At 41.3% G+C, this 121,896-nt stretch overlaps 8 protein-coding genes across 11 annotated transcripts in view; 5 read left to right on the top strand and 3 right to left on the bottom strand.

The window, feature by feature from the left end:
- Positions 1–9,635: 9,635 nt before the first annotated feature.
- LOC146571166 (PR domain zinc finger protein 15-like) lies at positions 9,636–13,278 on the bottom strand. The gene is made up of 5 exons (XM_085279578.1): positions 13,239–13,278; positions 12,541–12,716; positions 12,364–12,444; positions 11,381–11,525; positions 9,636–10,171 (listed from the first exon to the last, which is right to left on the bottom strand). Exons 1-5 carry the CDS (start codon positions 13,276–13,278, stop codon positions 9,636–9,638), a joined length of 978 nt encoding a protein of 325 aa, XP_085135704.1.
- A 1,126-nt stretch (positions 13,279–14,404) lies between these two features.
- On the bottom strand, positions 14,405–34,636 carry dmgdh (dimethylglycine dehydrogenase). Of its 2 annotated transcripts, XM_085280228.1 has the most exons (16): positions 34,398–34,634; positions 33,924–34,092; positions 32,030–32,128; positions 31,786–31,950; positions 29,290–29,494; positions 22,742–22,990; positions 22,456–22,654; positions 21,990–22,159; positions 21,731–21,884; positions 19,427–19,592; positions 19,166–19,296; positions 18,048–18,265; positions 16,788–16,945; positions 15,403–15,462; positions 15,185–15,319; positions 14,405–15,087 (listed from the first exon to the last, which is right to left on the bottom strand). In XM_085280228.1, exons 1-16 carry the CDS (start codon positions 34,514–34,516, stop codon positions 14,875–14,877), a joined length of 2,610 nt encoding a protein of 869 aa, XP_085136354.1. In that variant the 5' UTR covers positions 34,517–34,634; the 3' UTR covers positions 14,405–14,874. The 2 variants fall into 2 exon arrangements, with proteins under 2 accessions (XP_085136354.1, XP_085136355.1); XM_085280229.1 differs by lacking the exon at positions 15,403–15,462 and having other exon boundaries at positions 34,398–34,636.
- A 3,559-nt stretch (positions 34,637–38,195) lies between these two features.
- On the top strand, positions 38,196–42,772 carry bhmt (betaine-homocysteine methyltransferase). The gene is made up of 8 exons (XM_085280225.1): positions 38,196–38,330; positions 38,536–38,668; positions 38,755–38,867; positions 38,997–39,188; positions 39,894–40,041; positions 41,646–41,828; positions 41,944–42,172; positions 42,259–42,772. The coding sequence occupies exons 1-8, from the start codon at positions 38,307–38,309 to the stop codon at positions 42,437–42,439; spliced, it is 1,203 nt and encodes a 400-aa protein (XP_085136351.1). The 5' UTR covers positions 38,196–38,306; the 3' UTR covers positions 42,440–42,772.
- Positions 42,773–45,460: 2,688 nt separating this feature from the next.
- jmy (junction mediating and regulatory protein, p53 cofactor) lies at positions 45,461–76,623 on the top strand. Its single transcript, XM_085280224.1, has 10 exons — positions 45,461–46,836; positions 59,524–59,697; positions 67,791–67,941; positions 68,474–68,643; positions 69,172–69,337; positions 69,686–69,876; positions 69,994–70,080; positions 70,391–70,477; positions 71,013–71,526; positions 71,790–76,623. The coding sequence occupies exons 1-10, from the start codon at positions 45,967–45,969 to the stop codon at positions 72,098–72,100; spliced, it is 2,721 nt and encodes a 906-aa protein (XP_085136350.1). The 5' UTR covers positions 45,461–45,966; the 3' UTR covers positions 72,101–76,623.
- A 1,003-nt stretch (positions 76,624–77,626) lies between these two features.
- On the bottom strand, positions 77,627–99,277 carry homer1 (homer scaffold protein 1). 2 transcript variants are annotated; one of them, XM_085280226.1, is made up of 10 exons: positions 99,200–99,277; positions 90,664–90,820; positions 88,062–88,193; positions 87,880–87,972; positions 82,447–82,500; positions 82,010–82,152; positions 81,141–81,300; positions 80,937–81,047; positions 80,737–80,817; positions 77,627–79,173 (listed from the first exon to the last, which is right to left on the bottom strand). In XM_085280226.1, the coding sequence occupies exons 1-10, from the start codon at positions 99,250–99,252 to the stop codon at positions 78,985–78,987; spliced, it is 1,173 nt and encodes a 390-aa protein (XP_085136352.1). In that variant the 5' UTR covers positions 99,253–99,277; the 3' UTR covers positions 77,627–78,984. The 2 variants fall into 2 exon arrangements, with proteins under 2 accessions (XP_085136352.1, XP_085136353.1); XM_085280227.1 differs by lacking the exon at positions 82,447–82,500 and having other exon boundaries at positions 99,200–99,274.
- Positions 99,278–110,813: 11,536 nt separating this feature from the next.
- On the top strand, positions 110,814–115,414 carry LOC146571161 (uncharacterized). The gene is made up of 2 exons (XM_085280221.1): positions 110,814–111,012; positions 111,501–115,414. The coding sequence occupies exons 1-2, from the start codon at positions 110,888–110,890 to the stop codon at positions 113,737–113,739; spliced, it is 2,364 nt and encodes a 787-aa protein (XP_085136347.1). The 5' UTR covers positions 110,814–110,887; the 3' UTR covers positions 113,740–115,414.
- A 726-nt stretch (positions 115,415–116,140) lies between these two features.
- Positions 116,141–120,280, top strand: dtwd2 (DTW motif tRNA-uridine aminocarboxypropyltransferase 2). Its single transcript, XM_085280223.1, has 6 exons — positions 116,141–116,379; positions 116,610–116,700; positions 117,982–118,076; positions 118,159–118,357; positions 118,919–119,047; positions 119,479–120,280. Exons 1-6 carry the CDS (start codon positions 116,213–116,215, stop codon positions 119,656–119,658), a joined length of 861 nt encoding a protein of 286 aa, XP_085136349.1. The 5' UTR covers positions 116,141–116,212; the 3' UTR covers positions 119,659–120,280.
- A 1,007-nt stretch (positions 120,281–121,287) lies between these two features.
- LOC146571159 (cytotoxic granule associated RNA binding protein TIA1-like) overlaps positions 121,288–121,896 on the top strand; it is a 10,979-nt gene continuing 10,370 nt past the window's right edge. For both annotated transcript variants that reach the window (XM_085280219.1, XM_085280218.1), the window contains exon 1: positions 121,288–121,477. In XM_085280219.1, the coding sequence (XP_085136345.1) occupies positions 121,452–121,477 (26 nt within the window). In that variant the 5' untranslated portion in view covers positions 121,288–121,451. The remainder of the gene's footprint in view (positions 121,478–121,896) is intronic.

Here is a 121,896-nt window from a genome sequence, read left to right as displayed (position 1 = left end):
CCTCCTCATCATCCCAGTACCACCTCATTTCTTCAGCAATGGGATCTTCTGCTTGCTGGGCCGGGTGTATTTCAGTTTCTCCTGCTGGGATTTCTTCTCTGTTATTGACCCAGGGTCCTTCAACTTGAGGTGGATTTATTTCTGTGCCTGCCTTGAACTCTTCAGGTACAGTCGGTTCCCCAGATTGAGTCATGTGGTCTGACTGTTGAAGTTGAGCATTTCTTCTTGGATGAGGATGGTGATGTTGATGTGCACTTTACACAAGTCATTCTGAAGATGTGGTCAGAGATCAGAATTGGTGCACATGTTCCAGGGTGTTTCCCATATATGGTTGGTTGTACCGATGTGCTCGGCATGTGCGAGCAGACGTAACAGTCTTTCTCTGTGGTTCTGTTAAACACGTATCTGTATCAGGCATTTTTCATCCAAGGATGGATGTGGTCTTGTGTCACGTCCGGTAGATGTGAGTTGTCATGTCTCTTATCTCGGTTCGTGTATGGGATTCTGCCGTCTTCCAGGTCAGATAGTCTGATGAATAGAGCCATTGCCAGTAGTAAGACGCCAGTCATCACCTGAGAACACTTCATGCTTGAGGTTGGCCACACCCAAATGTATCAGTGAGCCTAAAGTTGGTCAGTGGCTGGAGAGAATGAGAGTGCGAGCTGAGCTCAATCAGCACTCCTCCCTCGCCACTGGACTCACTGACACCTGGTGAAACACCCCTTTACACTTCTGTGAATCTCTGGTGGTCTGGGCTTCAAGCTCTACTTTCTTGCAGTGGCTCTGATGAATCCAAGATGGTCTCTCTGCTATTTTACAGGCTGTGGGTGTGGTCAATAACACTTGGTATGGGCCCTCCCAGGGTGGCTGTGGCTACAATGTAGCTTGCCATCACCAGGTGTGTGAATGTGTGTGTGAATGGGTGGATGACTGGTTGTGTAAAGCGCTTTGGGGTCCTTAGGGACTAGAAAAGCGCTATACAAATACAGGCCATTTACCAAACCATATTAATGATGATAGGAAGGCCCCAACCCCGCCTTCCTAATGTGGGAGCCAACCAATAGGACCACTCACTCCATAACTGCGACTAGTAAGGGCACGATCATCACCACCTAACAAGGTACCAGTGGTATGAAACACACACTTGTTGTATTCCACTTGTATGCACAATCATAGTGGGTCACAGGCTGAACTGATATCCACAGGTAGTACGTGGCAGTCAGGTGAACAGGTCGCCGGTGGCAGGAAACTAAGTCAGTGCGTCAGAGGAGGGAAAGCCGAGATTCAGTTTGTTAGGATGGGGGACAGTGCATTTGGAGGATGGGTGCAAGACTGAGTGTCCCGGAGCAAAATTCAGTGTTTGGATTGTTTTCTGGGTCTCTTCATCATTCTCTTCCACTCTTGGCTCCATCATCATCACTGTCGTTGTCATCAGTGTCACTGTGATTGGTGTCACTGTCAGGACCACTCTCAGGGTCACTGTTGCTCTCAGCCTCCTCATCATCCCAGAACCACCTCATTTCTTCAGCTATGGGATCTTCTGCTTGCTGGGCCGGGTGTATTTCAATTTCTCCTGCTGGGATCTCTGCTCTGTTATTTACCCAGGGTCCTTCTACTTGAGGTGGATTTATTTCTGTGCCAGCTGCTGGAACAGCAGCCTCTTTCTCCTCTTCCTCATCAGCCTCTTCCTCATCCTTCTGAGGATTGTCCTCCTCAACATCATGTTGTTGCTGTTGATTAATAACTTGGCCCAGAACACGGAGAATTTCTTAAGTTAAGAGGCCGCGCAGCAGACCAATTTGAAACCAGTGGACCATCGGGTGAATTGCTTCAAAATCTTCACTGTACTTGTACTCTGGATATTGTTCCATTTCATTTACTAAAAGATGTTATGACACTGTGGGTATGAGTTTGCTGTCTATTGTCCATAGCAGTCTTCAGTCTGGGTGTGTCCCTGCTGACTTTAAACATGCTGTGGTGGAACCTATTCTACAGCTCCAGACCTTTCTAGATAAAAATGGCATTAGTGAAGTATTTCAGTCTGGTTTTAAAGCCCACCACTGTACTGAAACTGCTTTTTAAAAAGGTTTTAATGACCTTTTCACTTTTGCTGACTTGGGAGATTCTGCCATTTTAATACTATTAGACCTCAGTGCTGCCTTTGATACCGTAGATCATAGGATTCTTATCTCTCGGCTTGAACACTGTCGGAGTCAAAGGGACTGCATTGGAGTGGTTTAAATCTTATCTGTCCAACCAAAGCTTTTCTGTTAGACTGGGGGATACATAATCCTCAAAAACCTCACTCGCTTGTGGGGTCCCCTAGGGGTCCATTCTTGGCCCAGTTCTCTTTTCAATTTATATACTCCCTATGGGTTCAGTTTTTTAAAAACATGGCATCTCATTTCATTGTTATGCAGACGACTCACAGATTTAGCTGCCACTGAAACGTACATCTTTGAATCCTCTGTGTCACGGTTCTGGGTCAGTTTCTACCCAGTATTTTGAGTTTATTGTGTTTTGGTTTAATTTTGCATCAGGGTCTGTTTTCTTGTTCTCTTGTTGTGTTTATGATGATGATGATTATGATGTTTATTATTAGTTTCATGTTTCTGTTTAATTGTGTTTAGGATTTGTTCTTCGGTTGTGTCATTTTCTGTCTGTCTCTCAGTGTCAAGTCTGCGTCTTTGTGTGATGGTTTCTTGTTCCTGTTTTATTGTGAAGGTCTGCGTCTCATGTGAGTGTGTTCAGTTTTACCTCTTGTCTCGTCCCGTTGATTACTCCCAGCTGTGTCCCCCACCTGTGTGTAATCTCCCTGTGTTTCTCTGTGTGCATTTAAGTCGTGTCTTCTGTCTTTGTAGTTGCTGGTCCGTCTGTGTATCCACCATGTTTCATCCGTGTGTTCTCCCTGCTGTCCGTCGTCATTCTCCGCTGCTCATCCTCCTTCATGTTCATGTCCTGGTTTGTGTTCACTAGTTTAGTTGTTCTCAGTTTAGATAGCCTTCTGTTCCGTTTGCCTATTTTTGTGTTCAATAAACCACCTCACCTTCGCGAGTGCCTGCGACAGCATAGAGGATCGCACTGGCCACAACAGACTCATAGAAAATCGTCAGAAAATGCTGAGGATTTTCTATGAGTCTGTTGTGGCCAGTGCGATCCTCTATGCTGTTGCATGCTGGGGGAGCAGGCTGAGGGTCGCAGATGCCAACAGACTTAATAAACTGATCCGTAAGGCCAGCAATGTTGTGGGGATGGAGCTGGACTCCCTCAAGGTGGTGTCGGAGAGGCGGATGCTGTCCAAGATAAAGACAATGTTGGATAACACCTCCCACCCACTCCATGACATGTTGGTCAGTCACAGGAGCTCGTTCAGTGAGAGACTGAGATTACCGAAAAGCACCACTGAACGACACAGGAAATCATTCCTGCCTGTGGCCATCTCCCTGTACAACGCATCCACTTAACACACTGTTTGCTGCTACAGCTACACATGTTTCTTTTCCAACTATTTATTTATAAGTGACTTATGTATGTATGTATGTATATATATGTATATATTGTACTATTCTTAGTTAGCGTATTGTCTGTCTTGTCTTAATGTTGGTTTAAAATGGAGCACTGTAACAAAAAATAATTTCCCCCAGGGATCAATAAAGTATTCTGATTCTGATTCTGATGATTCTGATTGGATCCTCATTTATTATTTTATACGGCTCATCTCACTCGCCATGACACTCTGAAGGGTTTGCTAGATGTCCAGGAGCAAAATTCAGAGTTTGAGTTGTTTTCTAGGTGCCCCATCTTCTTCTTCGTCATCATCCTCCTCCCTTGGTCTCCTCCTTGAACCTCCTGGTACTGGGCTGGGGGGCAGTGGCACAGGGGCATCCTGAACATTGTCTCTGCCATCATCATCGTCATTCTCATCAGTGTCATTGTTATCATTGTTGTTGTTATCAGTGTCACTGTGGTCGCTGTCACTGTCAGGACCACTCTCAGGGTCACTTTCATTGTCGCTGTCATCCTCCTCATCATCCCAGAACCACCTCATTTCTTCAGGAATGGGATCTTCTGCTTGCTGGGCCGGGTGTATTTCAATTTCCAGAGGTGTGGACTCGAGTCACATGACTTGGACTCGAGTCAGACTCGAGTCATTAATTTTATGACTTTAGACTTGACTTGAAATAATGTTCTAAGACTTGTGACTTGACTTGGACTTTTACACCAATGACTTGGGACTTGAATTGGACTTGAACCGGTTTACTTGAAAAGACTTGATATTTTACCCCAAATATAAAATTTAACATGCATATTATATAGAGATTGAAAATGTGACGTCATTCACGGGTAGAACCGCAAAGGATTCTGGGAACTCGTGGCAAGCGGTACTAGCGCACGCAGGCTTTCAATTGAAACCAGTCACACAGCGATAAAAAGAAACACAAAAATGTCAAGAAGCTGTTGTGTTATTAACTGCAATAGCCGGTCGCATGACAGCCACGGGAAGCCGACGGGTAAAGAGATCGGTTGTTATCGGATTACGTCGTTGAAGAGAAATTGTTCAAGCCATGTTTCCGAAGTAACAAAGATGCGACTGGATTGCAGCCATTCAAAGACAAAATATAACGTCCCAGAACCCTCCAGCTCACAGGTTAGTCTGCTCCAAGCATTTCCACAAAGGTCAGTCTGCTGTTGTAGTTAATGCGTCATTTTTCTTAACATAATTGGTGATATAGGTTACAAGCAAGTCTGGCGCTGAACAGAAATTGTCGCGCTATGCTCCTTTGTTTATTGTGCATAAATAGTGAATTGTCGTGACAGAATATTGTGTTTCGCTTCTGTTATTATGGTACATTGACAAAAACATATACTTTTATTCACAGGGTAAAACAGTTGTTTTGTATCACTAATTGTCCAGTGCGATTACAGCATACAATATTATTGTCACTGCTACATTTCTGTGATGCTACCAGAAATTATTTCCACTGCTAATTAATTACCGTTGAGCTCAAAGGTCCTATTAATAAACGGTTAACGAATGTGTATTTATGACGACGATTTGTGAGACTGGTAAACTTATGATACGTACGATGGTCTTTCGTTCTACACGGTGCATTTCAAGGTCCTGCACCCATCTGTCGGTAAACTGTACCTGGGCTTGTTGCAGTGACCGGAAGTTACTAAACTTCATGAGTGTATGCACTCACTCCAAGAAGCGTATAATTATAAATATGCATATAAATATGCTACGATGAGATAGCTGACTTCATCTAACTAGCAAATGTTTTCCAGGCTACGTTGGTGATGCAGTTTTTTTTTAAATTATATTTTTTTAAAAATATCATTTATTTATGTATGATATTTTTGTCATGCGATTTTAAAGCCGGTCCTACAAGCGCATCCAAGAATAACATGCAGCTTATCTCAGAACTGTCGGTGAAAATTATTCTTGGAGCTAGGTTTAATTGAGCTGCATTTTAAAGAGGTGCAATTTCACAATTTGTGTATATTTTCTAAGTTCACTATTTTGTCATGTGTTGAGAAAAACACAGATTTTAAAATTACATGGTCTAATATTTACATTTAGCATAACTGCAACATTATTTTTTCGTTGTTTTTTTTTTAAAGACTCGAAAGGACTTGAAATTCAAAATTTCAGACTTGTGACTTTACTTGGACTTTTACACCAGTGACTTGAGACTCGACTCTGACTTGCCTGACATTACTTGAGACTTGACTTGAGACTTGAGGATAAAGACTTGAGACTTACTTGAGACTTGCAAAACAATGACTTGGTCCCACCTCTGTCAATTTCTCCTGCTGGGATTTCTTCTCTGTTATTGACCCAGGGTCCTTCAACTTGAGGTGGATTTATTTCTATCCCCGCTACTGGAACATCAGCCTGTTCCTCCTCTTCGTTATCAGCCTCTTGATCATTGTCCTAAACTCTGTCCTCCTCCTCATCATTTTGTTGCACTTGATGAATAACTTGGCCCAGAACACGGAGGTTTTCCTCAGTTAAGAGGCCGCTCAACACACCGTATTCAAGCCAGCGGACCATCGGCCGAATCGCTTCAAAATCCGGACGCTGTTGCAGTTCCAAAACCAGTTCATCGACTGGTACCCCTACAACAACAAACAGAGAAATATATTATTGTTATCATTCATATGATGAGAAAACTGTCCACAAATTCCAATTTATGCAAAATAACTACTTAGGGAACATACAAACATACGTCCACTACACTTATTACAGTGTGATTGCTCCTTCAAATAAAAAAGGCTTCATTCGATGAGCAGCAACGTGTAAATGTCCTCATGTCAGTTTTCCTCAGCCCTCACTCACTGTTGTAATGCACTATTAAATTCAATTATTAGGATTTTGTTATAATTAACTCATTCACTGCCATTGACGTCTATAGCCGTCAATTGCAGTGAATGAGTCAATGGGTTTAACTCATTCACTGCCAATGGCTGGCAGTGAATGAGTTAAGTGCAAAGTCTAAATCATTTTTATAAAGAGACATGTGTATTCCCAGTGCACCAGGAAATACACAGTACCACACGGATGTTTTCAGGGCTCAGAGCAGCCTCTGGGCTTGTGTGACTGAGGCCTTAAAACTTCAGAAACTTTCATGTGTAGAAACAAACTGTCAGATAATCCATGAGAAAAACTGCAAAGAGAGACCACACTCTTGTCACAACCCTGAAAACACGGGGGAAAGAATCACGAACGTGATATTTAGTTGTCTCTCTCATGCAGTAGTTTACAGCGGTCCCTCGTTTATCGCGGGAGTTATGTTCTAAGAATAACCCGTGACAGGTGAAATCAGAAGTAGCCAACTTTTTTTTTTTTTTTTTTTTTTTACAATTAAAAGATGTTTTAAGGCTGGAAAACCTCTCACTACACACTTTATACACTTTTCTCAGACAGGCACGAACATTTTCACACTTTTCTCTTTTGTTTAAACTCTCGAAGTTCAAACCTTCGTAGAAACATAAGTCCAGTATTATAGAATGAAACCAAAGGCACCCGCAGGAGCCTCTGACGGTGCAAAACGTTTCGTCGGCATTGCTGTGTTTGATGGGGAGAAAACTTACAACATACAGTACAGCACAGAGTCACACTGCTAGCGATTGAAGATGTGTGTAAATTCGACAAGCTAAACGCATTCTGTACTGTACAGCAGCGGTCCCCATCCTAAAACCAGTTTAATGTCACCTTTAAGGTGTGAATGAATGAATGAATATTCTTTATTGTCATTGTCACAGGTACAATGAAATTGAAAGATGTCTCTGGTCAGTGCAACATCACGGATAAATATGGCGGATAAATACAACAAAAACTGTGGTATTTTGTAAATATAATATATAATAATATCTAACTTTATTAGCAGCGTCCTCCTGAAATGCACCAACAACATTGAGAGTAACGTCCGATCCTCTCTGCGCCTTAATGCTCTCTGGTCGCTATGGTAACGCGTAAATAGTTATTTTAAAATAAGACAACTACACCAGGGGAAAAGACCCAGGAAAACCGATAAAAACCCTGAAAACCATAAATTTCACAGCCTCAACTCTCGCGGCCCGGTACCAAACGACTCACGGACCGGTACCGGCAAAGAGGAGAGCGCGCGAAAGCCCCCTGGTGGAGGATGGAGTCACTAACAATTGATCCCAGAAAGGCGATTAGTAACGGACTAATAAAATGACAACCATTAATGCAACATGAAAAAAATAATAACAATTTTCTTATCGTATTTACATCGTTTTTATGCTTATGGCACCTAATATGAATTAGTATTAACTGTATACACCTTTGCTTTGTTGTGAAACCCTATGAATAACAGCTGTATTGAGCTTTTTGATACTGCCTATGGGGAATAACAGTAGTCTTCCAAACTATCACACACTTACTTTGAATCGGTAGTCTGTCTCCTCTGTCCATTCTTCTGGGATGATACACAATCTGGAGGAAACTAAAGCAGTACAGCTCTCAAACTTTACGTACTCAAACTTATCCAGAGTTATGACACAGTCCTTAAAATGCTGTGAAATCTTTTAGCTCTTTAAAAACGCGGAGTAAATGTAGACTAATCGCCACTGAATGCTGCGAGGAACGCTGCCAACTGGTAACTGATATTTCTCCACCAACTATTCAAATATAAAGACGATGAGATGAACGTTACAGGTTAACTCTTCGGTGACGTCATCGATTGAAGCTGCTCAACGTTCTGTTGGTGAAAAAACGTCACTTTGAAACTTTTACAGGTGAAGCATTTTTTTTACAGTTTTGAAGGTATTATAGTGACAGAAAGAGGCCACGAGATGGCGCCATTTTTCACGTAGTTGATACCGTTGGCTGTTTGGTTTCTGTTCACACCCCTCCACGAGTGTTTTGCATAAAGTATTCAGGCTCATGATTTCTGCTTCCTCTCTGGCTGAATTATATTATATTAAATTAAATTAAGGAAACTAGAGCGAGTCTTTCATTAGTAATTAGTTATTTTAAACACTTTTCTACCTAAAGTGCATTTTTGGTGCTTTACATGTTTGCTGAACTGCTTCATGGGCTAAAAACCTTCTGATTCGTTAGACGCTGACTCTGTTCTTCAAATAAAATCTAAACTTTTTCATTTGGCTTCCTGGATTGCCAAGTTTGAAAATAAAAGCATTCAACAGAGTGTCAAAATGTGTTGTGTAATTGTAGAAACACTGAACAAAAATATAAATGCAACACTTTGGTTTTTGCTCCCATTTTTCATGAGCTGAACTCAAAGATATGAAACATTTTCTACATGCACAAAACACCCATTACTCTCAAATCAGTCTAAATCTCTGTCAGTGAGCACTTCTCCTTTGCATCCCACCTCACAAGTGTGGCATATTAAGGTGCTGATTAGACAGCATGACTATTGCACAGGTGTGCCTTAGACTGCCCACAATAAATGGGCCTACAGGAGGGTGAGCCCATATAGCTTTTTTTAGGCTGCACTTGGCCAGGCCACATGGGCAAAGGCCCAGCCATCAGGCTCTCTCTCTGCAGCTGCAGTCACAACTGACAACATACAAAAAGGACGACGACCTGATGAATTTTCTTTAAAAATATCATTTTTAAAAATGGCTGCCAATATTTATTTCAGACAGTGTGACAATAATTACAGTTTACAGCTTTCAAAAATCATGTTCACCACTCAGCTGTTTTAGGGACTACACCAAATACCATGTGTTATTATAATGTGGTCAACGTATTTTCACTTTATTTGTCACAAAGTTCATCTGCTTTTCATGTTGGTGCATTTCCACATCTCATTGTTCAAGCAGCAGGTTTATCTTGAAAACATGCATTTTCCCCCCAAGGCTGGTAAGGCGTTAGAATATTCAACCGTTGCTTTGGTTTCAGACGTCAGTGATTGTGGCTAAATGCACTTTTTTTCCCTTATTTTCTCAAAAACAGATTCACTAACTGTCAATTTGTTTTCTGTTTTACTATTAAAAAAATATTACAATACCATTTGCTTCCATTGGGCTGGAGAGGCATCTGGGTGACAGTGATCACAACTTTGTACAGTTTGTTAAAAATCTACTCTACTATGTAACAGTATCTGTGTGAGGTGACCTGCACCCCTAGTGTCTGCTCAGTAGCTGAGTATCTGTTGCGCAGAACTGCTTTGCTGCTGAGGGGTGGCTGGCTGGCTCTGGCTGGGCCGGCCTGGATCTGGGCCCTGGCTCTGGGCCTCCTGACTCTCCCCATGTGCACCCTCCACCACTGGAGTGACCTGGCTGCCCTCAGCTGCAGGTACAGGCCTCCATGCCAGAGTCGGGGCCTCTAGCTGGTGGCCCATGGGGTTGACCAGAGTGGCGAAGTTGATGAAATGGGCGACGGACTGGGGTGTCCCGCTTCCAGCAGGACCTACAGTCTCTGGGATGAGTTCTGCAGACCGGTTGTGCAGCACAGCGGAGCCACTGACTGTGTCAAAGGTGACCGTGAGGATGGAGTTGTCCAGTGTGAGGGGCCGGTCGCTGGCTGTCAGGTGGCCCACGGCGACAGGCTGCAGGCTGGTAAACTGGGCAGGGGCGTGGCTGGTGATGGGCGTGACTGTGATGTTGGCCAGTCCCACTGAGCTGTTGGGGAAGGAGGCTGATGGAGCACTGGGGTCGGTAGAACCACCACCTGAAACGGCAACAATGAAATCAATTGCAACTTGATGATGAAAGCAGCTCATCTGGTGCCAAAGCACAACACTGTTGTTATAATCTAAGTTTGTAAGGAACAGCAACTGGCTGAGGCCGTGAGTCAAGCACAGCCAGCGATCCTGGCAGACCAGCTGACTGAACTGAACTGAATTTTATTGCATTCACATAGCACGAAATGACAACAACGGTCACTTCAAGGTGATTTATATTGTAAAGACTTTACAATAATGCAGAGAAAACCCCAACAATTAGACACCACCCAGTGATCAAGCACACGGTGACAGCGGGAAGGAAAAACTCCCTTTTAACAGGAAGGAACGTGTTGTTACTGATGCTGCCGCTCTCCCGGCCTCTTGGCTTTCCATACTGCACATGTTAGGAAAGTTCCAGAACAGAGGCCAAATATAAATTACTCCAGCTGGAAAAACAGCCTTATATTGACTCAAGAAATAATGTAGTAAACACATCTGAAAAATAAATAAATAAAATCAGAAACTATGTCTTATTTCACATTTTTAAATCAAACTATTTAAGCATCATGCCACTTTGTATAGTTATATTATTAAAATTGTTAAAGGTCTAATGTGTTTGAGCACATCTGTAATCACAAAGCCTTAGCTGTCAATTGTGGCTTCAAGCGTTGCACTGCATTTGTGTAATTTCATAACACTGTCTTAACAGTAGGAAAACAATTTGATATTATAAATGTAATCATTTTGTGGTTTGACTGTGTGTATTTTACACCTGCTTTACTCAACAGATCCACATTTTATCCTACAATTCCCAATGAAGTCATAACTACTAGGTCAACAATTACCAAAGTCAGCAATTTATTAGGTTATGAAACATTATAGTCCATTCAAAAAAACTTTATTAGACAACTGCCACAGTTATTTCATATCAAATAATCAACAAAACAAGTGCAAATCCAGATTTATTCAGCCTTTCATCGGCAATGTCGAGCCAGCCGCTGTGGGTGACTTAAGGGCTCTTCAGGGAGAAAAACTTCAGTCTGTGTTTTCCTTTTTAATCAGGCCGCCTGCCTTTATCCACTTATCGTGGTGTTCGGGGGGAAAGAAGTTGGACACGTTATTGTAGCAACAAAACAGAATCTTCTGGGGGAAATGTGCACACGTACCTGCTGGATGCTCTGTACAGCAGAGCTCATCTCAGTCTCATCACCGACAATGCCTTGATTCAGCAAAATCAACGTATTCATCAGACTCAGAGAGCTCCGGCTCAGCTGAGCTTCTCTGCTTCTTCTTGGGGTGTCGGGAAGGTCGACTGGGCCGCTTCTGACACATCCCGTCTTTTTCCATGGTCAGAGAGGGCTGCAGAAGGAAGTGAAACATCTTTAGAGTACAGAAAAATGCAGATTTTAAGGCAGCTGACACCACAGACATACTTAATCCAATATGGTTTCTTGTTGTTTGTCAGTGTTTCCATAGCTACACCTCCCTAAAACCACCTCACTTGTCAATAAGGTCAAAGGTCAAGGTCAAGGTCAAATCTATTTATGTAGCACATTTCAAACAGCCGATGCTGCACAAAGTCCTTAACAATATAAAAATGCCAATAAAAAGCAACAATGTAATACAATAATAACAATATAAAACAATAATAGGACAATAAAAGAATTAAAACAATAACTAAAACTATTTAAAATAAGACCAGAATGCTTGGGTCATAGTGTGTTAAAAGCCAGGGCATAAAATGTGTCTTTAGTAGTGATTTCAATTGCTCAAGTGTTTGTGCAGATCTAATATTTAGGGGGAGACTATTCCAGAGTCTGGGACCTGTCACAGAGAAGGCTCTATCACCACGAGATTGGAGACAAGTCCGTGGGATGGACAGCATTCATTTTGAGCTAGACCTCATGGTTTTTCCTGGAGCATAAACAGAGAGGAGCTCAGACAGGTAAGAAGGCGCTCGGGCATTAAGTGACTTAAAAACAAAAAGTAAAAGTTTAAATTGGATCCTGTCAGAGACAGGAAGCCAGTGTAAAGAAGCTAAAACTAGGGTTATACGCTCTCTCCGTTTGATACCAGTTAGCAGGCGAGCAGCTGCATTTTGGACCATCTGAAGACAATGGATGGAGGCCTGGTCTAGACCAAATACAATGAATCGTTTTTGGTCTGTGGTGTCAGAAATCCAGAATTTTATTCTAACCTGCACAATGCTGATAGATGAATCATCCTTTGACAAATTTTCCTGAAGTTCATCAAACTCGTCGATTCTCACAGACACCACCTGTAGGCATATAGGAGAAGGACAGCATTTCAGGTCGAGTCTGCCTTTAGGGTGCTGTAATATGGGTTGTTTCCTCTCAGGTCTGACCCCACTCACCTCGGGATGTTTGCGTCGCAGGTGTCGGTTCATAGAAGCGCGAGTGGACACCTTTGTCCCGCAGAGGTGACACGACTGGGCCTCTACCTTTTCATGGGTCAGGTGGACGTGCTTCTGCAGCATGTACTCTGTCAGATATTTCTTATTGCATGTGGGACATGTCCACGTCTTACCCACTGCAGCAACAGAGAAGGAGAGGAGGTCAGCTCAACAGCATCACTTAGTATGAAGCCTCAAATTAAACTCTATCATATTCAATGTTGTGTGTAATGCACTCCAAACCATCTTTGCTTTGTGTTGTTGGATTTGTGATTTTTTGGGCCATATTGATGACCCTCTGGAGTGCCTTTCTGTGTGCTGTGGTGCAGCTGGAGAACCACACACCGATGCAATATGTCAGCACACTTTCAGTGGAGCAGCGGTAGAAGACGGTCAGCAGCTCCTTCTTCAGGTCCATTTTTCTGAGGATTCTCAGAAAGTGGAGACGCTGTTGGGCCTTCTTTAAGACCGCAGAGGTGTTAGAGCTCCATTGGAGGTCTGTGTCTATGTGCACACCCAGAAACTTGAATTTTAGGGCAAAATTAGGGCAAAGACAGTGTGGTGGGGCTAAACAGACAAAAAGAATTACAGCGACTGTGTTTGAACGTGTGCATGGAAAAATACAAACACACAAATTTGTGTAGAGAAAGATTTCTGACATTGCTTAAGACCTGTGTTTCTCTCTGTTGGTGGTCTCATCGTATCCTCACTATGCTGTTTCTTCCCTCCGTGTTCTAAGTAATTCCTGGTTCCTGGCTTACTTTGAGTTTTCCTATTTCTAGTTTTGAGTTGTTTTGCATTTATAGCAGTAATTTCCAACAATAAAGCTGCCACTTTCAGTTACATTTACCGTGTGAGTCTTGTGTTTGTGTCCTGAACAATGACTACTGAGAACAGAAACACACAGGTACAATCTGAGGGTACGACACAACACTGACACAAAGAAACACTGGGCTTAAATACACTGAGGAAGTCATCAAGGAATTAGAGACAGAAGGGGAACACAGCTGGGAGGAATGAGACCTAAGGAGACAGGGGAGCGAAACTAGAAACACAGTTAGTGGGTCAGGTTAATTAGTAACTCTAAATTTCCCACAGGTGTGAATGTGAGTGAGAATGGTTGTCTGTTCCTACGTGTTAGCCCTGCGACAGACTGGCGACCCCCTGAAAAAGGAAAAGCAGAAGAGAACGGATGGTCATTTATTTGTATATATTAGTTGTTCCTGTCTGATAATTGTGACTTGAGAATAATTGTGTGTTTTAAGTGGTTTCTAAATATATTTCATATATTTTCTCTGTTCCACTTCACTGTAGAAATATATTAAATGTTGATTATTTGATTGTAGAACTACATTCCCATTTTTTGTTTTGTTTTTTCAATTCCTGCTGAGTTTAAAATTTGTACTGCATTTGCATTGTGTTTATTAACTAGCAGTAAATCAACCATTATTTGGCATTAGTTTATATCAGGTATAGGACTATAATTATCTATTAGAAGCTACTTTTTGGTGCTCATCAGTCACAAGGGGTCACCACAACATGTTCGAGTTGGCAGTTTTTACACTGGATGCCTCTCCCGACCCAACCCAGAAGGTATCAGTGTCTTTTCCTCAGATCAAACCCGGGGTCTTTCACTTGTTGTTCAGATGCGTAAACCACTTTGCTATGGAGCTACTATTTAAAAATCTATTATTACTTATCATGATTTTATTTTACATGCTTCACTATGATGCACTTTTATTTTTATATACTTAAAAGTATGCAGTAAAGCAATGTTAGTATACGCGGCTGACTGTGTAAACTACTAAATGTTAGAGGGAAGGAGTGGGAACACAGTGAGTGCTTTAATTATCAATGTACATCCATTTAATTATACTTACAGAAAACACATTTGGTTAAATCTTTGTACAGCTTTGCAAACACTGATCTTTTTTTAAGCACAAAAGTCAAGACTTATTTGGGCACCATTCAATCTGAAAATGAGTTTTTCTTCATAAGAGAGACAACAGTTGATGCGTAAACATTTGACAACCATTCATGAAATTACAAAAATGAAATTACTCTGTCAACAATGCAAGACACTGTGGTGCAGGAACACCCCAGTTTATAAGACTGTGCTGAGCTTTCGCACGCCTGTTTCAGACTTGTTCCTTGTAAGAAAACAGAATAAAGTTGACCTGAACTGGCCACAGACGTGAACACAAGCAACTCAGGATGTGAACCACCCTGACTCTTGTTCACAGTAAGATTGTTCTTCATTCACTGGTGGGAAACTGATGAGAGGACGGCCTGTGTTTATGCTTTGCTCTGAGCTTTCTTCTGCAGCCGGGTCCGCGTGGGCTCAGTGTGGATTAAGGGCTCTTGGATGATGTTGGCGGGGTACTTCTTCCCAAGCAGTTCCACCTCCACCTTCTGGCCCAAAGTGCTTAAGTCCAGAGGTAGATAAGCGAATGCCAGGCTCTGCTGGCTGCTGTAGCTGTAGGCACCAGAGGTTGTGTTGCCAACCACCTGAAGAGAAGGTCAAGGGACATCAGCGTCATGTGAATGATCACAAAATCTCTAAACTAAATTGGAAATTGAGTTTTGATCTTCTGTTGTCGCTAACCTTGCCATTGTACCAGACAGTCTCGTTGCCTTCGGGGTCGATATCATCTGTGTTCACAGCAATGTAGGACAGCTTCCTGTTCAGGCCCTTGGCTTTGATCTCCTGGAGAGCTGCTTTGCCGATGAAGTCAGCAGGCTGCAGGACCACAGACACAAACAGTTAAAGAGGAAATGCATGACTGAAACTGGAATATGAATGCATGCAGGAAACAACGTTACCTTGTTTAGTTTAATAAAATAATCTAGTCCTGCCTCCAGAGGGTTAGTGTCACAGTTCATCTGTAAAGATCAATGATTTAAAAAAATAAATAAATCATAAGCTGTACTTTATAAAGTAATATTTTCACCAATATAATTGTGTCATTTGTTGTAAATTAAAAACAGTGAAATGCAACTTCACTTTATTAAGGCGGGTCTAATAAAAGGTGTTTGGAGTGTATACCATATACAGACTAGGTGAAAAAGATAAGAGAAGAAACATCTTCTCTCTCAAAAATTCAACTCTGTAAGATTCAGATTCTTTTCCAAAGTCACACAAAGACGTCTTTCTTTCATCTCCATTGTTTTGCAGATGTTCCTCTAATCCAGGGGTTTCAATCTTATGACCCAAGGCCCCAGTGAACAGTGAAATCCAGCCCTCATGATGGCTTTGCAAAGTGTGAAAACCCTAACCCTTCCAATGCAATGCTATTCACGATTGGTCCACTGGGTGTCACACTCTCCTAATGACAGTATCAAGGCCAAAGGCTGATATTCTAATATAAACACTACAAGTTAGACTGTGAAGCATACGCTGCTGTTTATTTGAGGCCTCTTTTGAAAATATCTTTATCATAAAAGGAAGAAATTGACACAGTTTGGGGTTTGGCGAGAAAAAAATGGACCATAGATCATAGTTTTTCACTGGGCTAAAAGGGAAGCTGTGCGTTTGGTGTTTTCATCGCTGATGGAATATAATATTAAAGGACCACTATGAGACAGATCATGGAGAAAAACCACAAGATTTGTGTTTTTTGAATCAGCCTGGCTGGTGATGCAGCACCCTCCTGACTTCAAAAAAGGACAGCTGTCGTCCAAAACATTATGAAAAGTCCAAAAAATGCATCCCTCCATTTGCAGCCTGTATTTTTCTCTTGAATTTTGTCACAACAAGTAGTTTGTTTGTGTCGCCGTGTTGTCCTTAAAAGTGGATGAATTCATGAGTGAGGTTTTGTGAACTGTAATTTTCATCCCAGCCAAAGATTTGAATTCCCGACAGTTTGACAGCCTTCATACTGAAGAAAGCATCATGCGTGGCCTGCCTTACCACACCGAAGCCTCTTTGATTCACAGGAGAATTACAGGAGGCCGAATGGCTGCAAGGACTTGCTTTTTTGCGAGGCATATTTTATACCAGTTGAATACTTTCAAGAAACTTATTCAAAATTGTTATAAAAAGTTACAATATGACACTCAAAGTTTCCTGCTGAAGCTGATTTTGTGGAAGACGCAGCTATCAAGAGGTGACGTTTTCATTTCCTCTGTCTCCCTGTTACTGCGTAATATGCTGCTTCACATTTAAACAAGGAGTTTTTTTTTTCTTCTTCATGTATATATGTATGTACCTCAGCTCCCCACCCTCTAAAGCCCTTCTCCAGTCGGAGCGAGGCCATGGCATAGGTGCCGAAATTGTCAATGCCCTCGTCTTTTCCTGCTTCCATCATGGCCAGGTACACAGCTGCCAAGTCCTTCTGGTCAGTGTACAGCTCCCAGCCAAGCTCACCTAGACACAAAACACTTACACTTAAGAGCATGTCGATACTCAGCACTGAAAACTATGCGACTGAAAGGAAAAGACAAAAGAATGGGAGCAGTCATAAACTCTAAACTATGAGACTATGCACACTGTAAAAGATTCATAAAAATAAAAGAAAATATCCATAAACCGTGAACTGAGACCATGGAGTGTACATGTTTTATAAAAATAAAAGGAAAATTAATGAAATGAAAATTAAAGTAGTTGAAATAGTTGAAGAAAGATTTTAGTTTGAATGAGTAAATTCAAAATTTTATTTAACAGCTCACATTTTTCTTAAATAAAACATCTCAGTAACTCATAATTCTACTTTTAACCCAATAACCATCATTTTGACTTATCATAATTTTACTACTACTACTACGAATAATAATAATAATGATAATAATTATAAAAATAACAAGTCCCCGTATTGAGTTTGCATCTAAAATCTCTTAATGAATATTTCAGAATTTTGCATTAGCAAGTCATAATATTTAATTGATGTCTAAACTTTGTTCGTAATAAGTCATAGTTTGCATTTTATTTTATAAATTAGGCTAAAGTTTGAGTTATTAAGTCAGAATTTTTGTTTTGGTATAAGTTTGTCTGAGTAATTCATAATATTGATTTTATATTTAATACTTGACATTGTTCTTTTTCCCCTAGATAATAATGACTTATTATTTGACTTAGTATGTCATTACTTTATTAGAATCTTGCATTTTTGTCAAAGTAAGTGAAAAATGTTCACTCGGTATCTCATAATTCTAAGTATCTCGAAATCCACGTGGAGTTTTCGTTTCTTGGGATAAATGAGCCTCCGTATTTTTTTATATTCACTAAACTGATGTTTTTGAATTTCTTTTCTTTTGTGTTTAGACACAAAAGATGAGATGTCAGGGGTTCACCTAGAGTGCCTGTAGAAAATTTCACTCTTTTCACTATTTGAAATATTCGGTCTGGACCAGTATGGAGGAAGCACTGGCCAACACTGCTGTTAGGCATGGCTAAAAATATATATTATTGTGCAAAGCTAGCTAGGGAGAGTTGCATTGCAAGACGCAATAAATGAACTGCCTTGCACTACCGGTGTAGGAGATCCTGATGGCACGGACAGGCTTGCCGGCAAGCTGGATGGACTTGCAGTGGAGAAACTTAAATCCAGCTTCACTCATATCCTCATTTGTCAGTTTCTGGAGAACTTTGCGAGAGTTTGGTCCGGCAATGCCCAGCACACCTATGTCTTCTGTCACATTTGTAATGTCAACGTCATATCCACCTTGTGCAACTTCAGTTTCTATCCACCTGTGGCAAGTGCAAATCCACAAGGCAAAGAGCCGTTAATACATTTATAGACTAGACAAATTTTATGGGCTTTGCAAATATGTGAATTACCACTAGATGTCGCTACATGGCATAAAAAAAACTTCCTTTTTTGAAACTGTGGTAGAGAGTTGATTACAGTGAAGGAATGAAAATAAATGGTTTACGATTCTGCCTCGTGATTGGAGGAGCTCGAGGGGCGTTGTGTTAACAGCTGCAGATAGGTTTTAAGTTTCTGCAGTACAAAACTGACAGCAAGCCAGCACAGCTTGAACTGGGCGCAGGACAGAGAGCAAAACAGTGTTTGCTTAACTGCTAACAGTATGAGCACTGTGCAGGTACTGAAATATTGAAATGTAGTCTAAATCAATATGTGCGTGGAGTTTTAGACATGCGGCACTGATTCAGTTCTGCTACTCTTAGTATGATGCAGTACTTCATTTAAAGAGTTTCAGAGTTATTTTTTTTGATGAGCTAATTAGTTTACTCATTTTCAATATTAAATCACATCTTGGCAACTCACTTCAGTAACTGAGATTCATGGGTATTGGTGTATTTTGACCCAAAGCAAACTGAAAGGAAAACACAAACTTGGAGAAAATCTGAAGTATCAGCCTTAAGACAGAGCTCTGTGTTTTTCTGTGCTATGCAACAAAACTCCTTATTTCTCTGAGTAAGACTGTAATAAGGAACCCAGTCTGGAAAATCTATTGAGCCCAGGTTCACTGAAACTGCATGAAGAGATAATGTTTTAAAATATTCTTTTTAATTAAATTTCTATTTTTTATTTAAAGAAACTATTCAGGACAATTATTGCTGCTAAATTATCTACGGCTGAATTTGACAGAGAGTTTAAAGTTTAAAGGGTTTGATCCATTTCACCTGAGGTCGTGCAGCTCCGAACCGGAACCTGTGACGAGCAGAAACCTTCCTGGTGCCAGCTGGGTGATGGTAACCTCAGCGTATACTTTCCCAGAGGGTGTCAGCATGTGGCTGATGTTGGTCATGCCCACCTGAAAACAGGTTATGGAGTTTGAGAAAACTGTGTGGTCAGGACCGTTTGTGCAGCAGTACAGTGCACTGGATATGTGACCAACACAATCATCACTTTATGAGCTGAACAGTTTACATTAGGTCTTCTACCTTGGGCATGGTGTTGGCAAAGAGGCGATCCAAAAGCTTGTGCGAGTCCTTCCCCTTTACTATGAACTTGCCAAAAGGTGTCAGGTCTATTACTCCAACCTTCTCCATCACCAGCTTGCACTCTCTTCCAACTGGTCCAAACCAGTTGGTGCGTTGGAAGCTGGGTCTGAGCACAACACAAAATCAGTTAACTATGTATTTTACTTACTAGTGATTTGCTTATTTTATTACTTTTCGTTTCACTGTAAAAGGGCAGTGCACTGAGTGAATATTGTTCCAATGGGAATGAAATATAAACAAGACTAGAGAAAAAAAAAAAAACACTGATAAAAGTTTTAAAGTTTTGCAGACATACAAACATCTGTGCAGGCACTGCATTCTGTAACATCAAAAAAAGCAACACTATCCATTGCTATTGCATGAAAAATGTTCAAAGCTTATGTTGGAGCAAATTCAACAATCTTTTTAAGCAGTTCTAGTTAGAATTGATACAAGCCAACACATTGCTGGCCCCAAGACTGGATAAATGCATCAAGAAGGGCATCCAATGGTAAATCATTGGCAGACCAAACCATAGTAGATGGATTGAGGCCCAGTTTAACAACAATCACATGCAGTGCTGTTGGCCAACAGGGTGCTGGTGAAAACTGCGCTACTGTTGACTGAAGATAAAAGAGAAGGAAACAGGGAAGGCATGTTTGGAGGCAGCGAAAGAGAAGGAGTGTGGCAGAGAGAATAAGTACTTTAAATGGAGGGACTATGACTGGTAAAGAGAGAGCTGACTGATATGATGGAGAAAGTGAAGACTGAGGACTATGGGGAAGGGAAGCAAGGCCAGAAGCATTGGAGGTAATTTTGAAGGAAGATTATGTGAATAGGGTTGTAAAGGTGAAGAGAGTGCAAGACAGGATCATGCGTTTGAAACTAGAAATCAAAGGGGTAATTGTTGAATGTGTTTATGCCCCAAAGGTTGGATAGTTGGAAGAGAAAGAGGAATTCTGGAGTAAGTTGGATTTAGTGGTAGAGTGTTCCCACGGAGGAGAGACTGACAAGAGATTCACTGGACATGTAGGTGCCAGGAACAGAGAGCATGAGGTCCTGGGTAGGTATGGCGTCAGGAAAGAAATGTGGAAGGGTAGTGGTTGAATATGGATGGTGGTGGATTTTGCAAAAAGGATGGAAATAGCTGCGGTGAATATGTTTCAAGAAGAGGAGGGTGAAATATAAGAGCGGAGGACAGGGGCACACAGGTGGACACAGGTGGAGTTGAAGGTGCTCAGATTTTCATTGGGAGGGACCATGATCGACAGCATTAGAAATGAATATATCAGCAGGAAAGCTCAGCAAGTAGGGAAAGGTGAGATGTTCTTGACATGTGACATCTTTGACCTCCCTACTACACTCCACTGGATAAGTGTTAAAGAAAATGGATGGATGGAAGCATGGATGAAATCAGAGAAGTTGTCCAAAGCAGAACCCCACCCCCCACAGCTGATGATAACCTCATGCTGACACTAGAGAACAAAGCCTGAGCAAAACAAACTCATACCACCACCAATATTCTGTCTTTTAACGGAGTATTCCAATATACAGGCTGATATTTTTTCCATAACATTTCTCATGTGTAGTTATCCAGTACTCATTTACACTCAATTCAGATAAAGAGATAATGTTTTAAAAGACTCCCATGTTATAGCTGATCTGACTGCTCGGATCAACTGGCTGATCGGTCAGGCTCTACATGAGATATCATGAGATTACCCAGAGTGCCTAAAAAAAAATAAAAAATGTGTGTCCAACTATTTGAGATATTCGGTCTGGCTAAAAATATACATTTTATTGTGCAAAACTGGCTAGCGGAAAGTTGCATTGCAAGACACAATAAAGGTTTTGCAAGATTATAACCGCAGCTTTTAGCTTCCATACAAACTAAAATAACTATGTCCCAGAAAGAGCCAAATATGCAACTGCCAAGAAGGCCAACTGGATATGTTTGAGGTTTGGACAACCCAAAGGCTCATCGACATGTGGGTTTGTAAAAGAGACTTGTGCATCTGCTGCATGTGTTCTTGAACAGTAGCAGCTGTTTAGTTTCAGTGGGGAATTTAAATGGTCCTCTTGTGCTAATATCGTCAGAAAGCCTGTTAGATGATCTCGGGCGAACTTGTACCTGTACTACCTGAAAGAGCTTGAAGGGTGGTGGATGTGGTGTTGTAATGCACAGTGGATTCAAGTGGAAAAAAATTAGCATTCAGATTTTCCATATCAAAAAGACACTGTTAGAAATTTACAGAGAAACCTTACTTGTATCCAATGTCATCTCCAGGTTTGTAGAACCAGTGAGGTTGCTCCCAGCCAGCATGAAAGCCCATAGATCCTTTGTCTTTCAGCAGCTCATAAACACCGCTAGTTCGGCAGGTTGGTCGGCCAGCAAAACGCTCCTCCTTGGGGTAACCAACTGCAGTGACCAACAGCATGAGGAGGACACAGCAGGATTTTAGTAACAATATAATAGAAGGCTCTGTTCCACAAATGCTGTGCAGCTGTCCCATGTTCTTCTTACCCACATTGTTGAAGCCATAGGATTCTCGAGCTTTGGCACATATGAAGGGTACATCAGTCCACTTGCCATAGCGATTGGGGTCACATTCGATCAGGTCGTATGGAGGTTCTCCGTTCGTGATCCATTCACTCAGGAACTTGCCTATGCCACCAGCATGAATAATACCATACCTAAACAAATATTAAATCAGAGCTTTAGGTACTATCGATTGGCTTTGATGGATTTTAAGAAAAAAAATAAAGCTTTTCAAAGAAAATCAAAGTCTTCTAGAGGTTTAAGTCACACTGCATCTAAAAATATGCACATCACATTTGTAAGTTACATATAGTTGGGATGCAACTCCAACTGCATGTTGTAATGCTAGCCAAATCAATGACTCATACTACATCAGCTATTTTTTCTGTCTTTCACCTCTTAGCAGTATTTTAGATAGATACGGTTCAGCAACACCTGACTAAACACACACCCAAAGCCAATCGCTGTCCAGTAGTTGCGAACTCCACAGTGTGGTCCAACCATAGGCAGGAGGTCAGGAGTGTATGTGATTGGTCCAGAAACAATGTTAATGATGTCAGCTTTCTTTAGTACAGGGACCATCTCCATGGCCTTTTCCACATGCTCCATTATCCTGTCCAAGTCAGACTCAAACAGCTCCTTTCCAAAACCTGCAGGCAGATAGAAACAGTCATGCACAGGAAGATGAAAACTTTGTAGAAATATTTAGATTGGAAAATCTGATGTGGCAGACAGACCTGGTGGTACTCCATCTCTCACCCAGGAGTCCTGTAAAACCATCTTTTCCATCTTCTCATAGGGGCCAAACAGCAGGCCATCTCTTTCCTGACGCAGGTAATAAGACCCCTCCAGGTCCCTGATGACCGCCAGCTCCTCCTTCAGAGCCTTCACCTCCGGTATCGTTGCTGTCACAATGTACTGGTGATGCACTGGAATAGTAGGGTGTTCAAACCCAATCATCTTGCCAACCTCCCGGGCCCAGAAACCTGAAAACAAATTAGATGCAGTCAGTTCAGCTGAAGAGGTGAAGTCAGCCAACAGATAGAGTTGGCTCGCTCTCAATCTCTAAATGCATCTTTGACAAATATTTGTTCAGAATTGTCGTCTCATGAAAACATAAATGTCAGTCAGTTAAAGGTGAAGACTCAAGATTTCTAGCTTATCTTTGCATAAAGGGGAATCATGATGCTAGCAAACAACAGCCATTTCCAAAATGTAGCTTCTCATAAAAATTTACAGAAGCAGAGTGGTAACAATCATTTTACTCACAGCATGAAACTGGGCTTCCTATTTAAAGAAACATTTTTTAAAGGATGTTTTTCTTTTATTGTTCGATTCTTTATAAAACTACCAAACAGATTACAGAATGTTTAAAAGGTCTGTTGTCTCTGTGTTTTTAAATTGAAACAGCAATTTATTATCATTATCATGGCATGATCAGATTGTGGAAGAAATGTGATTTAAGTGACTTTGAATGGGGCATGGTTGTTACTGCCAGATGGGCTGGTCTGAGTATCTTATCTGGGATTTTCCAACACAACCATCTTTAGGGTTTACAGACAATAATCCAGAAAAAGAATATCTAGTGAGCAACAGTTCTTTGGGTGAAAATGTTCATGCGAAAGATGAAAGAAAAATGGCCAGAGTGCTTCAAGCTGATAAGAAGGTAACAGCAAGTCAAATAACGATTTGTTACAACCAAGATATGCAGAAGAGCATTCCTGAATGCTCATTGTGTCTAAACTTGAAGCACATGAGCTACAGCACCAGGGGGAGTCTGGCTGCCACTCCTGTCAGCCAAGACCAGGAAACTACAATCAAAACTGGACAATAGAAGTGCTGCAACATTTGGAGGGTAAGATCCAAATTTTGCATAAACAACATGAAAACAAGGATGTATCCTGCTTTATATCAAACAATGGTTGATGCTAGCGGTGGTGTAATGGTTCCTGGAATATTTCCTTGGCACACATTTGGCACTTTGACACCAAATAAGCATTGTTTTAATGGCAGTCTACCTGAGTATTGCCGCTGATCACGTCTATCCCGTCATGATCACATTTGTACCCATCTTCTGATGGCTGCTTTCAGCAGGATAACACACCAGGTCACAAGGTTGAAAGTCCATCTCTAACTGGTTTCTTGAACATGACAATGATTTCATTGTACTCCACAGTCACCACATCTCAATCTAGTAGAACATTGGGATGTGGTAGAATGGGAAATTCATATAAAGGATGTGCAGCTGACAAATCTACACCAACTACTTTCAACTCCCGCCACAGATTTTCTATGGGGTTGAGGTCTGGAGACTGGCTAGGCCACTCCAGGACTTTCAAATGCTTCTTACGGAGCCACTCCTTTGTTGCCCGGGCGGTGTGTTTTGGATCATTGTCATGTTGGAAGACCCAGCCTCGTTTCATCTTCAAAGTTCTCACTGATGGAAGGAGGTTTTGGCTCAAAATCTCACGATACATGGCCCCATTCATTCTGTCCTTAACACGGATCAGTCGTCCTGTCCCCTTGGCAGAAAAACAGCCCCATAGCATGATGTTTCCACCCCCATGCTTCACAGTAGGTATGGTGTTCTTGGGATGCAACTCAGTATTCTTCTTCCTCCGAACACGACGAGTTGAGTTTATACCAAAAAGTTCTACTTTGGTTTCATCTGACCACATGACATTCTCCCAATCCTCTGCTGTATCATCCATGTGCTCTCTGGCAAACTTCAGACGGGCCTGGACATGCACTGGCTTCAGCAGCGGAACACGTCTGGCAGTGCGGGATTTGATTCCCTGCCGTTGTAGTGTGTTACTGATGGTGACCTTTGTTACTTTGGTCCCAGCTCTCTGCAGGTCATTCACCAGGTCCCCCCGTGTGGTTCTGGGATCTTTGCTCACCGTTCTCATAATCATTTTGACCCCACGGGATGAGATCTTGCGTGGAGCCCCAGATCGAGGGAGATTATCAGTGGTCTTGTATGTCTTCCATTTTCTGATGATTGCTCCCACAGTTGATTTTTTCACACCAAGCTGCTTGCCTATTGTAGATTCACTCTTCCCAGTCTGGTGCAGGTCTACAATACTTTTCCTGGTGTCCTTCGAAAGCTCTTTGGTCTTGGCCATGGCGGAGTTTGGAGTCTGACTGTTTGAGGCTGTGGACAGGTGTCTTTTATACAGATGATGAGTTCAAACAGGTGCCATTCATACAGGTAACGAGTGGGGGACAGAAAAGCTTCTTACAGGAGACGTTACAGGTCTGTGAGAGCCAGAGATTTTCCTTGTTTGAGGTGACCAAATACTTATTTTCCACCCTAGTTTACGAATAAATTCTTTACAAATCCTACCATGTGAATTCATTGATTTTTTTTTCACATTCTGTCTCTCACAGTTGAAGTGTACCTCTGGTGCAAATTACTGACCTCTGTCATCATTTTAAGTGGGGGAACTTGCACAATCGGTGGCTGACTAAATACTTTTTTGCCCCACTGTATGTGATGCTATAATGTGAGTACTGACCTCTGAGGTCAGTTTTTGAAAATATGCCACCAGCAGGTGCTCCAATCCAATACTGGCAAGGTGTGCTAGTACTGGTGCAAGCTGGATTTCTAATAACACTGACTGCTGGAGTATTTCATCACTTGCAAGGAGGGTTAAGGGATTAGATTTCATAAAAATGTCACATCACAGGGGCAAACACACAGGTGTATACATAGATATATGCAAGACAGACACACATAAGACCCGAAAATGAAGGCAAGAATAAATAGGACAGCACAGATTAAATAGATTCAATATAAACCACGAGGAACTAGTTTAAGAGCCCTATCGCTAATCTAATGTATAAGCATTACAGCATTAGAAGCAAATAAGAAAAAAGAAAATACAAGTCACAACTATAAAAATCACATGTTATGAGATGACACCAGACATGAATCAGAAGTTACCCTCAGGGTTCAAAGCTCTACATTATTCACCAGAGCAGTTTTTTCACATAGAGGGCACTTCAGTGTGTAGAAGGAATACTAAGCTTAATTTACAACATCACAACATTTTGGTTAAGTTGCTTACTTGAATGTGTTCACTTAGAGTTTCCCCAACTCTTTCTCTTAAAAAAATAAATTTGCATACACCTGAAGTACAGCATAACCCGTTTTATAAATTAATAGCCACAAAACAAATATGATGGGACACATGAAAGCAACACAGATGTGTACTAATGCCTTTGCTGGGGCCCAGAGTGTGAAGCCAGAGAAAAACCTGTTGATCCCTGCTATCTTTAGCCAAGTGTTGCAACATACTCTTGTCAGCAACTCTTCACAAGAATTTGTATTCAATCTATGTACTCGTATGCAAGTCTGTAGCATAATAACATTGCAGATTCTATTTACAGTTGGTTACAGGTTGGAGCTTCATATACACAACACTTTAAGAGTTACTGAGTTACCTAGTAAACATTGGTTAATGGAGTAAAGTTTGTTTCTCTGTGAATTATAATAGTCAGACCAATTTACTGTAAAATCAGAGGCTAAACAGCTGTTTGCCACATGCTCAGAATATGTCTAGTTCAGTGGGTGCTGCTAGTCAACTGTGGTATGAGTAAAACAACTTTGAAGAGACTCAGTTTATTATCAGCTACTGGAGGGAGAGCGATTCAAGTTAGCAAGAAGTAATACTTAAACGATTCAAAACAAAAAATGGTTAACCCAGTTTATATGTTACAATGTGAGGCACTGAATGGTCAGAAGAGATATCCAGAAGTGATGGACTGTAGTTTATATACTTAGCTAAATGTAAAGGATAACATAATGCAAAACTGCCAAATCACACTTACTGCTTCCACAGGAATTCAGAGGGCAGGTAGCAGCCAGGTGCTGCTAAAAATGCACTTCATTTATGGATCATTAGAAAGTGTGAACACCTGTATATAGTTTTGGCATTTTGCTGGTCTGGAAGATTCAGGGCTGTGTCAACACAAAGCCACAATTGCTGCAAAGTCAGATTGTACATTTTGGGGTGGCTGTGGCTCGGGAAGTAGAGCAGGTCCCTTACTAATTAGAAGTTTGGTGGTTTGATGCCGCTCTGTTCCAGTCCGCATGCAAAATATACTTGGTTAAGATACTAAGGTGCTCTCCGACGTATCCATCGCAGTATGAGTGTGTATGAATTTTAGATAGAAAGTACTTACATAAGAAAAGCACAGAAAAAGTGCTTGTGTGAATGATTGATTAAGGCGAGCTAAACAGAAGTGCTCTGAGTGCTCAGAGTAGATATAAGAACCAGCCCATTTACAATGTTCGCATAGACTGCAAAAGAACCCCCCCAGCAAAAGCTACATTTCAGACTGTACAGGGCTTGGTTAGCATGCTAAATTTTAAAATTAATGACAGTACAGTACAAAAAAAAAAAAAAAATTGAAATTTATGTCATACAACAAGACAGTGATCCCAAGCACATAAGAAAATCTGCAACTGAATGACCGAAAAAGAAAATAATCAAGTTGCTGCAATGGCCCAATCAAAGTCAAGACTCCTGACTGAAAGGCTGTGGGCGGGGCCTTAAGTGAGTGGTGCAAAAACAAACGCTCATAGACCTCAATGAACTAAAGCAAGGTTTTAACTTTGCTAGTCTGGCCATACATTTACACTATTTCATCATGTGATCTGCTATAATAAAGATGGATAAGGAAATGAAAGGGTGAGCTACAAGTTACTGATCTAATGCTAATGAATAGTTTTTAAGACTAACGATTAAGTAAGAGCTAAAAATGATAACTAGTGAAGTATTAGAAACAGTTTTTATTAATAACAGATCGAAAGTTATGCAATGGTGAAGAAGATGAATACATGCAAAAAAAAATCACTGAAACAACAAATGAAATTCCAAGTAAATAGAACCAAACCAGCCTGTACACACATATTTTACATGATGAACAGACTCTAGTACTACAGACAGAAACATTGAGAAAACACTGAAGATAATCAAACGATCGCCTCGTATATTAGGTTCACATGGCAACCATGAGCTTTGGCTTCAACTGAGCCCTCTTTGGTAAGGAGGATGCTTTGATAGGAAGAGGACTTACAGGCTGTACTGCAGATCACACTTTCAACTGTGAGATGTTTTCAACAAAGAGATGTTTGCTGTAGAAGCATAGAGTTTGAGAATGTAAAGGAGTTTTTTGCCCCGCTATGTGAGACTGCCCATGAAGCAGAAGAAACTCAAGAACCACAAAAAATTATATTAATCGAATAAATTTAAACTTATTTTGTAAAACTTTGCCTTTTGTTAAAGCTAAACCACAAACCCAAGGTCCCTGCATGCAAGAAGGAGCAGCTGCACAGCAGTAGTGAAAGGCTTAGAACTGCATGTCAGGAGGAGGAGGATTACATGTACTGCTGCTTCAAGATTGGATGAAATCTGACCTGTTGCCCTAAGTCGATTGGCTGTTACAGTGATGGCGAAATGCCAGCAAGGCCTCAACATAACTGGATTCAACCAGAGTAAAGAAAATATGAAAGGAAGAAAATGTGAATGAAGTAGTAAATATGCTCTGCTGCTAAACATTTGCTATTTTCAGCTTCTTTACACCTTTGTGTGTGCTCCAAAACACATGAACAGACATAGTTTTGTTTCTAGTTTGTTATTTTTAAACTGTGCACATCTTTCAAATTCTTGTATTTATATTTTGGCGGTGGTTGTTTGACTACAGTCGCTATTTCATTTGCCATTTGTTTCTAAGTTTGTGCATTACATTAAAAAAAGGGTGACTAATGAAATGCATGACTCCACAGGGGAGCACAGACAGGAGAAAGAGAGTGAAGCACATTCTTGAACTTCTGCCAGAAAAACAGGCAACAGCAGCAAAGAGCAGCGGCCAACAAAATCCCCCAAGAACTGGTATGACCCGGTTCAGACCAAAAACTCTGTTTTCTAAACTTTTCAGCCAGTGGTCTGGGTGGGCAAAGGTCTCCTACCAGAGTATCTATAGATAGATAAGGTGTTTTACTGTGGTCTGAAATCCGATATCTATCCTTTTCCCACAAAAAAAGAAACAAATAAAACAAAAACTATTCTTCTTTTACCAACATACACACGAAGAAACTTGAGACAAAGAAGAAAAATCTGGACTTGAACATATTCACATGTGAGTTGCAGACTGCACTTATTCCCTTGTACTTTTCCTTACATTTTCTGCATGGATATAGTGTTTACCATCTAAAATATCAGGATCACCGCTCCTATTATCCTTTGAATAAATGCGTATAGAGATTATGAATATTCACCTGCTGTGTTGACAATGCGGTTTGCCCGAATTGTTCCATGAGAGGTCTGCACGTCCCACTTGCCATCAGACGTTGGCTCGAGGCTCGTCACGGGGGCATTATTATAAATCTGGGCACCATACATACGAGCTCCAGCAGCCAGAGCCATAGTCAGAGAGTAAGGGTCGATGTGGCCGTCTCCTGGGGTGTAAAGACCTGCCAACACCTAAGATTAAACAGAAACCTTCACACAACAAATTCAAAATGGTGATTCAATAATAATAATAATAAACTTAATAATTAGCTGATCAAGCAGCTCCATGAAGATATATTGCTAACAGTGAAATATATCAACTCTATCGACTCAACTATCGACTCTAAGCACTTAAGCAGACGCAGGTCAACAACATATCAACAGATGTCTCATTCTTTGGGTCATTTAACTTAAGAGGTTTGTAGGTTTTACCTTTCTAAGCTGATGTCATACCAAAAACCTAATATTAGATCAACTAATTATTCCCTTATCATAACTGTGTTTGGTAAATTTCAGGAGCGCTGGATCAGGTCAACTTTAAAGCCCAACTTTACAACACTCGTCGAGATGTTTAGCTTTGGATCTAATGCTAAACTGTGAACTTTGGACAGAGCCAAGAGCACAAAACCAGGAACATACAATGACATGTTTCAGCAATAAAATAATAATAAAAACATTTCTAAATTTATTTTAAACTTTAATAGCTCATCCATTTTTCAGCAAGATTTCTACTCGTGTTTAAAGCTCAGATAAAGTAATAATTTTTACATATTTCTTGATTTGGATCACTCCCAACCGGTCATGACAGATGGCTGGCCTTCCCCAAGCCAGAGGTTGCTTCCTGTTAAAAGGGAGTTTTTCCTTCCCACTGTCACCAGGTGTTTGCTCACATGGGGTTCATCTTACTGTAGGGGTTTTCTCTCTATTGTAGAGTCTACAAACCTAATTTAATCATTAAATATAGATATAGATATACAGATATAGATCAGGGATACATTTATACTGACATGATTATCTGAAATGTCTGAACTAGATGGAACTAGTTTGTTTACAAAACCATGCTACAAATAAAAGATGCAGAGAGTCATTTAGAAATGTCACATAGTTTGTGCCATTTGAGAGTCTAGCACTCCAGTGTTACAATACTCTCAGCACTTTTTAAAGTATGTACCAGAGCAGCATTACAACTAAGCAGACGCATGCATGGTCTTAAGTGGGGGAATGTTTATGGCAAGTATCTAACCAGTTCTTGAAATACATTGCTTGAAATCTGTTAAACAATGAGCTCATCACTTTATCTTGTATTTTCAATATAACAGCTGATAGAGGGTTATGAGAACCTTTTACTGTCTAAAAGCTGGTATTGGAATTGCCTGCAAAAATCCAGTATTGGTCGGAGTCTAAGTTAAACATCTCCTTGCTGTAGTTTCATAATGGAAAAGGAAGCACTCCAAGAACGCAAATGTCCGCCAAGGCAGTTCACTGTCTGGGCAGTGTTTCCTTTTAAGGGAATAGCATTATATTTTATTTATATTTATTTTGTTTTCTTTAATCTTTTTTAACGTGCTTTCAGAGGTTTGTAGCGCACTAAAAACCATGACCAATGTTTACTTTAATTACACAAACAGGAGAAGGTAATGGATAATAGGTATTGATTTGTAATCAACAGGGAATGAATATTATTACTTATACAATATAGAGCTTATTGTATAATATCATTATTATTTATAATTTTATGAAAGTTTGACCATATTTGATGTTGAAGAAGAAGTCAGAAGTCCAAAGTAATGTGATATTTAGAATGCCCATATATCATTCTCTATATGCTGTCAATACAAACAACTGCAGTAAGGAAAAAGGGTTTTAAATAGCTCTGCACAGCATCTCTCTGACTTTCAGATTAATCTACTGACTTTTATAAAAGGTCAGAGGTCAAATGTGACGTGATACTTAAAATCTTTATACAGTACTTTCTATATGTTGACAATACACAGCACACTTGTAAGACTCATCTAAGTTAAACGGTTATTTCTTGACCAACAGGTTATTACGCTGACCTTAATGACCTTGGTGGATGTAAGAAAAATTTTAAGGCACTTACTCTCCACCCCTATAAAGTTTTATCAAAATTAATCTAAAACTTTTCGAGCTGTTGCGCTTATAGACAGTAAGCATGGCAAGCACGTGTGCAAAAAACATATCCTCCATAGCAGAGGTAATAATTAGTGAACAGTTAGAGTGATATTTATCTTCTCTAACTCTTGTCAAGAAGTCAAGTATTTGGCTTTAAAAGTTTTGGGTAATTGAATACCAAAAAACCACATCTGTCAAGGTTCAGATAAACACTGTGCTTCTTCACAGTTTCTAATGTCTGTTTCAAGACAATAAAAAGATTGAGCAGGAACAAGTTTGAGAACAATCGAATTTATGACTTCTTGCTATCAGAAGTCATTAATGTGACTAATCCACAAAGGCATACAGACCTTATCCATATTAAGCAGAGGGAAGAGTTCTTGGATTTTTTCTGGTCCGATGAGGTACTGTTCTGTCACATGCCAGTGTGTGCGGGTCATCTGGTACTTCATTTCATCCACTCGAATCGGCGTTGAAGCAATACGAATGCTGCCAGGCTGGTGCAAGCCCACTGCCTGCAGAGAAAGTCAATATAAAAGATATACAAATATACAAATACAGTTATGCTTGTAAAAGCTAAGGAAAGTACCTCACCTGTCCAGTTTCAGCCTCCAGGGTCTCATATAATTTTATGCTGTCATGATGGATTTTCTTGAGGTTGATCCCTGGATGGTAGTATGTTGTCAAGCCAGCCTAAAATACAAACACACCATTAAGATAATTGGAAAATACACCCAGCAAGATACTGCTTTCACATATTCCAACTTAAAGCTGCAAGAACTGCTTTTTGGCCACTTGGGGGCAGCAAAAAAAAAAAAAAAAATCAATGAGCCAAAACACTAAAATATTCCTTAAAGCTGTGGGAGCTCTAAGGAGCATTATAGCAATATACATAATCTGAACCGCTAATATCGCTCTTCATTAAACATTAAAAAAAGAAATCACAACTTCTGCCAGCAATGTTGTGGGGATGGAGCTGGACTCTCTTGGGGTGGTGATGGAAAAGCGAATGTTATCCAGGATAAAGTCAGTGTTGGATAATTTCTCCCACCCACTCCATGACGTGCTGGCTAGCCACAGGCGCACGTTCAGTGAGAGACTGAACCACTGAACGACACAGGAAATCATTCCTGCCTGTGGCCATCTCCCTGTACAACTCATCCACCTAATACACAGTATAGTGCTATAGCTACACCCTTTTTATATATTGTGCTATTTCTTACTTCTTGTATTGTCCATTTTTGTTATTGTTTGTACTGGAGCACTGTAACCAACATAATTTCCCCTAGGGATCAATAAAGTATTCAGATTCTGATTCGAATTACATATATTGGTTGGCAATTATAAGTCTGCAGCTACCCTAATTCCTCACCCAGTGTCCACTGGGTCCCTGCCCATCCAATGAGGCAAGTAAGTGAAGAGCAAGTTTCCCCTCTGACATGTGAAATGTCTATTAATAGTATAGGAGTGTTGCGTTTTTGTAAATGAATAACATGGAGTGTAAGGAGCAAGAGGATCAGGACCACAAGTACCTTGAAAACTTAACAGTTGCTCTCACTGGAAAGGGAGTAACAACTGGATGACAACCACTTGCCAGTACTCGATCTAAACACTTTCACTGTCAAGGAAGAGCCAGACTTCAGTTTTCTAGCAGTATTAACCTCCTAGGACCCTGCGTCCACATATGTGGACATCACATTTTGGGTTATTTAGACCAAAATACTAAATTTTGCTCTACATGGGCCTGATATCCTCTTACGAGGACACTATACTGCTACTGTTCTATCAAAATTTTAAACAAATATCCTCATATGTGGCTCTGATTTTTCTTAAAAACAAAAATAAGGTAAAAAAAATCTGGTAATTCTTTGTTTTTACATTCATCGGGCCTCAATCAGCCCAAATATCAAAGAGAAATTAAAAATGCATGCTGTGAAAGAGTTCAGGTCTTAGGAGGTTAAAGGCTCAGTACCTTCAAATTATTCTGGAGACATGTTATGCTTATCATTACACCACATCACTGACCCAAGACCCAAAATTGAGTCATTTTATTATATTTTTCTTAAGTATTAAGCTAAGAAAGCTCATTCAGAGAATATAAAAATAAAGGCAATTTGAAAAAAAAAATAATAATTGTTTCTCATTTTCCAAGCACAAATGCCAAATATACCCTCTTTCCAGTCTCTTAATTTTGAGCATTTGCTTATTCTTCTCTGTTATGCAAAACTCCAACTGTCAGATTACAATTCAACTGAAGGAAAGAAGCCAAATGTAAAGATTTCTTTCAATAACTGATGTAAAATTCAAGTTTAATGGGAGCAGTGGTTTATTGACTTTGGGCTGTGGTCCTTTCAACGTTAATGAAGGTAATAATGGTCGCCAACCAACATGAAAGTGAAATGTGTGACCCTGGCCTTTCTCTGGCTTCACATTCAGGACCCTGCGGACCCCTGTAGGGTCTTTGGTCTCAGCACTTTTGTAAACTTACAGCATGCCAGGTAGATCCAGCTGTCAGCTCAGTCTTCTCAAGCAGAACCACATCCTTCATCCCAGCTTTGGCCAGGTGATAGGCCAAGCTGACGCCCACACACCCTCCACCAATGATGACAGTCTCTGCAGTGTCCTTCCACCGCTTTCCCAAAACTGAAGATGCATCACTGCCAGGACAGGAAGAAATTTAACTGCAGGTAAAATAGCTACAGCGCCATGCAACATGCACAAGTTACAAAAGTAGCTTGATAATGATGTACTGAGGTCAGCAAGTTGAGACTTTAAGGTCAGATAAGACTAAAGTGTGTTAAGTCCAACAGTTTTGTGTGAAGCTTGCATATCACGTTAAGTTTTGCTGCACAAATCGATCACTTTCATGGCATTTTTAAAGCCTCATTTGTGATCGTTACCCTGACCAAAACTGGCTGCATGAGACGAATCCTTAAAAATGAATCAAACTAAACTGTCTCACCTCTCCTCTTGTTTTCTTGAGGTGCAGCTGATGGTTCTCAGAGGCTGCCCAGCGACGCCTCGACACGAGGCTAAATCTCTGCGCAACTGAACTCTGATGAGGTTTAGTATCCAAGCCATGACTGAGAAACAGTACTGATGTTTAAAAAAACTACCAATGCACCACGAAGCATGACCAGCCCCCCTCTCTCGGAGTCCCTGTACTGTCGAGTGCAGTTACAAATATCCCACTTTTGCACTGACAGCCGCTTTGGCACGCCCACAGTTCGCGAACCAAGTCAGGACGAAGGTTTAACGCAGTTAACGCTTTGTGTGCTGAGACTTCAAATGTAGGTCAGTTAGGCTGGTTTAAAAAAAAGAAAGAAAGAAAGAAAGAAAGAAAGAAAGAAAGAAAGAAAGAAAGAAGAAAAACTTTGTTGAGGGTTAAACTAATGTGCTGTCAGAGAAAACCCTCATTAACATTCTATAAGAGTCTGTATTTGTTTTTGCAGTAACTGGTTTCTGAACACACACTGAGTTTTTTTTGTAGGTGTTAAAACCGTTGCAGGACTGTTTTTATATCTATACAGGGATGTCGTTTTAGCACAAAAACTAATGGCACTTAAAAAAAAATTGTGAGCATTTGATCAGTTTTTTTCAGCAACATCTAAAAAAAATGTAGCAGTGCCATGTGTTTATTTTATGAACAGGAAGACAACAGGAATCACTTTAGGTTTGCAGAGGTTACATAAGCTCTGCAGAAAAGGTGATTAATGTGACAGAGTCCTGTGGTCTGCCATAATGACAGCAGCGCTTTAAGCCACAAAAACATAACATGCAGAAATTATGCTTATAATGCTGCTGATTCTAGGGAGATATAAAACATACCAAAATGTGCATAACTTGTTGATTCATAGTGCAGTACAGTAACACTGTTTTTCACAGAAAGCCTTGCACCAGTTGTTTGTATCACCAGGTTTTTTGTGTCAATAGAATCGACTCACAAATGTCTGTCAGATCCAGTTTGAACAATCCATTCAGAAGCATTTATCTCTGAGTAGCCCTTGAGCCTGTAACCCAAGCGGGACAGCTGCAGCAGGTTTGAACTGGGTGCTGATAACTGCTTTATATGAACACAGAAATGAAGAAAGGATATTCACTACAGTACTGATTCATGTTGTGCATGTAATAGCTAAGCTCACAAAAAAGAAAAGCCAGAGTCTACGCAAACGCATGCAGTGGAAAAATATATAACTTTACACAAACACTTGCAAAATAACAACAACAAAGGAACAGCACCGCTGTTGCTGGACTAATTATTAACTCAAACATGGACTAGAAACAGGACTTGATCAGTTAAAAATTTACTGCGTTGTGTCTGATAAAGACAGGTTTTGGGCATCACCACACATGGTGCTGAAGATAAAACTGTAGCAGTGTATAGGCTGCCAGCTTCTGTTTGGACTATAATGTGCTGCACATTCTTTTTGCAAAACCCACCACCATCTACATTTCTTATCTTCTCCTTAACACTACCTCCTCATCACTTCTGTTCCCTTCACCTACATATCCATTTAAGTCTGCTTTGCCAATCTCTTCCTTAATTAAAGGCTTGAGAAACCCAGAGAATTGTCTCCAGGAGAATACCGTCTCAGTCTCCAACTCCATGTCTGGTGGGTTTATTTTATGGTCGGATTCTTTTGTAAAGGCAATAATGGAAAGCCCAAGGCAGTGGTAGCGCCTGACATTTTCTTTTTCTTCCTGTGATTTGAGGTTTTGTCAACTTTTCAGTGAGGGTGCTCTTAAATTTAGCAACTAATTGCCAAACAACACACACTGCACAGCAATTACACGTCATTCTGCTGAATGACTGAAGAGATTCATATAGATTTTAGTGTTGTCAATGTGACAAAGCCTTTGAGTTGCTGCCTCCCATTGTTTTTTTTGTTTTGTTTTTTTGGATCTGGAATGATGGCTCCACTCTACTACATGCAAACATACACAGATAAAACTCCTCAGGCAACATCAGACCCATAGCAACCAGGGCTAGAAATCACCATGAAATAGCAGACCTGTACCGAAACTTTGGTAACTGATCCATATCCTCAATTTACTGTTTTTCTTTATATTGATGGAACAGTAATTTCTTGCTTTTACAGACATTTGCTCTATTGTTCTTGAACCTCTCTGGTCCCTTAATCAACTGCTCCACCTCTCCTCCTGCAGCTGAGCAGTAGCCCCACCCAGCTTACACCCCCCACATATGGTATTATCTCTTTGGTCAGTTACGGCCTAATATCAGTTAACTCTGTCTTTACAGAACAATATTTTCCAATTTCAAAAATTCCCAGATATATGTGGATCTATTTTTCCATCATTTGTCCACAAGTTTATTTTACTGGAATTAAACTTTATTGTTTTATCGTTTCTCATTAGGGCTGGGTCATGTGACCCTGAACTATCCCTTAATCATGCTGCCACATGCTCAAGACTGCTACTTTACTTCCACTGCGATGCCCTGAGCATTTCTTCTGTATGTCTCTTCTTGTTAAAATTGAGTTTTTCTCTCCCACCATCTCCAAGCACTTGCTCATGGGGAATCTGGCTGTTGGCATTTTTCTCACAAATAATGTAGGGTCTGTGCTTTGCAGTATAAACACCTTGAGGTGATGGTTGCTGTGAATATGTGAGTATTGCTTATTTTACATAGGTAAATGATTTAAATACTTCTTTCATTACTTTGCTAAACAGGTAGACTTTTCATATAATACTGCATATTCAAGTACAGAAAACTGTTTAGGACCCTAAAAACATGGCATGCTGGGTGAACAGGGTCTCAGTTACCATGGCAGTTGTGTGGCGAATGAAGACTTGAGCCAAAGACCTGAACCTGAGGATCTGACCCCAGTTTACATCACTGTTGTCTATATTCAGCCCTGTCACACCCAAACAACCTACACCTTACTGGTTTGTAAGGTGTAATCACCAGGGGTGCCTCCAGAATTTTTACATAGGGGTGGCCGTATGGGGGCCACTAAAAATATTAGGGTGGCAAACCAAAAACAGAATTTCCAGTCTTATTATGATGTTGTCAAATATAGGCTACTTGAAAAATATGGCAAAAAAAAAAAAGGGAGAAAGAAAAGAATTATATGCCTAGTTAATTTTCTGCTATCAAAGATGATATCACTGAAAACATGTACATATTACAAATCTAATAAGATTTTGAAATCCATAACAATCTGTTTTAAGCAGGAATAAATAACAAATTAATGTCATTCAACTCGTTGTGGGGTGTCTTCCTCTCTCTTGTGCTCATGTTTATTAGAATCATTACCAAAATAGGACAGCCTTGCCAGGGGAGGCCACTGGAGGGGCCAGCAAATTTTGGGGGATGGGCAGTGCCACCCCTGGCCCCCCTTGGTGACTCCCTTGTGACCACATAATTGTTTTCCCAGTTGCCATTGACATAACATCATCAGTGAGCATACACACACAATTCATTCAGCTCTTTCTTAGGCATAACTGACCTACAAACACAAAAATTAGGCAGTGCTGTCTGACCCTGTGTGTTCACTTACCTGACCTGTCCTTACACAAACACTGCGAAAAATCATTTTAGAAAACGGTTTTTGTTTTTTTGTTTTTTATAGGTAATGGTTTCAAACTTCCTATAAAGGTTAGATGCTGTACTTTTATTCCGCAAAAGTGATCAAACAACGCCTCTCCACAGAGCCGAGATTTTACGGATTCTGCGCCGTCACCAACAACAACAAGATCAGAAGTGGAAGAGGGAGGTGGTATTCGGATGACATCAGGAGCGACACACCCATCTTGGATTATAAATGCAGCGTGGGTGCCGTAAGCGAGCCTTTTCCAAACTCAAGACTCTGCTGCTGAGAAGTGTGAGGCGGTCACTGCTACAGTAATCATGGCACCAGCGGGAGAAAAGAAGGTAGGCGTGCACTCCGATCAGTCCTGGATAATGCACACGTTGTATTTTGTTTTTGTTTATTATGTTTCTCGTCATGTTGCATGATTAAAAAATGTAAAGGGCGCTCTGAACTTGAGTCAGCTTGTCCGCGCTTCATGCAATGAAATGGGTGTTGTGCAGCTCTGTGTGTTGTTTTGATTTGATTTGCGTGTTAACTTCACGGCAGAACATTTTGAAGCGCCTGGATGCAGGAGAGGTCGTTATTGGGGACGGAGGCTTTGTCTTCGCGCTCGAGAAGAGAGGTTATGTAAAAGCCGGGCCGTGGACACCTGAAGCTGCTGCCGAGCACCCCGAAGCGGGTAGGACTCTGCTTGCTCTCCATTTAAAGCTTAAATGTTGAAGTTCCAGTTTTGTGAGTGCTGAATGGGGGGTGTTGTGTTTGCAGTGCGGCAGCTGCACAGAGAGTTCCTGAGAGCTGGTTCCAATGTCATGCAGACGTTCACTTTCTACGCAAGCGATGACAAACTAGAGAACAGGGGCCAGACTCTGCGCTTCACCGTGAGTTTGTTTTCATGTGCAGCTGCTCTGAGCTCTCATCAAGCATGCAGAGGGGTTTAAACGGACTCAAAACATGAAAGTTGAACTGATTTATAAGTGGTTTTAAAAAATATTTCCTTTCATCCACAGGGACGCCAAATAAACGAAGCAGCTTGTGACCTGGCCAGAGAGGTGGCCAATGAGGGTGACGCTCTGGTGGCAGGTGGAGTCTCTCAGACCCCGGCATACCTCAGCGGCAAGACCGAGGAGGAGGTCAAGGCCATCTTCATGAAACAGATCGATGTCTTTGTCCAGAAAAATGTCGACTTCTTGATTGCAGAGGTATGCCGTGAACTTAAACATTTCCTTCTGGAAACTTAAAGCAACTTTTGATAAGAGATCACTTAGGTCAACATTTAAAGAGATGTCCCTGAACTAGAACTGTCTCAGTGCAGATTTGGGAGTAAAGCAAAGTTAACAAAACTATTGCAGCAGGTTAGAATATCATCTCTTCTCCTGTCTCTGAATGACTTTATTAATAATGAATCATTTTCAGCTTGGGCATTTTTGCAATTAGAAATGCATTTATTCATGCATTTATATATTTTATGTCTATTCATGTAATTCCCCTCTCGTAAGGTGCTGAACTCTGAAGAAGTCTGGAGGGGGTGTTACACCATGTCATTGTATAACTGCTCACATTTCAGTATCTAAATGCTGGAGCCCAGGTTTACTAATGACCACTTTATATATTTTTTTCCACTTAGACTTGAGAAAGAAAGTCGTCTCAGTGAGTAGCAAAGTCACCTCCCTTGGTTGCAGACACGGCCCTTCTGTTTGCTTAAATAGCACAAGTAACTGAGATAAGTGTATCCTGCAAAAAAATGTATTTGAATGTGTTTCTCATGACTCTGTACTGTACTCATGACTGAACGCCTTTATGGACCGGTATGTTGAATTCAGGTTGAGGGGTCCCAAAGAGCTCCCACAGCAGCTTTAAACTGTTTTAGTAATTCAGCAGTCTTTACGTTTTGTGCTTCCTTGCAGTACTTTGAGCACGTGGAAGAGGCTGAGTGGGCAGTCCAGGTTTTGAAGGCTTCCGGTAAGCCAGTCGCTGCGACTCTGTGCATTGGACCTGAAGGGGACCTGAACGGCGTCAGCCCTGGAGACTGTGCAGTCAGACTTGTTAAAGCTGGTACGACAATTTCCCGCACGTTGAGTAACAGGAATTTAAGAAAAGTTGACTTTAAAAAAATGTTTAATCAACAATATTATTTAATTTTGGCGCCATTGTTTGACGTATATGAAGAAACTCAGCAGAGTTTAGAGAAACTACCTGAGATCTAATGTTTTGGTAATGTAACTACAGAGCAATGGATGCACACATCAGTGGTCACAATTGCAGAATGTCTTGTTGTCTAAAGGATGCGAACCCTGTTGCATGTCATTGAAGCTCTTGGATCAGGTCTGATAAAAGCAGACTTCAAATTCATTATCAGCTCAAACAGCTGCACACAGTTCTGCCTATGAATAACTATGAACTATGTTGAAATGTCTCTTATGAACTTAAGGCTGGTTTGTTCGTACTCCAGACTTCTCCTGCTAACTCGGCCTAGAGTATTACGATTAGTCTTCTGTAAAGAAAGCCTGTGTGCTTAAAGTTGTTTCCTGTAATGAAACTCTATAGCATCTTTCATTCCCCTCTCCCTGTCTGGTAAGAACCCACATTTGTGGTCCGCACACCTCCTGGTACGGTGAACCATGTGGACAACATACAGTGTATTCAGTATCTTAATGGGGCTTCAATGTCGTATTCAGAGCTAAGTGCACCTCTCTTCACAGCTGCTTTTTTTGTCACACTATGGTAAATTCAGGTCAAGCAGTTTAAAATGAACTGGTCTTGTTCTGTGTAGCTGGACCAGTCAGGGTGTAGTGCATGCTGCACACTGGAGGGACACAGTGGGTCTGTAATTAATATTATCCATTGCACTTGTTTACCCTCCTGGGAAACTGTTCACCCTGTTTTAGTGCTACATTACGCTCAAGCTTGTTTTTGGACCTGCTATCTTCAGCTGACATGTGGGATTCAGTATAATTTTCCCATTGGCACATGTGGAAGCTTTACGCCAATCTTTCTTGTTTCCTACATCAGATGCTGACAATCTTTTGCTCACATTTAGCTGATCTACACATTTCCAGAAGACTAATTTTAGTTGGTTTGGGAAGTGCTCGGGTCCTATGTCATATGGCATATAGTCTAGCAATGCAATCAGGCCTACCATGGGTATGTCATACAAATGCGCATATTATTACGCAACAGCACTGCAAAACTAAATGTGGGTGTTTGGACATCTCGTTTTGTTATGTGGGAAAAAAAAAATCAAGACTTGCAAGGTCTGCAAAGTGTCTACGTTTCAAAATATCTTGACTTCTGGTGTTTTTGTGGTCCAAAACTTAATTTGTCACAATCTCCAAATACACCAAGAAAGCATTTTTAGCATGTTAGTGGTATGGACCTGACATCTTAAACTCGATGCATGCAGTTTGTATTCATTTGAAGTCTTAGTCTGTGTTAATGTTCAGTCATTAGATTTCTTGTTAAAGCCACTGTGTAGATCAGATTTTTGCTGCCATCCAGTGGTGGTATGAACAGATGCTGAGGTAATCAGCCATGTGCACTGATACATCCAGCATTGAGCTGAAACCAACATGGATTGCTACCATTTCTTACAAGAATTTTCCACAATCTCAACAATTTATTGCCTCAGTTCTGATCTGTTCTGCACATCTTCTCTGTAGGTGCTGATATTGTTGGCATTAACTGCCACTTTGACCCAGAGACTTGTGTGAAGACTGTGAAACTGATGAAGGAGGGTGTGGAGAAGGCTGGGCTGAAGGCTCACTACATGTCCCAGCCACTGGCCTTTCATACTCCGGACTGCGGCTGCCAGGGATTCATCGACCTGCCGGAATTCCCGTTTGGTCATTACCCTACTTTAAAAAAAAAAAAAAAAATGTTTTAAAAAATTAAAAATTCTCAATCCACATAAAAACATTTTTTTAAGAAATCCTCAAAAATAAACTCCTCTTCCAACAGGTCTGGAGCCAAGGATCCTGACCAGAATGGACATGCATAAATATGCCCGGGAAGCATATAATGCTGGGATTCGCTACATTGGAGGCTGCTGCGGATTTGAACCGTATCACATCCGTGCCTTGGCTGAGGAGCTGGAAGCTGAGCGAGGTTGTCTTCCTGCTGGATCTGAGAAGCATGGCAGCTGGGGTAGTGGCCTGTCATTGCACACCAAGCCTTGGGTTAGAGCTAGGTAGATGTTATTTCAGTTTTCTCAAAGCACCTCAAGATTATTGCCACTGTTTTGTTTTCAGGACACCTTGCCATTTCTCTTTTTAGGGCCCGCCGTGACTACTGGGAGAAGCTGAAGCCCGCCTCTGGCCGCCCCTTCTGCCCCTCCATGTCCACACCTGATAGCTGGGGAGTCACCAAAGGCCACGCTGACCTGATGCAGCAAAAGGAGGCTACCTCCAAGGAGCAGCTGGAGGCTCTGTTTGACAAGGCCAGCCAAGGCCACTGAGCTCCTGTCTGAGGCCTTTGACAAGGAGAAGCAAAGGGGTGGCGTGAGAAGGCATACTCACACATTCCCCAAAGTTTATGTACCAAAAAAGATTGAAATGCTGAAGTTCTTTCTTTTTTAGGACCATTTTTACTATGTGAAAGACTGGCATCATATGCTTAACCTTTGAAACTGGCTTTCCAGACTGAGCCTTCAGTGTTATTATGACCATCACAACTGTTTAAAGAAAAAAAGTGAAATTACTGTATTACAAATGTACAGTTGTTTGTGAAAGCACCCAAGTAATGTCACAATGATGTGGGCAGCAATAAACGACAAACTGCAACAAAGAAATCAGCACTGGTGGTTTTGTTCCTTGGAAGGGTCATTTAGACTACGTCCACACTAGCCCGGATAGGGGAAAACGCCATCTCAGGGTGGATGGGAGGCCAAAACGGAGAGAAAACAATGAGTTTTCAAACGAAAATGCATTAATATGGACATAGCCTTACCTATAAAAGTCAAACTTCAGGAAATGGTGTGTTGCTTATCACCTAAAATAGGTTTTGTTTTTGTCGCACAGATGCTCAACTGGATTGAGGTCTGAAGAGTTCGGAGGCCCAGTCAATCCTTAAATTAATTGTTGTTCATCCATTCCTAAACCTTTGGGTGTTTTTTGTTTGTTTTTGGGACAGGGCATATAGCCTGCTGAAAGATTCCACAGCCATCAGGGAGTACAATTTCCATTAAAAAGGGTGTACATGGTCTGCATGTACATGGTCTGCAAGTAACATCCACGTGGATGGCAGGACCCAAGGTTTCCCAGCAGAACATTACCCAAAGCATCACACTGCCACTGCTGGTTTGCCTTCTTCCCATAGTGCAAATTTAATGTCTGAAGTTGCTATGTTGCAATTAAAGTGCTTTTTCACCCTTTTTGATGTGCACATAAATATTTGGAATCAGACTTTGAAGTAAAATTAAGAAGTTTTATCAGTTTGGTTTAACAGTTAATAACTTCAGTACAAACCAGCAAAACAAGGACAAAGTGCAAAGTTGGTGCAGGGCTATTTATTTGAGATATATATATATATATATATATATATATATATATATATATATATATATATATATATATATATATATAGAGAGAGAGAGAGAGATATCTCTATCTATCTATCTCTCAATCATCTTACTTTTCCAAGAGGATAAATGATGAAACCGGTCTCAAAGTGGAATATTACAAGTTTTTCTTTTTGTTTACACCTTAACTATGGAAATTAATGAGCAGTAAATAAAGTGAGGTCAAAACAGGGAATGTGGCAGTGTACGAGAGGTGCTATTTTATTGGAAAGAGAACATGCCTTAGTGGGTGAGACCAAATGTGAAACATCGAGTCAATTTAACAGATTATTACTCAGACATCAATGTGCCTATTTCCATATAAGGGAACAATCTACGAAGCTCTGTAGAGCTTATCTGTTTTTAAACCATGGAAATCCAAAGGGAGTTCTGGTTTCCTGTGTTTATTAGGCTGAAGTATTCTTTCCGCACTCTGACTCAACTGATCCAAATTTTAATGGCAATAATGCATGACCTTCACCTGGTGAACTACATTGAAATGTCTTTTCAATGTGTTTTCACAAGATTTACCAGAAGAGGCAGAGAATTAAAAAGCAGGAAATGCATTTATTTTCAGATTACTTTCCCCCCTCAAATATAATAAAACAAAACATATAAAAAATACAATCAATGCCAATATTTCTGCCGTTGATTGTATTTTACATTCATATTCACGTTTGAGATTTGCCTCATCGTACTTTGAATCCTCGCACATCTTCCATCTCAAGCTTACTGTCAACAAAGGCTGGCATATTTCTACAAATACTCTGCAGTGACTAACAGAACTGAAGTTTGCACTCAGAGGAAATCAAAAGTTGAAAAGATTCTAAATATAAGTCAAGCACCAGCAAGATTTTGGAAAAGGCCCTTAGTAAACTAACCCACTTGGTTCTACATACAGTTTTGTGTGTTTTTTCTAGTAGCTTTAAAAGCACCATAAAGGTAATCTTTGCCCCACTCTACATTTTTTTTCTAGTCGCTAGATTGATTTTAAAGTTGCATGCGAAAATTAACTTTCTTAGAGAATAAATGGTGCATAAACCTGTTTTGACCCAGTTCGCTTACCGTACGCAGTCTGGCACTAAACACGTTCTGTACGTATTTGCGTCATGGATTTGCCCACGTGCAGATGTTTATGCTCCTCGTGCACGTATGCAAGTGAGGAAAAGAGACAGAGGAATAGAGATTAAAAAAAAACAAAAGAGTACAACTCGTAATGAACACTTTTTAAAAATTAAACACGTAAAGTTACTGAATTAAAAAGTAGTTTGCGTGGAACAGTTTTCTGTCTTTGTGTGCCGTTTGGTTTATTAAGCTGTTAAAAGAAACGGACTGTTATGTTGCCTTCAAGGGTTCATGTGGAAAAAGTGTACGCGTAATAAAAACGTTAAACACTGTAATGTAATGAACAAAACATTTTAAGGATGTAGTATGTACAACTGGACTGTGTTTAAAAATATCCAAAAAATAAAAAGAATTGTGAAAAGAATAAAAGTTTGTGATAGAAAGACATGTCACGCTTAATGCATCTGATAAAATATTAGACTTTGCATTGCTTTTTAATGATAAATTGATATATTTCACGTTCACATGGTATAAAGAGAGACTAGCGGATATAGTTAACCAGCATTAGCATATTGTACATTATATGCATCATTAAACGTCTTTTAAAATGCATATTATTGGGAGATAAAGAGATATTTTTGTAGTTTTATAGAGATAAAGAAATATTAGTCAACTAACTAACAATTTGCTCAAAGATCGTTTTGCATGTCAGTACGGTATCGACATTTTCTAGGAGCATCATATTTACCATTTTCATCGTGGAGATGGAATGCAACACCGGAGGGAGGGGGGGGGGGGGTCACCAGTTAAATCCCTCCCCGGACAAACACGCACGCACCTTCTGCTTGTAAACAGAAGCTCACACGTGACATCGAGAGCCGATGTGCGTCGCGCGACGGCATTGTCTGAGAGCGGACAAAGAGCTGCACATTCAAGACAGCGCGAGCATCGGGCAGGTGAGCGCCCAGGTGTCATGGCAACGGACATTAGCTGCCGCAATATGAAGCCGACTTCTCTCCTTCGATTAGACCGCGGTGTCCGAGTGCGTTTGGCTGCTTGAACTTCTTCATGTCGGAATCCCAAATCCGACCATTTGGAGGAGGGACAACGACGTTGGCTGCGCTTTCGGCCGCTTACACGCAACAGACAGCGGGTTAACAAAGCAAGAAAGCCTTTGTGTCATCTCTTAATCTAGCTCGTCGGTTTGTTCGCTGTAGCTCTGCCAAATCTTACTTTGTGTTTTTTTTAAACGTGGGGTCTGCTGTCGGTGGCTACGAGTAGCATTTAGCCTCGACATCAGGGAAGATTTTTTTCCTCTGGCTAACGCATATCTAAGTGTCTTTTTTTACTGGCTGGATGAGATGTCATTCATCATGGAGGATAACTTAGAGTCCGGATGGGTGTCCGTCCGGCCCAAAGTCTTCGACGAAAAAGAGAGACATAAATTTGTTTTCATTGTGGCCTGGAACGACGTCGAGGGAAAGTTCGCCATAACCTGCCACAACAGAACCGTGCAGAGACGGAGCACTTTACTGGACGTCGACTGTGGCCCAATCGCTGGGCTTCCTCCCACCGGTGCCTGCGTGGCTGAAAAACACACAAAAAGTCCCGTCACGGCGAAGAAAGATGGAGTCTGCCAAGTGGGTAAAGTTAGACCGCACTCTGTCCCCAAAGGGAAACCCACAACAAATGCTAACGCAGACAGGAAGACTTTAAAAGCCGGTAGTTCAAAGTCATATGAGTGCGTAAGTCACACTTTAGGGACATGGGACGTTGTGACACCCAAGATAACGGATATGGAGATCCTGGAGCCAGTGGATGTCACGCTGTCTCCGGATGATGCAGACCCAGGCGACATCGAGGCCAGTAACCGCGAAGACTTCAGCTGGGCTGGACTGTTCTCCTTCCAGGAACTGAGAGCAGCCCACCTCCAACTATGCGCCGTCAACTCGGACCTAGAGCCTTGTTTGCCCTCTTTCCCGGAGGAGCAGTCTGGCGTGTGGACTGTCCTTTTCGGTCCGCCCGGGATGTCACAGCGGGAGACGGACGCCCTGTGCTATCAGTTGCAGGTGTACCTGGGTCATGCCCTGGACACCTGCGGCTGGAAGATCCTCTCACAGGTGCTTTTCTCAGAGAGCGACGACACCGAGGAGTACTACGAGAGTCTGAGTGAGCTGAGGCAGAAAGGCTATGAAGATGCTCTGGAGAGGGCCAAAAGACGCATGCAAGAGGTGAAGTAACTTATTCAGTTGTCATGAAGTCTGACTTGCTTTTAAATAAAAGCAGGGAATCAAGCTTTTTAGTACTTGATGATGTGAGATCTGATAAGTACACTCTTAATGGCAGCCTGACATTACATGGAAAGGTAGTTTTGTTTTTTTTGTTTTTTGATAAACGGGGCAATTTTGGTTTAATTTTAAGTCCATTTATAATTTTAAGGCTGCTGGTTCTCTTCCCTCCTCTTCCTTTGTCCCCCTCCCCTCCTGTGATCTACCATCTGTTGCTGCACATTCACAAGCCAGTAATATGATCTGGTCTGGCCAGACATTACACTCCAGTTGGCTGAACCATTGGAAGGGAGTTACATAGAAAAACAGGAGAACAAAAAGAGGTGGAGTTACAGGAATGATGTGTCACCACAGCTGTCGAGATTGCTTCAGTGTAATCCTACACAGATGAAGGTGTATATTTAGCCCAGTTATGTTGCTATATTTCATGTCTGTAGCCTGATGTGAGTGGCAAAGCAAGGTGAAGTGCCAGATACTCTAAAGGTGTAAGTTATGATCATAATTGTAGCCTCAGGAAAAAAATGTTAACCTCCAGAGTGTTTTAACTGACTGATGCACCAAACCAGTAAACAGCTGGTTATCAAGGAGCAAGGAATACTTAATTACTTTAGTGATTCATATGTGACAGGGCACATCTTCAGAGGAAACAGGAATGAGTTTTGTTTGAACTTGTTTTTATAAAAAGAGCAGCAGTCATTACATACAGCTCTCATCAGGTGTTTAAAATCTAGTCGGGGAAACAGTTGTTAGATTAATCGATAATGGAACTAAGTGAAAGATGGGGCAGCTCTTAGTAGCAGCAAAGATTACTCTTCCTTTGATGTGTAATTAGTGTTATTTGTTATTTTATCCAACACACTCATGTGGAAGAACTCAGTTACTAATACATAACAATAAAATAGAATCTAGCTCAAATCATAAGCTGCAGCCTCACGTTGGAACACTATAGTGTCAACAACAGATGTAATATTTACTCTGTTTTATTGGATTGTACTTGTTCCCAAGTTTCCAGGTTCAGTCATGATGAACTTTGACTTTAAGTATGCTGACCTGGTTCCAACACTTTCAGGGCTGTAGTTGGTTTAATTGCATGATGATATTGGGAGAAAAGGAGGGCATGTCATTTTACCTCAAGTAAAATTTACAGTTTTTTACCATAAAGATATGGTAATCTTATAGTAATGTGCTTCCGTACTCCACTAATTACGTTGCTCTATCCAAGCAACAGAAACAGAGAAAATTTTACTTTTTAATCCTTGCCAAGAATGATAATTTTCATCACATAAAACAATATTTTTAGGTTTTTTACCTGTATAGTAAATAAATGACTTGACTGCATTACGTAGAGCCCTTTAAAATGCCAGTTTATGTCATTTTTTCTGATTTGGCATAAACACTGAATAGCCTGTCCTGATTGTTTGGTTTGTCTGGAAAAGCTTCAGACTGAAAATCACTGCTCTTAATAATTGTACTTTGACACTTTCCCAGTTTTTCCTTATCTGTGGTCTGATGCCATACGAAATCCAGCTTATTGCCAGGGGACCTGACATATTGCAAGTTAATAGTTAAAATTTAACATTTTTTTTCTTGTTCTGCGATGACAATGTTCTGCCGGAGGTTTCTTCCTGTTAAAAGGGAGTTTTTCCTTCCCACTGTCGCCAAAGTGCTTGCTCATAGGGGGTCATATGATTGTTGGGTTTTTCTCTGTATCTATGAAGCGCCTTGAGGCGACTTTTGTTGTGATTTGGCGCTATATAAATAAAATTGAATTGAATTGAATTGACAAGGATGTGAAGGGGACAAAAGGTGATGGGAGGTTAACTACAATTGTAGCGCAGAGAGATTAAAGTGAAAGCATACGTAAAAAAAAATCACGCTATAGTGTTTACTATAAAATCTAAGCCACAGGTATCATATAAGAGTCATTCTATCTCAGATCAGAACATTTTCTGCTCAAGCACCTCTGATTTGCCTGGAAATGTTATGGTTTAAAATTTGCACATATATAAGGCTGTGAAATTATAGCTCCATATATCAAATAATTTCAAAGGTTTTACTTGTTTATTTTTGGAAAAAGGTGTATTGACCCACTTCCAGTATGTTTTGATCAATTTGAACATGACTAGATGAAACCTTTAAATTTTCTCTGGCCTCTCAGATACTTAAAAATTTAGTATTTCCTGAATTGTAAACTGTTATATTTGACAAAATAAACCATGTAGCCATATGTAGTCACCAAAATGACAAAAATATGACAATTTCTTCCATTAAAGCAAAAATATCAGTAGATTGTGCAATCGAAATTAGACTGTTGTTTATAGATGATACTCTAATTATAACAGTGAAAATAGTAGAGTTTTATAAGTCAGGTTTAGATTATAATATATTGTGAGGCAAAGACAAAAGTACTGATGTAAAGTTTTTCATTTGTACAAATAAATATAGCAAAACAATAAAGAGTAATGAAAAAGGGATTAGTTGCTTGTTTCATGTGTGTAGTCCTGTATGCCCAAGTTGCCAATGTCTATGTAGCGATTGGTAGTCTGAGAAAACAGTCAAGAAGGAATCCAGCAATCAACATGCTTGTCATTTGAATAAATGCAAATATATGTATCACATATATTATTGTTGTGATATATATGAAAAAGCAGCATCTTTTGTAATCGTTCTCTCTGTGACGTTTAAATCTGTACAACCATTGTAAATTTTTTTGACAGTTAAACTACTCCTCTGGGTGGTTTGAAATTCAGGCCTAAATGTGTACAATAATCAAGTTTCTCTTCTTTGCTGGGCGACCTCTTGACCTTTGTATGTTGAAGGTTAACATGGCTTCTGCATGTTTTGTGTACGCCCACAGTTTTTGTTATGGTGTGTCTGCATGTTTGCCTCAGGCACAGCTGTGTTGTTAGTCTGCTGTACAGTTACTGAACGGAGCAGTTTACTTCATTCACACTTATGTATAGGGGTATTTTATATTTTGTGTCACTCACATCTTTTTAGTTGTACATAAACTGATACGTTCACAACAATTGCTGTTTTGCCTGCTGGTATTGTCTTGTTGGAGCTAAAAATGGGAACACATAGAGCTGAAGCTGTACTTTTCTGACAATTTTTTGTCAGAGCAACTCCTCAAAAATAAGTAAAATAATAGTTACAATATGCAAATTATTGATATTAAAAATGCATCTTAAACGTTGTGTTTAACCAGTTGACATTACCTCTGTTGATTACAGGTGGCATTACTATTTTCATCTATCACTACATGAAACTTTTGTGCTGAGAAAGCCAGAACCAATCAAGTTGCCTGAAAGATTTAGGCCTGAGGTCTGTTGATTGACGACTCCTGAACAGCATTCAGTTTCAAATGAGCTTTAAAATCCAGTCTCTGCTCAGTCAGGGCGTTCTCTTCCTGCCTCACATCTCAATTAAAAGGCAGAAGGGAAACTGCTTCAGCAAGACTGAGCAGATGTAGCAGCAGCAAGAGTAAGTCCTGATGACAGAGCTGGTATACTGCAGCTATACTCTAGTGCATATTACCAGGAATGTCCCTGTAATTATTATGTACTCATTTCACATTGGAAGGCCTTCTGTTTAACAACAAGGCTTAACATAGGTTTTATGTTTATTCATTTGCAAACTGCTTTAAAACATGCATATTTATCCATAGCAGACAAGCAAACATACACACAATATACTCTTATTGTCAGGCTGATATAGAATAACAAGAGTAAGAGCAGAACACTAATAAGGCATAAGCAAATGATATGTAAACTAGTCAGAGTAACTTAAGGGCACTTAAAAGAGAGCAATGCCTGAAATCCTGGATGGTGCCTTCAGCTGTGTGTTTGATGTCTGGGTACACAATAAAATGGACCAAGCAGGGGTTACAGTAATTTTGTCTTACAATGTGAAATAATAATTGTTAGCTTTTAAATTTGTCAAGAAACAAAAAACTATGATCGCAGCAGTTGAGTACAGTTTAAATTAAAGTTAATAGGATTGTTCTTAAATGATGAGCTTTTGGATGCGGTGCGTGGGGATTCTAAATGCTCAACATCACACTAGGCAATATCAGACTGATGTTCAAACAAATAGTCCAGTTCATTTGTGCAGTTTTCAGTATAATTTATTTTCCCCACAGGAGCAGTAGTTCATGCTTTTATTGTGGCGTGCGTGTGTTAGACAAAGCACTTAGCGGCATAGATAATAGCGTTGTATCAATGTGTGTGATAGGGTGAGTGAGACTTGTAGTAGAAAGTGCTTTGAGTGGTCAACTTGAGTAGTAGTTATATGAATACCAGTCCATTTATTTCCCCCACAAAAAAGTCCCATTTAATTACATTATAAATGTGTAATTACGTTATACTGGTAGCATAATCTACAAGAATGTAGCATAATTTATTAGTAGATTTATATTTCATATTATAAAACTGTATCTGCAAAAAACATGGTAACAGTAACTTAAAAGTAAATGCAGTAGGGTAAATGTTGTTCCCCTTTTTTATGGGGTGAACATGGCTTTCCATTGGTGGTGTGTTGGCAGGCTGTAGGAAGCTACGAACAGCCCATCTACCTGCAGAGAGTGGCTGTTGCCAGATGGAAGCAGTCCCCAAAATATGTGGTACAATCAGTCTGTGGGCTGCTTCAGCTTTTGATGTTTTTGACCCTTCAGTCAGCTGTGGAGACGAGTAAAGTTATAACACACAAAGAGCTGAAGTGAAATAGATATCTCTCAGTAAGGACACCTGAGCTACATGCTGTTGGGTTTTTGGAGGACTGCACAGGAGCATGATTGTGTAGGTTGACAACACCTCTTGGTAGGCTCACTATAGACAATTAAGGACACATGTGCCGTACAATAAAATAAGCTTTAGACTTACCCCTGCATGCTACAGGCATGTCTACTAGAAAGCAACGGGGTTGCAGCTGTTAGCTCAAGTAATCTTAAGATCTGTCAGTTCACCTGCTTTTTCTTTTTTTCTGTCAGTCACCAAACAGGCCAGCAGCAGGCCAAAAAGCTTGCACAGTATACTGTTTTACTGGTCCCAGTTTAAAAAAGAAAAAAAAAGAAAAAGAAAAGCTTAACACACCTATACACCCCACACCTGACAACATTCAGTTCATCATCAATATAATGTCACTTGTGGTAAAAATAAGCATTACAATACTAGGATTGTAATGTATTGTAATCCTAATTCTAGGATTGTAATGTGATGATGAATGATGAAAAATCAGTTATTAAAACAGCAGCCCATGTATTTTTCTGTTCATTAACTTATTGATTAATTGGTAATTGCCCAAAAACTAATTAAGACAAGTAATACAGTTGGCTTTGGAGGGCAAGAGCAGCAGCTCTTTGCCTTATACTGTTCCCAACAAATATATCAGACCATTAAAATGACATCACTGCAGGAAGTGAAATTGTTGCATTATAAAAATGGGAATTGTAAAAGAAAAATGTGCAAGTCCAGCTTTAGCGATTTATTCTAAAATTCTCCAGTCTGAATTAGAGTCGGCTCATTTAGCTCAGGGGCTTTCCTGGCTAGCAGTGGCTGCAGGGGGTGTACGGCTGGGCACTGGTTTCCAGGGCTACGCAGAGCTAAAGTAAACAGTAGGAGCAGTGTTGGAGCTGAATCGTGTAGTGTCTACCCCAGTACCCACTGTGGAGGGCTGTGGAAACTCAGCCCACAGTTAATATAGGAGTCTCTATTCATATCTATCTGTTTCTGCAGAGCGAGATCACTTTATTCACTACTTTGGATGACGATTGGTGTGGTGGTACATTTCAATATTATCTGAGGCAGACGTGAAGGAGAAGTATTATGCTGTGTGAACTGAAGCTGCTGGCTTCTGAGAGCTGGGAGGTGAATTGTATTTCCTGTGAACAATAGTTGTTTTAATGGTTATTTTCTCTGGAACAATGAAGTGTCTGTGGACGCTTGGACATATGGTATGAATCAGCAACAGTAGAGGCCAATTTATCTTGTACTACACTTAAACAATGTATTTTATGGCATCATTCCTGACCACGCAGACTAGTGTGCCTGCACTTACACATGGTTACTAGGATTTTTTTTCTTTGCGCTTTGAAAGGGCTTTTGTTTGGACCTGACTGTAATCATGAATCAGAATTAGACCCACATTTGGTGCAGCAAGTGACTCCAGTGTCGCAACATTAGCCCTTTTCTACAGATAACAGAATTAACTTGGCAATAGTTTCTAGTAAAAAAAAAAAAAAAATCAAAGGTTAACGTTGTCATGGAATAAGCCACAGTATAGACCTTTTTCACATCACATATGCCGGACAGAAGGGAAACAAGGGTGGAGTTACTAATGTTAATAATGACCCAGTTCCACCGAGTGTCCCAGTATGCCCTGACGGTGAACCAGCACGCATAGTAATAGGATCCCCCGCCATGTGTTTTGAAGTCTGAATGTCAGCTGTGCAAAAGCTTCTTAGGATGTGTTTAAATTTTAAGTCAACAAATTAAAACCAACAATGTTTTTTTTTTTTTGTTTTGTTTTGTTTTTTGTTTTTTTTGTTTCTTTTTGTTTTCTTCTAACTTGCAGTGTAATTGTGCAGCTCCAGAATCAATAAACCTTAACTGAGAACACTATTTTAGTGACTACAGTGATGAAGTAGTGTAATTTATGACTGACATTACATGTTATAGAGGGATTTCTTTTTTCTTTTCAATGGCTCTCTTAGTTGTAATCATACCTATACCATTTTTTTGTTTCAAAGGGAAACACAAACCTCTTGGGGGTTGTGTCAGAAAGGGCATTTGGTATAAACATCTGCCAAATCAAACATGGGAGCTACCTACTATGGCAACCCCTGGTGAATAAAGGAGCAGCCAAAAGTAGCTTTTATACCTGTATTGTTTTTATCTGTGGCAGATAGTTCTTGTCCAGTATCATAGATGGTAAAGAATTTGTCACATTGTGACCCCTGCAGTCCAGTTATCGTATCAAAGATTAGATGTTTTCCCTGAATTTTCTCAGGGATGCCACTCACTGGTTTTCCTTTTCCGCATCTTCCACAGTTCTATGCATAGCTAGTTTTTGCATCACATCACAAAATGTCATATTACCTGACTTACTGGGCATGTATTGCCAGAAGGTGCATTTGTCATGGGAAGGGGCAAAATGTTCATCTACTGTCACCTCAGGGTTGAACATCAGTCAGTGGAAAGACCTGCATCCGTTCCTAATGGGAACAAGCTTGTCAGATGTTGCTCTAGTATCGGTGTTGTAAAGTCTGAGGACTCTTGATATTATTCCGAAGGTCTGAAGTGACATTGTAGTCTGGAAAATAGTTCTGCCTGTTGATGTGTCCCTAAGACTATCAGTGTTCTCATTACTGGATCTGTACACACCAGCAAGAAGAACACCATTATAGGCATCCAGGTATTCTCATCAATGCCATTCCAAATGTTGCCATGGACTTTTTTTTCCTTCAAAAAATGACAATGGCATAAACGGATCAAAACGTGTCTTGATGTCACTTATTCTTGTCACAGCAAACCAGGTAATCCCAGGCGTCACTTTGATGACATGTGTAGCAATTACCCTACCATGTAAGCCAGGAGTTATTGGACTAAAAAGATATGTCAACAACTGCTTTTGTCAACAACAACTGCTTTTCGCGGATGATGTGGTTCTGTTGGCTTCATCGGGTGATGGCCTCCAGCTCGCACTGGAACGGTTCACAGCCGAGTGTGAAGCAGCGGGAATGAGGATCAGCACCTCCAAATCTGAGGCCATGGTTCTCAGCCGGAAAAGGGTGGAGTGCCCACTCCAGGTCAGGACAAGTTCCTGCCCCAAGTGGAGGAGTTCAAGTATCTCGGGGTCTTGTTCGCGAGTGATGGGAGAAGGGAGCCGGAGATCGACAGACGGATTGGTGCGGCGGCTGCAGTGATGCGGACGCTACACCGGTCCATCGTGGTGAAGAGGGAGCTGAGTGTAAAAGCAAAGCTCTCAATTTACCGGTCGATCTACGTCCCTACCCTCACCTATGGCCACGAGCTGTGGGTAGTGACCGAAAGAACGAAATCGCGGATACAAGAGGCGGAAATGAGCTTCCTCCGAAGGGTGGCTGGCCTCTCCCTTAGAGATAGGGTTAGAAGTTTGGCCATCCGGGAGGGGCTCAGAGTAGAGCCGCTGCTGCTCCACATCGAAAGGAGCCAGCTGAGGTGGTTTGGGCATCTGACAAGGATGCCTCCTGGGGTTGGTGTTCCGGGCATGTCCCACCGGGAGGAGGCCCCGGGGCAGACCCAGGACACGCTGGAGAGATTATATCTCTCGGCTGGCCTGGGAACGCCTTGGTGTTCCCCCGGATAAGCTGGAGGAGGTGGCTGGGGAGAGGGAGTTCTGGGCTTCTCTGCTTAGGCTGCTGCCCCTGCGACCCGGCCCCCGATAAAGCGGATGAAGATGGATGGATGGATGGAGATATGTCAACACTTCTGGATTTGTATGTTTCAGCAGAAGTGAGAGCAGCTCTAGCACATGTGACGACATCATCAGATGTATCTTTGTCCTCTGGTTGATAATCTATTGTCCTCAGAAAGATGGTCAATTATATTGCTATGCTTTTTGTGTCCTCTCATCTTTAGCAAAGATACGATCAAGAGTTTGGCTTATTGTAAATCTTCTTATTTTTGTATGCTACAAACTGGAGATGTGTACTCTCTCTCTCTCTGATAGTGTGGGAGAGCTCAGAGTGTGTTTATGATTTCAGTTTTAGCACTAAAACCGAAATCATAAAACTTTTTAGTTTTATAGTCTTATATTATAACTGTGTCGAAACCAACCCCAACACACAAAGGTCATCATTTTCACCAGAACTTTTTATAATTTAGTTAAATTCAGTTTTTTGTTTTGTTTTGTTTAAATGGAGATTCCTGACAAAGTCTAATGTCTTGTTGAAATAAACAAATTTAATATCCACTTTTATGCATTTAAAACCTAAAAACGGGCCACTGCCGACCCTAATGCAAGAGGAAGGTTAAGTATTTTGGAACAAAGTTTTACCAGTTTTTTGAAGGTCTTTCAAAGTTTTTCCTTGGACATTGTCTGCTTTGTCACTTCTTTCCAGTCCAGCCCTTGCACTTGACCACTTCAGAGAAGTGTTTTTCTTTTGTGTTGGTTTATTAAGCCACTTTACATTTATCCTTGTCCTTCAGACAAAAAAGCCTATCTACAAATGACAGATAACCTAGCAAAGAGCCAATTTTAAACTGTTGTTACAAGTACACTATCACAAAAACACAGAATTTGTTCCCAGTATAGGTATAGAATATAGAAAACAATGATTCCCAAAGAGCTATTAGCTGGAAACTTGGTGAACGGAATATCAGAAACGGAATATCAGAAATGGTCTCAGTTGTGACTGTCAAGAAGCCCTTCTTAAGGTAAATTAGAAGGAAAGGCTGAGATAAGCGAAATTGCATAAGAACTGAAAATCAGTGGCAGCAGGTTTTTATCAGTATTGTAAAGTGCCATATTTTGATCAAACCATGCAGTACTATCTGGAAAGTGTCTGACTGGCTGCACAGCTCTGAACACAACAAAAGGCAGTCAAGGTCCAAAGAAGAGATTTGGATGTCCTTCAAGAAGCCTAGAGAACTATTTCTTGAAGACATTACCTGAAGGCTTGCATAAGTGAGTTCAGTCTATGTTGAATAAAGATGGTCATACAATCTTGATTTTCCGATTTGCTTCTGTAGTGTATTTCCATGTATGTTTGCAACAATTTCCCATTCTCCTAGCAAAATATACAGAAATTAGGGTCATTTGAGACTTTGTCACAGGACTGTAGTTGAGTAATAATTCAGTACTCAAACTACTTAGACCAAAATATCTATAAAGAGTCAAAATGACATGCCTAATTATGAAAAGATGCATGTCATTGGCATTAAATTACAATCAATTTAAAGCTTTTAATGATAATGTTCAAATTTTTCTAACATGCACATATTTCTGAGCTCACACAACTTTCCAATGTCCTCAATGCACCAGTTGCAGGACAAGTAGACTGACAAATAGGTGTGTTGGTATATTTTCCAAGTATGTTAGTTATATGAAATCATGGTATCTTTGTGTATTTTATTGAGCAGACTAACATGCAGACACGTACACATTCTGCTTTTCAGAAACGTGCCTGTGTTACTTGTAGTACTAATCGGGACCAGGACACAGTGGATAATTAACTTCTTATCCTTGGTTCCGATCTGTCTCTGTGGGTGAATAAGATAGTGGTTGTGATGGTGAGAAGTCAACACATGGGTGCACACAGAATATCAGAAATCTACTATGTAAATAGATATGTGAATAACCAGGTTTCTCCTGCTCCATTTAATACACATGCTGATTTTATAGGTCACATATCCAGTCATTAAAAAAAAAAACCCACTGGTGATATTTTTCATACACTGTCCTGGTGCTCTTTTCACCCACTAACATGCACCTGATAAACAGCTTAAGAGCTTTAACAAATACAAATACACCATGCACTCAGGTTTGAGTGATGCTTGCTGAAAATTAGGGACGACTAACAGTGTCATTACTAATATATCTGCCCGATACTTTCTCAGGTATTTTGGGTGATCTGTAATAGAGCTAAAGGCCCCAAAGACTCACTTTACTATCAGGAAACCAGCAAATATTCACCTTAACTGAAACCAGTCAACTTAGAGAATTTTACTTAAAAAAAAAAAAAAAAAGATTTAAGTCACTATTTAATCATTAAATCTGTTGCTGATTGACTAACTATTGATTTAACTATACAGGGAGTGCAGAATTATTAGGCAAGTTGTATTTTTGAGGAATAATTTTATTATTGAACAACAACCATGTTCTCAATGAACCCAAAAAACTCATTAATATCCAAGCTGAATGTTTTTGGAAGTAGTTTTTAGTTTGTTTTTAGTTTTAGCTATTTTAGGGGGATATCTGTGTGTGCAGATGACTATTACTGTGCATAATTATTAGGCAACTTAACAAAAAACAAATATATACCCATTTCAATTATTTATTTTTACCAGTGACACCAATATAACATCTCCACATTCACAAATATACATTTCTGACATTCAAAAACAAAACAAAAACAAATCAGCGACCAATATAGCCACCTTTCTTTGCAAGGACACTCAAAAGCCTGCCATCCATGGATTCTGTCAGTGTTTTGATCTGTTCACCATCAACATTGCGTGCAGCAGCAACCACAGCCTCCCAGACACTGTTCAGAGAGGTGTACTGTTTTCCCTCCTTGTAAATCTCACATTTGATGATGGACCACAGGTTCTCAATGGGGTTCAGATCAGGTGAACAAGGAGGCCATGTCATTAGTTTTTCTTCTTTTATACCCTTTCTTGCCAGCCACGCTGTGGAGTACTTGGACGCGTGTGATGGAGCATTGTCCTGCATGAAAATCATGTTTTTCTTGAAGGATGCAGACTTCTTCCTGTACCACTGCTTGAAGAAGGTGTCTTCCAGAAACTGGCAGTAGGACTGGGAGTTGAGCTTGACTCCATCCTCAACCCGAAAAGGCCCCACAAGCTCATCTTTGATGATACCAGCCCAAACCAGTACTCCACCTCCACCTTGCTGGCATCTGAGTCGGACTGGAGCTCTCTGCCCTTTACCAATCCAGCCACGGGCTCATCCATCTGGCCCATCAAGATTCACTCTCATTTCATCAGTCCATAAAACCTTAGAAAAACCAGTCTTGAGATATTTCTTGGCCCAGTCTTGACGTTTCAGCTTGTGTGTCTTGTTCAGTGGTGGTCGTCTTTCAGCCTTTCTTACCTTGGCCATGTCTCTGAGTATTGCACACCTTGTGCTTTTGGGCACTCCAGTGATGCTGCAGCTCTGAAATATGGCCAAACTGGTGGCAAGTGTTATCTTGGCAGCTGCACGCTTGACTTTTCTCAGTTCATGGGCAGTTATTTTGCGCCTTGGTTTTTCCACACGCTTCTTGCGACCCTGTTGACTATTTTGAATGAAACGCTTGATTGTTCGATGATCACGCTTCAGAAGCTTTGCAATTTTGAGACTGCTGCATCCCTCTGCAAGATATCTCACTATTTTTGACTTTTCTGAGCCTGTCAAGTCCTTCTTTTGACCCATTTTGCCAAAGGAAAGGACGTTGCCTAATAATTATGCACACCTGATATAGGGTGTTGATGTCATTAGACCACACCCCTTCTCATTACAGAGATGCACATCACCTAATATGCTTAATTGGTAGTAGGCTTTCGAGCCTATACAGCTTGGAGTAAGACAACATGCATGAAGAGGATGATGTGGACAAAATACTCATTTGCCTAATAATTCTGCACTCCCTGTATTTACACCCAGCTAAAAGCTACAGAGTACAGTAATTAGTGGTTAACAAGCCTGTAAAAACTATAAAACTATTATTTGTGGCACTTTTAGTCTAGATTTTGGTCTTTACTGGCAACCACTAGGGCTTTGTAAAGCCTGAAATGTTTAGTCTTTTGGGTTATTATTGTGGAATTTATTAAAGAGATTTCTCGCATCAGCAACCTTTTACTCCAGTGCAGTATTTTTCACTGTGTGGACTGTTTGTCTGACTATACTGTTCAATGCACATTTTACCTCCAGGTGCTGGATAAACACAAAGCGATGGACAGCATGGTGGAGCTGCTGCAGGTGTACCCGGAGGAGGACGAAGCGTATGGAGAGCTGCTGGAAGCCACAACTCAGCTCTATCACTACCTGCTTCAGCCCTTCAGGGACATGAGGGAACTGGCAATGTTGCGCCGACAGCAGATTAAGGTAATACACACAGGCACACTGATACAAATACCATCTGTTTGAGGGGCTTGATTTAAGTAGGTTTAGCACTAGCTATTGCCGACTAACTGGTCGGCGTGCTCTACAGTGGTGCATGTTAGCAGTTAAAGTGCTGTTGCTATGGTTTGATTAGTGCTGGAAAACGATCCCTGAACCGCTGCATGATGAGCCTACACTTCTAAGCCAAGTGCATTGACCAGCAGTGTTAGGTGTTTAGGCTGGGTGCAGTGGTATTGATGGTTGGGTAGTAGCCGCTCTGCGCTATGCATTTGCTACTGGGGGCTGTGGAGGTCAGAGGATCAGCAGAGAGGCTTTCCCCCAGCGCAGAGCAGCTTAACCAGCATAAGTATTATTGCAGCAGTCACTAAACCACTCAGTAATTCTGCAGCCTCAGCACAGCCTTCTGTTTCCCACTCTCTTTCTCTGCTCTGTCTTTGTTGCTTTTCTTCATTAGGCTTGGAAAGGGAAGTAAATCCACAGACTAATCCCTACTGTCTCACAGACTTCATGGAGAGGAGGAGGCACATGCCTGCTCAGTCAGTAGGTCAGAGTTCTAGCTGCTTCTCGTACACTTGTCCAAAAGCTCAGCGGATAAGAAGTGATATACATAACATTGAAATTCAATAGAAAATTGGATAAGTCAGCTGATTTCTCACTAATGTGATAGTTCATATTTTCAACCAAGACAATCAGACTAGAAGTTAGCTAGAGTAAAAATAGGACAACAACTGTCTTGCAACTAGGTCAGGTTGCTGTGATTGAATTTCTTTACATTCAGCCACAAATTGCAAGTGGTCAGGGTGATCACCTGATTGCCCACAGACTGGTCATGCAGCATCCCTGACTTTTGATCACAAGGCGACTGCCTGGGTTGTCTCTTGGGAGTCATCCTGTATCCAAATAGTTGTGGTCTAGCTCAGACTGATTGCAAACACTGTCAGACAGATTGGTGAATGTTTGTAAATAATTGCCATTAATTTCTAAACAGAGTCAGTCTACACTGATAAGCACATTTCGTTTCATGGACATTAATTTAATGGACAATAGAAATAATGTCCCATACAGTCCCTATTACTATCTCTCTACCTGTCTTTTGTTCTCTTTCATAGACTGTCTCAGTCTTTCACCCACAGTTGGGCTGTGAGTATTTTACATTGTCAACATGCCTTTCACAGCATGCTTATTCGGCATCTTGTCACTAACAACACAAGTGTGTGTGTGTGTGTGTGTGTGTGTGTGTGTGTGTGTGTGTGTGTGTGTGTGTGTGTGTGTGTGTGTGTGTGTGTGTGTGTGTGTGTGTGTGTGTGTGTGTGTGTGTGTGTCTTGGGTGGGATTTCTGTGTGTGTGTTATGATGGTTCTTGGGCAGATGCTGATGTTAAGTGAGATATTTCACTGTTTTCCCCTTTGCACTTTTTTTTAAGGAGAAGTCTAAATATTTGCAATAGTTAGGAAAAAAGGAAAAAAGAAATCTAAATTTTAAGTGTTAGTACATTTTTCTACTCGCTGTACGCAAAGCTCCACTGTTGTCAGATATATTAAAAACACATCAGTGTTGCACTTAGTGGAACTGAGTCAAATATAAACTGTAGTTTGTTGTTATAAATGTCCAGCTACCAAAGGCTTTATGGATTTATCTATAACCTAAAATAGTTTCCTGTAAATAAAGTGTAAAGTTAGTGTTACTAAAAATCTTTCTTTTCGCAACCTGTTTTTAGAGGAGGGCTAACACGTCATTGATTGTTGGTCTTTTTTATTTATTGACAATAAGAAAAATATTTCTGAATCAGTAAATCTACAGATTTCTTTTTTCAAATTTAAGAGAAGTATTTTATCTTTCAAAGCTTCTGGTATTTTGCTATAGCCAATTAGTTATTTATATTTTTTGTATCTTGCTTTTGAGCAAGAGAGTGCAAAGCACCAAGGAAAAAAAGGTAGAAAATAGTAAAAATTGTGAATATTTTACATTTGACACAACCGGCCATGACCAGTGAATATTTTTTGCTTATAAGTTGTGTAACCCATTAATGCAGATTAACTAATCCTTTAAGCTGTGTTGGCAGTCTTATGTTTTAAGATTAGCAGTCTTGTTTATGCTGTGGAAAAAAAAATCAGTAGAAATAAGCAATGTGTTTCTGATGAACTGTGCAAAGTGTGAAGCCTTCACTGACATTTTGTACATTTTTGTGTAGATTACTACAATGCTGCAATACAAACTGTTGTGCTGTGGGTGGGTAGGTGGGGCTGTAAAAGCATGGCATTTTGTTGAATTAAAGAGCTTATGAATTGCATTATGGGAAATGTAGTCCAGCATGTGGCAAGCTTAGCCCATGACAGCATTTTTATATACTACATAGTAATGTTTATAATATTGCTTTAACTGTTGAAATATGAAATAGAGAATTTGTGATTGTGAATAAAATAGATAAATAAAAACAGGTAAACATCAAAATGTTTTCCTAAGATTACATTTCTCTCTTCTTGTTCTTCTTGTTCTTCTTCTTCTTCTTCTTCTTGTTCTTCTTCTTCTTCTTCTTCTTCCTTTTTTTTTTTTTTTTTTACCCCAAGATTTTTCAGGTGTTTTACAATCAGCGAGAGTCTGAGAGTCGGACTTTCTGTTACTTTCTTTTAATTCCTCAGGTTTTATAGATCTGCTACATTGCTGAAAACAAATCCTTCAGCATTTGTTTGGTAGTCTGTGTGTGGTATGATGTTAAACCTGAACTTTAATGTAGTGTCTAATGAATGCAACTATTTCAACTTTTACCTCAAACCTTTTTTATTTTCTCCATGTGCTTCATGTGCCCAAGTTTTTCCAGCTGTACCACCTGCTCCCTTCAGGGCGATCCAACGGCTGAAAACAAAGCTGTATGCAAATGATACCTTGACACAGACTAAAGGGAGCGGGCTTTTTTCAAACTGATGAGTCAGGGGTTTGTGGAGATTCTCTCCTTTGTGAAGAAAGGGGAAGAGGTGTAAGAGGGAATCAGCACATAGGAGATTGTCACTTACATGCAGTTTGCATCCTGCTTGTTGTCGTAAAGATGAGGAGGAAAAAGGCAGACGGGTGCTAGTATTATAACCTGTTCTGACCTCATCTGCAAGTGTGAATGCAGTAATACACATGGCATGTATGAGGTTATTGTGAAAAGACCAAAGTGCTTCAAGGACCTACATGCTGCAATGTTACAGCGGAGCCCTTTTAAATAAACAACAATGCTGGTTTCATCAGTCTGTTAAATGGTGACGTCCTGTTATTCAGACATGTCACTTTTATGGCTTCATGTAAGCGTTCCTGCAACAGTAATGTAACCATGCATAGTACTTGCAGTATATAATGTTCTGTACATGAGATTCCAAAGAACAGAAAGAGTTTCATTAGCCAGACTCTGTTCTCCTTATTGAAATTGTAAAGCTTTATTTGATAACGTCTTAAATCTGTGATAGTTAGAATAGAGGCCTGTGAGTGGATGTGGCAACTAAAAGCAAGCAAACCATCTTTTTCACTCTGTTTATATGTTTGCAAATGTTGAAGTAGCCGGATATTTAATAAACAGTCTAACAGTTTATTTTCTTTTCTTTTTTGCCCCTGACATGATGATGATTTCTCTAAAAAAAAAAATTGTCCCCTTGTGAGCTAATCAACTGAAGATAGAGGAGAGCTCTGTGCATGCTGTTAATGTGACTACGTGCATTCAGACTCAGGATGTATTGAAAGTTTAAAGTGATGCATGTTTGACCTTTACTGAAAAGTGACCAGACTGCCATTCATATACGAAGCTAACATAATCAGATGGAATCACATAAGCGGAAATGACTGTCTGAAAGTAATCTAAGTAAGGTGTAATCTTGTCAGGTAGAGGTATTACACATTAGAGAGAATTGGAAAAAAATTATTTAATACTCGCATGATATATTTTTTGGTACTTAAAAGTTAGGTTAATCTTCTTGGAGATCATTATTTTTCCTAAATTAACTTTAAAATGGTTTAGCCTGTAAAATGTCAGAAAGCAGTGAATATTGCTGACAAACTAGGAGCTGAGATGTATGAATATATGTGTTTAATCATTAATTTGACCATTGTTACTGCTCAGCTGTGAATTTTCAGCTAAAGGGTTTCACGCTCTCAACTGGAGACATCTGAGCTTACCAGAAACAGCGAAAAGCTGATGGAAAATTGAATGAATGTTCTCTCATCAGGCATTTTGGTGAACGGTGCATTGTCCGTAGCATGTCGGAGCAGTCCAGCGTGGGTGTCCTGTTGCTCAGGAGGTCAGAGGGCAGCCATGAATTAAAAATGTGGTTTCACTGTGGCATGGCAGAGATGGTTTTGTGCCATGGTGAGCTCCAGTTACAGTTTCACATTGTATTCATTCTAACATGGCAACAGTTGTCAACATGCTACACTAGATTCACCTCTGCTAAGTTCTTCTGCTCTTTTATCTATGCTCCACCTCTCCACCGCCCTGCATCACTGAAAAACATTTATTTCCTCGACTTCTTTTGTCATTACTTCAGTGTGTCACCGAGGCAGCTTTGTTTTAATTTCCTGTGACTCAAAAAGCCATTTTCCACTAGTACCTACTCAACTCGACTCGAAGGGACTCGACTTGGCTCGGTTTTGGTGGCTTTCATTACATATGAATGTCACCTAATGTGCCTGGGATCATTACACCAATGCTCTTGAAAGTCCTGTGATGCCATTTGCATGCGACACACACAACCCTACAATGGAGGACGTCGACGCGATGGTATACCTGCTGCTCGGTGTACAGCTTTTCGTCAAACTTGGGGACCGCGGTGTTGTTGGTTTTTTTTTTTTTTTGTGTAGCCATTTTCAAAAATGGCGGGTTTTGTGACGTAGTCGCTCTCATGACTCATGGAGTGAAGTCAGTGACTCGCCAATGTGTGGAAGCCTGTCTGTTGATACCATCTAATGGAAAACCCTATACACTGAGCCGAGCCAAGCCGAGTAGGTAATAGTGGAAAGGGGCTAAGAGAAAACATTTCTATGCACATAAATTAGCTGATTAGGCAATTAATCTAATTGTTTTTTTTACTAGTTATAGAAGTCCTCATTTTTTCTTTGTGGTCTAAATGTTTAAGTTCAAAGTTAATTAAATAAATCATATATTGAAGGACTTCTTTCTCAGCAGCTCCAAACCATGACCAAGACACCACCATGTTTTACAGATGACTGTAGACACTCACTGTTGTACTTCTGTTTTTACCTCCTCAATACATACTGATGACTAAAGATGTAAAATTTTGATCCAGTAATTCATAAAACATGTTGGCACTGATTTTCAATCCAGTTCTTGTGCAGTTTGGCCTGTTTCCCATCCTTAAGATTGATTCCTGGCGGCCACCCTCCCACTGAGAGTATCTCTGATAAGGCTTCGGGAAACAGTTGCTTGATCAACTGTTAGGCCAGATGCACGTCCCAGGCCTGTGTCAGTTCTTTGCAGGACGTGACTTTCAGATACCTTTCATTTCCTGTAGATGTGAAAGACATGCTGCACATGTCAAGTTTTCAGCTAATATCTGATTGAGAATCACCTTCCTGGTCCAAAAAATTATATTTTATCCCTGGTTAACTGTTGTCTTTTTTTTTTTTTTTTTTTTTCTTTTTTTTTAATACACACACTCCTGTGTTTTTGCGACAGGATGCTAGTAACAAAATGCCTCACGATACGGTTTAAAATTGGTTCTTTGAAGGAACTGCAGGTTTTTCAAATAATTATAAATAATTGTTTGATGAAGACTGCCTCGTATCTACCACAGTCATGCTATTTTAATCAAATGAGATAAGGGCGACCATGACAGCATCCGTCCTGTAATCCCAGCACTTTAGCGTGGGAAATGGCGTCACACCTCTGTTTTAAGTAGGGCTGACATATCACTGTATGACACCATGACCAGAGGTGTTAACAGATGTAACTCCCCCCCAACCCCCACCACCATTGTTTTTTGCATTTTTAAACTGTATGCAGGAAGTGAGTGATGGCATGCTAGAAGGGAGCAGGCTGGGGGAAAAAGGATGCTAATTTTATTTGTGTGGCTACTTGGCCTGTTTTTCAGACAGCCAAACATGCAGAAAGCATTTCAAAGCTGACATGTAACTAAAATGTAAAACTCCTTTACTACGTTTGGCTCACAGTCCAAATGTATATTAGTCATAGGAATGTGTCACCTTTTCCGAGCAACTTTACAGGTGTGAATCATCACTTGTTTGCACCGCACTTCTTTTATTTCCATAACTTACTGAGACTTTGATCAGACACAAAGTATATTCAAACAATGCACATTTCAGGAAATTCCCCAAATGCTAGTGTTTGTGTTACATTTCAACGGGCTTTGGCCTGCTTTACTTGTAGAGCAGGTGATGCATTTTGTCAGTTGTCTGGATGCGTTTCAGCTTTGCATAAAACCAGTCTAACAGACTGATGATCAAGAGCCAACTTTATGCAGAGATGTTTTCTTCAGTTTGATTTGCTGCCGAGGTCAGCAGGGACAAAGTCAGTGATGGCATGCAAAGAGGTAAAGGAAAGGAGGCTGGTGAATGTCTGTCCATCCTCACCAGGTGGGATCGACCTGCTAAAAGGCAACCTTGCTCTTGTTTCCTCATGTTGTTGTAATTTTTAGGTGAATAAATAATATACTTTCTAAGATTTGTTCCTGCCAGACTTTTTCTTTTCTTTTGATGTAGACTCTCCTCCCCCGCTTGCTCCCGGTTTCACCCCTGAACCACTCCCTGTTCTTGTGCCTCACTTGTACAAGAATAAAAGCACAGAGTATGCTGGTTAACATAAATCAAAGCCTTTGGGCTTTGATTGGGATTATTATAGTCTTGTTTATTTTTGAGCACCTACGCACATCTGTTTTGCATCAAGATATTGAAATACGACTGCATGCACAGGAGGCCCTCGCAAGGAGTTTAGCTTATATTGTGTGTACATTTTGTTCCCTGCCCTCTCTTAGAGGGGCTTGTATTTCTCCCTCAACACCCAGAACACAACTCCACGTGACACCGCTTTTCTTTTTCTTACTCTTTTTTTCACATGGCAGGAGGAAAAAAAAAAAGGACCTCTGTGCATGTATCGTTTTATTTATTGTTCACAAGTATACTGGGTCAGTGTCACTGTATAAGCGTGCACAGACGCGCCTAAGCCATTTCCTTTTTGTTATCACCATCTGCTGTGACTTCCTGGTATTTCAGAATGCTATAGATGGTCTTTGGTGGTGGTTTTCAAACTGGCAGAGGTGAAGTGGCATTTGGAGAAAGGAAGGCGGGGCATACAATGATCAGAACAGGTGCATGCCAGTGTTCTTCAAACAAAAGGGAGCTCAAAGAGGCAGTTAAGGCAATGGATTTCTCTTTGGGCCAAGTTAGCCCAGCTGGGATTGAAAAATTGATCTCTTTTATATTTATATATACACAAACGTGTGTGTGTGTGTGTGTGTGTGTGTGTGTGTGTGTGTGTGTGTGTGTGTGTGTGTGTGAACATGCCTTCTAATGCTCTGAAGTTGGGTTTTGTGACGTGTGAGTCTAGAGGGATTGGCTCAAATCGCGGTTAGAGCTGAAGTTTTTGGCACAAGAATGTTGCTTCTTGCTTGAAATTCAATTATCAAGTCCATAAACTCATCAGGAAAAAAAACTGTGGCCTAATAGGAGCTTCCTCGTCTGCTTTAAGTTTCAGACCAGGAAGCTGCGTCCATCTTTTATATACAGTCTACGATGGTCATAAAACTGCTTGGGAATCTCCATCTAACTCTGAAATGTGCTTTACACATATTTTTAGTTTTCTACAGTTTCAAAGTAATCCAGTATACATAAACATACATAAACAGGAACCGACAGCTGCTAGTTTGGCATCATTTAATTGGAGCCTGTTTGCCAAAATGTAAACAAAGATAGACTAAAAAAAACATTATTAAAGAACAGTAAGACCAAGACATAAATACCAACATGTGTTGCAAAATCTTCCTATACAAACTCTTGTTACCTCACTGATGATACCTGATCTAAGTACTGTACATTTAAGCTGTTCTAACAAGCTGCCTTAACTCCTGCCAGATTTCTCTGGAGACTGAGCGACTCGGCCCTCGTCGTGTGGAGAGCCTGAGAAAAGAGGACGAGGAGTGGCAGAAGAAGGCTCACGCCGCAGTGCTTTCCATTCAAGACCTGACTGTCAAGTTCTTTGAAACCACAACTCGGTCTCAGAAAGGTAAACACACACAGGAGGCTAGTTTCTCTCTTCAGAAAACAATGTGTGGCGTTGTTTTTGTGGTGACCTTTGAACCTTTATAAAAGTATGTTTACTTCATAAGAGAGCGCTTAGAGATCATGTGAGAATAAAACATTCTGGCTCTGTTCTCATCTCCAACCTCTGGCATACCAAAGTCATTAACATACACTCCACCCTGACTCGTGACACATTTTAATCCTCAAACCTTCTCTGCTATGAATTGGAATAAAAATGTGTTTTTCCTCAAATGGGCTTTATTTACTTCGGATTTCAAGTCAAAGCACTGCTGGTTTGTCCATTTTAGGCATTTAACGCTCCAGAAATAAACTATAGCGTTTAGGCCAAACCATTTTCTCACATGTTCTTTTTGCTCCAAATGATTCAAAACTATTAACCACAATTATGGTCATTAAACTGCTGTTTAAATGTCTAATCATTTGCCAGATAACTAGCTGACTAATCTCTGCAGCTCTAGCCCTTTTCACTTACTTCTTTACTGTATGCGTTATAGCTCTATACGAGAGGATGCGAGCTGACCAGAGAAAGTTTGGGAAGTCAGCGTGGACAGCGGCTGTTGAACGCATGGAGCGGCTGCAGTTTGCCGTTTCCAAAGAAACTCTGCAGCTCATGAGGGCCAAAGAGATCTGCCTGGAACAGAGGAAACATGGCTTGAAGGAGGAGGTAAAACATAACATGCTGATGCTGCTGAAAAACCCCCCAAAAATAAATCACACATGTGGACCAAGATCGGTGTCAAAATTCTGAAGTGTATCTGGGTGTGTTCTGAAAAGGTGGTGCTCAGTCCAGTCAGGTTTGTTTTTAAGAAGCCACAATAAGAGGACATGGATATAGTGAAGTTAACAGAAGAGAAGAACTCGAGATAATAGCCGTGTTGGAAAAATGAGCTCATGGCTGTGGCATCCTGTAATGGAGGGAACAACTTCCTGGTCTGCAGGAGTGGAAATGACTCACTGGGAATGACTGTCAGGTCAAATGTTTGCTGTGCATTTGAAAATACACTAAAACTAAAAATGTACCTGGTCAGTGTGTTGTAGCATAGCACTTAGAGAAGACACAAACACTGGCTCAGCTTCCACCGGATCTGTTAATGTGAAATATAAATGCACAGTCACTCAGGTAGAGCTTTTGGAAAATCCTGTGGACGGTGCCCTTTGGCCTTTGAAATAGTCTCTGTGGTTGTTGTTGTAGATGCAGAGTCTACAGGGTGGGGAGGATGCCATGCTTCGCCTGGACCAGCTGGAGGCGCTGTACTATGAGTTACAGCTGCAGCTGTATGACATTCAGGCCGAGGTGCTGCGCTGCGAGGAGCTGCTGCTCACTGCCCAGCTGCAGAGTCTGCGCAGGCAGATGACAGGTGAGCATCTCTTTAGATGGTTTGGTTCAGGTTGTTATTTTTCTTTCTCTTTTTCTGTTATAGCTCAGTGTGTCAGACTCATGACTGATGCTTACATGTGCTGAAAAATGTGGTTTTCAAGTATAAAACAAAATGTTTTGGCTTCTCATTGGTTTCCAACCTCATCCTCCAGTTAAGTCCTTTGCTTATCCCGTGGCACCACAGCTGTCCTGCTTTGACTTTATCACCAGTACCACTTTTTCTTCTACTCATAGTCAGTCAGAGATCAAATCCTCGAGCCATTGTTACGAGCTGTATAAGCTGCACAAGCAGCATTTGAATCTTCAATGTCTTCTGATTTTCTGCCAGAGCGACAGGATGAGGTGGTGTACTACGATACCTTTGAGAGTCCTGATGCCATGAAGGGTGTAGAAGACCCCACGACCCCACCGTCACCCCTCAGAGAAGAAGAACTCTGCACCCTGCAGCAGAGGACCCGGCAGCTCGAGGCCCGCAGGGGCCGCATCACTGCCAAGAAAGTCTACCTCAAAAATAAGAAGGTGAATTACCGATGGATAAAGATACGGTCGTGTGCTTTATCTCCTGTGGGTTAAGGATCAGTTTGACAGGTCTGTCTATAATAACATTATGTTTGTGTTCTGTTCTTCCTCAAATAGGAAATCTGTATCATCAATCACAAGCAGAAGATACAACAGCGCCAAGGTAGCCATACTGACAGCAAATCCCTGCAGGAGCTGCAGCAGGTAAGAAACTTCTATCTGTGGCTGCATGGGATAGGATTTATATATTCACTGTTCTACTCTGTCAGTAAATGAAGAGATGATATTACCAGTTAATTCAATGCAGTTTTATTTTTATAGCACCAGAAAGAAAACAGGGAGTCCACTTTGATGCTCACAGACATGGCAAATATTCTGTGGCAATGATCGAACTTTTTTGATTTAGAGCTTGCTGCGAGACAAATTTCAAATATCGATACCAAAGCAGTGAAAGCAGCAATTGTTCCTCACCCTGCTACAACACATTCATCTCATTTGCTGTTTCTGTGAAAAGGGAGATGAAGATGATGAAGCTAAGCGAAACGCCAGAGTGAGTCAGGAGAGGCAGAGGACACTTGACAGGCTTCGCAGCCTCAAGCAGGTGAGGACTTAACATAAACACACACGTCATCTGAGGAGGAACCTTCACTGAATCCTCCTCAAACACCAATGATTAGTAACTTTTCGTTTTTTTAGTTAAAAGATGATTTTGTGTTTGTCCACAGTGTTTTATGTTCTTGTAGTGACATCTACATAGTCTTGATACATTAACCTCCTAAGACCCGAACTCTTCCACAGCATGCATTTTTAATTTCTCTTTGATATTTGGGCTGATTGGGACCCGATGGATGTAAAAACAAAGAACCTGATTTTTGTTTCTAAGAAAAGTGAGAGCCACATATGAGGATATTTGTTTAAAATTTCAATAAAACAGTGGCAGTATAATGTCCTCGTAAGTGGATATCAGGCACTTGTAGAGCAAAATGTAGTATTTTGGTCTAAATAACCCAAATTGTGATGTCCACATATGTGTACGCCAGGTCCTAGGAGGTTAAAGCAAAATCATGTGTGTAATGTTGCGTAAACTGCACTCAGTCCTTCAGCTTTACTTTCTTTCTTGCTGCTTCCCCACACAGAGGTATCCAGGCCAGGTGACTCTAAAGTCAGGCCGCCTGCGCCTGAGTCAGACTCACAGTCGGAGGCGTGCTGGGCAGCAGCCCAGCACCCAGGCTGCCGGCGTTCAGACCGACTGCATCTCAGATCTCCCAGAACTCTCTGCTCCTCTCCCGCCGGACGCGTACGGCTGCGACAGCGTCTCTTTACCTGCGGTCGACCTCCAAGGCCTCGATCCCTCGCCTCCCTTCCTATCGCTGCCCCCACTCTCAGCCACGCCGTCAAACTTTTCACTGGGTCCCCCTCCCCCGCCTCCACCGCCTCCTCCTCCGCCTCCTCCACCACTTCCCACCTCAGAGGACGACCAGCAGAAGAACCTCACAGCCGTCACGCTTCAACACCAGAAAGGCGAGTCTGACTCCACCTCGCTCCCGCTGGCTCCATTTTCCCCTCGATTCTTTGACAGCAGCCAGCTGTTAACGGCGAGGAAAAAGCTGCGGAAGACGGCTTCTCTGGACTCGTCGCAGTGGAGGAGAGGTGGGCAGGGAACTTTTCATTGCAGTAGAGACCTTCATGGTTGGTTAATACTACAAATGTTTAATGTAAGGCACATAACACTCATTCGGTACCTACTTTTAAATGAGGTAATTTAAGCATTTTATCAGTCACAGGAAATGGTGTATTTAAACAGAGGTTGGAGCTAAATTGTGTGTCAGCAGTAGGTTGTTTGGCTGTGTGCTAAACGGCGAACCAAGCCTCTAAACACTGTGAGGCTAATTGTCTCTGCCCTGTGTTCTCAGCGAGCTCTCCCATGGATGAGGTGCTGGCATCACTCAAGCGGGGCAGTTTCCACCTGAGGAAGGCTGAGCTGCGGGTCTTGGGCCCGGATCCGGATGACGACAGCAACAATATCCTGGCTCAAATCCGACAGGGCGTCCGGCTTAGGAAGGTACGGACCAGACCGGAGCAGCAGCGTCATCCCAAAAGCTTCCCCCACTCGGCCGACGCTCTGACCCGCAGCATTCATGAGGCTCTGAGGAGAATCAAGGAGGCCTCTCCTGAGTCAGAGTCAGAGGATGAAGGTCTTCCCTGCACTGACTGGGAAAACTAATGCGGTTCATCGAAGGAATCTTTTAAACCCCCCCACCTTTTTGTTTTGTTTTTTTAACACAAAGAGTTTAAACAAAGTGAAACCAAGTTAAGCAGGCAAGCCAGGGTTAAGTCACCTGGAGATTTCTTGGTGCAATTTGAACAAAAACCCTCGATTTTTCTTTTTTTAATATATATTAGAGGATTTTTTTCTTACTCATGTACGCTGTTTGTAAAGATGGACCACTAATCTTTTTTTTTTTTTTATGTCATTGCTGTGGCTCTCTGGGCGAGGATACAACCTCTGACCTCTCATCACGTCCGAGTCGTACTGTAGCTTGCTGTGACGGGTTTGTTTGAGGACACGAATTTTGCTCACAGTGATGGTAAACCTTCAGTCTGAGCGTTTACATTTTACTACACAACAAGCATTTGTACTGTACATCTTTTTAAAGGAATAGTTGGACTGAGTGCATACGAGAGTGGTATTAACATTCATATTTACAAAATCGCCAAACTTTGACTTTGAGATGAGGTTTTGTGTAATCACCCACGCAGTTTATCGGAATCAATTTGAACGTCCAGCATCTGTTTTAGGGCTTTAGAACTGTGAAAGCACCTGATTGCAGTACAAAGTGCCCCCAAATACTCTGAGGGCTGTTAGAAAATAATCCAGTTAACTTACAAATGTGTAAAATCCCTGTTTACCTGCACCTCACACAGGATGAGACAACTCGGCCGGTCATCAAAGACAAACGCAAACTTGTAGATTTGCTGCTTTTCAGCTCTAAATATGTGTGAGAATAACAGACCTGGGGCCAGATTTACTCGATGTGATGATACTAATGCAAGAATGTGCTGATAATGCTCATAATGTGCAAATCTAACCACCAGTTCAACCATTGCAGTCTCCTGAGGGCAGTGTAAACGAGTGGGTCAAAAACATGCAGAGCGGACGAGGAAGCAAGTAATCCAGCAAGTGTAGGTTTTCACTCTAAAACAGCTGAAGGAGAATCTATATGTTTTGAGACAAAGACGAACTCTTCTGTTAGAACTCGATGAAGTCTGCGTGGGATCTTGGAGTTTGGGACAGCTGTTCTTGGGATAATGGTCTCAGGCAGGACCAGAGTAAGGCCAACCCCAAACCATCTGTCTGTCGAATTTACTGTAACTGTAAATGTGCTCATGACTCTGTTTCACTCCTGCATGCTGCGTGAGGCTGCTCATATTCAGGACAAAGACAAGACTCAAATAGGTTCAATAAAATGACAAATTCAACTCAAAAATGCCTGAACTTAAAAGGCGTATTAGGGTCACGGTGGTTCATATATGTACACAAACGTTGTACATTTTTTTTAGAAAAAAGTGTCAAATGTACGAGGAGAAAAAAAAGTACAAATTTACGAGAATAAAACTCGGAAAAGGGAATCTGTCGTTACACGTTTCCAGGTTAAGTTAGAAGAAATTCAGATATGTGAACTCCTGGGACTAATAAGCCATACAAATATGTTCGGTATGCCTTTTTTCAAGCATACCAAACCAACTCCATGCATTTAAAAGTCATCCTCTGACCTGTACAGACAGCACTGGGATCATAAAGTTCAACACTGAAAAAAGACGTTCATATCAGCAATAACTTTGTTCTCATTTATGTCACCAACATGTAGATTCTGGGTGCTCCATTGCTGCAAATAGTTAAAAAATAAAAATAAAAAAGCTTATAAGGAAATGATATTAAATGTTCTCTTAACTGAAAGTCATTTAGTAATTTCCCTTGTAAAAATTGCCAATTATTGATAACAATAGAAGCTCGTTTTTACATATGGTTTGATTAACGGGATATCTATGTATTATACGTTTCGGCATTACACTTTGCAGACGGTCCCTGTGTTGTTAGTCCAGGTCAGAGCATGACTGGAAAAACATGAACATGCTGGAAAAAAGATGTTGTTGTTGTTCTAATGAGTTATTGATCCCAGAAGATCAGCTGAACCTTGAAAAGTAAAGCGATGCTTTTTGACTGAAACAAAAGCCACAATTTTTTTTTAGTTTTTCTCTTAAATCTGTCGATTTTTTTCTTCTTTGCACTCTGAACTGAAAAATCTGTCTAATACATAAACATAAAGCCAGCCACAAAGAAAACCTGCCGGCGTCTTTTAGCTTGGTGCCGATGTAGACCAGTAGCACATCTGGCCCCTGGTGTTCCCGTCATAGTCACACTGTAACACTGTAATCATCAGCACACAAAGAGCTGTGGTTTTACATAACAAGCTTTATCTGTTGTTGTGCATCCTCCACTTCTTTTATAAGGATGCCGTTAACACCAGGTCAGTATTTTGACAGATGTATACCTGTATGACATTTCTATTTTAGCTCCATTTGAAGTATAAATGATTTCTTGAATGTAGCTTTGGATGTTTTCTGTGTTTGGCAGAGTTTACTGTCCACCTTACAGATGGAAATATTGTTGGGACCAGATTCCCTTTCATTTATTACTTTGATCTTGATTCATCATTGACAAATAGCAGAACCAAAAAGCAAAAAAAAGTAGATATGAATCACTATAATGGAGCTCGGCTCTTTAGATACAGACCCACAGATTGTTATCGGTCTAGAATTTCACATCCTCTAAAATAAGAATTTGACATTTCTTTCTTGTTTACTTCTGCTTTTGTGCTAGAAACAAATTCATCTTAATTTTAAAATATAACTGCCTTTTAATCTCTTTATCGTGTTTTTTTTTTTTTTTTTTTTTTAAAGAATTCAACAGTGCAAAATTGATCTGGCAAAAAGAAAATATTGACTAATATCGGTAAAATTGTTTTTTTGGGGTGTAGCGTCAGTCAAGAGGGGCCGATATCAGCTGGTAGTGTAATGATATTTGGCTGATATGTTGAAATTTTAGAATTTTATTTGTTTTTGTTTTTTGTTTTGTTTCTTTTTTTCTGTTTCATTTAGCATGTGATAGTTAGCTGCACATTAGCTAACCGTAACCTAGATATTTGACACATTTGAAGACATTGCTTTTGGCTTTAGGAAACGGTGATGGGTGTTCTTCCTTCTTGTCTTTATTTTTTACTATTATCTCCACACAATGAAAATAACCAGCATATTATTTTGTAATAATTCAGATGCTTTACACGGTGTGGCAGGGATTCATAGATGAGCTTTAGGAGTATGTGTGACGTTTCTATTTATTGTGCTGTTCTCATTTGTTGTTTTTACTGTCAGTTTCCTCACCTGAGAGATGCTGTCTTTCCACTGCCTTCTTTTATGAAAGATGTTTTCCGAGCTTGCTTCCTTACCTTATTTACTGGAGTTGTTGATGTGTGTGTGTGTGTGTGTGTGGGGGGGGGGGTTTGGTTTGGTTTTTAATATCTGTTGAGAAAACTTGTTAACTGAAAAACTAATCCCACATTTTCCTGTTTGATAAGCCATGCACTGAGTGAGCAACATGTCATATATATATATCTTCTTTTTTCTTCTCACATATGCTGACATTGCACTGATAACATCAGTGCTGCTGTGTTTGAATGATTACCAGCTTAGCTTAGCATAAAGACTAAAAACAGAGCTAGCTTCTCTAGCGTATCTAGCGATACTTAATGAGTTTTAGACGCTAGTTTTGTTTTGTTTTTTTATGATGTAATTATGTCAAAGCAGGACTGTTACTTGGCTGATTTTAAACACAGACCATCAAATTCTGACAAACCTGAATTTGGCCTTGTTTAAAGTAATAAATAACTACACATAGCAAATGTTAGGGAAGTGTGTTTATGTTTCATGTGTCTGAATACTGGATTTTTTTAAAATGAAAAATCTTTTTCGTCTCTAAACTAGCAGAAGTGGAAACACAGACTCAACAGTATTGCTCCTAAAATTCCTGTGGGGTTGTGTTCTAGTCTTCATGCTAAGCTAAGCTAACTGTAGCATTATGTTTTCTGCATACTGTATAACAGGAAGACAATTAGTTGACTGTCAGAGTAAAAGACTGCTGCTAAGTGTTAAAGTCATCATGAATAATTTGCACGCAGTTCCTCTTCACCCAGTTAGATTTTTAAATATATCTGTATGAGTGTAAACCTTTGGCAGCAGATGATCTGACTTTCTCCTTTTCTTTTCTTTTTTTTTTTTTTTAACTTTTACAGGGTTTGTTTTTTTGGGGTTTTTTTGTAACCATTTTAACTGTTAGATTTCAAATTCCACCCATAACTCTTTGTCAGTTTGACCTTTACGACCTTATGCATGTGATTGGTTTGATGACAAACCAGTTACAACGTAAGTGCAATAACGAAGATTGGGGGGGGCTTTTAAGAATGATACTGTAATGAAATGTAAATCATGAAAAATATATCCGCATGCCTAAATGTATTGAAGTATTTATTGAAACTTCATATTTTAAAGAATTTTTAAAGCGTACAAATGTAAATGTACTTTAAGGTTTTCTTTTTGTTTCCTATCATGACATTCCTCTCTGCTTTCTAAAGGCCATTTATAAATATATATGTATATTTTTTCCTTTCAAAATAAAATGATGCACCAAAATGTTGTTTTTGAATCTTTCTTTAGAGTTTAACCCCCACATAATATGCTGTTATCATTCTAGTCCATAATCCATTTACAGAATCCAAAACTCATATTTTTATTCACCTTCCTGAGAATCATTGCTTTCAAGTTTATTCCCACAGACAGACAATTAAACAACACGTCTGTGTTTTTAATAGTTTTAATTGCTCCCCTTTCTTAAAGAGGAAACCCACCAACCCAGTCTGCTAATCCAGAGTAGACACTGCTGAGGAGCTGTTCCCCATCATCCCCAGACTCTGCTTCTTCTTCGAGGCTTGAGGAGATCCTCAAACTATTCTTTCCACAGCGTAGCTAAATCACCAGCACTCCATCCCACTATACAGTGTGGGTACTGTTTCCTCCTGAGATTGTTTGCCAGAATTGCTTTAAACCTGACCAAAATTCTTTGTCAGTGAACTCAACGAACTCTTCCCAGACCTTATTTCAAATAGTTTTTCTAATATAACACCTAATCACAACATAATTAGTCTCAAGGTGCTTTATATGACCCTACAATAATACAGAGGAAACCCCAGCAATCAGACGACCTCCTACAAGCAAGCCCTTGGTGACAGTGGGAAGGAAAAACTCAGGTACAGACATTGATGCATGTCTGTACCTGAGGTTTTGCTTCAGCTGCTGCCAGAGCTGCACTTTGCTTGGCCTGCCAGTACCTGATGAGTCCTTCAGTTTGACAGGTCCATTCAAAACACCATTAGAACATTGTGGGAACGTTTCCTGCTAGTTGAGATGCAAAATCAAAAACATTCATGGATTTAAATGCTTCAGGTTGACGTGCTGAATGCCTGGAAAAGTGACGGTATGCTGGTACTTAAATAGTCCAAAGAACAAGCTTTGAAATAGGACGCAAGTTAAAACTTAAACCAGGCAAGTCTAACTGCAGTCAGGTTTATTTAAACCAGGTTTATGACAGCAGGGCTGGTTTACTGTGCAGTATGCTCATTAAAACACAGCTGCAGCATTTTCATTTGGTTTTCTTTTATTAAAAACTCAAAATTACAATTTGTGTCTGTAAGCATGTGGTTAAATCAGTATTTCAAAGTCTTATTCAAATGTTTCTTTTTTCCCTTTACAGCACAAAAATCCATCCAAGTGTCCCGAATGTACCCGCGCTAACAACAAGCCCTTAAATAGTGTTCTTCAGGTGTACACGCTGAATCGTATTCCTCTCATTTTTGGCAATAGTAAATCCCACCAAATAAAAAGTACCGCTACTTAGCTACCATTGATGCATGTCTGTACCAAAGGCAACATCAGCAAAAATTCAGATCTGTACAGGAAAACATTATTTGGCAAAAGAAAAAAAAAACTGCAGTCAACCCGCCGCATTTTCCTTTTTCCTTCGATAAACAGCTCAAAAATATTGCCAGGTTTCAACATCTTGACACTCACGTACCACATGATAAAAAAAGATTAAGTGAAAATGAGATGTAAATAAAGATACTTTGATTTTGTACAACTTCCATCATAATAATAATCATCATTGTCACAAATTTCAGTAATAAATTAACAAAAAAAAGGATTCAATCATTGCACTTCATGTCGCAACAGAAACAAAGAGGGGAAATGAAACATCTGACTCACTCACACACGAACAAGTGCACTATGAATCCGTTATATCCTTAAAAAAAAAGCATACAGAAAGAAAGAAAAGACGTTTGAGTAAAATCCCACCTCGATGTCTTAAACATATCCGAGAGGAGTAAAATTACCTGAAAGTGAGAGTGGAAAATGTTTTTGTAAACCCTCTGGTGCTGCCCTTTTGTATTGCTCATATATTTCAGAAGAATATTTCACGATAGATACCGACGTCCTCCGGATCCTCTTTGTGTCGAGTCCCCACAACAAATAACCGAATGGATCTCAGAGTTTATTTGGCTGATGGCGACGTGGGTTTTAATAAAGATTTGTGCCTGGAAAAAAAGTCGGAAAGAGGAAAAAAAAGAGAAAAAAAAACAAGAACAATCGCAGACTCTGAGTGACTGCATTTGAACGCACCAAAGCAACGTTTAAAAGAAAAAAGCGAATTTCGCCTTTAATGTTTCCGTAGAGCGAGGAAAGCTTCTGTGGATTTGTCCAGAGTGGAGCGGAGGGGAAGGCTTCACATGGCGGTTTGTAAACGATCTGAGCGTGGATGTGTGTTAAAGTATAAAGTCGTGTGTAAACCTTTACACGCGTGTGGGAGGAAAAAAACAAAAAAAAGAGAATTCAAGTTGTCAGTGAGCAGGTGAGTGCCGACATGCGGTAAAAGTCTCGGCGCTGGCTGCTGTGTTGGTGGAGGTGGTTGGAGGTGGTGGCACAGTCTTCGTCTCTCTCCGTCTAGCTGCCCTCCAGCAGCTTGGCCAGTGCGTCCCGCAGCTCGTTCAGCTCAAAGATTTTGCTGTCCAGCAGCTCCAGCAGGGAGCGCAGGCTTTTGCGAAAGGCTTCCCGCTCCAGCTGGCTGCTCTCCAGACGCTGCTCCAGATCAGTCAGCTGGGCCTCCAGCGTCTGGTTTCTCACCTCCGTCTCCTGATAGAAACAACACACAACGCTTTTTAAAAACGCACATTTTTAGCTTCATATTTGTAATTTGGGACTCCACTGAAAATCCTTGTTTAGTTTAAACAAGCCCTTTATGAAGCCTTCGTGACCCATTCGCATTTTTTTTTTGTCTTTGCTGGTTAGCAGCACTGGTAATATTTTTTAACTCGGGCTTCAACCAATGCAGTATGGACGTTTTATTAATGAACCTCATGTTGGATTTTCTAAAAATGTTTACGTTGGATGCCCTTCCTGACACAAGCCTCCCCTTTTATCGGGTACTAGGAGTACACTGGCCACAGATACGCAGTCCATTACATTATACAGATTGATCATATTTAACATCAAAGCCTTCTTTGAGCAGTCTTGAAGGAACGGGGTCTACAAACAGAGGAAGTACTTACTGAAGTTACCTCGGATCAATCAGAAAGAAAGAGCTTAAATAAATATCAGTAGTTTTGAAAGTTTCTGTACATAATAATACATCTGTGGGGTGGCTATAAATAATTGTTTTCTCCAATGGTTAAAATTTCATTTGTGAAGACATTCATGAAGTCATTAAGGTTAAAGGAATATATCGCTACAGTGCTGAAGAGAAACCAAAGGTTGTTCTTATTTCCTTCAATCAGTGAGGGATAATAAGACGTTCTAGCTTCACAGAGGGCCGTTTTATAGAGCAACAAACTTTCGAGTTATCTGCTTTTAAGTCACATGTTTGTGACATGGACTGGAGTATGTCTGATTAGAGGCTTTCTTCCTCAGAGGAGCTACAGTATCCAGAATCATACACAGTGAGGCTGTAACACTAAACAGGTAATGGCATTATCACTTGTGGCCAGATAATGCCATTAAGCGGCACCAAAAGACAACACCACCACCCACACAGCCAAGGGGCTTGCAGACGTAGAGTTGCAACTGCCTGTATCAGAAAACCTGTCAATCACTGTGGCCACACCCCTAACTCCAACATCTGGATGCACTGCAAATTAATCTCTACCAGGCTATAAGCATTCTTTCTAATGCTGTAAAGTTAGCCATGATACTTTATGAGGACTGACTTAAGTGGCCAATGGAGGAAGTGCAGTTTTTGGCACTTCTGTGCGCCAGTTGGTTAAAAAATACGGTTTTGTAAAAAGATAGCAACCGCCAAAAGACGCTGAAATACTGGTCCACAATCCATGTTTTACATATACGGTGAATTTTTGAAATATTTATACTAAATACAGTCTGAAACAAGCTCCTCCTTCGTTAAAAGTTCACTTCACCCCTCACCTGGTTTCCAAAGACAGAATCACATTTGTAACTGTTTTATTAACATCTGTTACTGTGTGGTCAAACAGTTTTCACAAAAATTAATATAATGCACAAATTGATTGATTTTATTATATTTGTTGATGTTATTATGAGGAAAAGACAAGTCTGCAACCCATCTGGCACCACTTCCTGGACTTGGGATGGTCATAGATGGAGTCCTTTTTTTGCTCTTTCTTACTCACTATTTACAGACTGCATTAATCTTTATGCAACACATGATCATTGAGCAATACTCACCTGTAGCCTCTGTGTGAGGGAATCTCTTTGGGACCTAAACTCATTGGCACTCTCCACCTCTGCTTTAAGTCTCTCCAACTCCTGCAAGCATGATCAGAAAGAGTGTACAGCTCAGAACAGATGGTAAACGCACCAATCAAAGTCCAGGCATGCAAAATCCACGACTTCAACCCAGTAGGACGAACAAGCACTCCTTGTACCTCCTCTTTAGCCTTCAAAGCCAACTCCAACTCTTCTATTGTTCGGTTGAGTTCAGTCTTTTGAGATTTAATCCCCGTCGTTTGGCCGCTCACGCACTCCAGCTCCGTCACCTGCAATCCAAAAAGGAAAAGAAAAAGCATTCAGACGTGGTAAAATGGGATCACGCAGTGAGTACTTTCCTGTGTGCAGGGACAGAGTGATACCCGTTTGTGTAGCCTCTCAGCTTCTTCCTGATAGGCTGCCAGCTGCTGCTTCCACTGTTTGACATTGGCTGTAGATTCAAGAAGAGCCGCCGTCAGTTTGGCATTGTTCCCCTTCAGCGCCGCAAGCTCTGCCTCCCAGTGCTTATTAATGCTGGATGAACTGAAAATGGACAAAGGAGGAAAGGGAATAACTGGAAAAAGGTGAAAAACGCCCTTCAGAATGTTCTTAAGCCCACAGTGACTTTCAACAGCATTTGGTGTAATTATTACTATACACGAGGTGTGTACATGCGTGCTTATTTTCAGCTTCGTGTTATTCTAAACGGAAATCTATGAGAGAAAAGATGGTGGCTGTCCCGTCCCAAAGAGCCAATCAAAGGCTGGACCAGGACTGTGCGCTGATGTACAAGTGCAGTATTTCTCAGCCTGCTGTGACCATAATACAAATTAACAAGGCATCTGTGGAGTGCTCCGGTGGGATGAGCAAAGATGCTGATCATGTGGGAATTTCAGGCAAAAACAGCTAAATGTAATAAAATAATAATAATAATTCTTTGACAGCTGATTCTGTTTGGTTACCATGAAAATTCATCTTCTTTCATTTACACAGAGGCTTCAAAAATAAAGAATAAATCTTCCCACTCAAGTGTGCGTGTTGTGAAAAAAGGTGCCCTACAAAACCAACAGAATATTTCTCTCTGTGCACCCTAGAGCTGACCACCATGAATAATTCTTTGTGTTTCAGGCTTCCAGACTGTTTAATATGAATGAAGACCCAGCTGAACTAAAATAAAGTGCTGAAAAGTGATGTTACACGCTACTAAACAAGAAGTGCGACTGTTTCTGCGATCCAATGAACTTTGGTTTACCTGTGTGAGAAGGGCAGTGCATTCTGGGAAGGCTCTGCTCTGGCTTCGGGGTGCTGAGGTGTATCTGGTGTAACTCTGTCATTGTCTGTACCGTTGATGCTCTCTGAGGTCAAAGGTGACTGCAGATCACCTGGGGCTGACTCCTGATTTGGCACATTTGTGAAAGTGAAAGAAACAAAAGAAAACAAACAAAAAAAATGTCACTTCAACACTTTGAGAAATTGATGCTGAGAGTTAAGACTGAAAGAGTGACACCACACACATCTGTAAGCTAAATAAGAAGCTACGACAAGTTAGCTTAGCTTAGGGGGCGGAAGGTGATGGAAACAGGAAGGGGGATACAAAGACGCCAGTTTGTGTCAACACTTGGGGAAGACTCGGAAAAGGTGCTGTCAGATCTGAGACAACAAAGTAATTTTTCTTCCATTTGTCTTTACCTTCTTTATAACAGGTTTGTTGACTGACAACACATTCCTTTTTACGGTGCCACCCTGAGGACGAATCGTTTGGGAGAGCAAAAGGAGGCAAAACAGGCCACACAAGGTGTTAGCTTAGTGGCTACAGCAGCATAACGTGGACATGATGCCGAGAACAACACAAAAAAGCAAAACACGGCAAACACAGCAGCGATTTCCACAGTTAGGGCTCTCCAAGTAGAATGGTAGCATTTAAATATTAGCAAATACAATGTGTAATATCTCAAGAAAGAAACTTCTCATTCACCTCATAGAGATACCTAAGAATTGATAGCTTTGCATGATTCACAATAATACTTAATCATCTTATCTTATACAGACCCTTTGTGCAGCCCCTAAGTTCACCCTGTGTCAAAAAAAAGGTGTTTGTGCACCCTTTTAGTCAACTATCTTCTGATTGGCTGCCCCTTGTAAGCAGGTTTAAACAGTAGATGCTCTGTGCCGACAGCTCACACAGGTGACCATATTAGAGATATATACTTTAAAACAGCAGTCTTTAGCAGATTCAGATCTGAGTCTAAGTCTAAGTCTTCTTCTTATAGTGTTTTGAGTTTGGATGAGGAGGTACGTGTCAAGTTTAACATTTCATTGTAAAGCACGGTGATCAGCCCTATATTGGTTGGACTAAGTTGTAGGAGAGTTTCAAATAGTGTAGGCCCTGGTAGAGGGCTTGAGTCTGAAATCTGGGAACGAATAACGTGCCTGGCTTGCAAGTATCTGAAAAAGTGTGATGGTGGTAGACTGTATTAAAATGTACCATCTTAAGAAAAAACAAGCTCACTTTGACTTCGACGACAACACGTCTCAAAGAAAGTTGTGATGGGCACAAAAAACTACTGCAAAAATTAAGGGTACTCAAAAGAAACAGCTGGAGGAACATGTTGTAACAAATTAATTTACTAGTAACAGTAATGTGACTGAGTACAAAGAGATCCTCTTAGAGAGGCCACTTTCACTTCGTTCTTGAGTTATTGTATTCACAAACTGACAAAGTGAAGTAGGTTTACAGATCTCAAAAAGCAACACTTCACACCACAATCTAAAGAAACTCAGGTTTTCTGGACCCCAACTAACCACGGTGCGAGCCATTATCCACAAATGGAGAAAACTTTGAACAGTAGTGAACCTTTCCAAGGTTCCAGTCTACCAAAGTTTCCTCTGAAAGCGCACTGACAACTCATCCAGGAGAACAACCTCTAAAAATCTGCAGGCCTCACTTGCCTCAGTTTAGGTCAGTATTCATGAGTTAAGTTCAATTCAATTCAATTTTATTTATATAGCGCCAAATCACAACAAAAGTCGCCTCAAGGCGCTTCATGGATACAGAGAAAAACCCAACAATCATATGACCCCCTATGAGCAAGCACTTTGGCGACAGTGGGAAGGAAAAACTCCCTTTTAACAGGAAGAAACCTCCGGCAGAACCAGGCTCAGGGAGGGGCGGCCATCTGCTGCGACCGGTTGGGGTGAGAGAAGGAAGACAGGATAAAAGACATGCTGTGGAAGAGAGACAGAGGTTAATAACAGATATGATTCAATGCAGAGAGGTCTGTTAATACATAGTGAGTGAGAAAGGTGACTGGAAAGGAAAAACTCAATGCATCATGGGAATCCCCCGGCAGCCTACGTCTACTGCAGCATAACTAAGGGAGGATTCAGGGTCACCTGGTCCAGCCCTAACTATATGCTTTAGCAAAAAGGAAAGTTTTAAGCCTAATCTTAAAAGTAGAGATAGTGTCTGTCTCCCGAATCCAAACTGGAAGCTGGTTCCACAGAAGAGGGGCCTGAAAACTGAAGGCTCTCCCTCCCATTCTACTTTTAAATACTCTAGGAACAACAAGTAGGCCTGCAGAGCAAAGTGCTCTAACAGGGTGATATGGTACTACAAGGTCATTAAGATAAGATGGGGCCTGATTATTTAAGACCTTGTATGTGAGGAGCAGGATTTTGAATTCAATTCTGGATTTAACAGGAAGCCAATGAAGGGAAGCCAAAACAGGAGAAATATGCTCTCTCTTTCTAGTCCCTGTCAGGACTCTTGCTGCATTTTGGATTAGCTGAAGGCTTTTCAGTGAGGTTTTTGGACATCCTGATAATAATGAATTACAGTAGTCCAGCCTGGAAGTAATAAATGCATGAACTAGTTTTTCAGCGTCACTCTGGGACAGGATATTTCTAATTTTAGAGATGTTGCGCAAATGGAAGAACGCAGTCTTACATATTTGTTTAATATGTGCATTGAAGGACATGTCCTGGTCAAAAATGACTCCAAGGTTCCTCACAGTGTTACTGGAGGCCAAGGTAATGCCATCCAGAGTAAGAATCTGCTTAGATACCATATTTCTAGGCTTTTCAGGGCCGAGTACAATAACCTCAGTTTTATCTGAATTAAGAAGCAGAAAGTTAGCGGCCATCCAGGTCTTTATGTCTTTAAGACATTCCTGCAGTTTAACTCATTGGTGTGTGTTATCTGGCTTCATGGACAGATAGAGCTGCGTGTCATCAGCATAGCAGTGAAAATGTATGCTATGTCTTCTAATGATGCTGCCTAAGGGAAGCATGTATAATGTAAACAGAATTGGTCCTAGCACTGAACCCTGTGGAACTCCATAATTAACCTCAGTGTGTGAAGAGGACTCTCCATTTACATGCACGAATTGGAGTCTATTAGATAGATATGATACAAACCACTGCAGTGCAGTACCTGTAATACCTACAGCATGTTCTAATCGCTCTAATAGGATATTATGGTCAACAGTATCGAATGCTGCACTGAGGTCTAGCAGGACAAGCACAGAGATGAGTCCACTGTCAGAGGCCATAAGAAGATCATTTGTAACCTTCACTAAAGCTGTTTCTGTGCTGTGATGAGCTCTGAAACCTGACTGAAACTCTTCAAATAAACCATTCCTCTGCAGATGATCTGTTAGCTGTTTGACAACTACTCTTTCAAGGATGTTTGATATGAAAGGAAGGTTGGAGATTGGCCTATAATTAGCTAAGACTGCTGGGTCTAGAGATGGCTTTTTGAGTAAAGGTTTAACTACAGCCAGCTTGAAGGCCTGTGGTACATAGCCGATTATTAGAGATAGGTTGATCATATTTAAGATCGAAGAATTAATTAATGGCAGGACTTCTTTGAGCAGTTTTGTAGGAATGGGGTCTAAAAGACACGTTGATGGTTTGGAGGAAGTAATTATTGAAGTTAACTCAGAAAGATCAATTAGAGAAAAAGAGTAACTTAACATCAATGGTACTAAGAGTAGCTGTAGATAATATTACATCTGTGGGATGATTACTGGTCATTTTTTCTCTAATGATAAAAATTTTATTTGTGAAGAAGTTCATGAAGTCATTACTCGTTAACGTTAAAGGGATGGTTGGCTCACAAGAGCTCTGACTTTTTGTCAGCCTGGCTACAGTGCTGAAGAGAAACCTGGGGTTGTTCTTATTTTCTTCAATCAGTGATGAATAGTAAGATGTTCTGGCTTTGCGGAGGGCTTTCTTATAAAGCAGCAAACTATTTCTCCAGGCTAAATGATGATCCTCTAAATTTGTGACACGCCATTTCCTCTCCAGATTACGAGTCATCTGCTTTAGGCTACGTGTTTGAGAATTATACCACAGAGTCAGGTACTTCTGATTAGAGACCTTAGTTTTCACAGGAGCTACAGTATCCAGAGTCGTACATAGTGAGGAGGTGAAATTATTAACAAGATAATCGACCTCTGTAGAGTAGCGTTCAGATAGCTGCTCTGCTCTATGTTGGTACAGGGCATTGAAGATGATAACAGTGGGTGGATTATATTCTTAAACTTAGTTACAGCGCTTTCAGAAAGACATCTACTTTGATAAAGTCTACTCTCCACTGCTGTGTAATCAATTATTGTAAATGTAAATGTTATCAGGAAATGATCAGACAGGAGAGGGTTTTCAGAAAACACTGTTAAATGTTCAGTTTCTGTGCCATATGTTAACACAAGATCTAGAGTGTGATTAAAGTGGTGGGTGGGTTCTTTTACATTTTGAGAGAAACCAATTGAGTCTAATAACAGACTAAATGCCATGTTGAGGCTGTCATTCTTAGCATCTACATGGATGTTAAAATCACCCACAATAATTATTTTATCTGAGCTCAGAACTAAATTAGATATAAAGTCTGAGAAATCAGACAGAAACTCTGTGTAAGGCCCAGGTGGACGATAGATGATAACAAGTAAGACTGGTTTCTGAGTTTCACAGCTGGGGTGAAACTCAGAAACCAGTCACATTTTTCCATTACTGTAGTTGTTGATGACAATCTTTTTGGGGTTTTTTTTTTTAAAACAGTCTCTGTCTGTATAAGACAGAGACTGGCAAAAATGGCATCCACTGAGAAAACCACTGCTGACCAAAAGAACACAAGAGCTCATCTCACATTTGCAACAAACATCTTGGGAACTTTTGTAAAAATATTCTGTGGACTGATGAGACAAAAGTTGAACTTGATGGTAGGTTTGAGTCCCGTTACATCTGCTGTAAAACTCACGACATTTCATAAAAAGATCATACCAACTGTCAAACATGGTGGTGGTAGTGTGATAGTCTGGGGCTTCTTTGCTGCTTTAGGACCTGGGACGCCAAAACGTATGGAACAACAATTTCTAATGTCTACTGAGAAAATCATGAAGGAGAATTTTCATTTTCAATTTACAATCTGAAACAAACCAGCAAGTCCACCTCAAATGAAGGTTTTCTTTCAGTATCCAGCTCAAAATCCAAATTTAAATCTGATTAAAATGCTTTGGCATGACCTTGAACAGGCTAAGAAGAAAAACAAAAACCAATGGAGCTACATTAATACAATGTTTCAAAGAAGAGTGGGCTAAAATTCCTCCACAGTCACGTGAAAGACTCATTGCCAGTTATTGCTGCCAGGAGTGGCACAAGTTATTCCATTGAGGGGGGCAGGTATGTGTGGATACCTCTTTTCTCTTGGTAAATAAAATCATCATTTAAAAACTGCAGTTTGTATTTACTCGTGTTAGCTTTGTCTATATTCTCTAATATTTCAGTTCCCAGATGGTTACAAACTGTCGTTAACAGAAGAGAAGATGCTACATAGTGACAAACACGGCCCTGTTCCAACTTCTTTGAGATGTGTTTCTGCTGTCAAAAATCAACATGAGCCAGCATTTTTCTTAAAATTGCAGATTTTTTCAGTTTAAACACTCATGTTATATAATGAAGGAAATATGGGATTATAAGATTTGCAAATTCTTGCATTGTGTTTTTACACTTTGCACAGTGTCTCAACAGTTGGGTTTGTATTACAACAAGTTGCCAGCACTTCTGCATCACCTGTGGTGGTGGTACTAGGTCTGAGGCAGCGGTAGTGTTTTTAATGTCTGTTACCTGAGAGGGCGTGCTGGTGAGCTCCATCTTCTCCTGAGACTTCTCCTTGGCTAACCGTGCCGCCTCCTTGAACTCTGCAAACTTCTCTGCAAACTGAAGTAACAGAAACAACTGATACTACAGCACGGCTGGCAACTGAGCAGCGAGCTCTGGTTTCTGATAGGGCATCGGCAGTTTCTCACCTTAACCAGGTGGCTCTCTGATGAGAAGCCGAGGCCGTAGACAGTGTTGGCTCGGCTGTCCGCCCACTGGCCAAACTTTTGCGATGTCTTGGTGAACGTCATGTTGGGGGTGATGGTGCTGTTTATAATGGCCTGTTGGGGACAAGTTGCACATGACAGAACGTCATAATCAAATGTACACATGAACAGCTTATTCAAGCCAAAGAGAGTTTAGAGCTAAAGAAAAGAAATCACTGTCAGCTCAAGGTCAGCATGCTTGCTTTTCTTGAGCTTTATGCAGTTGGAAATGACTCCATCAGACTGTCAAAACCTGATCGAAGTGCACAAGCCTGGTGGTCAGGGATGGCCGCACGCAGACCAAAAGAGTGACATGAGCCCACTACAGCAGGAGGGGTCCGGGGCAGTGTGGAGTGGCCTACCATCATGGGGCAGAAGCCATGTGTACCCTCCAATGTGTTGTGACCACTACTTTGTAAGTGCACATGAACAAACAGAGGAAAACAGGATGGACACTGAATTTAAAGAGCGGTTCTGTGAGGAGGTGCATGGGTATCTCCGTCTGTACATGTGGTCTTTAAAACAATATAAAAACAATAAAATTTGCACTAGTTCTTGGATGGAATCTGCCCAAGTAGTGGAGTAAGTAAGGCTGGATCATTCTAGACTGCTCATGGTTCATGGGAATTTTTAGATTTAAAAAAAGTAACTTTTATGAGTGCAGTTTTGTATTGATTTTTCTTTTTTTTTTTTGACTCCTTCACCAAACACCCAAGATAAACCTCCAAAAAAAGTCTGACCTGGTAGAAAAAACTGCTGATTTACCAAATATATATGTATGTTTCTCATTAGTTATACACTTACAGTAACACATAACAGTGGTTTCTAAAATTTGACAGGCTGTAAGAAAGTTAACAGAAGGGAAGAGCAGAAACAAACATTCATGGTTTTCAAAATAAGCATTTGAACACAGCGGGTAGGCAAATGTCAACAATTTGCAAGTGGCTGTTTTTAGCTTGTGATATCAATTTCATGAACCACTTGGGGGCAGCAGAAACTACTGACATAAAATCAACTTTTTAATTGATCTTGCAAACAGTTGCCCATTTACACAATCAGCAGCAGTGAGGGAGAAACATTATGAGTAATTATGACTGTGTTTGTTGAGCTGTTAAAAGCTCAGCAGCTAGCAGCTGGAGCAGGTTGCATGTCGGACAGTTTTTTTCCTGTTGTTGAAAACATCTGCCTGCTTTTGCTGCTGCTGAGTAAACCAAAATAGTCGTGGTTCAGGGGGTTGGGAAGCTCATCTTGTAACCGGAAGGTTGCCGGTTCGATCTTGGTCATTGTATCCTTGGGCAAGACACTTCACCTACCGCCTACTGGTGATGGCCAGAGGGGCCGATGGCGCGATATGGCAGCCTCGCTTCTGTCAGTCTGTCCCAGGGCAGCTGTGGCTACAACTGTAGCTTGCCTCCACCAGTGTGTGAACGTGAGAGTGAATGAATCGTGGAATTGTAAAGCACTTTGAGGGTCTCGAAAAGCGCTATATAAATGCAATTATTATTATTAAATGTGCAACCAAGAAGCCAAAAAATGGATGAACTCACTATAAAGTTTTGAAAACTCTTATTATTAACAAACAGGTTATAACCACTTTTTGTGTATTTCTAGGATCCATGGGTGTACTAACATGTCAAACATGTCAAAAGTTTGCTCCCTCTGGAACTTTGCAAGTAACACCAGTCATTGTGTGTCTCTGCTGAGAATCCTTCTTGTTGTCTGTATAATAATGTCCTCCAAGCACCAGCCCACCCGACTGCTGCTATTTCCAGCACAGCACAGCTAACTTGCTGGTTCAACAACAGCACTGCTAGTCACCCATAGAGACTCTTGCATAACTATGCTAACTCCACCCCTGCACCTATCTCAAGACTAAAATAATCACTGCCACATAGATATGACGGGCCTGAGTTCAACTTCACTGCTCTAGGAGAGAGGCCCGGCTGAGGCACAGCAGTCACAAAGAATATGCACTGATGGAAAACCAGTGTTTCCAATTATTTATATGAATATATTTATATACAATTAAAACTTCAATTCAATTCAGTTTTATTTACATAGCCTCAAATCACAACACCAATCGCCTTAAGGTGCCTTACACTGTAAGGTAAAGACATGAAAAGTTATACAGAGAAAGCCCCAATAATCAAATTGCCCTGTATCAGTAAGCACTTGGCAGTGAGAAGGAAAAACTCCCTTTCAACAGGATGAAACCTCCAGCAGAGTCGGGTTCAGGGAAGGCCATCTTCACTGACTGGTTGAGGGTGAGGGAGACGGGACAAAAGACACGCTGCGGAAGAGTGCTTTACTTCCACTTTGGTGAAATCCAAAAAATTATTCTTGGGTGGTGGAATGTGTGGTGGATGAAAGCATTTCTACGATAAAAATACGTAATTGTTTGATAGCTGAACAAGTAATGTTACTATAGCAAAGCACGTAAAAGAAGTTCGATGAAATCAAAAGGATGTAGATAAACATGTAAACATAGGTTAAAACTGCAATCCTGTACCAGGTCGGGTTAAGAACTGGCTTTACTTGTACACACCTTGGATCCATCCAGACTGATGATTCGATATACATTCCTGGTGCTATCGAAGAAGTACGACACTGTGACGGCATGTTTACTCGTGGGAACCCAGTTCTTCTTGGTGTTCGGGTCTATCTGGAAGACGTGGGCCCGCGTACTGAAGATGGGCTGCTCTCTGCACAGAGAGAGGAAGAAACAGATGAGGATGTTTAAAAGTTTCAGATTAGGATGGCTTAAAGATGTGAACGATTCAATTAAACAGTAGTTTGGAAGAGGAAAAACAAGAGAAATACAGTCCGGATCAAAAGTTTAAGACCACTTGAAAAATGGCAAAAAAAATCATATTTTGCATGTTTAGATTGTAACAAGGTTCCAAGTAGAACTTCAACATGCAACAAGAAGAAATGGGACTGACACAAAAATTTTTTGAGCATGCAATTTATTGAAAACAACGCTTAAACTGAAAAAACTGATCAAAGGTTTAGGACCACACCTCCAAAATAAACCTGTAAACTCCCACAAAACAGAAATCACAGTTCCAAACATGAACTCAGTAATGAGTAGCTCCACCTTTATTGTTGATCACTCAAAATTCGTTGTGGCGTGCTTGATGCAAGCGTTTCCATGATGTGAGTGGGAACATTTCTCCAAGTGGTAAAGACGGCTGCACGAAGGGCATCTACTGCGTGGAACTGTTGTCCATTTTTGTAAATGCCCCTTGCCATCCATCCCCAAAGGTTCTCACTTGGATTTGCATCAGGGGAACATGTAGGATGATCCAAAAGAGTGATGTTATTCTCCTGGAAGAAGTCTCTTGACCTGCAGGCATTGTGTACTGTTGAAAAACCCAAGTCATTACCACACAGGCGAGGGCCCTCAGTCATGAGGGACACTCTTTGCAACATCTGGACATAGCCAGCGGCCGTTCGACGCTCCTGCACCCCCTGAAGCTCCATGGTTCCGTTGAAGGAAAAAGCACCCCAGAACATTATGGTGCCCCCTCCACTGTGGTGCATAGAAAACATCTCAGGTTGGATCTGTTTGTCATGTCAGTAACGTTGGAAACCATCAGGACCATCAAGGTCAAATATTTTCCTCATCAGAGAACAGAACTTTCTTCTGCCTTTCAATGTCCCATGTTTGGTACTCTGAAAGTGCAAAGTCCAAGCGGTCAGTTCTGCAGCGTTCAAGGAGATGAGGCCTTTGAAGACATTTTTTGTTTTTGAAGCCTTCCAGTCTCAGAAGCTGTCTGATGGTTATGGGCCTGCAGTCAGCACCAGTAATGGCCTTAATTTAGGTCGAGGATCGTCCAGTGTCTTGATGGACCGTCAATTGGATCCCCCAGCTCAGTACTGGTGAAATTTTGGGGGGTTTTTCCACTTGACTTTTTTGTTTCATAACCCTCAGGATCATTAAAGAAATTTCAAATAACTGTCTTACTGCGTCCCACCTCATCAGCGATGGCGCACTGCAAGAGATCCTGCTTTTGCAGTTCAACAACCCGACCACATTCAAAAAGGGAAAGTTGCAAAACATGCAAAATATTTTTTTTTGCCATGTTTCACGTGGTCTTAAACTTTTGATCGGGTTTGTATTTGGTCCTTAAAAAGTGTCAAAAATCCTAGTTTACTTTTCTCCCAAAGTGCCCTAGATCAGGAAAAAACAGTCAGACAGCAATGAAAAATATCTGAGACCAACACTGGTTGTGTACTGGTTGTGTACTTCTGTTCACTGACTGAAAGGAGTCCCTCCTGAATGATGGAGCTCTTCACTCTGCCTCTATCGGAGAGCACACAGACCCTTTGGAGGAAGCTAATTTCTGACAACTCATTCTTTCAGTCGCTTCCCAAAAGGTCACAGCCTAATACTGCACAAACCATCATTTAAAAAAAGGTGGTATAAAGCTGAAAGCAGACCTCCTTTGTCCACTGTGATAATGAGCTTTCATCCGTTATCCCCTAATATTCAGAGCAAACAGCAGCACAACAAAGACAAAAGAACAAAAAAAGACTTTTAAATATGTTGGCTTCTCTGCTCACCTGGTGTATTAGTCAGAAAACACTGTCCATGTGGGAGAAAGATTGCAAACAGATTTTTTTTTTTAAGCTATCTGATTACAGAATATTTACTATGAATATTATTAATAAAATACTAAAGAGGTGGTTTTACCTCCATGGACCAACTGGCAGGACATCAATTTTGACTTTTTATCCCCTGCTGCTTGTGTCATATCACAGGTCTTGGTGTAATTTCTTTATTTCATTCGGAACTGTTTACGAGCAGTAGCAGGAAATCCCATATTTGTCTCCATTACTATGGACTGCTCATCCGGATAAAAGGTTAATCCACATGTGGAGAACAGGCCCCTGTGTGTTCACAAGTTAATGTGACCCCATTCAAAAGCGGCATAAATGTCAGTTCCAAATTGTATCCGTCTACAGAGACATTTTGTAATCATCTGGTAGATACTGAGATATCTCACGGGATAATCCTAAACAATGATTTTTAAACAATGTTTTTCTCTAGTGGTCCACCCAGCTGTAGTGACTAAAGTGGTGCACCAACCTACCAGCACTGCCAAAGCTAAAGCATACATGTAAACGGAAATATCCAACTCTGTCCTGTACTGCCACGGAAAGGAAGTCTCAAACAACATAATGAATCAGAAGACGCCATTTCTCATCCCCGCACATCCATAATTCACAGACCTACTCTGTTGTTGAACTAGCAGATGCTGAACAATGGACGAAGAAAAAAAGCCAGCAGCCATTCACACTGAGAGCAAGTGCGTAAGTGTGTCTACCGGCAAAGGTGAACATAATACAACTTATGCAATCAGCCACAATGTAGGGATTTAGATTACATTAATGTAACTGGAACAGTGGAATGCATGGGCATTTGACTGTGATATCAGTTGCATTATATATCAAGATAATCTGACACAGACCCAAACTGATGTAGACAAAATCATTAAGACATCTGCCAGTACAAAAATGTTCTAGAAAGCACATAAAAATGAAAGACCTTCAAAGATTTTGTAAAAATTAATAAAAAATAACAAATATGGAAACGTTGAAAGCCATAATGCAGCATCCTTCATGTCATATTTCAGTCAAAGTCTGTGTGCCAAATCCTGCCCTTTGCAAAATTTAGTCCAGCTTAGATTTAACACTTTAATTAATCTGTGGTCTGCACAGCAATATGTGCTTATCCACACACCAACCCAGACAAGCCATAGCTAGCAAGACTTTTAGGCTTGCTTGACTAAATGGAGATTTGGATGACTGGTTGAGGCCTTGGACCTAAGATGTACACAGAAGATTAGGTGCAGCATGCATTTCACATTAGATAAATGCAGGTCCTTTAACTGCATGTATCTAGCCTCCGAGGCAGTTCTCTTTTAAATTAAGCTTGACACCCCCTTTTAAGATGTATCATTACGAGGTATACTTCACTTTTGCACTTTGCACATAACATCAAAATGTGAACAGCATTTCAAGTAAAGACTTAGTAGAAATTATAGAAGAGAAAAATGTTTTTCTTCTGTACAAATGAAACATGTTTTAGTCTCAGGGACCAGAAAATGATTTGTGCAGTCAACCACTATAACTGCGCTTGACTGTGGAGGCATCTTTTATTGTCCTTCTGAAACCTACTGTCTCTTTTTGAGTGTGTCGTTGATAAAAAATCAGACTGGAATTAAGCTTTGTTTTTTTTAAGCAGCAAAAGAAGCAGAGACAAGTTAATTCTTCTTAAATAATAGAGGTAAACAATACAGCGGAGTATACACAGAAACCAAAAAACGCACATCTCTACATGACCAGGATGATCGGACGACCTCAGGACCCATCGGCAGCAAAGCTCTACAGCAAGCAAAAGCTGGTGATGCTGCTGAGCAACTTGTCGGAGATAGAAGGGATTAGACTTGTTAGAAAAACAGGCTTATCATTGGACTATCACGATCATGTGGGTCCAGATACTGAAGGAATCTTGGTATGCTTCCATATCCGTTCGTTAGGTGCAGATGTGGAGCTGATTGCTGCTGTTTGGCTGTCACTTTCATTTTAAGTGCCTCTTTCACACCAGCAGCACCCATCGCAGCCACAGCTCCACCTGACAAGCCAGAGTGACTTCTGACAGGAAAACTGACATGGTGTTATATTTTTGTTACTTTTTATGTGCAAGTGTGTGCAGGCTGGTCCTAACCAGCGGGGTGCACACTGAGATGAGGTGAACAAATGAAGCCAAAGGTGACCTGGAAGCACCTGTGCCAACATACAGAGATCAGCAGATACTGGATGACTTCCAAACATTGCTATGGATGAAAAGCTCCCAGGGTCTTGGATTAAAAACAAGCTTTGACTGTTCTGGTTGCAACTGGTCACAGTGATGAAGGAAATCCACAGGAAATAAAGAGCAGATATATTTAGAATATTTAAGGGACAGACATAAAGATGGAGACTGTACTCAACCTTGCAAAAATAACAAAAACATTTAATGTGAAAGCACAATTCCAGACTTTTATCTAGAAATACAATCTCAGCTTTTCTTAAAATAGATTTTCAACTCCAATCTGAAAATTATGACTGTTCTCGAAATGATCAACAGCTGGGACACTACGCGCAGACCAACTAATGCTGCTACAGCTAACAAAAGGTAAAGCTGACAGTGACATCTATAAATGCTTTGGTTACTGTATCTGAAACAGATAGTGTCATATCAACATGCAAAATGGGTATTACTTCCAGCGCGTACTGGATTAAGTCAGGGTTGACAGAGATCGACTTTCACGCTCTGGGCTACCAGACGAAAACAGACATGGTCCTGAGAGGACTGCAGCTTCAGTCTAGTTACAATTAGTCAAAAAGCTGCTCAAGTTAGACAACAGATCTAAATGCAGCTAGTAACTCTGTGTGTAGCTCAGTACTATAACAAGCTCTTTATTTCAACATGACTCCTTTAATGCAGTTCTGGTTCTGAGATGTCTATCTGCCAGGCTTTTAGGGAAAGTAGATATGATTCCTTGTCTGGCAGCTAAGTGTTCCATGACTCCTCTGAGCCCAGCTATTGTTCCCATCTCTGGGAATATCCTGTCACATCTCACTGTGTTAATTAAGATAGCAGAGCAGAGGCTTATTTAAACACTGACACAGTTAATGATGTAACGATGTGTACATGGGAGTCACACCGGCTTCATCAGCTCATGCAAGCTGGAAGTAAAGAACCATATAAATACACTAAAGGACATAAACTCATTAGAAGCGCTTACTGGATGAAAGTAAAGCTCTAGGAGAGACTGAATGCAACAGCACTCTTTGCTTTGGAGGTTACGTGCGAGTCAGAGTTCACAATAAAGACTTCCTCTGACATGATTTGGTTACAGCAGCTCTAACCTGATATCTACCAGGAGATGTTATCAATGAGATATTATGCAAAACAAGCAAGGTTTCGGACAAGATAATTAGAACAGCACAAACTGGCTCATGAATTTTTTTAACTATTGTGAGCTGTTTTTTAAAGCTGTGTCAAGGCAAGCCAATTAAGCTAACATCACCTCTGACTGACTTTCTAATGTTTCAACTGGTGATGCAATATTTGGTTTGGCTATTGCGCCAATCCTGACTCAAAAACCTAGATCAGATGCTCCTGACAGATCAATTTAGTTTCATGTTGTTTGCAGCAAACTGGTGCACAGCTAATATACCAAGGAGGAAGGCAATGTGATTGTAAAGACAAGTGCAAATAAATAAGACAAATAAAACAGATCAAGCTGGATCAGTGCATCCCTAGTTTCATATAACAACAATAATCTGTGTAACAAAAAAGAAAATATTCACAAATATTTGCAGCTGCACTTCAAGCAATAGCACTGTGGCTGCCAACACAGATAATGTTTAGTACCAGCAGGATGCTAATTACACACTTTCAAAATAATTCACTGGTGATAAACTGTATCAGTGACATTCCCCTGTATTAAACTAAAATACAGAAAGATATCCTGAAACTATCTGCTGCATGTAATACATGCAGCAGATGGACTCTGTTAATCTAACTTGTAAGTAGCTACTCAGTTGAATGAATTGAGTAATCTGACAAATGTTATCCCATTTCTTTTAATGATTTTAAGGCAAATATATAGTCAAGTGGTTTTAAAATAGTTCTATAAGCCAATAGAAAAATGTGTAAGGTAACTATTGGAACTAGAGCACATAAAGGTATTATTCAGTTCAATCTCAACTCTTTTGTGCTTGGTTTTAAAGCCATAGTGTAAAGACTCTCACCGCTAGATCAAATGAATTCTGTTTTTTTAACTCTTCCCAATTTAAGCACATAATCCTAGCTAATGTGGCTGCTGTAAAACAAACACATAAAAAAGAAAGGTAAAGCTATTCAGACTGAAAATGAATTGAATGCAAAGCTAAAATGAATTTAAAAGCCATATATAATCAACGTTTGATTAATTCTTAAACAAGAATAAAAGGCATTGCTGGTCACTGTGTCAATGTCTCAATTAGCTGTGGCTTTTCAGGGGCTTGAAGTGGGTGCAGGTCATTAGTCTGACAGTGTGGCCTAGATCAAACTCTGCCCCGGTGCAGTGTGTCTCCATGAGAGCGTGGCGATTGTTAGCCCATAATCCCTTTTCACAATGAAACCTAGCGTTCGAGTCTCAATGACATGTACTTGCACGTGAATCTGAGTGCAGATGTCGTCAGATCAGCAGAAACATTCACAGCAGCAGAAGACACACACGAGCGCTGGTGTTTTCAATGGTGGCAAACAAAGATGTGGACTGTTTGTGACCGAAACAATGCTCAGATTAGTTTCCAATGACAAAGACTCTATTAGGACATGTCACAGTCACTCAGGACACTGAGGTTTGTTGATACCTGCCACATTTAATGACGTCTGGGGACTGATGCGAAACAATTTCCTTAATCGGTCACATATTTGGGATGCAACTAACGTTAACTTGAAGTGTCAACTAATCTGATTAATCTTAATAACTTCACCACTTCATCTGGCTATAAATAAAGTATCTATGAATATAACAAACAAACAGAACTATTCACATCTAAGAGCTTAAATCCAGCAAACTTCATTTTTGCTTGCCAATTGTTTTTGCACTAATACATAGTATGTGTAATTTAGTTTACAGCAAAAATAGTGCAAAAGAGTCATTATTAAAAAAAACATTTAAATTTTGTATATTTTCATGCAACCATTTATATATTAGCATCTCATTAATCCAGTCTGGCTTAAAATAATTATCAGAAAATGCTTGGAATCCACTACAGATGGGTGAAGTTTTTATGAGCAGCCAGTCAAATGAGTGCACATGCATGCTCTGTGTGTTTGTGTGTCTGTGTGCATGTGCGTAAGAAGGAAAAGTCCACAAGAATCAGCTGTGCAAAAAGAATATTTAATCTTCTGTTTGGGATTATTTGGGTTTTAAAACTGATAAAACTGGCAAGAAACTAAACAAAGCAATCGGATGCAGAGCGCCTTCGCCCGCAGCCAGGAAATGAATGAACAGGTGGGGATAACAGACGGTAGTAAATGAACAGGGTGCACAACCACACATTCAGTTTTAGGTCTAGTTTTTTCATTTTCTTCATGAATTGACGTTGTTTTTTAAGTACTAATCCATTAGATGGAGACTTCTTTACATTTACTCTCTGCCATGGTTTGTGAAGAAAAAAATAGTGCTGCTAAAGTGTGCATAACATGGCCAGCTCCTATTAGTGCTTATGTTTTACCGATATAGTATCTACCATGGTAGTTTTATTTTCTTTTTTACAGTCAACAGACTATTAAATAAGAAAATTAATCCCATTCCCGTCAAAAACAACAACTATCACTAATTCGGGTAATCACAAACTACCCAATCCTAACAACCCAAACAAAGGTGTTGGCTGATGTTTGGTTTGCTAGCTGATATCAGCCTATCAGCACATTGGGCCTCGATCACACAGCACTAGAGTCTGATCTGCGACTACTTGCCGTCCTCTGGTCAAAAGGCGGGAAAAAATGCGTATTTCCTAACTGATTGGTTTATATTTGGCTGCTGCTATATAAAATCGGTTGCAAAGAGGACTCTGGACGAAGGCCCTCTTTGTAATTGCATTGGTCATTAGCAGATTGCTGTGGTTGCTCATAGCAAGCATTGAAGTCTTGACTTATCTGCTAACACTCTCTCAGCTTTCGTGAAACATGAAAAAACAAACTGGAGGTTTGTCTTCGGAGTAAAAGTTGTGCCTCACAGGTCACAGATATAAGAGATGTATACAGTGGAAAAATTATTTGATCCCCCGCTGAACTTTGAAATGTCTTTTATTTTTATTAAGTCTCGAATTTTATGTTAGATTCATTTATTTCTTCTTTATAAATCGTAAATCATTTTTTACCTATCCTGTCTATACTATATATGAAGGACTATATCAAGAAGAATATTGAAAACAAATCTGACTACAAGCCAAAACTCCACTGAGTGAAAGCAATGACAGCTGCAGCCCATGTTTGCTATGCATAGGAATAATAACTCCGCATTACTAACTTAGCTGTTACGTTGTCATGGCAACTGCCCATGTGGTCATGAGCTGTGAACATCCTCCAACTCCGTCGCTCCCTCTCCTTCCTACACGCTCTCTCGCCCAATCCGATCGCAGCATCCCTGTGGGTTAGCCCACTCGCAGAGGGAGGCAGCAGGAGCCTGGCAAGGCGAAGCCTCCAGTCCCAAACGCCCATATGCCGCTCACAGACCTCTAGTCTTTCAGCAGCCGACAAAAGAGAAAGAGCAAGCGTGGGACACTCGGCTCGCCTGACACTTTCAAACTATTTCTCATGACAATAACGAAGTCCTGTGTTTTTTCCACTGATGCTCTCTTTGTCTGAATGTAAGAAGTTCAGAAAGTCCGAGCCCTTCTGTAACGACTCTTCTTTGACACTGAAAATAACACAAGCTCATAGAGGAAGTGAAAGAAGTTATGAAAGACTGGCTTGTCTTGAGGAAACCCAACTGAAATCACAAAACAGCAGCTGAGAACATGTCAATTTATATACAAAAACATTTCATTAATCAGCCACAGCTCACAGCGCCAGCTTAAGACCCATAATATTCTGACCTATAATAATATTTAAAAAGATTCAGACACCCATTTGCTTTCACTTTAAAAAAAAATTAGGAATAAATGTGAAAAATAAACATTAAATTTTGCCTATTTCTTGTTGCTTATCTTCTGGTAAATACACCAACAGAGCCATCTACATGAAAAATTAGCAAATATCAGCCGATTTATTGCTGTAGCTCTGCATACGACGTCTTGTTTTTCCCCAGACACACTAATCTTCCCATAAACTTGTCAAATATTCCTATCCGAAAAAGCGCTTTTTAACAAATTGCTCAAATAAATCACTTTGATGGTTAATTGCTCATCAAAACACGTGCCTGTCTACTGAACTGTCATTTTAGTTCTACCTGAAAATAGCAGTGACTTTACACAGGAATGGGACAGATGGATGCAGGCACAAAGGTGCACCCAAAAGGCTCCAGCTGTTATCAGCACGAAGGCTTAAAAATATCAACATACAGGGAGTGCAGAATTATTAGGCAAATGAGTATTTTGTCCACATCATCCTCTTCATGCATGTTGTCCTACTCCAAGCTGTATAGGCTCGAAAGCCTACTACCAATTAAGCATATTAGGTGATGTGCATCTCTGTAATGAGAAGGGGTGTGGTCTAATGACATCAACACCCTATATCAGGTGTGCATAATTATTAGGCAACTTCCTTTCCTTTGGCAAAATGGGTCAAAAGAAGGACTTTACAGGCTCAGAAAAGTCAAAAATAGTGAGATATCTTGCAGAGGGATGCAGCAGTCTCAAAACTGCAAAGCTTCTGAAGCGTGATCATCGAACAATCAAGCGTTTCATTCAAAATAGTCAACAGGGTCGCAAGAAGCGTGTGGAAAAACCAAGGCGCCAAATAACTGCCCATGAATTGAGAAAAGTCAAGCGTGCAGCTGCCAAGATGCCACTTGCCACCAGTTTGGCCATATTTCAGAGCTGCAACATCACTGGAGTGCCCAAAAGCACAAGGTGTGCAATACTCAGAGACATGGCCAAGGTAAGAAAGGCTGAAAGACGACCACCACTGAACAAGACACACAAGCTGAAACGTCAAGACTGGGCCAAGAAATATCTCAAGACTGGTTTTTCTAAGGTTTTATGGACTGATGAAATGAGAGTGAGTCTTGATGGGCCAGATGGATGGGCCCGTGGCTGGATTGGTAAAGGGCAGAGAGCTCCAGTCCGACTCAGACGCCAGCAAGGTGGAGGTGGAGTACTGGTTTGGGCTGGTATCATCAAAGATGAGCTTGTGGGGCCTTTTCGGGTTGAGGATGGAGTCAAGCTCAACTCCCAGCCCTACTGCCAGTTTCTGGAAGACACCTTCTTCAAGCAGTGGTACAGGAAGAAGTCTGCATCCTTCAAGAAAAACATGATTTTCATGCAGGACAATGCTCCATCACACGCGTCCAAGTACTCCACAGCGTGGCTGGCAAGAAAGGGTATAAAAGAAGAAAAACTAATGACAGGGCCTCCTTGTTCACCTGATCTGAACCCCATTGAGAACCTGTGGTCCATCATCAAATGTGAGATTTACAAGGAGGGAAAACAGTACACCTCTCTGAACAGTGTCTGGGAGGCTGTGGTTGCTGCTGCACGCAATGTTGATGGTGAACAGATCAAAACACTGACAGAATCCATGGATGGCAGGCTTTTGAGTGTCCTTGCAAAGAAAGGTGGCTATATTGGTCGCTGATTTGTTTTTGTTTTGTTTTTGAATGTCAGAAATGTATATTTGTGAATGTGGAGATGTTATATTGGTGTCACTGGTAAAAATAAATAATTGAAATGGGTATATATTTGTTTTTTGTTAAGTTGCCTAATAATTATGCACAGTAATAGTCACCTGCACACACAGATATCCCCCTAAAATAGCTAAAACTAAAAACAAACTAAAAACTACTTCCAAAAACATTCAGCTTTGGGTTTGGGTTCATTGAGAACATGGTTGTTGTTCAATAATAAAATTATTCCTCAAAAATACAACTTGCCTAATAATTCTGCACTCCCTGTATGTAATTTTTTTTTAAATTTAAAAGCATTCAATTGGCATACATCAAAGAGGTTACCCGCATAAGGATAAAATACATGAATTGCACAGACTTCTACAATATCACAGAGTCATTGTAATAACAGTATGGGAATAACTGTCTGAAGCTGCGCACCCATTTTTAAGCCAGTAAAAATAAAAACTTTGTAATTGTCATTTTAGGGATTTTATTGTGTTGTTGCTGGATGTACTATGCTTGCTGTTGTTTACTACAAAGTCCTAACTGAATTCCAGTGGTAGGGGTGTGTCACTGCTGCAACTTCAGATATGTTTCAGTTTCCACTGAAAAAACAAAAACATGCCAGTGACATTTGAACTGATCAACAACTGCACAAAGAGGACAGGAACAGGGAGAATTGCTAATTGAGACAGTGTAAACACATACTGTAGGACATACTCTCTTTTGACCGACTCAGAAATTGATTGTTGACTGGATTACAACCACTGGCCTTGAGAATTACAGAGGATGAGGAGGCAAGCCATTCACCAATCCCCTTCTCCTCCTTCCCAACTACAATATGACAACAAACCAATCACATTCTACATCATCTGGAGTGGGAACTAGGTCGCTTTTGATCAGGAGAATCACCACACATCTGCAGGCTTGGCCACATGTAAGCACCACAATGGAGCTGTGGTGATGGAGCCCCCCCCTTCCACATTTACTCATGGCAAAACATTAAATATGCTCTCCCTATCATCAGTAGCTTACTTCATCGCAGCCTCATCCTTATTGGCTTCTGTAAGCTGAAATGTCAGCGTATGGAGGCTTTAGGTGCACATAATGATGGGATAGTGGTTTACAGTAATTTTTTTCTATGTAAGAGGACAAGGGGGGTTAGCTAGCAGACTGGCAGCTGTGGGTGTTGAAATCTGCAACAACAAAGTGTGCCACACTCATGACATGGGGAGTGAGAAATACAACTTCCACTGAACCACCACTTTACATACCCCATTATAGCTGGATTCTGGTCTCTAAGTTGAGTCGAAAATGATCCTCTCAGCGGTCTCCTGAGAGCTGTGCGGACAGGCTAGCTGCAGCTTTGTTTTTGTTTTGTTTTTATCCGCTCTCCCTCTCAATTGAAAGCCGCTCTCTGCTTGTTTGTGTGAGCTCACAGCCCGGCGAAGCCCCACTCTCACTGTTCTCAGTCCGACATGGCTCGGCGTGTTGTTGTGCCCTCTGGGTGCATCATATTTTTGGCATAGGTGGTGGTTTCATCCGTGCGAACGTGTCTGTGCACGCATGATGACTGACAACACGCGCGCGCGCTGCTCTGGCTCTAGTAGCCGCCGCCGTTAGCTAAAAAACCCCACAACCAAACTCCACAGTAATGCAGGATTATGGAGCTCAACTCGGGCTATTAAAAAAAGAAGGAGAAAAAAACTGACAGCAGACGGATGGTGTGATTTATAACCACATTAGACTCGAAGGGATCGTGTTGCGCTTTTAAATTCAGAGTGAAATTATCGAAGGGGAAAAAATGTTAACGTGTTTTAGCAAATAAAACTGCCTATAGTCTCTAAATGTGACGTTAGCTGGCTATAAATGCTCCGTTGGCTGGTGTATAATCTGAATAGGGATGGCAGACGTTGGGATAAAAAAATTAACATTCACCCCTCAATTCCGACACTCATAAATCCCTCTTTAAGTCGCTGGCTCTTGATTGAAGTCCTCTGTGCCATTAAAATCCTCAAATCGGAGAAATATTAAAGAGTTTTACCGCCGCAAGTGAGACATTTAACGCCGCTCTGTGGTGACAGACATCTTCTTTCCAGACGGGGCTTCATCTCCGCTGCTTTTGGAGAGAACACAAAAAAGCCCTTGGAGTACACTCCGGGTTTTATCATCACGTCCTGCCCTCCTCCAAGAGGAAAAAAAAAAATCAAAACAGCTTCACCGACGTCGATGTTCGCCACAAAATTTTCCTTCATTCACAAACGAGCAGATTTCTCCGTCTTGTTTTGTTTGCGTTGTTTCGCGTAAACTGGATCTGAGATGGTGGGAGAATAGGACTGATGCTCCTTCAGCTGCTGGTTCATCCTCTCTCATCATCAGCCCGTCTGCCCTCTGTTAGCCCCTCATCTCATTCATCAGCTCCGCTCCATCCGCCGCCTCTGCTCAGAGGGAAGCATTAACCAACGACGTCATCACGCTACGTTAACGCCTGCAGTTTTGACGTTATTGGCAGTATGTATGTCCTCACATCCGGTAGAGGGTAAAATAAACTGACGTAAATAAAAGAGGACAATAACAATAACGCAATGGTACTCAGAACATCTGAGTATTATTATATTATATCAGTAACAATAAAGAAAATATATTTTTGTATAATAAACACATTTTTTGTACTTTGATCAGATTTTAGGCACAAAGTCATTATTAGGCATTTAAATCTCACTAAATCCATTTGGGTTTCAACCCTGTCACAGACAAAATTATCATATGATCATTGTGATCATGATTTGAAATCATGCTGAAGTTCAGTTCAGTTTTATTTATATAGCACCAAATCCCAATTACAGTTGTCTCAAGTCCTTTATATTGTAAGGTAAAGACCTTAAAATAATACAGAGGAAATAGCGAAAACCCCAAGAATCATGATAAGTAGTAGTAAATTCTGGTGAGTATGTAATGATGAAATGTCCCATGGCTAAAGATCACTTATGAAACACGTAATTTTCACTCAAAAATACTCTGTTTCATTGCCAGAGCATGCCAAGAGAACTTTCATTAACATCGGTAATAGGGGCTTAACTTTGCATTATGGGGGTTGAAAATGGTGATGGGGTTGAAGGCACAATCAGCATTTCAGTATGATATGCATTCATGACATTAATTGTCACGGTCCGCTGTGACGGACCGAGTGGAGAATGCATGTAATGGACCCAGGTGCGTACACAAGTGAGCAGACGGGAGTGAGTTTTAACAAAAGGCGAGCCTTTAATATGGCTGAAAACAAGGTGTGCAAATACAGCAGGGATGGCGTGGCTAAACAAAAACCTAAACTGAGAACAAACTATGGTGAGGCTATGGCTTGGAAGACAACAGACCAGGCATGGAAACACGGAGGGGGGGAACACAGACGACGCGACACAGACTGTACGAAACACAGAGACTAAATACACATGAGGGATGATCAGGGGAAGTGGATGCACACGGGGAACACAGGTGACACTGATAATCATAACAAGACACGGCAGGAGTGAACGTAACACTGATGGGAGATGGGCAAAGTAAAGCAGGAAGTACACAGAGGTTCAAACAGGAGGAGAGAGAGCACGGGGAGAACGCAGACATAACGGGCTGGGGAAAACATAGAATAAAACACAAAGAGAGACGAGGGCTCATAAATACACAGAGGGGCACACAGGGGGTAAGAGTCACGAAGGGAAAACACATAAGGAACAACGTAACAGATCAACCCAGGAAGCATGGCCTAAATAAAGAACAAAATACAAAAATACATGAAAACTAAGAATACTGGGCCCACATGGCCCAGGACCATGACACCACCCCCCCCTAAAGGGCTGGCTCCCGACAGCCCAAACCCGAGAAACAAAACACAAGCAAAACAGAAAACACCCCACCCAGGGCGGGAGGCGGTGGACCAGGACGGAGGGAACAAAACGAACCAAAAACAAGGAGCACGAGAACAAAACTGAGTCCACAAATACACAAAAGAGTCCAGAACAGGAAGGCGAATGTCCAAAGAGGCCCAAAGGCCAACCCGAGAGGCGACAACACAAAAGTCCAGTCCAACCGTTCCGGAGACCGGCCACGGGAAAGGTGGCCACGGTGACAGAACAGATCCGGAGGCCGGCCGCGCGGAAGGCAGCGGCGGCGGCGAAGGCGGAGCAGTTCAGGGGGCCGGCAGTGCGCAAGGCAGCGGCGGCGGCGAAGGCGGAGCAGTTCAGGGGGCCGGCAGTGCGCAAGGCAGCGGCGGCGGCGACGGCGGAGCAGTTCAGGGGGCCGGCAGTGCGCAAGGCAGCGGCGGCTCTCCAGTGTCAGGCGTACTGGCTGAGGCCCGGTGGGCACAGGACCGGCCGAGGCCCGGTGGGCACAGGACCAGTCGAGGCGGGACCAGACGAAGCACAGGCTGAGGCGGGACCAGACGAAGCACAGGCTGAGGCTGGGCCAGGCGAAGCACAGGCTGGAGCTGCAGCAGGCGAAGCACAGGCTGGAGCTGCAGCAGGCGAAGCAGAGGCGGAGGCTGGACCAGGCGTGGCAGAAGCAGGAGCTGGTGCTGAGGCTGGACCAGGCGTAGCAGAAGCAGAAGGTGGCTGGATGGGCGGCTCGGGCCCCCCAGCAGACGAGGCGTGAGGCTGGATGGGCGGCTCGGGCCCTCCAGCGGAGACAGGCGGCCGGACGGGCCCCTCGGACCCTCCAGTTGACGAGGCATGAAGCTGGTGCGGTTCTCCTGAACCCCCAGCTGACGTGGAAGGAAGCTGAACGGGCTCCTCAGGCCCTCCAGCTGACGTGGAAGGAGGCCGGACGGGCTCCTCGGGCCCTCCAGCTGACGTGGAAGGAGGCCGGGTGGGCTCCTCGGGCCCTCCGGCTGACGTGGAAGGAGGCCGGACGGGCTCCTCGGGCCCTCCAGCTGACGAGGCATGAGGCCGGACGGGCTCCTCGGGCCCTCCAGCTGACATGGCTTGGGGCCGGACGGGCTCCTCGGGCCCTCCAGCTGACATGGCTTGAGGCTGGAGGGGCTCCTCGGGCCCTCCAGCCGACATGGCTTGAGGCTGGACGGGCTCCTCGGGCCCTCCAGCTGACATGGCTTGGGGCCGGACGGGCTCCTCGGGCCCTCCAGCTGAAATGGCTTGAGGCTGGACGGGCTCCTCGGGCCCTCCAGCTGACGAGGCATGAGGCTGGACGGGCTCCTCGGGCCCTCCAGCTGGAAGAGACGGCTGAAGCAGAAGGCAGTCTGAGGCGGAGAGAAAGCTCACACCATTCCTAGCAGGCTGAGAAGCAACCTGTACAGCAGACGTGGCATGAGGCTGAACGGGCTCCTCGGGCCCTCCAGCTGGAAGAGACGGCTGAAGCAGAAGGCAGTCTGAGGCGGAGAGAAAGCTCACGCCATTCCTAGCAGGCTGAGAAGCAACCTGTACAGCAGACGTGTGGTCCCCTTTCGCCGTCTCCTGAACCTGGGCTTCATGTGGCGCGACTGTGAGAGCAACGCTAGAAAAAATCCTGGATCCTACAGAGTCAGGAATATGGTTTGTGATTTCATTGTGCGCTTCATCAAAACTGTTACACACAATCCTTTCATTATCACAACCCGACTCTGACTGGCCCTTAGTCTTAACCAGAGGTAGGTCGGCCACAGCATGGATGTTTATGAAATCATGGTTAATGGTGGAGCGGTCTTTGGTACCAGTTTCTTCGTAACTGGGCCCACAAAAGGGTAGCCCAGTACACTCCACTATGACAGGCTCATGAGATGAGAAAGCACAGTCACTTACCTCCGTTATAGGAAGAGTCTGGGACAGAACTAGGACGGGTGCGGACTGGACAGCTGCTGCCCCCTCCTCTCCAGAGACCTCAGCGCAGTACAGACAGTCCTTAGTCGCTCCCTGAGGAAAGCTAGGCAGTCTCTCCTCAGACTCGGTAACTTGTTCACATAACGTTTCAAACCTGGCATGAGGTGGCGTAGCATTTGTTAAATTGTCAGAGGTAACAGAAGTTACTTCTTGATCACCCGCACAACTAGGGCTGCCCGCTGATGGTTTCGACACATTAATTCGAAAGTCACATGACACAGAATACTTCGAGTCTGAACCTTTACTCCCAGCATCCGACATTATTTCAGAGAAATCCACCGACTGCAGGTTCACTGTGTGAGACTTAACGTCCTCATCACTAGTTAACTCAGTAAACCCCTCTGACGTGGTAGGAAGACATAACACAGAAGTACAATGGTTGGTGGCTGTAAACAATGGTGGGTTGGTTATTACAGCGTTGCACTTTACAGACGATCTGTCCTGTACTGCGCTAAAAGCCTGTGTAGAGCTGGGTGCTAGGTTAGTGCCGGCGGGCACAGACACCTCTTCATTAACGGCAACATTAGAACTGTTGCTCATAGTACCAGGGTTAAACAACTCAAGAACAATACAGTTATTGTTTGCATCAGCACAACATTTAGGTTCAGAAGTCATGACGCTGAGGACACAGTCATCTTTATTGCTGTTAGGATTGTTAACTGGTTCATGGATGCTGTAACCTGCCGAATCAGCCGGGTCACAGTCAGACAAGAAGTCTTTATTCACAGCAGCCCCTGAAACACTCTCCTTTGACTTAAGGTCTTTGGCTATGGGGCTAGATACAATGTCAGAAACTGAGGCAGTGGTACTCACGACTGGATGGCTGATGGAAGTCAAAGCCTCAGATGGCAATAACCGAGGGACCTCCTTGGGCTGAGGCTCAGAGCGCCGGCGGCGAGAGTGCCGCTTCCTTCTATCCGTGGAAGCGGGCGGGGTGAGCGGTGGAAGTCCCTGGCAGCTCCGGGGACCCCCAAGAGCCAGTCGAGTTCCCCGGAAAGAGCGCTCGTCATGATCAGGAGCCACGGCTCCCTCCCGAACTCTTCCACTAGCTGTGCGCCTGCGGCGTGCTGCTGCCCCTCGTGATCGACGTCCAGGACCCCCACAGCGTCCGCGGGACGCTTCGTGGAGGGCGAGACAGGACGTAGCAGTGCGCGACGGCGGCGAGAACGCCGCTTTCCCCGTGAAGCGGCTGTGGACAAAACCTGACTGTCCCTGGCGACCGGCTCCTCGTCCTCCAACCACATCCGTGCTAGAAAGACAGCAGGGGACGAGTAGTCCGATCGGGGCGGCGAGGGCGGGCGGCAGGTGCGAGGCGGGGCAGTTGGCGAGAACTCCTCCTCGGGGATGAGCCAGGGCTTCCAGCGGAGCTCGTCCTCGCGATACGCCCGTAATACCTGCTGCCGCTCCTCCTCACCAAAGTCAATAGCAGCTGGCATCTCCTTGAGCCGCGTAGTGCAGTCAGGCGATGGCGAGGAAGCGGAAGCCGATGGAGCGTGAGCCGAGGGTGTGTCGGCGGTGAGCCACACCGTACCGATTCTGACCGCTTCAGGCTCACGAGGCAGCGGGGAAACAGAGCTACAGCATGGCTCAGGCGACGGCTCACGCTTACCGGGCAGCTGCTGTCGCGGGCGGAGTTGGAGAGTGGAGGCGAGAAAGTCTATGAAGAGGGGATGCAGCGCCTCCCATAACCAGGGGAATGTGGACACGCATACTCCGGCTTGGCGGGCTAGCTCAACCCGGTCCTCCTCCCCGGAACACTGCAGCCAACCGCCGCATAGCGACTCCACTGTCCGAATGATCTCCTGGTCGCGTCGTACTGTCACGGTCCGCTGTGACGGACCGAGTGGAGAATGCGTGTAATGGACCCAGGTGCGTACACAAGTGAGCAGACGGGAGTGAGTTTTAACAAAAGGCGAGCCTTTAATATGGCTGAAAACAAGGTGTGCAAATACAGCAGGGATGGCGTGGCTAAACAAAAACCTAAACTGAGAACAAACTATGGTGAGGCTATGGCTTGGAAGACAACAGACCAGGCATGGAAACACGGAGGGGGGGAACACAGACGACGCGACACAGACTGTACGAAACACAGAGACTAAATACACATGAGGGATGATCAGGGGAAGTGGATGCACACGGGGAACACAGGTGACACTGATAATCATAACAAGACACGGCAGGAGTGAACGTAACACTGATGGGAGATGGGCAAAGTAAAGCAGGAAGTACACAGAGGTTCAAACAGGAGGAGAGAGAGCACGGGGAGAACGCAGACATAACGGGCTGGGGAAAACATAGAATAAAACACAAAGAGAGACGAGGGCTCATAAATACACAGAGGGGCACACAGGGGGTAAGAGTCACGAAGGGAAAACACATAAGGAACAACGTAACAGATCAACCCAGGAAGCATGGCCTAAATAAAGAACAAAATACAAAAATACATGAAAACTAAGAATACTGGGCCCACATGGCCCAGGACCATGACAATTAATGATATATGTTTTAAAATAACGGGAGTTTTCTTCTCTGGATCTTAGAGATAAAGTTTCTTTTATCATTTTTTCCTACAGGACCTGTAACAAACTAAGTATAACCTATGGTGCAATCGCTTATAGAGACACCTTTCAGCAGCCTAACATAAATGTCAAATTACTGGCCCAGTGTTTTGTGTTTATTGATTAATTTATATTCTTGGACTTTTCAGTTTTACTTCTTCCCGGTCTTGTTGTGTGTGATTACTGCCTCAAAATTTATATAATATTAAATTCACAGTTTGGCATGCCCACTGGAAAGTTTTATGATGCACAGGGTATGTCAGACTAGTTTACACTGGGGAACTTTTACCCAGATAGAACATGTTGACTAAACCCTCCCCAACTCCTTCACGCTTTCATTTCCCACATAGCATCTCTGACACTCTGTGTGACAGACACGAGCAGGTGGCTCAATCAAAATGAAAGAAAGGCAGATTTTAAAAACTTATTTGGCCAGTTACCACAAAAAATGCTCACTAGTGGGACAGAAAAGCATGACAAGTCTAACTTTTTAATCACAATTTTGGTTTTTACTATTTTTCATTGACATGTGATTTGTTGCACATGAAAAAAAAACAGCTTAAAGATTTTAAACAATCTTACCTCTAACTCGCTTACAGAGAGACTAATGATATCAAATACATGATGCCAAGAAAAAATTATTATTAGACCTGGCAAAAATAAATAAGACAGAGACACTGCCTTAATGTTCCTGCATTTTCACAGTTCAGATTATTTGCAACTGCTTAACCCAGATTAACTTGTTATCTGTATGTAGTGATTTCAAGAGTTCAACCATTGTGAACAGGAGACGAATTACTCTCCCTGCATGCTGCAAATGTTTCAGATGAAACAGTGGAAGGCAAGTTTTCTATTTCAAGATTATGCTGAGCATGAAAACCCGACTCGAGCACGCTCGCTCGCTTCGTATGTGATCAGCAGAGCAGCATCGAGTCGTGTTGAGAGGCTGAAGCAGATCCATACTGCTAACAATGGCTACAGCAATGGAGGATTTTGCACAGTCAGATGTTGACCCCGAGATGACTGTGTTGACATCTGAAGATATTACAGAACAAAACCTTGATGTTACTGATGAAGTGGAGACCCTTCAAAACAGGTGCTCTTTATGCTGCAGGTTAAAGTTTCATCTTAATGAGATTTGTTTTGCAATTTTGTTTTTGTTTTTTACCACAGATGAAAGTTTTTGATCATTTAGGAATTAGAGTCTGTGGTGAAACATTTATTTTACAGTAATAAAATATGCTGAATTTATGGAGGAAATGCCACATGTTCGTATGTTTGCACTGGTCAAGCAGAATGGGAAGTTCTGCAGGGTGAAATTTCTTTCTTTCTTCCTACTTAATGACACTTGTGTGACGTAAAAATGCTCATGGAGCACAACAAGCATCTTCAAAGGTTGATAGATGTGATGCTTTATGCAGTTCAGACTTTGGTGAATATAAGTTGAGACTCTTTCTCTCGCTTTAGGCGCAGTGCAAAAAGTATTAAAGCAAAAGAACACCTGCACAACTTAGAAGTTATTAGGACATATTTTGTATAGTTTTCCCTTAACCTCCCAATATTTTTGCGCTACTGTGCCTTCAGCTTACGCGAGGCTGTCCACGATGATAATGTCCGGCCTAAGATGCAGTGCCTAATGATGGACTCCTCCTTCTCCATGGTAACTATGCAAGGGGAGGACAGCGGAATCGCATGGGAGACGACCCCCAGTCGCTGCACCACACCATGGATGTCTGAAGCTGGACTCCCCTCTGTGGATCTCAGTGCAATACAGCCTGCAACACCTGGGTCTCATCCAGCAGGCAAAATCATTTTTGTCATGGATGAGGAGCTTATCTCAAGAAGGAAGACAACCAAGGAGAGGGCAAGTGGGCCGAAAAGCAAAGCAGATAGAAAGCGAGAAGTCCTGGCAGAAAGCTCTGAGAACATCTCAGGGCGGCCAGAGTTAGTGGAAGTCTCTCAACCAAATTTGAAAAGTGACGGAGAAGGAGACCAAGACGAAACAACTGATCCTCAGGAAGACAAAGAGCAGCAGCTGTTCAGCTTAGTGTCAGAAGGCTCTGAAATCCTCAACATTGTTGTTCCCCAAAAACTGGCCACCGTGGATGAAGAAGTCAGCAAAGAAATGGTGGACAATCTTTCATACCTGGAGGAAAGTGTTGTTCCTAAAGCTAGTGAGGAGATCCATGAAAATGAGCTGCTGATCTCAGTAGAGACGGGCCCAACAATAGATTACCAAGCCAGCCCCCACCCTCCTGTGGATCTAGATTCCATGGATCCACCGGGAGCTCCCGTGGCCAGAATGCAAAGCAGAGCAGCAGCAGGAAATGTGGACTACTTTGAGGCATTCGCCCTGATTGATGCTCAAGCTCCAGGAGGTCCTGCTGTGGCTGCAGGAGGACAGGTGGAACCAGAGGCAAAGACTGCTACTGAGAGTCAGTACACTGAGAAACATGCACAGACTAAAGAAAGCACCAGCACCAAAGGTGCAGATGTTGACAAGTCAGACACAATCAGTCTGGTGGAACTTGCTAACGAGCTTTTAGATGAAGTCTTTTATGGCGGTACAGACGAATACTTTCTGAAAGGTCCAGGGGCAACAGATGGAGGCGGAGCAGCAGAAAGTGCACTATCTAGGCTTCCCTCAAAACAGAGTGGTTCGAATTTGTTTGGAAGCCAAGAAGATGTCCTCACACCAATCTTTCTACCCGAAGGGCCTCCGAAAATTATTGATCCCATTTTGCTGGAGGAACCCAAAGCCATGGCCTTTCTTTATACAGACCTTTACGAGGAAGCACTCGGCAGCCGGAAAAAAGAAGAAGACACTGAAAGTGTGACCTCGGAGAAGTCCTTCCACAGCAGGCATTCAGACCGAGAGGCCAGGGGATATTTAGAGAAATATGTCCTGATAGATGAGACTCCTGTTGTGGAGGGGGAACCAACAGATAAAGAAAAATGCCCAGAGGAAGGACCTCGGATAATGTCCGAGGATTTGTATGATCTTGATGTTTTTGTGACCAAACCTGAAAAAGGAGAGGTGCCTAACTCAGAGGAGGATATTACAGACTTCTTCAGGTCCAGCGCCAATTCTTCTCCGTGCGACATAGAGCCTTTCCCTCGACTTCTGGAAGAAGACGACACACAAACAGCAAAAAAGAGTAAATCCAAGACAGTAAGGAGTGTGTCTATAACAGTTGAAAAACCAACAGAAATCCCAGTCGATGAACTTAGCATCTCTTGCTTTGAGTTTCCCTCAGAGGAAGCAGACTGGACAAGTATAGATGATCATCCCGCAGCCTTGGAAGAGAGCAATGTCTGTGTTCGGGATTTGTGGAAAAAAGATTCAGAAATAGACAAGCCAGTCGCTCCTCCTAGGAGAAAAGTAGCATCCCCTCCTAAGACGTGTCTAGATCTAACGCCTCTGACTCCAATTGTGCAGGAAAACGAAGAGGCTGGAGGGAAGGAGCAAAGAGAGGAGGAGAAAGAGACGGCATCGCCGGCAGAGACTGCTGATGAAGGCGACGGAGATGGAGAAGAGAATGCGTTGGCTGTGGCCAAAACAGAAGCTGAAAGCGTACAGGACGGGAATGAAGTGACCACCAGAGATGAGAGAGATGGAAAGCCAACTGAAGGAGAAAACCCCAAACCAGAAGAAGGAGAAAGAAGCCAGACCGAAACAGTTACAAAACAAACTGAACTAGAGACAGATGTTAAGTCATCAGAAACAGATCCAACAGAGAATAATGCTGAGAAACAAGAAGATAGTTCGACAGTTTTTCCAACTGAGCAAGCCAAAAACAAAGGACAGTGTGTAATACTTTAGTGCGCTACAGTCTTTTTCAATAAACTTGGTATTAAGTGCTGTAACATATCAATATCCATATTTGGGCTTAAAATGTCAGTAAATGTAAAGTGCATTAAATTAAGATAAATTCTTAAAGCTCAGATTTGCATATATAATCAAAGTCTTATCTAAAACCTTTGCCTTGAGATTGATCATATATCCTTTGTCTCTGCAGGTGAAGCCAAACTGTCTGCCAATAGCGCATGAGTCATAGCATGATTGATGAGAGTGGTTCACATGTGCAAATAAAAAGGATAAGCGTGCATGTGTCGGTGTCTGTACGGTGTCAGGGTGCATCTTCAGCTATAAATAAGCCCTTCTGGCCATTAACTCGACACCTTATCTAAACTGGGAGCCTGTGTTCCGCACAACCGCTTGTAAACATCCAAGACAGAGTCTGTGATCCGTGCAGATGAGCCTATTTACCTGTGGTTATTCCTGACAAATTATCCACCCTGCAAATCTTTGTTTAATCACGGATGTGCTTGGAACGTGAAACTTCTTGACAATGTGCATCTGTCGCTAAGCCAAATGGGGTGTGATGTTTAGCACCCTGTCAAAATAATCTGTAATTAAAGATCTTCATCAAATGTTATAAAATTTTGCAAATGCTTTTTAAAAAAATTATCATAAAAATGTTCAAAGGCATTTATAAAAGTTACGTATATTTCTCCTGCATCATCGAAGAGATATCTCCAACTTAACCAAACGTAGCTCGTTTTAGTCTGCTTTAGCACAGCTGTCTCAAAATGAACAAAATATTCCCCAATGTATGCACATAGAGAAACTTTTTGGGGTTGTTTGTTTTTTTTAATTTTTGCACTGTGGTGTACAGTATTCTGCATGTTTGCATTGCTTGCAGATACACTGTACAGTAGTTGCTTTACGTCTGAATCCAAGGTGCGTTCTGAAGCCTCAGCTGTGACCCTGTGTCGACTGACCTTCAAAGTCAAACTATAAACAAACTCACAGATATCCATTTTCAAATGGACAAACGATGTGTGAATAAAATGCATACGCAACTAAGTGTACATAACTATTTTGCTTCCGTGGGGCAAAAGCTGTGTTTCCAAGTATATTAAAGCGGCCTTACTTTTACATTAAATAGCCTTTGGCGACACCCAGCGTACTTTTTAAAATAACCCTTTTCCTCCACACCGACAGGTGGCGGCCCTGAGTTAATGAAGTACTAACAACTTACAAGCAACTGTGTCGCAGAAATACAATAAATAGAACGGATGTGTCAGTGCATGTTGGTAACTTGAGTTTTTGAACAGCAAACAGCTAACTGACTGAAAATGAAAAACAAAACAACGACGAGTATAACAAAATGATTGCTGTTATATTTATGCCTATGAACTGATTATGAACATCTGTAATCATCCTGAGAAGGACAGCAAAAATTGTAATGAAACACAATTTCGACAATGAAAGTTTAAATAGCTGCTTCTTTTTTTTTAGCTCTTCAAACAATAATATATTATTTTTCTTTGTTGCATATGATGGCAAACTGAATATATACCGATTTATATACCAGTATATATATATTGTCCTTAGAGATTATAAAAGTATTCTGTTTCTGACATGATTGGCGTTTTTACCAATGATGCATGAAAGCAGTCTGGATTATATGCATACATACACATATTGAGAGTATATTTGAATCTTATGAGAAAGGGGGAAATGATGGGGTTATTATTTAGTCACACACAACTTCCAAACTAAATAGTTAACAGCTTATTGTGAAGCTCACTTTGCACCACTGATCTTGGATATGACAAAAAAATAAATAAATAGATGTGACAAAATAAGGAACTAGTCTTAATTTTAGTATCTGTATCTGTATTGAGACCCCGGATGTCAAAAAGTTCTGTGTTAATTTCTGTTAGCATATACGGGAAATCATCTGGGCTAATATCATATATACCTGTGATAATGGCTAATACTGGTTAATAATATCGATCTAGCTTTAGTCTTTTTACTGGTTAACCTTGCAGTAGCAACAAGTGAAGTCGCCCCATAGATCATTACTCTTACCTTACTAACGAGGTAAGCGTAGCCAGAAAAGGTGTCTGTTATGATTATGAAACAAGTTATTTTAGCCATCCAACTCTAAATGTATATAACATACTACGCGATAGACGCATACCAAAGGAGATGGGAGGAAAAGAAAAAGAAGAGAAACACTTTGTATAAACGAATTCAGCCTCGGACTCTCCTGTAATAAACATTTCCTACCACCAGCAGTTATGTGCATTGTGTACTCATCTCTTTTCATCCATTGTAGAGGCGAGGTATATACCCGAAATATAAAGCGTACGCACTGTGAACTCTACGAAACACTTTTAATTACGCCGCCGTGTGCCTTCTCTCTCTAGTCGGTCTACTTCTACACCAGAAGACGGCGCAGTGTTTGGGTACTCGCACAGGTTAGCTTGTTGCTAACTCCACAATGGACTGCGCTCCCAGTCTGTGTCCCGCCGTCACCCAAGAGATACAAAACGCCCCAGAAATGTGCGACGGCTCCTCGATGGAGGACGGGTTGGTTGACGCTTTTGGGGATCTGGCTGCCCTTCCGGTGGAGGCTGGCGAGAGAAGACCGACATGTTTCCGTTGCCGGTGAGTTGAATTAAAGAGCAGCTCATGCTAGTAGTTAGCCGAGTTGGTTGATCCAGGCGGCGTATGAATGTTCCCGTCTCCTCGCGTAGCTGGCATGCTTTAATGAGGGAACAGATCCGTGTCGTTACAGAAAAGCTCAAGACCAGCTGAAACACACACAGATGGGGGCTATAGGCTGGGAAGTAACTGGGAAAACACAGCCTCACGTCTTCAACTTTCCTCCCATGTAGTCGCCCTCAGAAGGTGTGTCTATGTCCTTTTCTTCCACCACAACCTCTGGAGGTCTCCACATGTCTGTACGTAGTGCAGCATCCTGCAGAGGTGAGTCAAAAGTCATGTTTTAAGACCCAGAGTCCTTGATCTGTTTAAATGTAGCGTTTGTGAAGCTTCAAAAATACATCTATGTCTTTCAAAAGCCTCCAAAAGTCACTGTTATTGTTTATAAAAATCTGTTAGATTAAACTTTATGTTGTGTGGTAGTGTTAGCTGTATTGTTGTATGCATGTATTGCACATTGATTTGAGCCTCTATGGGTTATTTTTTGCCTAGCAAGTTGATCTTGCATGAGTTTCACTTTGAGACCTGGCTGACAAAAATAGGATATAAGTAATAAACTATTATAAGATAAGATAACCTTTATTAGTCCTACGCGTGGGGAAATTTGTTTTGTTACAGCAGTGGACAGTGCAAAGTTACATAGAAAAATTAGAGAAAAAACACTGGAATAATATATCTATGAGATACAGTACACAATAGAGTAGAATAAAATAAATTAAAAATAAAATGCTATATACAATCGTATAAAATAGAATACAAATGCTATATACAATAATATATTATAGGACATGGGTTTAATTGAATCAGCAGAAAAGCTGATAAAGTAACAAAGAGAGAGGGAATTTTACACTAAGATGACTGTAACTGTTTAAGATTGATTTGGTTTAAAAATGCTGATGAATATTTAAGCAAAATAAACACCCAAAAGTATTAATTGTAGAGACAAACATTATGGACTATAATAATCTTACTATCAAAACAAACAGTGACATTAGTTGCACTTTGCACTAAAACGGAAAATTCCCAGTTAAGTTACCTCGCTAATCTAAAATCCTGCATGATGGTACAGATGTCCACTCTGCTGGAAAAACTGTTTCCTGTAAAATAAATAATAATAATAATAATGGCAAACATATACATTGATGCCTGTATCAGCTGATACAACCATAGCTTATTTTATTAATCAAACTATCTGAAAGAACAATTTCTACATCGCACCATTTCCACGCATGTTTTGCTGACTTATTTCCATTAAAGGCAAGTTTTGATATTGACCCATATCCAGAAAGATGCATACATGTACATCTGCACCAGACCAAGACTGATATTGTGTTGAGAGTTAGTGGATGAATAAGAAGAACATCAGTGTCTCATTTCTCAGTGTATCACCCTGACATCGCCATCGGGTGTGTTTGAATGCTTTGGAATCAGATTACTGTCTTGCTCCTGACAGTGGACTCTATAATGTGCGGCTTTCATGACAGTAATGAACACACATTTTATAAAAGGTTAACATGAGAGACTAAAGGTTTCGATCTCTTGCAGGAGAGCCGAGTACTCCGCACAGTTCCTCTACTTGCTGCTTGCTTGCCACAAGGAAAATGCAATGTCATAGTTGGAAGGAGATTTAATGAGGAAAAGTAAGTATGCGTTAATTGAGCATAGTTAAATATGTGTTATATTTAAATTTTTATTTTCTGCCTTCATTTATTTTCTGTGCAGGCACCCGGAGCTGGCTGCGGTGTGCCGGGACAGCAGAACGCTGATTCTGTACCCAGGACCTAAATCGGAGAACCTTGAGGAGTTGGTGCAATACCAAGAAGTGGGCACTGCGAAATATAATGTCATCATCATAGACGGCACATGGAGCCAAGCCAAAAACATGTTCCTCAAAAACAGCCTTTTCCACCTGCCCAAGCAGGTGCGCATATTAAAGGACGTTGTAGAGAATATAAACTCTGTTCTCTCAGTTGCTAAGCCTTTTTTCTTTCTAGGGTCTTAAAGCCTGAATTGGGTGGAAAATTTGGATTTGTGTGTCCAACTGACACAGAACTATAACATGCAGGTGTGCACAAACGTGATTAGTCAATACAACGCCACAAACACACAAATCAGTTGATCCAGGTAGAGTGAGGGAAAACGTAAACAAGTAAATGAAACACAGAAGTCCGAAAGGGGGGAAAAATTAGCTCATATATCTGATATCAGATAAATCTGTGTCATAAATTCTGTGTCAGTCCGCCTCTAAGTTGAATGTGTGTAATGTTGACAACCAACATTAGAAGATGTTCCAGCTCTGATCACGTGTTTATGGACAAACCATAACTTTGAAACTTCACACCTGTCAGAGATGAACGCTGAAAGCCCTAAATGAAAAACTGCCAGTGTGGTGCATTCCTTAAGAATTACAGCTTTCATAAAATTCATTGCTTTTCATACATCAACATTGTGATTACTGATCACTTCTGCTTTGGTTTACCAGGTGCAGCTCAATAGGACTTTATCAAGTCAATACGTGATCCGCACACAACCTTCCAACATCTGTCTGTCTACTCTGGAATGTGCCGCTGTCGCTCTGTCGATCCTGGAGCGGAATGATGAGATCCAAGAGGTAAAATACCAAAACGGTTATATAGTAGTATAATAAATATCTAAAATCTGTAGTATACAGAATCATAATTATTTTTACATCTAATATTTGCATTACTTTTAACTCTGTGTTTAGTCTCTACCAACTGCTGAGATAAATATCTAGATTTTAATGCTAAATGCTTGACTGTGTTCAGCAGATCATTGCTAAATGGACATTTCCGCTCTTTAGAATAAAATGAGTTTTTTGCTGCTGCCTTCTTAAAACAAGGGTGATGAGTGGGTAGGCTAAATGAAAAGGGTAAAAGGATGGTAAAATGAAGCTTGGAGATAAGAGTGCGTGAGAAGCTGGGCAGTAATTCTTTGTAGGTTCATTATCATGAATCATGTCAAAACACAGAGCATGGTGTTCTTTATCGCGTTCTCCTTCCATTCCCATCTGTGCGTGTGCAGGTTCTGCTCAAGCCCCTGAAAGCACTCTGCTCCTTCCAGCTTCAGCACGGCGCTCAGATCCATCATAGCAAGGAACATCTGCTGAAGAACGGCATGTACGACAAGCCCATGCCAAAGAACAAGCGCAAGATAAAGAGGATGGAGAAACTCCTCAGTGACCACAGCATCTGCCCCAGATGAGGGCATGTCAGAGCAGAGAGGACAGGCCCTGTCAGCTCTGCTTCTCCTGCTGTTTGCACTGTGTCGGACTGTGCGATCAGAGTACAAGGATGGAAACGATGAGACATAAGGGGACTTTTTTCCTTTTTGGTTTTTTGTAAAAACACTTGTATATGCTGATAAATATAATTTATGTATTTGTCATTAATTGTAAGTAAATTACTGACAAATAAATGTTGTACTTGAAGCATCAGAGTTAAGAATAAATTAGGTTTCTTACTTTGTTTACATCACAATAGCTTGAATTTTTTAGAAACGTGTGGTGGTTCTGTTGTGATTGGATTCACGTGGCTATACAGCAGGTCACATGTGGAAGGACTGATTCCACTGATATTTTTAATAAGCAAAATTTCAATTTCCACAAAAAATAATAAAATAAACAGAAAGCAACACAAAACCTACCAAAGACAAATAACACACTGGTAAGAAGAGTGACAACTGAAACTTGCACTATACTGTATAAATGTATAGCTTTATAAATGGTGTTTGGAGGCTTGCCAATAATGTTTGTTGGATGTTACAAAAAGCTGTTTAAGTATTGCAGTTTTTCAATGCCACAAACTATCAATAAAATGGAAAACAAATCTCATTTTAGGAATATGTGTAGAATTTTTCTTTTGTTTACACCAAATTCTGGTCCTACTATCTGAATGTCGCAACAGATATCCCATGTGCTTCAGGGTTCAACATGTTGTGAATTCAGAGACGCTCTTCTGCATACCTTGCTTGTACTCTGGTTATTTGGTTTACTGCTATCCTCCAATCAGCTCAAAGCAGTCTGGCTGTTCTTCTCTTTATTCATTACTTTTCTCTCCAGGGCATACCTCCACCTCTCTAGGTTATCTTCCACATGCTCTCTACTCTCACTACAGTTCAGCGTCCTCTGCAAACATCATAGTCCATGCCAAGTCCTACCAAACCCCATCTGTGAACTTGTCCATCACCACTGCAAACAAGAGGGGAGTCAGAGGTGAGCCCTGATGTAACTCTTCCCTTCCCACCGGAAACCCATCTGTCATTCATACTGCACACCTCACCACTGTCTCATTGTCCTCGCATGTCCTGCACCACCCTCTGCCACCCTCTATACCCCACTGCTGCTCACTGATTGTCACCTCTTTTCTTAACCTAGCTTAAACAACTTCTTCCCATTTGTTTGTAGTATGGCTCATCAGCTTTATCCATCTGTGTATACATAATTTAAATTGTAATATATTGCATGTCCTAATATTTGCCTCTCAAATGTAGAAAAGAGGAGAAATCCAAAACTTAAATATACATTCTCAGATACACGTTTCCCAAAGTGTAGTTACTTTACACAAAAGAGAATATAAAAAACAGCGGGATTGAATGAAGTTATTAAAAGTCGCACAGGTTTTTACATATTTTATTGATTAGAGATCTACTTGTAATGCATATATTATAGAAGAAAAGAAACATTTACACGTGCTTTTACATGTTTTCGTGTAATAATTATGCGCGTTTTGTCATCTAATTTACACTTTATTATTTTATTTATTTTGTAACCTGTCTAGAAGTTGCCTTTGGACTGAACTACTGCGCATGCGGGACTCGCGTCGGCCTCCAGTTGCTCCGCCATCTTTGTCGGCTGCCCATTGTTCACTCTTGAGCTAACAACGGCGATAAACCAGTTCGCAATAAAATAACTTGACAGTGTCACCGGCAGCTGCCCGCGACAGTCGTGGATTTGCACTCGGGGTTGCGACTTGTTTTCGGCCAGCAACTGAAACAGAATGGACGATGACCAGCCCAAAACCCTGTAAGTGTATGCCTTTATCGTTAGCTAAAGGCTTGTGTTCGTCACGTAATGCTCAGCGGCAGTTTCCAGGGCTGACTCCGGTCTCGAAGCGGTTGTTTCTTTAGGACAGGCACATTGGAGGCTCCCGTCTATATAATAACAGTTGAATGTCTTGTGTAAGCTTTTGTTAAACGTAGCATAACAACGCGTTTATGACATCTAAACACATGGTAACGGTCTTTCTCTGGTATAGTCGACACATTGGTTAATGCTAGCCTGCTAGCTAGTTCCAGAAAAATCTCAAATTAACGCGTCCGTTCACGTTTCTTGCTGAGAATAAGACGGCGTGAAAGTTGAATTGTTTCTAAAATAAATAACTGTTGGTATGCTTAGTGAACGACACTTTAAGTAGTAACTTGGGGAGACTCGCTAAATGTACC

The sequence above is a fragment of the Mchenga conophoros genome, linkage group LG7 (assembly GCF_057382185.1).
Source record: "Mchenga conophoros isolate Kocher_MC1m ecotype Shallow Benthic linkage group LG7, M_conophoros_male_GT1.1, whole genome shotgun sequence".
Lineage (NCBI taxonomy): Eukaryota > Metazoa > Chordata > Actinopteri > Cichliformes > Cichlidae > Mchenga > Mchenga conophoros.
This window is presented reverse-complemented; position numbering and strand designations above follow the sequence as displayed.

Bases quoted from the DNA above. Each gene is read 5' to 3' on its own strand.
- LOC146571166 (XM_085279578.1), bottom strand. From the start codon at position 13,278: ATGAGACCACCAACAGAGAGAAACACAGGTCTTAAGCAAT. The intron at 12,717-13,238 runs GTCAGAAATCTT...CTGTTGCTGCAG, and splicing joins AAACACAGGTCTTAAGCAAT to TGGGTAAGACGTGGACATGT. The intron at 11,526-12,363 runs GTTAGAATAAAA...TTCCTTCTGCAG, and splicing joins CATCTATCAGCATTGTGCAG to CCCTCTCTGACCATGGAAAA.
- dmgdh (XM_085280228.1), bottom strand. From the start codon at position 34,516: ATGGCTTGGATACTAAACCTCATCAGAGTTCAGTTGCGCAGAGATTTA. The intron at 22,655-22,741 runs GTCTGTCTGCCA...ATCTGCCTGCAG, and splicing joins GAGAGATGGAGTACCACCAG to GTTTTGGAAAGGAGCTGTTT. The intron at 16,946-18,047 runs GTAGTGCAAGGC...TTTTGTGTCTAG, and splicing joins CATCAGGATCTCCTACACCG to GTGAGCTTGGCTGGGAGCTG.
- bhmt (XM_085280225.1), top strand. From the start codon at position 38,307: ATGGCACCAGCGGGAGAAAAGAAG. The intron at 39,189-39,893 runs GTATGCCGTGAA...GCTTCCTTGCAG, and splicing joins TCGACTTCTTGATTGCAGAG to TACTTTGAGCACGTGGAAGA. The intron at 42,173-42,258 runs GTAGATGTTATT...TTCTCTTTTTAG, and splicing joins AAGCCTTGGGTTAGAGCTAG to GGCCCGCCGTGACTACTGGG.
- jmy (XM_085280224.1), top strand. From the start codon at position 45,967: ATGTCATTCATCATGGAGGATAACTTAGAGTCCGGATGGGTGTCCGTC. The intron at 69,338-69,685 runs GTGAGCATCTCT...ATTTTCTGCCAG, and splicing joins TCTGCGCAGGCAGATGACAG to AGCGACAGGATGAGGTGGTG. The intron at 70,081-70,390 runs GTAAGAAACTTC...TTCTGTGAAAAG, and splicing joins CCCTGCAGGAGCTGCAGCAG to GGAGATGAAGATGATGAAGC.
- homer1 (XM_085280226.1), bottom strand. From the start codon at position 99,252: ATGTTCACAGCTCATGACCACATGGGCAGTTGCCATGACAACGTAACA. The intron at 82,501-87,879 runs GTAACAGACATT...ATTCGTCCTCAG, and splicing joins TCACCAGCACGCCCTCTCAG to GGTGGCACCGTAAAAAGGAA. The intron at 81,301-82,009 runs GTAAACCAAAGT...GTCCATTTTCAG, and splicing joins GCACTGCCCTTCTCACACAG to TTCATCCAGCATTAATAAGC.
- LOC146571161 (XM_085280221.1), top strand. From the start codon at position 110,888: ATGGCTACAGCAATGGAGGATTTTGCACAGTCAGATGTTGACCCCGAG. The intron at 111,013-111,500 runs GTGCTCTTTATG...CTGTGCCTTCAG, and splicing joins GTGGAGACCCTTCAAAACAG to CTTACGCGAGGCTGTCCACG.
- dtwd2 (XM_085280223.1), top strand. From the start codon at position 116,213: ATGGACTGCGCTCCCAGTCTGTGTCCCGCCGTCACCCAAGAGATACAA. The intron at 116,380-116,609 runs GTGAGTTGAATT...CCTCCCATGTAG, and splicing joins CCGACATGTTTCCGTTGCCG to TCGCCCTCAGAAGGTGTGTC. The intron at 119,048-119,478 runs GTAAAATACCAA...GTGCGTGTGCAG, and splicing joins GGAATGATGAGATCCAAGAG to GTTCTGCTCAAGCCCCTGAA.